This window comes from Myodes glareolus, chromosome 1, assembly GCF_982192425.1.
Source record: "Myodes glareolus chromosome 1, mMyoGla1.1, whole genome shotgun sequence".
NCBI lineage: Eukaryota > Metazoa > Chordata > Mammalia > Rodentia > Cricetidae > Myodes > Myodes glareolus.
The window spans coordinates 142230904-142371936 of record NC_142026.1 but is presented as its reverse complement, the minus strand read 5'-3'; the positions used below and the strand labels follow the sequence as shown (position 1 = coordinate 142371936).

Genomic DNA, 141033 nt, shown 5'->3' with positions numbered 1-141033 from the left:
CTAGACTTCCATTTTCTCATCTTTATAATAAGAATCCTGACATCATACTTCAAACATTCTCAGTGAGGAGTAAATTTACTACTTTATCTAAATTCCTTAGCATAACACCCATACACTGTTGACAGAGATTTCTGTCCTGCCAGGTCCCAGAACTGTTCAGTCCCAAAGAACCACAGAGTGGTCTACATTAATTATAATTAGAATTGGCCTATTAGCTCAGGCTTCTTAATAATTAACTCTTACATCTTACATTAACCTATAATTTTTGTCTGTGTTAGCCACATGGCTTGGTACCTTTTATCAGCTAGGCATTTTCATCCTGCATCTTCTGCATCTGGGTGATGACTGCAACTTTCCTCTTCATAGAATTCTACTATTCTGGTCGCCCTCAGCTATACTTCCTGCCTGGCTACTGGACAATCAGCACTTTATTAAACCAATACAAGTAACAAATCTTTACAGGGCACGAGACCATTGTCCCACAGCAATACACTGCTTAAAATTGTACCTAAGATGAACCATTTGTGTGTTCACCTTAGGGAACTGACAGGCCACTGAGTTAGCCATAGAACTACATTTAGTTTTTAAGTCCCTATTAAGTTCCTACAGCACATCCCCCTTTTGTTTAAATAAGAGAGTGCTAAGCATAATACAAAATTATATACAATAAGAACAAATATCAAGTATAAAATTAAAATTACAAACAGTATAAACAATATCAAGCAAGAAACGTGATAAATGTTTCAATAATTATCCTATCCTAAGGAGTCTAAGTATTATATTATAAATAATTTGACCAAGTCATGAGAGGAAAGTCTTCAACCCCATCAAAGACCACAGAAGGGAAATAATATTATTTGATTAAGCAGGAAGTGCAATCAAGCAACTTCCAAAATGTACAACAAATGACAGAGACAACTGGCTACCTGGGCAATCACCCAAACTCTCATTTGCAACACTGGAGCAACCAACTTTGGTTAAAACCTACAGTAACCGACAGATCATTTTCAGAGGCAGGAAATTTTTCAGAACCATCTTACCCTGCCTTGGCAGGATTTGACAGTCTTTTTTTCTTGTATCTGTTACAGACTGCTTGTTATCCCAGCTAGCTTACACCCAAAATAATCACACAGAAATTGTATTAATTAAATCACTGCCTGGCCTATTATCTCTCTCCACCTACCTATGTACTGTCCTATCAAAAGGCCAAGGCAGTTTCTTTATTCAACCAAGGAAAGCAACACATAAACAGAAAAACCTCCTACACCATGTATCCTGCTTGTTCTGTCAGGATACATGCATTTTGTCAGTGGTCGATGCATGGGCAGTTCCTTGCCCAAAGGCCAGTTTTACCAAGAAGAAAAGAAGCTCCAAGTGGAGTGTCTTCAGTGTTCAACATTTTCTCAGGAATAGATCGGTGCTACCATAAGCAATTGTGTCTCACATCAACAGAACTCTAAGATATTTAAATGCATATTCTATAGCTCTTTAAAGTAGTTGAAGATTACCTATCTATGCAGAATACAATCTCTATGTATCTAAAGAACCTGATTAGTCTAACTATAAGTATGACAAACACGGATGACTATTGACCTATAATTCTTAATACCTATATAACTTAAAGACTAATATTTTATATTAGAATATTAAACAATCTTTAAACAACTGTGCAACAAATAAGGACAATGACCTCAAAATGTATCAATATACAAAATGTCTTAAGCAGAGGTAGAAGCATGCATGCATACAATATGACAAAATAACTTTGCCTAGGTATACAAATATTGTAGACAAAAATAGGAACATATTCAATATAATTTAAGTTTGTATCAATATACAGGAATCTATACCAATGTAAATTGCCTATAAATAATAGCCCACAAGTATTCACGCTATTGCTCACTATTATTATTAGTGTAAGCTCACAATAATCTATTATCTCATCCAATTTCCCTTTTTTTTCAAAGAGATCCCTGAGTTACATAATTCCCTCCAACCCCTAACCCTATACCAATTATAATCAACCCCTAATTGATGTCCCTAACCCTGAGGACAAATTTTGTTGGGAGAAGAGATGTCATCTTCTAGAATTACTTCCAGATGTCATGGGGGTGATGTTCTTACTAGGGAATCCTGTGAAAGTAAAATAATGGTTAAGTTTCAAGATTACTGATATAATTGCAAATAGTCTCTGGGTGTTCAGTAGGGTTTTTCTGAGGTTCCTATTTAGAGTTCTTGCCAGAAGTTGTTAAAAGGTACACCATTTCAGCTAACCAAGTTGGAACCATCTAGAGCAGCTGATACCCAAATCAGGTCTTAAAGTAGCACTACCAGCATCATGATGTCATATAAACCAGGTTGAGTTGTTGTTGTGGGGTCCTATCTTCTTCTTGGAAACTTCAAAGATTACTGCAGGAAAATTTATTATTCATTGTGGAAAACTTAAACATTATTTATACAGACATATATTCAATTAAAGGTACAATAGAGACAAAAATAAGTATGAAGAAAAGTAAAAATTTTTTTCTAAATTCTCTCTTCTTTCTGTCACATACCAGATGGCTCCTGACATGAGACAGAAACTCTGAATTTTTTTAACAACATGCTTGGATTTAGAGAAGGACAGAGCCATTGTCCAACTCCAAAGTCAGTTTCAATTTTTAAGTGAGTTATGACTATTATTGTAGTTTATGTTCTAGTTTATCCTCAGATAACCTGTCCTCATAAGTCATGATTCTCTTTGCTTGGTGATCCTATCTAGATAATTATCTTTTCCTCTGTAGACATATAGATGTCCAGGGTCTCTTGACTTTTTGAAGATGAGTATTTTCCTGCAAAGACAAGAACAGAACCCTGCCCCAACACTTATGAGGTTTCCTTAGCATGTATATGGTTGTCGGTTCTTGTGGATGAGCTGTCATTTCTCTTTCTCAAGAGATTTCTCTTTTTCAAAATGAATCTTTATTAATTTTGATGGTATCCATAACTTTTCTTCTTCTGTGGAAACAAGAGCAAAACCCCTTCCTCAATGTAGCACATCTCCTGGTTTTCATTGTGAGGTCAAATACATCCTTGAAACACACCAGCTGATGTAATTCAGAAGATTTTTCTATTATCCAATGTCTCTGCTGATATTGTTCCTTTCTCATTAGCATTAAGAAAATTCAAGATTAATAAAGCATTGTGTAATCTATTTCCAGAGGTATTTTCCATCACTTTCCATTTGTTTAACATATCCTTTATACTTTGACTTGATCTTTCTATAACTGCCTGACCTATAGGATTGTTTGGTATATCTATAATATGCTTTATATTACAATAAGCAAAAAAAACAATTTATTTTCTTAGAGACAAATGCTGGACCATTATCTGTCTTTATTTATGCAGGTATACCCATGATGGCCATACTTCTAATAAATGTGTGATTATTGAATCAGCCTTTTCTGAGCTCAAAGCAGTTGGCCATTGAAAACCTGAAAAAGTGTCAATGGTGTGGTGTACATATTTGAATTTTCCAAAATCTGCAAAATGGAACACATCCATCTGCCAGATTTTATTCCTTTGAATACTCTTTGAGTTACTCCCTGCAGGTAGTGGTGTTTGCTTATAGAAAGAGGAAGTAGGACATTTCTTTATAATCTCCCCAGCTTATTGTCATGTAATAGAAAACTCTTTCTTTAAAACTTTGCTATTGACATGATGTTTTGTATGAAATTCTGAGACCTTCAATACATTTTCAATCAATAATCAATTTCTACAATACTTTGTGCTAGAGGATCTGGCAGATATATGGTATTGGATGTGTGTTATGGATATAGGACAAAGCTTATTCCCAATTATATCTTGAACCTGTATAAATAATGAAGTCAGTTCTGTATCACCTGGTATAAATTCAGCAGTTTCAATGCAAGACAACTCTTTCTACATATTGTGAATCAGTAACTATATTAAGAGGTTCTTTAAATTTCCTAAGTACCTGAGAATAGCATATAACTCTGCCTTTTGGACAGAATTATAAGGACTTTGTTTCACCTTACTTAAATCTTATGATCTGTAACCTGCCTTTCCTGATTTATTTGCATCAGTATAGAATGTACAGGCCCTAGTTATCGGTGTGTCTTGTACAATTTGGGGAAGAATCCAAGTAGTTCTCTTTATAAAGTTAATTTTATCACTTTTGGGATAATTGCTATAAATCTCTCCTAAAAAAAATAACACAAGCTCTTTGCCAAGGTTCATTGTCTTCCCATCATTTTTTAATTTCATCAGTAGTAAAAGGCATTATAATCTCTTCTGGGTCTATACCTGCTAGTTGACAAAGTGTCAATTTTTCTTTTATAATTAATTCAGAGACTTTTTCCACATAAGTTTTTAATTTTTTCTCCTACACAAGATTCAGTATTATAGTCAAATATTTCAATGTTCCTTGTATACAGGATCTATTTATCCATAGGTGCTGGTCTAACCTTTACAGGCCCAAGTATCTTTCTGCATTCCAAATTGGCATTTTCAAACTTCAGAGTTTCAATAAGTACTTGTCTATCATCTGGGTCTGTTACTCCTATTTGTGCAGCCTTAATCTTTGAAAAAAAAAGTCACTAAAAAGTTCTCTCTGTCCCTGTTTAACCCTGTTATATGATTCAATTTGTTTTCCTAGTTTTTGAATCCTGTCCCAAGCATTTAAGGCTGCTTTGTGGCATAGGGACAAGATTTTTTCATCATAAAGAGCTTGAGCCTGTGGGTCAGCATAAGTGTCTTCACCAAGAATTTGATCTTGAGAAGTCTCAAGTCCTTTTGCTTTTCCCTATTGTTCTAAAATTTTGCCTTTTCTTGCAAATAGCATTTCCACAGCAGTTGGGACCCATCATCCAGGACTTCTGAAACTGATTGAAGCCAATCATGTAAAGTAGCTTTATTGCTAGAAGCCCATGCCTTTACCATCTCCCTAATAAATGGCAAATGCAAGCCATAAGATACTACTGCTTGCTTAATGTCCTTTAGATCATTCATTCCTATAGGTATCCATCTATCTTCTTTGGATCCTTTTGAGCATTTAGAACTTGATACTTTGTCAGAGTAGATTACAGGATAGGAAGCTAAAACCCTGGGTAAGTCATCTCTAACAGGTACTGAAGATGTTAAATCCTGTCCTTCTGTCTTCTTTCCCTGTTCATCAGCTCCAATAATTTCCTCAGTCATTTCAAATCTTTTTACTATTGTTTTTTTGTAATTCCTCATTCTGTACATGTGATTTCAAGGTCTGAAGTTTTTCCTTTAAACATCTCATCCTTGGACATTATTTGAATAGTGTGCAGATTGCCTTCCTGGAGAGATACTCTATCTGCTAACCTATCATAAGTTTTTAACAGATTTTGATTGTCAAATTCAACAATTTTTCAGGTAACTTTTGATTTTCGATGGTATTAATCCTGTCAGCTAGCTGTTCATTATTAGTCTGTAACGACTGTATTATTTCTAAAAGTGCTTCATTCTGGACTCTGTTATCAAACCATTTTCTTAAGGATATAATATGAAGGAAAAAACTGAGTCCCAATGTCTAATAAATGGATGTATCACAATAACCATATAAGCCTTGCAGAATACAATCTATAATATCAGCAAAAAGGTTATTAAAATTTTGCATGCTAATGTTGTCTGCAATTATACAACTTTCAAGTTTATTGATTTATTAATTAATCAAATAGTCACCTGTGTTATGAGATCCAGTAAATTGTTTTAGGTGTAATAATCTTTATCATCCAGCAGGTGTCGAGGTTGCACAGTAGTGACCCACAGCACAACTGGTGGTGGCATGACAGTCCTATGCAGCTTCAGCCTTCCGCCTTGGTGATGGTCAAATACTGACAAATATGCTTTGCTTGACAAACCAAAAGCAATCAAGTCAACTCCCTACATTGAGCAAGGAGCCCAGAACTCACGAGCATGGAGCACAAACTGGAAGCTGTACAAGGGCAACACGGCAGGGAACACTGCAGTGGTGGGAGGAAATGTGTGTGAGCTTGGGAAATTTCCAAGTCACTGTGCACTTAGCTCCACTGTGGTGGGGGTTTTACAAAAACCACTTAGTAGATGAAAGCAAGCCAGGCAGACAGGGGTGGAAGACCTTCTGAGCCATGCACCATTTGGGCCTTTTGGACCAGTCCCTCTGGTAGGTGTGGAGTTGGGATCCACTTAGGGTACCAGATGAAGGCAGATAATAAAAAGAATTCCCACACTAGCTCAGAAGTGAGTACAATAAAGGGTTATCTATTTACGGGTAGACTCACAGATTACAGACCTCTGCTCAAACAGGAAAAGAGCAACTGAATACAGCAGCTGAAATGAGAGCAAGTTCGTGTTTTATGTCAGTGTTTAAAGTATAAGAGGCCACACCCAAGTGGGCGGGTAACTAAAAGGCTACTGGCTGAAGGATTTACTACAGCAGGCCATCTATAGAAGGCTAAGAGATTTAGACTGGCAGCATCAAGCAAAGTTGTTTCCCTCTGGATTTAATATCTCTTTCAGGCACTTAAGAGATGGCTCAGTTTACACCTTCAGAGGTTCAGTCTCTTATCATCATGGCAGGGAACATGGTGGCATGCAGGCAGACATGGTGCTAAAGAAGTAGCCAAGAATCCTACATCTTGCAGGCAACAAAAAGTCGAGTCAGACACTGGGTGATATCTTGAACATAGGAAATCTAAAAGCCCACCCCCACAGTGACACACTTGCCCCAACAAGGCCATACTTACCCCCAACAAAGCTACACCTCTGAATAATGCCACTCCCTTGAATCTGTGGGGATCAATTACATTCAGACTACCACAAAACTACCTTAAAATATTTACTATTTTATTCCCAGGGCTCCACATTCAAAACAGAAGCATGAGGTGACTAGAGAGACAGTTCAATGATTTAAAAACCTTTTGGGTTCAATTTCCAGCATCCATTTGGTAGCTCCCAATCAACTGCCCCTACAGCTTCAGAGAATTCAGCACTCTCTCTGTCCTCCATAGGCACCAGGCATGCACATGGTGCACATACATATACATACATGCAGGCAAACACTTGTATACAAAAGATAGAAATAAATATAATTTTAAACTTGTTTTCAAAAGAAGGAGGATGAGTGCATTTTATAACTGACATGATCTAACTTTGGGAAACAGTTAACCCATTAAGAGGTCTTGGAATTAAAATATTTTCCTAATACTAAAAAACATCTCTATGTATTTTAGTCTTGTTGAAAGAACATTTAGTGAAGCAGGGACTCAAACATACTAGATGGTAGTAACGGGTTTCCACATAGCAAGTAGGCATGCTAGAAGTTCTCAGTTGCAAAATTTTTCTGATAAGAATTTCCTTGGTGGGGGACAATTCTGTATTCTGTCATTTACATTTTAAATAAACGCTGATTGGCTGGTAGCCAGGCAGGAAGTATAGGTGGGAAAATCAGACAGGAAGTAGAGGTGGAGCAATGAGAACAAGAGAATTCTAGGAAGGAGGAAGCCCATTCCTCCCAGTCCTGCCCAAATCACAGAAGAAGTAAGATGTGACCTGCCCCACTGAAAGAGGTACCAAGCCATGTGGCTAACATATACTAGAATAATGGGCTAACATAAGTTATAAGAGCTAATACAAAGCCTGAGTTAATGGGTCAATCAGTTATAACTAATGCAGAATCTTTGTGTGATTCTTTTGATGCCAAATGGCTGTAGGAACTGGGCAGGACAGAAACTCCAACAAACAGGCCCTCATGTTACACTGGTACCTCAATAAGGCTGAAATCTTGAAAAGCTAAGAAATGGGCTGGATCCAGCCTTCAAAACCACGGCTTTAATCCTGCCCATATTGCTTGGCAAATTAAAGACTCGTGTAGTCAGAAAAAGAGAGATATACAGTAAAGAGAGATTAAAGGTGAAGAAAACCCCTAAATGTTTTACAGTGTGTTAAAAATATATGCATGCTAAAGGTTAAAGTCCTTAAAATAAAAAAGAAAGAAAGACAGTAGTTGGGAGTGGTGATACACACCTTTAATCCCAATGCCTGGGAGGCAGAGGCAGACAGATCTCTGTGAGTTTAAGGTGTGGTAGCACACACCTTTAATCCCAATGCCTGGGAGGCAGAGGCAGACAGACCTCTGTGAATTCAAGGTGTGGTGGCAGACACCTTTAATCCCAGCACTTGGGAGGCAGAGGCAAGTAGATCTCTGAGTTTAAGGACAGCCTGGTCTACTACAGAGGGCATTCCAGGACAAAGATACACAGAGAACCTGTCTCAAAAAGTCAAAAGTTAAAAGTAAAAATAAGCCCGAATCCCATTCCAGCCTTCATCCAGGTACACCTTCCTCTCTTCCCCCCTTCCCCCTGGGGCCACAGATCTCCCCAGAGCAGCTCCCTTGCGCGCTGGGCCTGGGCTGTGGGCACAACCAGGCAGGGGCAGTTCTTGTGTTTTGATAGCCTGCCTGAGGACAGGCAGGCCCTGTGTCAGCTCAGCCACATTCCTGGCCAGCAAGAGGCAGTGATCTTCTAGCAGACATCCATTGGAGGAAGGATCTCCCCAGAGCAGTTCCCTTGCACGCTTGACCTGGGCTGTGAGTGCAACCCGACAGGAGGGAGTGCCTATGTTTCAATAGACTGCCTGAGGAAAGGTAGGCCTTCTATCAGTGAATTCCCTGCCCAACAAGGGAACCTGACCCTGTACTAGAAGATCCAATAGAGAGCATTTGAAGGAAGAGATGGGCAGATGCCAAGGCAGGAACTCCTCCAACAATCTAAAAAACAACATGAAAATACCAGATCCCAATGACCCTACAATAGAAGGACTTGAACCTCTTAATTCAGAAGAAGTGGAAAAAAGTGCCATTATGAAAGCAATAGAGTCCCTTAAACAGGATATGAATAACTCCCTTAAAGAACTGGATGAGAAGTACAACAAAAAGACTGAAGAAATGAGTAAAGAAATGGAGAAGTATAACAAAAAGTTGGAAGAAATGAGTAAATCCGTGAATGATACACTGGGAAACCAAGAAAAAACATCAAACAGGTAATGGAAACAGTTCAAGAATTGAAAACTGAAATGGAGGCAATGAAGAAAACACAAAACGAGGGCCGGCTGAATATGGAAAATCTAGGTAAACGAACAGAGACTACAGAATCAAGCATAACCAATAGGATACAAGAGATGGAAGAACGAATCTCAGAGTCTGAAGATACCACAGAGAAAATAAATGCTCTGATCAAAGAAAACAGCAAATCCAACAAATTCGCATCACAAAACATTCAAGAAATCTGGGACACAATAAAAAAACCAAATCTAAGAATAATAGGGATTGAAGAAGGAGAAGAACTGCAGATCAAAGGCCCAGAAAATATATTCAACAAAATTATAGAAGAAAACTTTCCCAACCTAAAGAATGATATTCCTATGAAGGTTCAAGAAGCATACAGAACACCGAATAGACTTGAGGAAAAAAAAAACATCCCCTCGCCATATAATAATTAAAACACAAAACATACAGATTAAAGAAAGAGTATTAAGAGCTGCAAAGGAAAAAGGTCAAGTCACTTATAAAGGTAAACCTATCAGACTTGCACCGGACTTCTCTATGGAAACCATGAAAGCCAGAAGGTCCTGGATAGAGGTACTGCAGAAACTAAGAGACCATGGATGCAAACCCAGACTACTATACCCAGCCAAGCTATCATTCACTATCAATGGAGAAAACAAAATATTCCAGGATAAGAACAAATTTAAACAATTCGTAGCCACAAACCCAGCCTTACAGAAAGTAGTAGAAGGAAAATCGCAACCCAAGGAATCCAACATTGCCAACACTGCCTACAATAACTCAGACATCTAGCGACCCTTCACGAGCTTAACTCAAAGAAGGGACACATACAAACTCTATTAAACAAACAAAAAATAATAATAACCGGAGTCAACAACCACTGATCATTAATATCAATTAATATTAATGGACTCAATTCACCTATAAAAAGGCACAGACTAAGAGTTTGGATAAGAAAACAGGATCCAACATTCTGCTGTTTACAAGAAACACACCTCAACCACAAAGACAGACATCTACTCAGAGTAAAGGGTTGGGAAAAGGTTTTTCAAGCAAATGGACCTAAGAAACAAGCAGGTGTGGCCATTCTAATATCTAAAAAATTTGACTTCAAACTAAAATCAATCAGAAGAGATGGAGACGGACATTTTATACTCATAACAGGAACAATTCATCAGGAGGAAGTCTCAATCCTGAATATCTATGGCCCTAATATAAAGCCTCCTACTTATGTAAAAGAAACACTTCTAGAACTCAAGGCAGTCATCAAACCACACACACTAATAGTAGGAGACTTCAACACTCCTCTCTCATTAATGGACAGGTCAATCAGACAGAAACCTAACAGAGAAATAAGAGAATTATTGGAGGTATTGAATCAAATGGACTTAACAGACATCTATAGAACATTCCACCCAAATAGGAAAGAATATACCTTCTTCTCTGCAGCTCATGAAACCTTCTCAAAAATTGACCACATACTTGGTAACAAAGCAAAGTTCCACAGATACAAAAAAAATATTAGTAACCACCTGTGTCTTGTCAGACCACTATGGATTAAAGTTAGAATTCAACAACAGTGCTACCCCCAGGAAGTCAACAAACTCATGGAAGTTGAACAGTCAACTACTGAATCACCCCTGGGTCAAGGAAGAAATAAAGAAAGAAATTAAAGTCTTCCTTGAATTTAATGAAAATAAAGACACAACATACTCAAACCTATGGGACACTATGAAAGCAGTGCTAAGAGGAAAGTTCATAGCACTAAGTGCCCAATTAAAGAAAACGGAGAAAGCACACATTGGAGACTTAACAGCACACTTGAAAGCTCTAGAAAAAAAAAGAAGCTGATTCACCCAGGAGGTCTAGAAGACTGGAAATAATCAAACTGAGGGCTGAAATCAACAAAATAGAAACACAGAAAACAATCCAAAGAATCAATGAATCAAAAAGCTGGTTCTTGGAGAAAATCAACAAGATTGACAAACCCCTATCCAAATTAATCAAACGGCAGAGAGAGAACATGCAAATTAATAAGATCAGAAATGAAAAGGGGGACATAACCACAAACACAGAGGAAACTCAGAGAATCATTAGATCTTTCTATGAAAGTTTATATGCCACAAAGTTGGAAAATGTAAAAGAAATGGACATTTTTTTAGATAAGTACCATATACCAAAGTTGAACCAAGACCAGGTAAACAATCTAAATAGACCTGTCAGTCGTGAAGAATTAGAAGCTGTTATCAAAAATCTCCCTACCAAAAAAAGCCCAGGACCAGATGGTTTCAATGCAGAATTCTACCAGAACTTCCAGGAAGAGCTAATACCTATACTCCTTAATGTATTTCACAATATAGAAACAGAAGAGTCATTGCCAAACTCTTTTTATGAAGCTGCAGTTACCGTGATACCAAAACCACACAAAGACACAACCAAGAAAGAGAATTACAGACCAATCTCACTCATGAACATTGATGCAAAAATACTCAATAAAATACTGGCAAACCGAATCCAAGAACACATTAGAAAAATTATCCATTATGATCAAGTAGGCTTCATCCCAGAGATGCGGGCTGGTTCAACATATGCAAATATATCAATGTAATCCATCATATAAATAAACTGAAAGAAAAAACCATATGATCATTTCATTGGATGCTGAAAAAGCATTTGACAAAATTCAACACCCCTTTATGATAAAGGTCTTGGAGAGATTGGGGATACGAGGATCATACCTAAATATAATAAAAGCAATATATAACAAGCCAACAGCTAACATCAAATTGAACGGAGAGAAAGTCAAAGCCATTCCACTAAAATCAGAAACACGACAAGGCTGTCCACTCTCTCCATACCTCTTCAATATAATGCTTAAAGTTCTAGCAATAGCAATAAGACAACATAAGGGGATCAAGGGGATTCGAATTGGAAAGGATGAAGTTAAACTTTCGTTATTTGCAGACGATATGATAGTGTACATAAGCGACCCCAAAAAATCTACCAAAGAACTCCTACAGTTGATAAACACCTTTAGTAATGTGGCAGGATACAAGATCAACTCCAAAAAATCGGTTGCCCTCCTATACACAAAGGATAAAGAAGCAGAGAGGGAAATCAGAGAAACATCACCTTTCATGATAGCCACAAATAGCATAAAATATCTTGGGGTAACTCTAACCAAGGAAGTGAAAGACCTGTTTGACAAGAACTTTAAGTCCTTGAAGAAAGAAATTGAGGAGGATACCAGAAAATGGAAAGACCTCCCCTTCTCTTGGATTGGGAGAATCAACATAGTAAAAATGGCAATTCTACCAAAAGCAATCTATAGATTCAATACAATTTCCATCAAAATTCCATCAAACTTCTTCACAGACCTTGAGAGAACAATAATCAACATTATATGGCAAAACAAAAAACCCAGGATAGCCAAAACAATCTTATACAATAAAGGAACTTCGGGAGGCATTATCATCCCTGACTTCACACTCTATTACAGAGCAACAGTATTGAAAACAGCTTGGTATTGCCATAACAACAGAGAAGTCGACCTATGGAATCGAATAGAAGACCCGGGTATTAACCCACAAACCTATGAACACCTGATTTTTGACAAGGGAGCTAAAGGTATACAATGGAAGAAGGAACGCATCTTTAACAAATGGTGCTGGCATAACTGGATGTCAACCTGTAGAAGAATGAAAATAGATCCATATCTATCACCATGCACAAAACTCAGGTCCAAATGGATTAAAGACATCAACATTAATCCGACCACTTTGAACCTGATAGAAGAGAAAGGGGGAAGTAGTCTACAAGATATAGGCACAGGAGGCCACTTCCTAAGCAGAACCCCAGGAGCACAGACAATAAGAGAATTGATGCTCAACCTCCTTAGCGATCAGGGAAATGCAAATCAAAACCACTTTGAGATACCATCTTACACCTGTCAGAATAGCCAAACTCAAAAACACCAATGATAGCCTATGCTGGAGAAGATGTGGAATGAGGGGAACACTCATCCATTGGTGGGAATGCAAACTTGTGCAGCCACTGTGGAAATCAGTGTGGTGGTTTCTCAGGGAACTGAGAGTCAACCTCCCTCAGGACCCAGCAATTCCACTCCTGGGAATATACCCAAGAGATGCCCTATCATACTACAAAAGCATTTGTTCAACTATGTTCATAGCAGCACTATTTGTAATAGCCAGAACCTGGAAACAACCTAGGTGCCCCTCAATAGAAGAATGGTTAAAAAAGGTGTGGAACATAAACACATTAGAGTTTTACTCAGTGGTAAAAAACAATGACATCTTGAATTTTGCATGCAAATGGATGGAAATAGAAAACGCTTTACTGAGTGAGGTAACCCAGACCCAAAAAGAGGAAAATGGTATGTACTCACTCGTAAGTGGATGCTAGCCATAGTTAAAGGTCTTTGAGCCTATAATTCGTGATCCTAGAGAAGCTAAATAAGAAGGTGAACATGAAGAAAATCTTATAGTTATCCTCTTAGATATTGGAAGTAGACAAGATTGCCAGGCAAACTTGGGTGCAGGGGGGTGGGGTGGGGGTGGAAGTAAGGGGAGATGGTTAGAGAGAAGGGAGAGGGGGAGGATTGGGGATGGCTTGGGGGAATGGGAGGGGGGAAGAAAGATGGATATGGGACTAGGGAAGTATATATCTCAACTATGGGAGCCATTTTAGGGTTTGCAAGAGTCTTGATTCTGGAGGGGTTCCCAAGCCCAAGGAGAGGTCCCCAGATTGTTCCCTGGGCAGCAGAGAAGAGCGTACCTGAACTGGCCCTGGTCCATAACCATACTGATGAATATTTTGTATATCACCATAGATCCTTCATCAGGCAATGGATGGAGATAGAGATAGAGACACACATTGGAACACTGGACTTAACTCCCTAGGTCCAAATGAGAAGCAGAAGGAGGGAGAATGTGAGCAAGAAAGGCAGGACTAGAGGGAACCTTCATCTGACGATAGATGGAGATAGAGACGGAGACCCACATTGGAGCACTGGACTGAGCCCCCAAGGTCCAAATGAGGAGCAGAAGGAGAGAGATCATGAAAAAGGAAATCAGAACCGTGTGGGATGTGTTCACCCTCGGATACAAGGGGACTGATTGAATGAGAGCTCACCAAGGCCAGCTGGACTGGGACTGAACGAGCATGTGATCAAACCGGAGTCTCTAAATGTGACTGACATGTGGGCTGACTGAGAAGCCATTGTCAATGTCACTGGGTCTTGTTTTGTCTGCATGTACTAGCTTTCTGGGATCCTAGTCTGTTTGGATGCTCACCTTCCTAGACCTGGAGGGAGAGGGGAGGAACTTGAACTTCCCACAGGGCAGGAAACCCTGACTGCTCTTAGGACTGGAGAGGAAGGAGGGGTGGGAGTTGGGGGGGGAGGAGGAGAGGGAGTGGGGAGAATGGGAGGGTAGGGGGAGGAGGGGAGGAAGTGGAAATTTTTATAAACAAATTAATTAATAAAAAATAAATAAAATAAAAGTAAAAATAAAAGAAATAGAGGTTAAAATAAAGTCAAGTAAAGATGAAAATACACAGAGAATCTTGATACTGTATGTTATTATGCTCTCTTTGAATTGTTTGAATGCTGAGGAAGGAGCTACAGCTGCTAAAAGATATTTGTTTATAAATGTTGCTGAATTAATCCAAGATAGGTATTTTGAAAATACCTTGACTTCAAAATTGAAGTCAAAAGGTATGCTACTTTGGAAAAGAAATTTTGCTTTTGTTTCCACAGGAAATAAGAAACTGTGAATTCATTCTGAATTAAGAAAAATCATATTTGATTAAGAAAGGCCACCTGAGAAATTTCCATAGGAACAGATGGCCCGGATGTCTAAGTTCTACATCCAGAACAGATTTAAGACTCCTGCCTGAGATGATTAAGACTCACAGGATACTCCAGTCAGGACTTGATGATAATTCAAAATTTTCTTTGGTTCCCCACAAGATTATCAGTGCCCCCAACCAGCTAGAAGTAGCCTGTAATACTATACCCACATTCCCAAAAAATGGACTATGGATATTTTCTTTTGTTTAAAAAAAAAAGAGGGGGAAATGTTGGGGGACAATTCTGTCAATTACGTTTTAAATAAATGCTGATTGGCCAGGCAAGAAGTATAGATGGGTCAACCAGAGGCAGGGCAATGAGAACAGAAGAATGCTGGGAAGGAGGAAGCCCATTTCTCCTGAGTCCTACCCAGAGCATTGAAGAAGCAGGATGTGACCTGCCCCACTGAAGAAGGTACTGAGCCATGTGGCTAACATAGATAAGAATAATGGGTTAATATAAGCTACAAGAGCTAATAAGAAGCCTGAGCTAATGGGCCAATCAGTTTATAATCTTATGGAGACCTCTGTGTGATTTTCTTTGGGACCAAATGACTGTGGGAACCGGGCAGGACAGAAACCCCAACAAGCAGGATTTCATTTTACATGTCCTCACGTTTTATCTTTTGGTTCAGTGGAGAAAAGCATAATATTCCATAATCCTTATCATGTAAGCAAAGGTCCAACCCCTTTCCATAGCTGTTGTTCACAGAGCGAGTCTTGTTACTTTTTATTAGAATGGGTAAGCTACTCCCAAGCTTTCCTGAATGATTGATATGATTAGAGAAATTGTAACTGGAGACTGAGTCATTGGAGGACCTGGAATCAATTATGGACATGCCCTGTGTATGGGCCAAGTGATCCTGTGGCCCAGTGAAAACAGTTGCTTCTTTGGGGTATTTCTGACCTCAATTTAAACAACTTACATATCATCAGAATTATGTTGTTCTGAACATAAATTGGAGCAGCCACTTGGACACTGCAAGAGTTGCCTACTCTGAGGATTCCCCCAGCTCCACAAAGACCTTTGAGGGAAATTTTAATAGCAACCAATGCAATAGAAGTATGGAAAGAAAATTTAAAACCAAAGATAAACAATTTGTTTCTCAGAAGAAAAAATAGGTCTGTGTTCTGAACATTCCATTTTATCAATCAAGTTAACAATGGTGTATCAAAAATCTGGGCTACTAACAAATAATTACTAATAAAATAGAATTTTTCACTTTGATCTGCCTCTATCCAGTAGCTAGAATGTGGACCAAATTGCCTACATTTTAAAAGCACCGGGGATCAAACCTAGGATATCATGCATACTAGGCAAATAGTCTTCCATTGAACTGAACTCCCTAGCTCCTAAAAATATAGCTAATGCATTTTGTGCTTGCAGGGTAGCATCTTTTTTTTTTTTTACTGATTATGCATCTGTTCACTTTTATTCTCCTTCTCAACGTCGCTAAGCTATATCAACCCTAAATTAAAATGATCTCTGTCATCCTCACCCACACCTACTCCCAACTATTCACAGGCATTTAAAAATGTTTAGGCTAAACAACAAAATTACTAAATGAAAATTTGAGGCAATGTGCCAAGTTTCAGAGAAAAAAGAAGGAGCAAGTGCTATTTTTACTTTATCCATGGAATATGAAAATGATAAAAGAAATGTTATCTATAATTCATACTCCTGCTAAAGGCAGGAATGTGGTGTTTAAGATAGGGATCTGGGCATCCTAGCCCTGGGTCTTCAATGCCTCCATCTCCCACCTTTGAATGACTCATTTCTACAATCTGGTCTTCCTCATCTGCAGCTTTCATAGGCCTCGTCTATTATGTAAAACAAGATGAATTTCCCAGCAGTACTTCTGAAATCTCTTTCTCATGAGACATTGTGCAAGGAAGCTTTCCCTTTGGCATACAACACAGCACAATGTTGCATAAAATGCAGATTAACATTGCATTTGTCTCAAGAGCAATTATCTGTCAAGTTATTTAGAATGCATCTGATAATGGAGTTATCTGAACCACCAAAGAAATCTTTCATCTATGTATGTCTGTACATGTATGTGTTGATGTGTGTGTGAGTACATACACTTGCCATGTACAGACCAGAGGAGGACAACTTCAGGTATTGTTCCTCTGGTGCCATGTAGCTTTCTTTCTTGTTGGCACGTGTTCATGAAGATGTGTGTATACATGTGCACATATGCCTGTAGTGTGTGCATGCATACAAGTATTTGTACATACACCTTCCTCAGTCACTCTCCACCTTATACTCTTTGAGACAGAGACTCTCACTAGACCTGGAGCTCATCGATTCATCTAGTCTGGCTGTCTAGCAAGGTCCGGGAGCTGCTCACTCCACTCCCACCCCAGTACTGGGGCTAGCTATATGCATGCCAATGTGCCCAGCGTTTTATGTGGGTGCTGCTCATCTATAAAATCATTTCACTCCTTACCATGCACTACACAGTCCACTCTCTACCTTTGTCTTTATTTAATTTTAGATAGCCGAGGCCTGATAGATTAACTGTCTGTTTATTCTTAATGGCATTCTCAAAGTTACTGTTAGTCTAAGGCAGGCAATAAAGACACAGATAACTGACATAATTCCTACCCTCTTCAGGTGTACTGTAGCCCCATTTTCTCTCAATGGGGTGTTTATGATGTGATGGAAGACCACAGCCCAGTAAATCCCATTGTTTGTATTAACTGTGCAAATCAGTAGAAATAATAGATACTAGAACCTGAGGATGCATTTTCTCCTATTAAGAACTAGTCATCTATTGTTGACATTGTGAATCAAATATTGATTTGTTTTTTCTCTGTTGCCTTTGTTTTATAAAACTCAAAGCCCAGATATTGATCCATTTCACCAACATGAAGGAATCCATGGCAACTTTTGCCTACTCCATTGTATCATATACTTTTTGTCTAATTCTTCCCACCTATTCTGAATTTATATTTGAGATGGTATGAAACTAGCAAGTCTATTGTTTTAGTCTATTTTCTGGTGCTATAACAAAATTCCTGACCCTGAGTAATTTATAAAGAAAAGTAGATTGTGTAACTTGCTGATCTGAAGGCTAGACGTCCAACATAAGGTGGCTGCATAATCTTGGCTTCTAGGAAGAACTTCATGCTGTTCCAGGCATGATGGGAAAACAAAAGATCAAGCAGGTACATGTGGAGGAAAGTATGTGTGCAAAAAAGCAAAGTAACCCAGACAGTGGTGGAGCACACCTTTAATTCCACCAATCCCAAGGGCAGAGGCAGGCGAATCTCAGTGAATTCAAGGTCAGCCTGGTCTACAAAGTGAGTTCCAGAACAGCCAGGACTGTTACACATAGAAACCCTGTCTAGAAAACAAACAAACAAAGAGTAAAGGAGATGTCAGACTTGTTTTATAACAACCTGTCATTACACAATTAACACACTACCATGGGGATTTCGTAAGGCTTCAGCCCGGGACCCAGGTACCTCTTCAAAGTCTAGTACCTCTATCACATTGGAGACTCAGTCTCCAGCATGCACATTTAGGGGACATGCAAACCATACTACATATAACTCTTAATCTAAGTAAAATCACACAATCTTTAGTTAATTATTAAATAGAGATCATAGGAAATTCATTTATATAAATATTTCCATTTTCCAGCAGGGTCAAATGTGTGTGTGTGTATTTGTACATGCCTGTGTGTATTTGTGTTAGCTTAAATGTAAATGACAAGCTAGACATGGTGGTGCATGTCTATAATCCCTGAATTTGTGAAATAGAGAATCAGGATTCTAGGTCATCCTCAGATACCTCGTAAGCAACAATAAATAAGAATTTTTAAATAAGAATATTTAAAATAAATGATGTTCACTTGTTTTTATGTGTTTGAGATTTGGTCTTACATGTAGCTAGTGTTGTGTAACTTTTCTGGGGTACCACGAACAGACATCTATCTGTCCATCCCAGACAGGTAAATAATTCCACCCAAATCTAGCTTAGACAGACAGTGAGTTTACTGGGGTTCCTATAGTAGTATAGCTGAGGGATTTCTTATCCAGAAGCACACTGGTGTGGACTCACAACAGCTGTGTCCCTGCAGCTCTACTGGTCCCAGGCTCCTCGAGGTCTCTTACATTGTAAATGCTTGTATAACCGTGGGGAAGAGCCTTGTCAATCTACATCTACAGTTTCCTCAGACAAGAGGTCTGTTTACTTTGAGAGACTTTTAGTTAATTCCCCTTCCCTCCTGAGTCTTAAAGTGATGTCCCCTTTGGGAACATCAATTCAAACAAAACAGCTACACAGCAAACAGACTTTGTATGGGAGCTACCACCTCTACTAATCCGAGTGATGCTAAAGTGCTTTTCTTATTCTTGAAGACTTTAAGACGCCCTGGGTTGTAGTGAAAAACATCTGGGTGACCAATTGTGAGGGTCCCTAGGAGCTCTACTGCTGGAAGGGAAAGGAACCTTGAAAGGCAAGAAGAAAACTCAAGTCAGTGTGACTTAGTGAACCAGGCAGATTCAAACCTCTGGCATCTGATCCCAAGTGGTTTATTTTTGACATACTTAAGACAGTAAAACTTTGGGGGAAAAAAGGTCTTCTCATGACAATTACCACAATAAAGCTTAGCACAAGTGACCTCTTCAACTCTGATATATAAAGAAACGTGTAATTGGGATGACTCACTTACAGTTTCAGAGGTCCAGTCCATTATCATCACGGTAGGGAGCGTGGCAGTGGACAGACAGATGTGACGCTGGAGCTAAGAGGACTACATCTTATAGGCAAAGGGAAGTGGACTGACAGACAGTCACTGGGGGAAGCTTAAGCAAAAGAAGCCTCAAAACCCGCCCCCACAGTGACACACTTCCTCCAACAAGGCCACACCTCCTAATAGCAATGCTCCCTTTGGTGGGTATTTTCTTTCAAACCACCACAGCAAGATTACACTGAAAATCCTGCGCAAAGCACCTCATTCCATACCTACACCTGAGAGAATCCTGGAAAAATGCTGACATAACATATATTTTCTGGCCAAGAAGTTGGATTCCAATTCTGAGAACAAATAAGGAGTACCTGTAAATTAAGAATATTTAATTTTGGAATCAAATGACTCACTGGAAAATTGAAAAACTAGCCCAAGAAATTTCCAGGATCAGAGAGCAGCGTAATACACAATGGAAGAGAAATTTTTGTTCCTATTTTTCATCTCTAAAGCAGCAAGTCTGTAACTAACAAAAACTAAATTAAAATATTGAAGGAAAAGAGCTAAGGAATGTCAAAAATGCTGAAAATTTTGGACAGGAAAAGTTGTAGAATACTATTTAATTAATTTTAAAATTATTCTTGTCATTATTTTATTTATGTGTATGGATATTTTCCTTGAATGTATGTCTATGTACTATGTTCATGTCTGGTACCTTTATTTCAATAAATAAATAAACAAATAAATATTAAAAGTTTGTTTCATTAAATCTAAGGGTGAGGCTTAGCTGGGCAAAGAGAAGGGTATCTATCATACACAGGGATATATGTTCCTAAATGTCCTCCATTCCCAGCACATTGCCATACAATGTTTAAAGAGCTGGTGTTGAATAACAAGTCACTATGATATATAGATTTCTTTTGCTGTGTGAAAAAGATATTATTTTAAAATATCAACATTTTATTATATCAGAAATTTTATTTTGTTATGATGTAAAATAATTAAGTCTATACTTCAAAAATTGTATAAGTGAATGTAAACTCTTTGAGAGAATTTTAATTTTAGAATGACTTAAATGAAGTAAATGTTTTTACAAAACACCACTCCAAGGTTGCTAACTGAAGTTAATTTACTAAATAGACTCATACCGCCCCCTAGTGGTTAAAATGGTCAGCAACACACCTAGTACATAGTATTTGGGGCAAATTTTTATTTGCACTAAATAAACAGAAAATTTTATAAACTTTGGATACAGAGAATATCCTGAAAATCGGTGTTTGCAACTCAGTGGACCATGAGAAGAACGCATCGGCCCCGTCCTGATCAACAGGACTTGTTTTCTCTACTGGATCATTTCAATAGTAAAATACAGCAAGTATTACCTCTTTTAAAAGTAATTCCCCCCGATCAAAAAGAAAAAACAGAAAGGAACTTCCTTGAGTCCTGTGACGTCCAAGTTGTTTGATATTGCCTTGAAAGCACCTCAGCGTCTTGAGCAGCTGAGTTCACAAATCGGGGACCTCCACACCCTAGAGCCGTGGACCTGTTTCTGCAGCCTACGGTACTAACAGCCTGGAAAAGTGGATATAACCACACTTTGTATTATCTCACTGAATATGCACTTGGGTTCACTGGCATGTCCTTTCCACTTTGCTGAAGCTTTCCTCTTAGGGTCAGTTAGTTCTCTGATGGTAAACCCAGTGAAACCTTCTCTGTCCTTATCAGAACACCTTGGTAGCTTTGGACAGTTGTACACTTAAAAAAAAAAGATGTATTATGTAAAAATGGTCTCCTAGGAATGACTTGATGGCTAAAAAACAAAAACAAACAAAAAAACCCATTCAAAGTAACTCCAGAACAAAGGGGTCTTTTAGAAAACTCACATGAGATATCACAAAATATTAGAGAAGAAAATAATGTAGTCAAGCCCTGAAGTAACTCACTACGTACACCCAGTCTGTCCTACCTGCTGTTCCTGCTTCTCTCTGCTCGCTCCCATGGTCTTCTGAAGGAGACCAGCATGTAATGACCGAGGGATCAACAGCTCCCATGGGAATACATCTGATCAACACAGCCTACTAGCTCTGCAGGATCACTGTGATGAGGAAACTTTCTGTATTGTCTAGTCTGTTCAAGGGTAATCTGGATGGTGTGCAGAAGGTATCTTCTTAGATATATATTTGCCTAACTGCTCTAACCTTGACACAAGTATGTGGCAAATATTCCATTATAATAAAGTCATTCATTGTCTTGTAGGTTTTGCATAGGCCAAATTTAAAAAAATGAATCTTGTCAATGAAATAACCTATAATCTAACTTTAAAAATGAACATTAATTCATTTCAAATGAATTAATATAAAGACAATAATACAGGAAAATAATTGACTATAGAGAAGGGACTTTAAAAAATTAAGAGTTTGACTATCATTAAGAATGTTAGTCATGTTCCTTGCCGTGATGATCATGTACCCTCTGAAACTATAAGCCCCAAATAAGTTCTTTCTTCTACAAGTTGCCTTGGCCGTAGAGTCTCTTTATGACAATAGAAAAGTTACTAGGGCACAGACAAAAATATGTTGTGGCATATTTCTTTACACTGTGAAGATATGCCTATGTGATTGGTTTAAGAGCTGAATGACCAATAGCTAGGCAGGAGAGACTAGGCGGGATTTCCGGGTAGAGAGAGAACTCTGGAAAGAAGAAAGGCGGAGATGGCAGCAGACTCTGAGAAGGTCCGAAGTGCCATACTGAGAAAAGGTAAAATTCACATAGTAGAGTGTAGCTTAATAGAAGCAGATTGATTTAGGTTGTAAGAGCTAGCGAGGGGCAAACCTAAGTCAAAGACCAGGTTTTCATAATTAATAAGTCTCCATGTCATTATTTGGGGGCTGGCAATCCAGAGATAGTCTGACAAGAAAGCTTGCTATAAAATGAACAAATCTAAAACAAAATAAAGACTATTCAGGAGAACTCATGAGATCTCTGCTCAGCAGTGACAATTTGTTTTATCATGTGACTGAAATAAGCAATAAGGTAGCTGATCCTAAAAGGAATAATCTTTTTATCTGTATGCTTGAGATATCTTGAGACTTTGTGACACTGACTGGTTTAATTCACCTTTAGTATCTTCATACACTGTGGGACCATAACTCACACAATGTAATTCTTCATCACTTACCTGTACTAATGAAAGCAAACTGAAATGGGGCTTTATTCCCATAATTTCAGATACATATGGAGGCCAGAGGAGGGCGTTGGGGATCCTCCCTGATTGCTTTTCATCATACTCATTTGAGAAAGATCCTCTCACTGAACCAGAAGCTCACTATTGAGATTTATTAGCATGACTTAAGGGCTGTGGTCCAGCTAGTCCAACAATGGCTGTCTACCAATGCAAAGTCCAAGAATCGAGTAGTTGTTTAGCCCATGAGGCTGGATGTCTCAGCTGGTCTTCAGCATATGCCAGAATCTCAAAAAAAAAAAAAAGAAAAAAAAAAGAGGCTATAATGCCAGTGAAAGAATGGACTTGCCAGCAAGAGCAAAAGCAAGCAGACAAGGGACAAAAGCTTCCTTCTTACATGTCCTTTATATAGGCTGCCACCAGCTGTGGCCCAGATTAAAGGTGGATCTTCTCATCTCAAAAGATCTGGATTAAAAGTGTGTCTTCTCATTTCAAATGATTCAATTAAGAAAATCCTTCATAGGTGGACCTAGCTGCTTGGATTTTAGTTAATTTCAGATGTAGTCAAGTTGACAACCAAGAATAACCATCACAACAGATACAGATACGACATTATGTCCCAGGACACACCTATGTAGTCAACAGACACACACACACACACACACACACACACACACACACACATATATATATATAAAACTTAAATAACCTAATTTTTTTAAACACACACACACAATTTTCAACAATGATTCTTGGAAAATTGAATCTATATGGAGGAGTAATGAATCTCAAGTTGTACTTTTTCTATTAAAAACTCATCTCATATGTGGGAGCTGGAGAGATGGCTCAGTGCTTAGGATCACTGGCTGCTCCTCCAGAGAACCTGAGTTAGGTTCTCAACACCCACATGACAGTTCACAACTGTCTGTAACTCCATTCTGGTATAAATACAGACCAGTGAGACAAAATTTACCTGAAAGTAAGTCCATACACCTACACCAACCGAATTCTAAAACATGTGCATAGAACATGCATCAGAAACAAGAGGCTAGGAGAAGTGGGTATCCACACGAAGAAAAAAGGAACTAGGTCCCTATCTTACACAGCGTACAAAAAAAAAATGAAGTCAAAGTATATTAAGTAAATATAAGGCCAGAAACAGTGAACTGCTAGATTAAAACATCAGAAAAATACCTCAAAACTCAATAGGAAAAAAAACACACACTCTAATTTAAAAACACATAATGGGGCCAATTAGACATGTATCTTCAAAAACATATAAATGACAAATAAGTATATAGAAAAATGTTCACATTAGAGAGAAACACAAATCAAAACCTCAATGAGATATCATATCACCTCAATCAGAATAGCTAGTGTCAAAGTTCTGGAGAGGATGTGGAGTGACTGGTACCACATTACATTAATGATAAAAGTATAAATTAATCCAGCCATTTGCAAAAAGAGTATGAGACTTCCTCCAAAAATTGGAACTGCCACATGATCCAGTTATTCTACCATCTGGTTATAGTAAAAGGGAAGAAAATTGTGTTAAAGAGGTAGCCACATGCCCAGGTTCACAGCTACTCTTATTCATAATAACCCCTGTAGCGGCATTGCAATCACATTTTAATAAATAAAGCTTGCCTTTATTTTACTCTGAGAGTAAAATAGCCCCACAGGTCAGCCTTATAGATCAGATAATAGTAACACACATCTTTAATCCCAGTAGCCACACTAGTTTACCATAGAAACTGGGCAGTGCATGTCTTTAATCACAATGGTGCATGTTTTAATGTCAGCCCTAGACAGGAAACAGCTCTCAACACACAGTCTCATTCTGAGATTCCTGGAGACAGGATCATCATTTCAGACTGAGGGCGAGGTAAGAGCCAGTGACTAGCTGCCTTGTTTTTCAAATCTTCAGGTTGAACCCCAATCTCTCTCTTTGAGTTTTTATTAATCGTGCTTCATTTGATACCCAAGATGGGGTGGAAAAACTAAACTGAATGCTGAAAGAAGGCAGAGTCAGGCAGATGCCATGTAGCTGCCAAAGGAGAAGAATGCCAGAATCTTACCAGTAAGCCACTGCCTCGTGGTGACACACAGATTAATATAAATGGGTTAATTTAAGATGTAAGAGCTAGCTAGGAATATACCTGCACCATCGGACAAACAATGCTGTAATTACTATGCTATAATTATTCGGGTCTGGGCAGCCGTGAAATGAACATGCAATCTCTGTTTACAAACCACATAATAGAAGTTCGGAAATGGACAGCTGATGGGGTGGAACATAAAAATGATGGAACACTATTCACTCATAAAATAGTGAAACATCACTTATGACATTGATGGAAATGAGACACATGTTCAGACAGGCGAATTCAAGCGCTATGTCTCACTTGTGGAATCTGAAGGGTTAGTTTATAAGAACGAGTGGAGGCTGTGGGAAGCTAAAGGGACCACTGGGGAGAAGAGGCAGTGAACAGACAGCAGGTGGGAACGAGGTCACACTGAGTAAGAGCAGCAAGCTCTCGTGTGCTCTTCCACAGTGACTACAGTAGTGTGCTTCCAGAGGTGTGAAGAAGGGGTTTGAGTATTTTTACCACACACACACACACACACACACACACACACACACACACACAAATGAGAAATGCCCAGTATATGTTTTTCCTTATTTAAAGCTCCAATAGCTAGTTCCAATACAATAGTCACATAAATAAGCTAATTATTTATTATTATAAATAAGCTTATTATTTATTATTATCACAGAAGAACCAACTCCAAAGTCATGATTCTGTGAAAGAGATTTGCAAAGTGCGGTGGGATTGAAAGAAATGGGAGAGACATAGAATGTGTGGGAGAGAGTAGTGAGAATACATTATATATGTGTTTGAAATCATAAATAACAAAATTAAAACAAAAATTCAGTGTTCTTGCCACCTGACCAGGCTAAACACATACATGAAACAATCTGCCAAAGAAAACTCATGGAAATGTTTTTCCTATTAACTAAAAAACAAAACAGCTTCTTCAAGAGGTGAACTGTACCCACAAATGAAGCATCACAGGGCAGTTAGAGTGGACAAACCCACTTGGGCATGGCAGCACCTGTGTTTAGTCCAAGTAGGAGGATCAGGAGTTCAAGGCTTTCCTCAGAATCAAAGTGAGTCAGTCACCAGCATGGGCTATGTGAGAATCTCTTCCACCTCCAGCAAACCTCCTCCCACAATTAAAAACAAAAGGCCAGGCTGGAGAGATGGCTCAGTGGTTAAGAGCACTGACTGCTCTTCTGGAGGTTCTGGTTCAATTCCCAACAACTACACGGTTGCTCACAACCATGTATAATGAGATTTGGTGCCCTCTTCTGGTGCATGTATATATATAATAAAGAAATCTTTTTTAAAAAATTAGTAAATACTCCCCGCTGACCCCAGCTAGGACCCTGGGCAGTGGAGGAGAGGGTGTCTGAACTGGCCTTATCCCGTGGTCACACTGATGACTATCTTGAATATCACCACAGAACCTTCGTCTGGCGACAGATGGAGATAGAGACAGAGACCCACATCGGAGCACTGGACTGAGCTCCCAAGGTTCAGTTGAAGAGCAGAAGGAGGGAGAAGATGAGCAAGGAAGTCAGGACCGTGAGGGGTTGGTTCACCCACTGAGACAGTGTGCCTGATCTAATGGGAGCTCACCAAATCCTGCTGGACTGGGACTGAATGAGCATGGGATCAAATTGGACCCTCTGAATGTGGCTGACAATTGGGGCAGACTGAGAAGTCAATGATAATGGCATTGGGATTTGTCTCTACTGCATGTACTGGCTCTTTGGGATCCTATTCTATTTGGATGCACACCTTCCCAAGCCTGGATGTAGCAGGGAGGGCCTTGGACTTCCCACAGGGCAAGGTACCCTGCCCTCTCTCAGGACTGGAGAGGGAGGGGGCATGTGGGGGAGGGGAGGAAGTGGAAATTTTGATTGGTATTATTTATAAAGTAAATAGAAAAAAAATAAGTAAATAAATAAATGAAAGACAAACAAAACGACAGAAACAATGAACTATTGACACACATGACATAGGAATCTCAATAACGTTGCATAGGGCAAAGTCGGACCAATGAGTGTATGCTGCATGATCTCAACTATTTCAAATCCTGGCAAAGACAATCAGCGTGTGGTTTCCAGCACCACAGCTTATAAACGAGGGTTAGTAGAGCAGGGCACAGTGCAAACTTTCAGAGAAATAGGAATATTCTGCACCATTTCTACAGCAGGATAGCATTGTCAGTCAGAGCTCACCAAGCACACATTTATAATGCTCTATATGTATCTTACTATATGTAGAGTTTCTGGATGAAAAAAACTGACAGAAAAAACCAAAAAACAAAAACAAAAGGACAATTCACTAATGTTTTGCTTCTCAAAACACAGAAAATTTAGAAAAGAATGTTCCTCTTGTCCGAAGAAAAATGATAGAAAACTAGAGAATAATAATTATTTTTTACTGATGACAGCAGAGATCACCAAGCAATGAATTCCAAAGGGTGACAAACCCTTTAGAGGAGCTGGAACACAAGAACTGTGTACTCAAAGTCTGGCAGGAAGAGCTCATAAAGCAGCTCGGGATGATCAGTTACATCTGAACGAATACCCACAGGCTCAGAGTGACCAACAGGTATCTTGCATGCACACAAGTGCTGCAGGCAACTGTTCACAGGAAAGACAATGTATATTTGGGTACCAGTTTGAAACGGTTCAACATCCCCAATAGATTCCAGTACATCATAAAGCTCATTTCTCTGAAGGGGAAAAAGAAAGGTGGTGTTGTGTGAGACCATCCATACACCACAGGAAAACAGTGTGACAAGGTCATGCATCCCATGACTCCCAAGTCATCTGACAGCTGAGATAATTCACATCCCAGTATATGGGATTTTGTCAGGGGTTGGTTGAAGTGCCTTTAATCCAAGCATTGGGAAGGCAGAGCCGGAAGGATCTCTAAGTTTGAGACCAGCCTGGTGTACAGAGCAAGTTCTAGGATAGCCAGGGCCACACAGAGAAACCTTCTATTGAAAAACCAAAATAACAGCTATTCTTAGGTGTCAACTTGACTAAATCTGGGATTAACTAAAACCCCCAAATAGTAGGCACACCTGTAAGGGATTTTTACTTAATTTAAAGTAGGAATATCTACTTCTAAACTGAATCTATGAGGTAGGAAAACCTACCAGGGAAAACCCACCTCTAATCTGGGCCACCCTTCTGCTGGTGGCCATGAAAGAGCCTCCATAGTAAGTCCACTCCTTTCCTGGCATTAGAGCCTGTTCTTCAGGATTCTGGCATATACTGAAGACCAGCTGAGACATCCAGCCTCCAGCAACCACTGGATTCTCAGGCTTTCTGTTCACAGCCAGTCACTGCTGGATTGGCTGTGTCATGGCTTGTGAATCATTCTAATGGAGATCCATTCTACAAGCTCAGTTACTCAAGAGGTCCCTAGTGCAAACAATAATAATAATAATAATAATAATAATAATAACACATCTTTTTAAAAATTATAAAGAGAGTATAAACAACCAACCCTATTGCTAACACTGTACAAAGTAGTTAAACATGGAATTCATTCTACCCAGGGATAAGGCAGACATCTACTCTTAGGAACATTGGAAAGCCTACAAAGTATTTAATAAGTAAAAAAATAAAAGGTCTTAAGAATTTTTTTAAAGCAGGGCTATAGAAATCTTTCATAACCTGGAATAGTAGTGACATATGCCTTTAATCCCAGCACTTGGGAGGCAGAAAGAGACAGATCTATACATGAGTTCCAAGCAAGCCAAGGCTATGTATTAAGGCCCGGCCCCACCTTAACTGCCCCATCCAAAAAAAGGAAGAAAAAGAAATTGATGTGTAGCAAAGTCAGAGGTCACAGTCACAAAAACAAGTATTTTATGAAATCCTAAAAATTACAATTTTATATGTCTAACAACATACACAAACTTTTGTGCAGCACACTGATGGAAGACAGGCTCAAATGATGGAAGTCTCAATACTCTGTCTATTCTCCGCTGTGATCTCCACTAAAACCTCAACACGCTCTTAACAGAAATTAGTAAGCTGGTTATAAAACAGATGCGGAAGCAATGAAATTCAAAGAATCGGAATCATTCTGAAACAGGACACAGGACTAACATCTGTAAACTAGGGTGCTTAATGCCAACAAGAGTAAAAAGTGTGCTCTTGGCATAAGGAAATAAGCATAAATGAACAGGGCAAAGCAGGGACCTCAACAACACAGCAGCACGTTCAGAAGCTGTCTCACAAGGAGTGAAAGTGAAATTCAGTGCTCAACAAACCGTGAAAACATTTCAAGGTCAAATTGTTAGTACTATCTATTTCTGCAATAAATTCGTGGGAAATCTAACGGCTACTTGGTTTTGTTCTGTGTGTATAACTAAGTTTGGCAATTTGTGTGTGCTTCACTTCCTTATACAGACCATAATGAGCACAGAAAGGTCTGTATCTGCTAAAAGTGTGTATATTTTATTGTCCTGCACAATCCCAGTTTTATTTTGCCTCACTTTATGTCGGCAAAGTAAAACGGCTCACATTTTAAAGTAGAGTGGATCATAAGAGTATCTCTCTTGGCAGCTCATCTCTCTCTTTTACCCACAGCACAAGCACTGCCCAGTGGCCTTTATGGGTAAATGAGCCAGCATGGTAAGTACCTGAGAGAATTTATATCCATACTTAGGTTTAACTAAGATATAATTTCAATGGAAATTGTTCTCTTCCAGATGCCAATAACCAAACATTCTAAAACTTCTAACTCGAAAGTTATCTCCAGATATCCGCCCAGTTGCGCCATCCACTCACGCCCCCTTTAACTCAGCTCCACAAACCTTCTATGCAATGCCACGGGGTTGGGGGAGCTGTATTGAATTTTAATGTTTGATATAGATATCCATTATTTTACATATCAACTCAGAAACATCTAAAACTCGTTTACTAAGTAATGAACCAAATTAATTGCTAAGCAATGAACGCCTAAAAATTTTAAGAGGTATTTTCATATTTAGATGAAGCTGGTAAAGCTTAAAAACAAGTTTCAACACAATTAGTTTTTTCAAGCCCCAACCCCCAATCCTTTAAAGCTGTTGTATGTAACAAGTTACTTATGACCCAAAGGTAATTTTCTAGCCATAAAGTTATTTTAGTGCAGATAAAACCGCCTAACCATGAGCTCAACAAGAGATGAGCCAAAGCAGAGGCCTCAGCCACCCATCAAGAATTACAGGCAACTAAGGAATGCTGAGCATGATGTCCACGGAAGAACACCAGCCGGGGTGTCCAGGACCAAATATGCATATAAGTAACACTATACAGACTGAGTAGGTTACAGCTGGGAACGCACACACACATATCCACATAACAATTAATGAAAAAGAGGCCATGAATGTGAAAGAGGGGTACAATGGAGGGAAAGAAGAAATAATGCAATTATATTATAATCTTCAAAATAATTAAATAAAACTGAAAAAAAAATGCCATGCCATTTCAGTGGGACCGTTTTGTCAAGCCTGGCCTGTGATGCACACGGTGGCTTCCAGGTGCAGGAAAACAGTTACACAACAGAAACCAAACCATAGAAGGCTGGTAAATAGTCTCGAATAATCTTACCACAAAGTCCACTCAACCCTTTCACTGAAGTTGCAAAAATAGTAACTGAAACAGTCACATGGTTAACAGGCTATATTTTACACATCACAAAGGCACTCTAGAATTACTGAAGCTGTCTGGTCTCTCTCTAGTCTCCAGTCTGAAGACTAACTCTTATGCCCTAAACAGAGGGTTTTCTTTATAAGCAGACAAGCCGTTGCTTTTAATAAGAATCTTTTATTGTTTATTATTAAAATGGAAGGTTAATTGGTACAATGCTATGCATAATCTCTCATCCTTAAAAAATTAAACAAATAGAGCAGAGTGAGCATGTGAAAGACAAAAAAATAAGCATTTCTATAATGCCCTTGGTATAGCTACATACTGACGTTATCCATTGCAGCTTAGTATTTTATGGCTTGCTCCTTTACTATGTAACTGCTGACTTTTTACAAATAATTAACAGATTCAATAAATGTTACATACAGTTTTAGATTTGCATTCAACTCAGCTAGTTTACTCAATTAAATGTCAAACTGGTAAAAAAAAAATTAAAAAAAAAGAAATTAAGAGCCCATTCTCCAAATTTTTTTCTACAAAATCTGTACAACAGGCTTCTAAGCAAATGACCTAGCCACAGAGGCATGTAGTGCTAACCCTGAGCCATTGCTGTGTTAATATCAGAATTTATGGGAAATATTCTTCAGGAATAAAATGATCATTTACCTTAAATGTGGAGAAAGTGAGAATTTTAAAAACCATGTGCCAGCACTGAGTTCTATCACCATTTTTATCTTTAATTATAACTAGATGTTTCAAAGTTGAGTTTTTGCCAACACACTACCTCGCATATCAAAGATAAAAACATATCCTTGACTTCAGGATAACTTTATGTCAAAGATATAACTGCTTTTAAAAAAGGTTGTTTTGTATAAAGTTTAGACTTTGCTATATAAAAGGAAAATATGAAAATTCACAGACCAACTTTAGATTTCCCCAACAGCTAATCATTGGAGTCACGTCCAGAAGTAATAATCTATGATTACAAAGCATACATTAAAAATTCCCACTGAATATAAGAAAAAAAAAAATTGTGAATAAGTAAGGCACCGTAGAAGAATAACAGCTATAGAAAGCAGACTTCATAGAAAGATTGGGAGTCTTCCACACAGATAGTTGTAGTACTACAGATCAACTTTCAGTGGTTTACCAAGACACCTTTCTTCCCCTGGCAGCTGTTACTTAACACAAAACAAAAGGAACAAAGATAAAATGCTTGAGGGAACAAGAGTGGAGCAGAAAACTACAGGAGCCCACATATCCTTTTTCTTAAATTTAATTTGTCATATATAAGGTTTTTATGTACAATCAGTGTGCACTGTAACAGTTTATATTAAAAAGTTAATCAAATTCATCTAAAAGGTTAACCTGGCTGCATAGCACATTTGACATTATTGCCCATACATGAAAAGGGAAAACATGGATTTACAGTAACTTTTGGCCATTTTGAATTCAGAAAGTGTTCATACACCTACCCTTTTAAACCAAATGCATCTGAAAAAGTTCCCAGAGCATCAAGTTATGATTCGCGTATTACCCAACAGTTCTCTGGTAAAAGTACAAACATAATATTGACTTCCAAAAGAAGGGGTAAACACGTATCTAATAAAAATATCCGGTATATAAAAAGAAGGACTGAAAGGAAGAAGTGGCCCTTTCCCTGTTTTTACATTCTAAACAATGATTCCATCAAGACAAATCATTAAAAAGTGTTATTACACTGATTTTTTTTTTTTTTAATAAGAAGGCCTGAGTTGGTAGGGAAAGGAACAGTCTGAGAAACAAGCCTGAGCAGGGCAAGGAAGGGAAGCTCATTTAACACATTTACAATAATTTACAGCCATCTTCTTTTGTAAAAAGGCATAATAATAATCACAAACAGGAAATTCCCGGCTATATTACAGACATAAGTACAGGATTTAAATATTCAAGCTTGTGATGGAAGCGGCAAGGTGGTCGCAGTGTACAATGTAAACAAGTAGCTTTGGAAAGTGAACAAAGTCCTTGAGTGTTTTTTCTTTATTAAGAAAAGAACTCTCTTTCATTCCTTCCTGAAACATGATCACAGGTCAGAGTAAAGTTCATATACAAACATAATTTAAATGGAGTCAGTTGGAAACCACTGACATAAAAACAGTTTATTCAGCCTAAACGGGAGGGCAGTGTTGAGGTCCCTGTTATAGTAAACATTTTCCATTTCTTAAAAAAAAAAAAAAAAAAAGTACTGCCATATTTGCAGCACAGTGCAGCATAATCCTTAAATATAAAAATATTTTCTCTTCTGTTGGGGTAATAGACCTTGTGTCCTGGGAAGAAGTAACAATACTGCTACCAATAGAAGAGCTGTTGCATCTTTCAAGTCATGTAAGGCAATTACTGTGTTGGTTTATGATCTATGGCTAAAACCAAAGTCCACATAGACAAGTTATCAGCTTCTGTTATGTTTTCCGGCTACTCCAGGTGTGCTCAGGTGTACTTCTGTGTTCAGCTGAATGTTCAAATGGAGACCTGGAGCCATAAGGAGACCTCTGATCTAAAGGTGACCGAGGGCCGGTGCTGGCAGCTCGGTGGTCCATTTGCCAATCGGAGAGAAACCGATAATCCCTGGAAGGTTTATGATGTGTGTATTCAGAACTTGACCGATGGTCCGAATGCAGTCGATGGTCCGAATGAGACCGATGGTCAGAATGACACCTGTCCTTCACACCTTCCACACCTGACCTGTGCTCGCGACTCCTGTGGTCATCCAGTTTTCTGTGTTTCTCTCTGTCACTATAGTACCTAATGGAAGGGAAATTTAGCCTTTTAGTCAAATTAGTAAATGAAAGTTCCCAAGTAAAACTGTATAGAAAATTAAAAATATTTTAAGATTTATTTTAATTGTATAGAAGTTATACAAGTTAGAATATCTTTTCCTCTGCACTACAGAGTCACCTCTAAAGTAGCTTTAGAAATCACTAGAAATCCCTACTTAGAAACAAATTACTCATTAGAAATTACCATGAAAATGCTAGTTCACAAGACCACAGAGCCAGCCATACAGAGCACCCCAGAAGCGTTTTAACTTTACTCATGAATCATTTCTATCAATGTACCTCAATGTCTGAGATGCACTGAAATAACCACAGCTATGCAGAATTCCTCAAAACTGAAGCCATTAAGAGAAGAATGCAGTCTAAAAAATTCCTATTGAAAACTTTCCATTTGGTCTGTGATGTCATTTCAACATTTTCTCATGCAATCAGTTCTGTAATAATGCATACATCAAGAAACTGACCCCAATAAGAAATCTCTAACATAGTTGCCTTTTCAGATAAAATGCTCTTACCGACCAAAGATTCTTATGACAAATACGTCCTCCAGAAGTTGGTGGCCTTACTGGCACAAGCAGTTACAGATATGGTTTCTTCTTGTCATATGTTCCTAATGGAGAGCCCTTCTGCAGTTAATGTGCTTAGACAGTAGGGGCTCCAGAGTGGCAACTTCCGCCCTTTACTTTTTTCTCATCTTTACATTTATTTTTCAGTTTTCTGAACTTATATTTTAGCAGTGATCACAAATTATTAAGAAAACTTTTTAAACAATAAAGGAATAAAGTGTATTTTGCAGTTAAATTATATTTTGCCTCACAGAATTTCAATATCCAATGCAGAATTCTCCCCATAGAAAGCCTGTACTTGCACCAATACTCTGCAAATGCAACTATAACTACACTACTTAAAATTACAAAACTTTTAGATCTCATTGTATATTCTGATACCAATTTAATAGTTCAAAAACCATTTTTGAGAAAAAGTTATAGATAGTAACATGAAAAGTACTATCAATTTTTTAATTAATAAGCAAATAAGATTTGGTGTGCTTTCATGAAAATGAAATGGGTCTATCCCAAAAGCACACCAAATGTAATTAAGAAGAGAATGATGGGTAGAAGGAAAATTTCAAAAGTCGCTTTCCAGTTTACCTGTTGTCTTGCTTGTAGTGATCCCATTCCCGATGGTCTTTGCCGTTGCTAAACGAAGAGTAGGGCCTCTTCCTGGAGTCACTCTTCTTATAGGGGTCTCCCTGGTGGCGGTCTTTATGATGGTCATGGTACTGAGATAAGTGTCTATCAGAAGAATAACTGTCCCTGCTGCTGTCGTCATGATTCGGATTCTCTTTTAACCTTTCCATATCTATTAAATAAATAAGTGAAATTTTATTAATAAATTTTAAAATGTCTTACAAATACTTAAAATAGTAACTCCTGGCAAAACAAAATCAACTCTCAAATATAGGTAGATAAAGCATTTTAAAAATGGTTTATAAACATAGAACTAAAGCTCTTAAAGGGTTTTACAGTAAGGGCAGCTTCCACCCCTCATCAAAGCCTCTCTACAGCAAATGAGAGCATCACAGAAAATCCCAACCGGACACTAGGAAGGAATCCGTGTACGATGGGGAGCTCAGCCCCAATGGACACAACTGCATCACAGCTCCTGCACCTGTGGTTGAGGGAATATTGAAGCAGAAGAGACGGAGAAGCCAGAATACTTATGTGGTAACACAAGTCTCTCCTAAAAATGACTGCAGAAAATAGGCCCAGAACAATGGCAATATCAATGGACATATTAATAAGGACAGACAAAAACTATAGGCAGCTAAAGACTGCTCAGTGGAGAATTTTTAGCCTCTCCCAGTGATGAGCCCCCTTATTAGTTGTCCAGTGCAGAATGGTCAGTCCTAAACCCATATACAAACAAAACCAAAACAGACTCAGCAGGTTCTATTAATATAGAACATGGACACGCGCGCGCGCGCACACACACACACGCACACACACGCACGCACGCGCACAAACACCAAGGAAAAAAAACAGACTCAGCAGGTTCTATTAATACAGAACATGAAAACACACACACGCGCGCGCACACACACACACACCAAGGAAAAATCAGACTCAGCAGGTTCTATTAATACAGAATATGAACTCACACGCACACGCACCAAGGGAAAAAAGGTTATCATCTTCAGAGTGGGAAACATGAGGGCAGATTTGAGGGAGGAAAGAGAGGGGAATGTGATGTAACCTCTTTCAATTAAAAACATAGTTTTAAAAAACAACCACAGCTGAGAACTGCTGAGGCACCTGTGTCACAGAACGAGCATTCCTTTTTAACAATAGCCCACAATTACTAAAGACTGGCTTAAAGGCTTGATCTTAGAAGGAACAACTGAAATGTATTTAAAATAATTTAAATGATAATGGATTAGAATTACAGCATTTACTCAATATAAAAGCACTTTAACCAAAAATAACAGCTTTAAAGAAATAATTTGACTTAAACAAAAGTAAGGGAGCGCCTGGGGAGCTAGACACCTTACAAATTAAAAATGTCTGCAAGATTATGAGGCCCTTGGTTCAGATCCACATAGCAAGCCTGACAAAGTTCCAAGAAAGCAAACAGAAGAGGATTACAAATGTCTGCTGGGCTGCAGGCTGAAAATTGTGGGTCCAGGCTCATAGACCCTCCCTTCAAGGTACTGGCAAGGGAGGCTATTCAAACTCTCTGTAGCCTGTGCCCCCACTGCTTACACACACAGACCACATGCAAGCGCACACACACACAAGGGGAGAGAGAGAGAGAGAAGAGAAACAAAAGAATTCTTAAAAGTTTACCTGGATTTCTAACCACATGAGGAGTAACGTTGCTATTCTGGTCACTGTTTTGCTAAAATAGAACACACACATATCACATATTATGCACTTTCAAGTAGCCTAAAATACTCTCACAGGATAGTGTGCATAACAGTGGGTTTAGGTTGGGTATCCTTAAGAAGATTCTGATGTTGAATAAGGTTTTCAAATACTATACGTACATAGAATACATAAATATAAAATTTATAATTTTCTTTAAACAAAACAATTCCCTTCACATTTTTAAAAACTGACTTTGAAATAATTCCAGACTTCAGAGAGAAGCTGAGGACACGGGCATCACCCATCTGCTGACGCTGCTCCATGTAACACAGAACAGCCAACCATGACACAACACTACCAGCTCAGCTGTGTTCCAGTCAGATTTCTCATTTCTCCTACACCCTCTCCAGAAGTCAATCTGAAACCCACATTTCAGGGAGCCATCACGTCCCTGTAGCGATCTTTTCTTCTACACCTTGACATCTTTTATGAGTATCGTTCAATACCTTTATTGAGCAACTGTCCAATGCAGTGTGTCTGAAATCACATTATACACTGTCGGTGACAACGCCACAGACAGGGTGTGCTGCTCTGTACAGAAGCTGAGGTTTTCACACTGTTTGGTTGTGATGATTTAAGATGTCACACAGCTTCTCTCTTGTATAAATATTATGCTCCTTCCATAATCACTATCTCACAAGGTCAATTTAATATCCTGTTTCCTTGCCTATTGACCTAAGCTAATGCTATGGATCTTGTTTATGCCAAGTATAGTGCTCTAGTGCTATTTATTTAATTTATTCATTACTTCTACATTTGTTATTGGATAAAAAAAGAAGGTATATGATCTCAATAACATAATTTAAGGAATAAAGTGTTATACACCACTTACCTGGGATTCCTGTCGTTTTTTAATAGCATGCTTATACAGTTTATGCAATTTTCTTGCATCAAACTCAGTAAACTTAGATACAAAAATCCACAGGTTTCTAGAAGGAAAAAAAATTGGCAAATTAATCTGGTAAAAAAATATTTAGTTTTAACATAGAATCCCTTACAACCCTCTTTATACACTAAGCATAGCCACAGTCCTCTATAAAACAAAGTGTACACTAAAGAAATCAATTATCAGAGACCAGTAAGATAGCTCAGTGGGTAAAGGTACCAGCTACCCAGGAATTCCATGGCAGAGAGAACCAAGTCTCTCAAGAAGTTTTTGACCTTCATACATGTGCTGTGGTATGCTCAGGCACACATGCATATGCACACACACAGAGAAAAAATAATTTTAAGTAATAAAATAATGAAATTAATCTTCATATCTACTTTTCAAAATTCCATGCACACAGAAGTTTTCAATCACATGAATGTTTTATTTCTCGTTAAAATCCCTTCAATTTTTCTTTGGAATAAAATCTAGTGTTTGGTCCTAATCTAAAATGTAAAAAATACATATAAAACTAAGCAAGTAGTCAAAGATTCATTTTGTAATATAGATTATGTGTGTATCATCAGCTATATTAATAGCTGAATAAGAACAGTAGCAGGAAACAGCTTAAGCTTGTAAAGAATGATCCTAAATAACACATTACAATAATCTTAATTTTTTAATGGTAATATAATGGCCACGAGAATAACAGAAGGAAGATGAATCTGGAGTACAAACTGTGTCTAGTGTCTAGGCCTGTTCCATCCAAAGGCAGACATTAAAGTCATGGGTGCAAACATGTGTATGCAGAGTCATACTGTGTATAACACAGCTCCAATTATCAAACACTCTTCCAAATTCAACCTGTTTAGTAGTTGTCATAAGACAAAAATCACAGTAGTCATATTTACCTTAAAATATAATTTGAAAGCAAACTTGGTTGAAATAACAAACTGAATGATACCTGAAATCTACAGAAACAGAAGATTCACCTAGCTTTTCAATAATAGATTAGCTTTAACATACACATTCTGCAGTTACAACAATAAGAGGTAGGGTTTTATTAGCAAATTGCCTTTTGGTTAATAATTAAATTCTTCTATAAAATACATTTTGCTTTAGAAAACTCTAGCTAGAAATCAATTTCTGTCCCTGATTATACATCACTTGAAAAACGTCTCATTGTGGCAAAGGGATGACCATCAGTACTCATAAACCCTCGTTCAGGGAAGGCAAGCGCAGGGCTTCCTCCATCAGACCTACTTCAAGCCCTACAAAGACTCTCCCCCATTTCTGTTGTAAAATATTAGTATTACTTCAGATATTTTAGTTCTTATGTACAGTGTGTGCTTATGTCCACATGTATGTATGTAGGAACATGCATACAGTGGTACATATGCATGCAAGACTGTGTCTTCTTCAATCACATCATACCTTACAAACTGAAATGAGGTCACACCTCACCTGGCTAACCAACTTGCTCTTGGGATTCCTGACCTCCACAATACATGCACTGTGAACTCTGGATTTCGAGAGGGCTGTCACGTCCACCTGGCTTGGAACACAAACACTTTATGCATGAAGACATGCCCCCAGCCCTAACTTCAGAGTTTTTAAAAGGTATTGTTGTATAACAGCAAGTGTGTGAGAAATATGAAAATGGGAAACAAACAAAATACAAATGTCCTATCCTTTTGGTCTTCAATAGATATAGTGGCCTTTAAATAAAAGCTAGCATTCTAGTCAGGTGGTGGTGGCGCACGCCTTTAATCCCAGCACGTGGGAGGCAGAGACAGGTGGTTCTCTGTGAGGCCAGCCTGGTCTACAGAGTGAGTCCCAGGACAGCCAGGGCTATACAGAGAAACCCTGTCTTGAAAAAACAAAAACAAACAAACAAAAAAACCCTATCATTTTATTTTAGTTGTTTTTAAGAAACATGGTGCAAAAATAGAGAAACATGGAGCAATAAAGAAGGCAAGCAACTATGACTGCTGTGGAAACAAGTCTAGCTCTACAAAAATGGCCCAGGTCTTTCTTTACTATCAATTTTGCAAGGGCAGTCTTCACGTTCTTCCATTCTGGGAAACTCGGGAACTATTCTTGAGTGTTCACAGGCCAGGTCTTTTATTTTGTCACCTGCTGTTTCGTTTCTTGAATGATTCTGTTTCAACAGTGTTAGCTATGAAACCCAGGACCTCATGCACAACAATAGGTCTTAATATAAGCTATTCGTTCTTTTCTTCTGTATTGTATTATTTTATAAATACTTTTATTATTTTGTCCATGTTCTATGTGTGGAGGCATGTATGCTACAGAACTTATGTGGTAGCTCTCTACTTCTAACATGTGGATACCTCCTGGGGATTGAATTCAGTCATCAGGGCTGGCAGAAGGTACCTTTATCCACTGAGCTATCTTGCTAGGCTCAACTTTTGCTTCTGAAAAAGAAAAACTTTTCTCCAAGAAAGCATTAAAATTAGAGCAAAGGTCTTTTCATTTTCTAGGTTACTAGCTGTGTATGTGTGGAGGAGCGGGGGGTTGTTTCCCCTTTTGCCTTTAAGGAAATTTGTATAACCACACAGTGCAGGGAGGAACAAATAGCAAAGACCAAAACATCAAGGTGGCTAAGAACTAAATAAGGGAGAGAGGATTAAATGAGGGAAGAGTAAGGGAGGAAATTGTGGAAGGACAACTAACACTAAGGTCGGTCATCTGAAGGGTCATATGGAAGGAAGCCTGCTACTGTAGAGGACTTCTAAAATATATTCATGTATGAAAGGAATCTAAATGGCATTACTATACCACGGGAGAGACACTGCTGTAACTAGACATCTTATACCACCAAGTAAAACCATCAGTACCAGGAATGGGTTACATCTAGTGGAGTCACTGGCCAAAGGGACCTCATAAGATCTCCCAAACATATTAGGCTATTGCCAAGGCTATTGGTCACACTCAATAAACAAGCATTAAGACCCTGTTGTTGAAGACAAATATGTCATCAAATATGGAGAAGTACGGCTGGTGCCTAGACCCTTCACCCCTATTGACTAGTGTACTGGAAGGTACTCTGCATGTCACAAGAGAAGGACGGTAATCATCAACCCAGCTATAAACCTTGCAACGGTGACCTGCCTAACAGATATGCTGAGGCAATAGTGGTACAAACAACGTGGTATGACTGAATTTAAGGCCTGCTACATTAGATGGAACCCATGCCTGACACTGTTTGGGTGGCAGAACCTGAGACTGGACAGGCCTCAGGCTCAGGGGAAAACTAATTACTAATGTTCTGCTAGAGGGACACAGCAATAAAAGGACTCCTAGCAACATTCTGCTGTACCCACATATCAGTGCATCACTCAGCCATCAAAGAAGCTTTCTCTTGCAGTAGATGGAAGTTAATACAGAGATACCCAACTGGACAATGTTTAAAGAGTGAGAGACCTAGCAGGACTCAGTCCTAAATGGGGATGTCTTCATCCTTTCCCCTCAGGGCTAAGGGATTGATGCAGAAGAGGAGGTGGAAAGATTGTAAGAGTCAGAGAGATGGACAACTCCAAGGAAGAGTTTCTGATAACAGGACTGATACTCATATGAACTCAGAGACTATAGCAGCACACACAGGGCCCACACACATTCAAGGATGATAGGATCCAAGTGCTGAGGGGGAGCAGACATGACATTTACCCTTAACCAATGTGCAATCCATACCCACTTGCAAAGGAAAGATTAGTTTTCTCCTATGGATCCTCACTGGGTATAGTTGGCCAACAGAAAATGAACTAAACGGTATTTTCATAGGTTTTTTGCCTCATAGTGCTTTGTTTGAGCACTTTTTGACCTATTGGACTATATATTGCTATATAGTATAATATACATATATTATGTATAATATATAATACTATATATTGCTAGTATATTTTAGTTTCCATTTGTTAATATTTTTGGTTGTTTCTGTCTTTTTTAAAGAGGAGGAGGAAAGGGGAGGGGGAATGGACCTAGGTGGGTAGGAGAATCTGGAAGTTGTTTGGGGAAGAAAAATTGACCAGAACATATTGTATGAAAAAAAAAACTTTTTCAATTAAAAAAAAAAAGAACTAAATAGAGGGAAAACTAAAGGATGTTTGCCTAAATGGGTGAAGAAAAAGTAAGATCAGAACATAACCTTTCGAGGGAAAATAAACCAACATGCTTAAAAACCCCTTTTCCTGCTGCTGGTGACTCCTCTCCCAACACATGACTTCTCTTCTCCTAGTAACAAAATATGAACAATGTCTGCATGTACTTGTCACTAAGACATTTCATTAAGATGTTCCTCACTGTCTAGAAAGCAGGAAAGTAAAGGTTTGCCTCTCTGCAAACCTGAAAATCTAAATACTAATTATAAGGTTTTAAAACCTGACAACTAGTGTATAATTAAAAGTAGCCCTTGGTAGTCTTGCCAAATGGTAATCCATTCTTGTCAAAAGGCATTATTTACAAAGTATTGCCAGACTTTCAAATCTGCACATAAAAAAGTTGAAAAGAATTAATGGAATTCTTTAAAACAGCAAATTAATTTTAAGAATGACTTTCTGTATTGTCTTTGTTTTTCTAATTTTTATCAAGGGTGACAATCTAAAACACATCTGGAAACCACTGCGAACAAAATAAACTTCAGATCATGACCATAGATTGATGGAGAGTTTGGTGAGAATATTCTTGGTAAAGTCTAATATTCATGATTGATTATCATTGCTTTTGGGACTACTATAAATTAGGGGGAAAAAAACTTAGGAGGGAACACTTCTATTTATACTAAAATAAAAGGTATTAAACTCTAGTACAGCAGTATTTCCCAGAACTTATAATTTTTCTTTCTGCAGTTTTAGTTAGCAAGAGTCTGAAAATACATAACTGAAAATTCCAGATATAAACAACTTCTACATTTTTAAATTGCAAGTCATAGCACCATTGCATAATGAGATCTTAACTCTACAGCCTATCCCAAAGACCACGCTGTCAGTCCACCTAACATATCCGTGCTGTGTACACACGACCTGGGTGCTGGTCATTTTATAGATGTCCTGAACAGCAGATTGCCTGTGCTCATGTTCAAGTCACCTTGTTTTACTGACGCCCAAAGCAGGTGTATGATGTTGATAATTTGGAAATATCAAAGAGACACTAAGTAGAAGACAAAGTTTCCAATTTAATAAAAAATAAATAAATCACAGGATTAAATTGATGAGCTGCAGTGAGATGCACGTGTTTCTGTGGAAGTGTGAAGGAAAACAAATGTTAGTTTTGTTGTCAAACCTCAAACAGTAAGCTACAGCCAGTACGTGTGGTAGGGGCTCTACACAGGAAGAGCCAGGTGTGGTGGTGCACATAGGACCCAGAACATTCCAGGGAAAAGGAGGAAGAGTGAAGTTTGAAATCAGACTAGGTAACACAGTAAATTCAAATTCAGCTTTGGCTACAGAGAGAAACATTGTCACTAGGGGGAAAAATTAAACAGAATGGGGTGGAAATAAAGAAGAGGAGGGAAATTCACCATGTACTGAGGCCAATTTATATTGTAACAGGTATGCATATATAGGAAAATAATGGTGTATTATCCAGCAATGAAGAGATGGTTATCATGAACCCTATCCCTATAGAAAATAGATATTTTGTATCTATTTCATCTACAAGTAAAAAAAAATTAAGACAGACATTATGAATATAAAACTTCAGGATTGTTTTTCATTGCCTGTAATATAATCAAAGTATACAATAGTTGAAAAATGAGCTCTTACTGTATATGGTTACAAAACCAGTTAGCCAACGTCAAGACTGAACAGTTTTATGGCAAACCCTGTGATCATTCCAATAGGTGAATCATTTCTCTAAATGTGACAGCCCATTTTTTTATTTGCCTATAAACACTTTATTTAACCTCCCAGCTTCTTTTTACAAATCGGTCCTCCATGAATGTAAGAAGACACAGGGACAAGAATGGGACATTTTAAAGCTTCAGTCACCACCACTCTGGTGTAATCAGCTTTGGTTCGATGTGCAGCTGAAGTGAACACAGAGTGAAGAAGTTACCCCAGTGCCACTCAACTGCGCCCGTTTTCTCTCCTTATTTGTCTAGGAGACTGACTCAACACGTCCAGACCTAATAATCTTTAAGATGGCCGACCAATAAAATACACAGCTGATTAGATAGATAATTTTAAAATAGACTGTTTCTACTAGTCCTAAAAAAATAAAGTTTGTATTTTGTTCTGTTAATAAGTGAGTCTATAGCATAAAGATTAATTGCTAATTTAATTTTGTGAATATAAACACATTTTAAAGAAGATGTAATCTGAACTGTAGTGAAATTACTTTTCACTATTTTGTAAAGTCAGAGATGCCACTGAAGCTTATGAAACAAAATTAACAAAAAAAAAAAAACTATAAAAGAAAAAACTGAGACCAGGTGCTGCAAAGACACATGGTAACTCTTCTAGAAGGACTGGGCTCCGTTCCCAGCACCCATGTCAGATGACTCACAGTCACCTACAATTCCAGATCAAGGAGACGGAAAGCTCTCTTCTGGCTTTCATCAGCAACTACATACAGAGAGACGTAACAAAAACACCCAGTTTCCTCCTGTAAGCACTGTTTCTCACCTCATGTTTGGGAGTAGAAAAATAAACCAAATACACAGTTACACTTAAAATCATGACGTCAACACCTCCTCAGGGTGCCCCACTTACTTTCTCCACTGCTTGATCTGCTCAGGACTGGAGTACTCCTTCAGACATTCTGTGATGTGGTCTCCAATCTTGATTAAGCACTGTCTAGTGTGTTCCAGTTGCTCTCTTTCTGAAAGGCCTTTCTCAGGCCTGTCAAGCTGTTTCAAAGCGGCTTTTACTGGCCTCATTCTTTCTTTACACTTGAAAGTAACAGAAATATATGTATGAAAAGCCCAATTCAGGTAAACTCTATGCATGATATTCATATGAATGAACACAGCATTGCCTAGTTTCAAATAAGCAATTTATACATCATGTCACACATTCTACACATCAGTATTTCCCTCTTTGGCTTTACTTCAGGCAAAGAATACTATCCATTATCACCTGACATTAGCCTTTGTGGAAGTCAAAGCTTTTCATTTTAAAGAACTTTGGCTACTTTGAATATTACAGCACCACTCCACGTAGTCTTCAAATCAGTGACCAGAGCACAGCACAGTCCACACCAGGATGCACACACTAAAGTAGACTGGAAGGTTAAAAAGGAGCTCCACATGATAAGCTCATTAGCAAACTAGCAAAACAAAAATAAACAAACTAGCAAAAATAAACAAGCAAGCAAAAAAATTAAAATGAATTAAGCAACTGGCATAAATCACCTACTCTCTGAAACCTTTAGGGCAGAACATTGTGGCTACAAATGACTTCTGCTACATTTCTGGGAGGCTGGAAAACAGGGGACAGTCGGCAGAAACCACTTTTCTTAAACAAATATGACATCCAAATTTTCTGACCCAGTTTTACTCAAGTAACACTACAAATAAAAGCAATAGCTTTAGATAAACTTGTGAAAATGACTGTTAAGAACGAATTTAAGTTGATGATAAGGAAATTTGTTCAGTTCTACAAATATATAGACAAGTCATTATCAGACAATACATTTAATTAATCCAGTGCTATTTCGTTAAAAAAATATCTTTCTACTCTTGTTCTGAAAGGCCACTATGAATTATCTCTTTAGTTGTCGATTTGTTCTTGAGTAATTCGTTCTGTCTTACTACCTATTGGCAGAAGTTGGTAGACAGTTCTCCATTCTTCATCAGGAATAATTTAAAATCAAATCTATGGATTACCGTGTTTTTCAACTGAATGTTGTGGAGCCGTAATTACAGCCCTGCATACATGAACAGGGAACAGGAGGGTCGGGGGCTAAAGGCATCCTGAGCTACACAAATATTCAAGGCCAGCCTGGTAGAGGCACACAGCCCTCATTTATGAAGAAAGGTCTGCAGCTCAGCAGAATGCAGGTCTAGAATGCATGAGGAATTGAGCTAGAGCAGCAGCAGAGTCTAAGCCTGGGTATGGTGGTCTCTGCCTACACTCTAAGAACTCAAGAGGCAGAGTCAGGAGGATCAGACGTTCTAAATAGTCCTTGGCTATATTTGAGGCCAGCCTGAGCTGTCATGTATGAGATACTTTCAAATAAAAAAAAAGAAAAGAAAAACAGAAAGAAAAAAAAGAAAAAATAAATAAAAGAAAAGACCACCACACTGGACAGAAGGAGGTCTGTGACTATGAGGGAACCTCCAATCCTTTCCCATTTTAGTTTTATTCATAGCTGCTCTCTGCCAACTATTAGTTTCACAGTTTACACTACTAAAAATTTTTAAGTCAGGCAGGTATGGTGATTCAAAACTATAAGTCCAGCACTTCAGAGGCTACAGCAGGAGCTTGAGTTCAGAGTCCACCTGGGCAACAGGTGAGACCATGCCTCAAAACCAAAGTGGGGTTGACAGATGAGTCACTGGGCACTTGATCAAGACTGGTGACCTAAATTTTATTCCCAGAAACCATAGCAGAAGAACCAAGTCTCAAAAGCTATCATCTGACTTCTATATAAACTGCTGCAGGTATCAGTACCAACATTAAACTTACATACAATAAATAAAAATTTAAATTAAAAAAGATAGAACATGTATGCAGCGTATATATTGTTTTCTTAGGGTTATAACAAATCTAAAAAAATAGAGAAGTAAACAGACAGTGACTTTAGGACTATGGTAAGATAGGTGATTAGAAGTAAACAGACAGAGACTTTATGGAATCAGGACTATAGTAAGACAGGTGATTAGAAGTAAACAGACAGAGACTTTATGGAATCAGGACTATAGTAAGACAGGTGATTAGAAGCACAGTGATGTCAACTAAGATCAGGCGAAAAAAATCAAAAACACAGAACCTTCCACCTAATTAGAATTTAGAAAAAAGTGATGCTTGTGAAGACACTTAGAGTGTTTGACAGGTTTAGACAAATGCTAGCATGTCTGAACCTGTAAAAGAAGTGGAATATGATGAGAATTAACCAGACACTAAGCCTTTCACAAGTCTGAGAAAAATTTTAATCCTCAAAGAGATGGAAAGAACTCTGAAAGCTCAGCGTGCAGAGGTGACATGGTGTGACTTCACCTTTCCCACATTTGTAAATACTGTGGGTACTGTGTGGATTCCAAGATGTGAGTAGTTGTGACTTAGTAATGTAGTAGTTATGACTTACAGAAGTAGAGTCGACAGAATTTGCTTACTGGTAAAATCCAGTGCAAGCTCAGAAAGTTTGGCTCAAGAATATATGCTGAAAGTTATTGCATCCTTTTTCTCTAGAATGTACAAAAGAACAAAGAAGAAATCCATGCATTGGGCACAGTAGGAAGCTTTCTACTTTAACAATGACAGGAAACTCAGAAGATAAGAGGGCGTGAAAAAAGTTAGACGTGGTGTCTCCTTACTCAGAGAGAAGCACTAGGACAGGGCAGAAGTTCAAGAGCGGTGGGAACTCCTTCAGCCTATGCCTTTAGATACCGGCCGGTTCTGGGCGTGGTCTGAAGTACTGCAAGTGCAAGGATTCAATACCCAGCTTCCAGCACCTACAGGACTGTGGATCTCTACCCTTACTGTGAGTTTTATCCCCAAATAAACCTTTGTTATACTCCATTCTGGGCTATTGTGGACCTCTTTAATACACCTATATTTAAATGAAGAATTTAATGTTTTCACCACAAAACACAACACATGATTTCTACATCTGCCACTGTCATCCAAGGCAGAATAGTTAAAAGCAATCAATAAGAAAATGAACAAGGAAGTTAGATCTAGGTCATAAACAAAAAAGTTATCCTGAAAAAGAAGAAAATGAATCCCAGAGTTCATAAACCCAAAGAAGAAACACAGTCCAGACATATCACATATGCTTAAGAAAATGGAAGCCCATAGAAACTAGTACAAACCATTATATTTAAAACAATGTGGAAAAAAATGATTGAACCTTTATTAGAACACATCTCAGGATCAGATAATGAATAAGTTCTTATTGTTTCATACTCTTGAGTCTAAATACACGAGAATAGGGACAAAAGCAAGAGCTGGACACTTGGGTGACACAGATATTAACCACGACCCTGTGAACCCCATTTCTGAAGTGGAGCCCCTCTCTCAAGCACTGCAGTTGATTAGCACTGACAAAATGACTTATGACTAAATTCAAGTCTAATGAACTAATGGCTCCAACTAAGAAAACATCCAGGTTCTAGAAATCTTTGACGAGATTTAACAAGGTATGCATTCGTACAGTAAAACCACGCCTGTATTTGTACTAGCTACTTCTTGGCAGCCTGGAACAACACATTTTCTACTCTTAGGTTAAACTTTGTAAATTTCACACCTTCCTATATCAATATAGTGGTTTCTCTGTTCCTTCATCTTGATTTCCTTTATAAGTGGACTTTTAAGTCTTATCTATATTAATTTTTTTTAGCTGATTTACACTAAGGTTGGATTTAGTAGGAACAACCGTAGCACACTAGCACTCGAACACTGTAAGCACTGGATCAGAAACTAAAGGATAAAATCCTCAATATAAAAGTTGCCTGAGTTTTTCTTAAACCCCTCTACTTCAGGTTTTATTGAAGACTGAATAGTAGCAATTAGACACTCTGGAGCTTACGATGCTGAATGTCTTCTGGTCCAGCTCTTCAGACTCCTCAGCTATGGGAACAGGCTCTCCACTTGCAGTGATATGAACTGGAGCGTCTGACACCACAGACTTTTTAGACCGGTCTTTACTTTCAGGCTTAGATTCATTCAACTAGAAAAAGAGAAAACAAAAGCCCAACCATAAAGACAAAGTGATTAGCTCTTCTACAACAATTACTCCTATTTTCTTCTACAAGTACTTATTTTCAGTCAACAGTTATCTTCCAACTTCATCCAGAGATCTCTCTCAGCCCTTGAACATGGCCCACTTTTACTACTGCTAGGTTTGTTAATACAATTTCATTGCTAATTTGCTAAGCAACAAAGAATAAAGTCTCCTTTGTAATGTTATCTTCTAAAGAAGGCATTAAAAAGTGCTTAAACCAATTCCTCCCCTCAACTATATGCCCACATAAACTCCTGTAGAACAGTTGCTGAAACTGGTTTGGACTGATGCTCTTATCTTGTATATGGGTTCTGAAAATTTTAACTGAGAATCCCTTTACTAATGATACATGCAATATTTACTTACTTCTAAAGAAAGCCAGTCTCGTTCATGTTAATAATAAAATTAAAAGAGAAGGCTCATTTAATTGGCAAGGGTTTGAAAGGACAGACCTTTGATCCCAGACATGTCTCTATCACACACCGATGATCTATAATAAGCTATATTATAAACCACCAGAATTCCCTCTCTACAGCTTAACTTCCCTTCCACACTGAGCGCAGCTGTCACCTACTTTATCGTCATCTTCGTCAGACTTCTCTGACGGCAGGGGAGACGAGTCACTCTTTATTTCTTCTTTGATTTTTATGGACTTCATTGCTTTATTCTTTTTAGTTCTTGTTTTTCTCCTCTTTGAACCTCCCTAAAAGTAATTATTCATATTTAATCACAGTCACTGATTTCCCATTTTAAAAATATCACAAACACTCATCTGAAACTTGGACACGTATCTTGAGTTTGTTGGTGATGGGCTGCACCAAGTTTAGAGTCAATAGAGGAAACACAACTTACTACATCAAATATGTCAATGTCAAAGTTACTAACCACTGTAATTGTTCCTTGAAAGAGAGAGACGTGAAGTTTTCCCTGTCAGATATCACCTATAACTAAATGTAGTGACATTTCATTTGTATTCTAATAAATGAAGTTTGCCTGAAGATCAGAAAATTAAAACAGCCACACTGGCCAGTCTCACAGACCATGCAGCAACGACACACACCTTTGATCCCAGTAGCCACACTAGTTTGCCACAATCACAGAATTAGAGAGGATTATAAAACGGGAGGAGACCACCCTCAGGCTCAGTCTCATTTTGAGGTTCCCTGGAGGCAGAATCCCCATTTTCTTCGGACTGAGGTTGAGGTTAAGAGCCAGTGGTTAGCTTGTTGTTTTGCTTTTCCATTCTTAAGGGTGAACCCCAATATCCGACAGAACCCACATGGGAGCTTCCAACCATGCATTATCTCCAGTTTCAAGAATCTGATGCCCTCCTCTGTACTCCAAGTGTACCAGGCAACACACACAGTACACAGACACACACACACACAAAATATTCATACACATACAATGAAAATAAATTATAAAGTCTTTTTAAATATCTTTTTTGAAGTGCCTCATAACGCCCACAACTCTTGACACTGTCCATTAAACTTTAAATATTTTGAAATACGATCTAAGCTGGGCCTCTCCAAAAGCATTCACTCTACTGTCATAACCAAATAAAACTACTATATTAAAGAACCAAGTCGTTCCTACTGTAACCATGACAACCAGCATGGTCAAATACCGAGGAGAGTAGACTGGTTTCAGACATGCACAGGTCTAACTTACTGCACCACTAAGTCTCTGCGCTTCTTTCTTTGCAAGGTCTCGGCTGAGCAACTTGATGAGGTAGTCTGCACGTGTCTGTAATTGTTTAGCTTGTGGTTTTTTATCAGGATCATCTGGAAGAATCTGAAAAAGAAAAGCATTTTTCAGGTTGTCTTTCATAAATAATGAAAAATTTGCTGGTGAAAACCTACAATTTAGGGTGGTGGTGGCTCTGAGGGCAACCTGGCCTACAAGAGCTAGTTCCAGGACAGGCTCCAGAGCAACAGAGAAACCCTGTCTCGAAAAAAACGAAACAAAACAAAAAAACTACAATTTAATAAAAATGCATATAGCTCACACACTAAAGCTTTAAACATTCACAATATTGTTAGAATAGGTTGTATAGTAGACTACAAGAACAGCAAGTTGAGTATTAGAAACAGTATTGTTCACGGACAGCTACAGAATACAGGTTTTACACTTGTTATCATATACAGAGATTTAATTTTCTTGCAAGCAAATTTATTCTTCTCTCATTCTCTCCTGGTTGTTGCTTGTTTTCCAAGACAAGAGTTTTTCTAGGTAGCCCTGGCTGTCCTGGAACTCACTCTGTAGACCAAACTGGCCTCAAACTCAGAGATCTGCCTGCCTCTGACTCCCAAGTGCTGGGATTATAGGTGTGTACCACCAATGCCTGGCCAATTCTTCCCTTCTTTATTGAGATCCAGCCTTACTATCTAGCCTTTACTGGCCTCAAACTTGTAGCAGTTCTCTTATCTCTAAGCACTAAGATTACCAGTGTTCACCACCATGTCTCTCTCTTGGGAATAAATCCTATGTAAGTATACCTAAAAAGAAACCTCTCAATTTAGCCTGAAATCCCAGCATTCAGGAAAAAGATGAATACAAGTTTACAGCCAACCTGGCTGAACAGGCTAGTAAGACCTTGTGTCAAAACACACATGCAGATACACAGCCTCAAACACACACACACAGGCTCCAAACAAATAAACCAAAGCAACAAAACTTCTCATGCTCCAAACACAAGGTGTGAGGTGTGACCATTTAGTCTAACCTAACAAGCAAACTTTTAGAACAATGAAAAGCCTGTTTTGAAGGAGACAGATGGACTTCCTGAGGATGACATCTAGGCTGCCTCTAGTCAACAAAAATGCACACATGCTCCCACAAACAAACAAACTACGCTAGAAATTGAGAGCACAGAGAAATGCTTCGAACATCTCCATTATATGAAGAGAAAAAAGAAACAAGAAGGTGTCATGACACAACAAAATCACACAAATTTCTAAAATTAGTTGATATTTTCTGAAAATATGTGATTTTCCAGGACATGATGATCCTAAAATTCAAGGGGCCATGACAGGAGAGTCAGAGACCTAACACGGTGAGACCAGCACTTAAAATTATTAATTTGAAAGGGATTATAGGACTTTAACGTTCCTTTTTTGTTTCTTTTAATAACAGAAAGATTTTAACCACTTAATGTGAAGGAAAATAAACCTGTCTTAATAACAAAAATATATTTCAGAAATATTCAATTATTTCATTAGAACCAAGCTCTAATGTAGAAACCATATAATTAGAAACTTTATTTCCTTATTCTAAAACTTATTTTCAAAATAATTTCAAAAAATTAGAATAACACAAAGCCAATATTAATAATCAACAGAGTAAAAAAAACTACTTAAGTACCTTGTGTGTTAAACTGAGGTCAGGATCCATTTTAATCATTTCCCAGCTCCCATAGCCATACTCATAAATACCAATTAACAAATTGGAATCATCTTCTCTGCCCCAGTCTATATCAAAGTGAGCTGCCTTTGTATGGCACGGGATTGTGTACCTAATGTGTTGAAAAAAGAAATTACTGCAAGTTAGTAACTGTAATATAAATTTTTATAATATTTAAGTAATTAAAACTTTTTATCAAAAAATAGTCAATGATATAAAAATGTAGCAAATATTCACAACAAAATTACTGAGCAACAGAATTTGATAGAGTGAGGGACTCACTGCTTCCTTTCCTCTGGGTCTGAAGGGATGGATTTATGCAAAGGGATCAGCTCGTCTTCGTGGGCAATGACCAGCTTCGCGTTCACTTGTACTCCTGATATTCGGAATGTTGGCCCCTTCACTTTTCCAAGTCTGCCACCTTATTTTTTTAAACAAGAGTATAGAAAAACATATCTAAACATATATCTATATATGGCTATCTACAGATATCTATACATAATTATATACTTCTACAAAACAGCATCTGTTGTTACTTATGTTAACATGCAATCTATTTTTTTGCTAAAAAATAAAATCTTAAAATTCACTATACATACTACTAACTAAACCAGAAGATAAGAATTCACAGAAAGTCCCTGGTGTGACTGTGTCAGTTAGTGCAGAGGGGGAGGTTATCACCAGCAGCCCCTAGACAAGAATTTCACAAGGATTTCTCTAGTACATCAGATTACTAAATCTTACGTAAACATTTTTCCTTATCTAGAGGAATGAGAAAATAAGCATAATAAAATAACTGTACATACTCCAAACTAATGCCACTGGTGGATATTTAAATTCTCTTCATCCAGTGATGTACTCAGAAGACAGCACAATAGCAATCCAGAAATTAAGTCCTAAGCAGAACACTGAAGTCCAGACTCGGCCTCCAGACTGCAGCCCTCCACTCTGCACTTCCCGTCACTCAGAATGGCTAAGAGTCTTTTAAGATGGACAGACAGGATAACTGAAGGACTCACCTGCTCGCTCGGTCCCTGAAGAACTGTCCTTCAGAGCCTTGACACAGCCATTGTGCACCAGCTCTCCCAGTCTTCTGAGGTCTGTTTCTGACTTGTCGACCAGTTCAGCATCTCGAGCAATTGCATCTAATCTGTCGTAAGACAACACCGCTTCCAGATAAATACGTTAAATGAAATGACACAATTAAAAAAAACTACGCTTATTTTATTCCAAAATCCAAATATCATTCTATTGTCTACCCTTCATACTTTAAATAGTTTATATAGCAAGTATAGAAGACAGAACACTAGAACAGTTTATCAGAGAATCCATTTATCACACATTCATGAGCAAAAGGTAGATTATATATAATAACCATAAAAAATCTCTTCAGATCTGACTGAAAAAGGAGTGGTAAAATTTCACGAGAATTAAAATGAAAAGGTCCTGAGATTTGTATTGCCATAGAACTGATAAAGATTAGCCATGCAAATATTGTCGCATTTTTAAGCAATCCAGCTCAAAATAAAATAGAACGTATCTCTATTTTGTGAATTTTTATGAAAAAGGAATGAACAAACTAATTTGAGTCTTTGCTGCTCTGTATTCAGTCAATTTAGTACAGAAGACAAAAAAGTCAGAATACATTCATAACTTAGTCCCTCTATAATAAATCTATATTCTTTCTTAAGTAATTAATGAAAAAGAAAATATGATAAAGACTGAAAAGTATGGCTGCAGTTGCCAAAGTACAACTTAAGGTATGTTCTGAAGACATTTATTTAAAGACAAAATTCTAGAGACTCAAAAGTCATACAAACATATTCAGTAATCAATCTGCAACTTGGTCCCTACCAATTTCTAAAAATGTTCATTAAAGCAAATTTAATCAGTAGCTAAACTAAATGGCAACTAAATAAATAAATATGACAATACAGTACACATTTCATAACCGTATGAAAATGGTAAATGTATTTACCTTTCCAGAGGGCCACCAAATTTCTTATAGCTCTTGATAAACCTAACAGAAAATAAATGTTTGGTTCAAATGTGTTCTATAAAATTGTGTTTATACTTAATGTTTGTGTGTGTATGTGTATATATATGTACACAGACATATATATAAATGTATAAAATATTTAGGTGGACTGGGGATGTAGCTCAGTGGTATAGAGCTAGCTGAGAATGCACAAAGGCCCTGGATTTGATTTCCAGCACTGTAGAAAACAAAAAATAATCACAGACACAGACATACACACCCCTCCCTCTGTATTCAAACTGCATATGGAAATAAGAATGGAGTCAGGCATGGTAGTACACTTCTACAATGCTAGCATTGGGAGGCGGAGGGAAGCCTGAGACCCTGTGTCAAAATAACAAAAACCAAATCAAACTAAAGCAAAAAATTCTTTGGTGGAAAACAAACAAACAAACAAACAAGCAAACTTAAAGGACTGTTCCCTAATTAAAAAAATGAAAAATAAAAAGAAACAAAAAAAAAAGCTATAAATTGTTAGGACATTAAGTTATAAGAAATAAAACACTTTACACCCAAGAAGAGGCTAAGATAGCAATATAAATAAAACAATAGAAGCTAATTTTTATTTTAGAAATTACTTTATTATTTTCATAAGACAAAAAAAGTTTCAAAGCTACCACAAGTGGAGTGTCTCCAGAGTGACCAACCACAGTGCCTCATCATACTCCCAAAGCTGATCAAGGTTTACTCAAAGGGTTAATTCAGGTGATCGTTATACCAACAGTAGAAAACAAAAATTTACGTCACAACAAAGCAACTTAAGTGGTTGATAGATGAAGAAAAATATCCAGAAAGTAGATGAAATGCTTCTTCAACTAAAGACAGAAAATTCAGCAAATCAGATGGTCACAAAACTTCCCTTAACGAAAACTAACAATGCATTTAGTTTTGTTGTAGGGACAATGAGGAAGAACTTTGTCAGGTCTATGATTTAAAGGAAAAAAGTTAAAAATAACTGGAAAGAAACGAACTTCTAAAACACAAAAATGAACAAGCTTTTATCAACTTTTCAGATGATGCATCAGCTAAGCGGTCTTCACTCCCCTTGAAGACCTGTGCACACAAGCGTATAAGCGTATTCTGAACAGAGGTACATTAATCCCCACGGCCAGTCTGACTTCCACCTTCACTTCCCTAAATCAGACACAAAGTTTTTTCCTTTCTCTCTCTCTCTCTCTCTCTCTCTCTCTCTCTGTCTCTGTCTCTCTATCTCTCAATGCAATTTTATTATTCAAAGGGATCACTCTGAACCACAGTAAGAGGGAACAATTTGAATATTCAAGTGCTGTAACAAAAATAACATGAAAACATTACACGTCACCTTTTTTTTAAAGTTATAGTCCATATCTAAAAGTAGAACTCTGCAAATATTTATTTCTACCCTCTAAAACCCCTTAATTTAGTTTTTATATTCAGTTTTATGCTCTAAAACCACCAAGTTAACAAGATGGTGATATGTCCTCTTACCGCCTAATTTCCGCATCACTAAATCCTTTAATGTTCTCCCGAGGGATGGTGCGTGGCCGCCCGCGCTTCTTTGGTCGTTTCCTTTCTGAGATGGAGTCACTGTCAGAGCCAGAGTACCGCCTGCTTCTGCTCCGCCTCCCTTCACTTCCATTGAAACTTATCTGGAAACAAACAAACAAAGAATATCCACAAATACAGGGTAAGAAGTCTTTATCTTATGGGAAAAGACAAACACAGTGAACTACTATAAAAACTTTCAAAACATTAATCCACAAATAGAAACTACTCCAAAGCCAAAGGCAATTAATAATCAATAGAGAATGACATAACATGTACTGATGAGGGGTTAACGAGCTTAGTATTTGAGGCTTAAGAATAAAACAAGAAAATAATCAACTTTCTATAAAAATATAATAGCTATTAATTGGCAATAAGTTAATTGGTACAAATACAAAACTGTATGAGGTCAATAATATTTAAAAGAAAAACAATGAAATACAATTTCCTTTTAAATTGGTAAACACTGAGTAAGCAACAAGGATCCTTATCTGCACTGCGACGAAACTGACAACAACGGGCACAGGGCTTCTCTGTCTGCACTTATTAAACAACAGGATAACTTGGCAATATTCTATCACATGCATCAAAAGTTATCATTCTGCTGACCCCCACACATCACTTCTAGGCATTTTTCCTTGGAAATGTGAAGGTGATTGTCCAATAAAATTCTTTATACAATGAAAAATGAAGGAATTCAGGCATTTACTAAAGAGGAAGTAGACAAGTAGCCCACAGGATGGAATGCTGAGAAGCTACTCAAACGTGTGTTATAAAGAGATAAAACAAGTTCCAAATTAGCATGAACTCAAGATAATTAGCGAACATGGGCGATTTTAAATGCTGTGTTGATACATTTTACAGCAACATCGCTAGGCGTATATCTGGGGAGTCTTTAGTATTTTCCTTCTAAATATTGCTTTTTCTAAATAGGCTGGTCAGATATTTTCCAAAAAAAAAAAAAAAAAAAAAAGTCACACAGGGTACATGAATACCTATTTATAACATTTTTTTAAATGAATACACCAAAATATAAACTAAGTCTCTGGAGGTTCCCAAAGCTTTCTGTGCTAAAGGTTACGTAGGTAACATTCTCAACTGTTTTAATTTCATCTTAACCTTTCAGAAGAACTCACACTTTGCTATGCTTCCTGTGTACTACTGAAAATGTCACACTGGAGTCTGCAGAAGTAAGCACAAATATGACATACCATATTCAGTAACTTTACTTCTGCCTGTTGTTTAAGAAGTTAGTAGAATACTGCATACACCCAAACTAAAAACCTAATTTATAAAGCTATAACTTTTAAACATACACCAAAACTAAATCACAGAACAGCTTCAACATCTAAATCAAAGTATTTCCAAGAAGAGAAGAAATCAAGGACTATGAGCAGGTACAAGGACTAAGCCAGCTGCAGTTTACTAAAGGTGAGAATTACCAAACACAAAAACACAGGACATCTGTGATCAAGGGCTGCAGTAAAACCCCCAAAACCTGTGCTGGGTGATTAGTAAAGACCAGCAAGGCAAATGAATGAATGACTTGGGAAAACTGACTTTCAGAGTGCAAACCTAAGAAAAGACAAAGCCAACTCTCCCAAGCTTACAGACTCTTCACTCTTACTGAGAAGATGGGAGAGAAGACCCCCCCCAAAGAACAAAAAACAGAAGGCTCTCACTTAATCAAAATGTACTAAGATGCCAAAACACTCAGTAATCAATACAATCTTAAAGTGCCATACACTAACAAAAGGAAAAAAGAAATCTAGTACTGGGTGTTTCTTTTCCTAAAGATATTAAAAACATACTGGGGAAACCTCCCAACTAAATTATGGATCAAAGAAGTCAAAGTGAGAAATAATACAGTAGTATCAAACAAAAAAATATAACAAGAGATGATAAACTTTGGAAGATTCAAAAAAGTTGTATTTAAGAGAAAATTACAGTACTAGATGTGGTAAGTGAAAAGTAATCTTAATTTAGTTTCTAAACTCACATCTCATAAGAAAGTAAAAAGAATAAATTAAATCAAAAGAAATGGTAACAGAAACAAACTAGTGAAAAAAAGTCTAGCTCATTGAAAAATAAATAAAACTGTACCTAGAATGATTTTTTTTTAAATGTTACCAGTATTAGGAATAAAGGGCATGTATCCCTAAATACCTTAAAGAAATAAAAATAACAGAGAACGTTCACACCTCTAAGTCCAACAACATGGAGAAAAAGGACAAATTCCTCAGAAGAAACTATCGAACTCATTCAGTAAAAAAGATCTCCTAATGGTTTTTATCCATAAAAGAAATGGAAGTCAGATAAAATCTTCCAACAACAAAAACCGCAGACCAATATAGTTTCCCTGACATATCCATCATTTAATAAAGAAAAATTCCCAGATCTACCTAATACACCAAAATTGGAGGAAACACTTTCCAACTCATTTTATTAGGCAAATTATCAAAGAAATTAAGAGAAAAAAATTATAAAGTTACTGTTCATAAACCAAACAAAAAAGAACATTTTACTATAAGCATTACGAGATACTGCTATTATAACAATATTCTAAAATTACAAAGTCACCTGCTTTGCACAGTTTCTCATTCTTGGGAGCATATAAATTTCTTCAAGTTCCTTCTGTCTTTCTTCCTCTTCTAATCGTCTTCTTTGATCTTCTGGAATGATTTCCTCCCAGTTCTTTGAATTTCTCTCAGGTTCCAATTCAATGTCATCTTCATCCATATTTGAAAAGTTGGCAACCTGATAAATTTCAGAATTTTAACAGAGTAAGTATAGCAGACAATATTTAACCCTATTTAATCATCTATTTAGTCACACATTTATTCTTTTAATCAGCCTCCGCTGTAACTGGAGCTGTCAACCCAGCTAATTTTCCCCAATGAAGTAAAAGAGTCATTAACGCCAAGTGTTCGAGGTCAGCCTCAAGACCATTCCTCATCACTATTTCAACAACCAAACAAAAACCTAAATATCTCAAGACAATGACTATAAATTTAACTATCACTGCCAATTACATAGTTGTTTCTAGAGCAAAGTAGATAAAGCCAACGGATTTCTCTGATTCCTCCTTCCTGCAATGATTCTCTGTGCTGTTACAGAGCATTATTAGTAATTAATAACAGAACTCAAGGCAGACAACAAACTAGTAGCAGACAAAATAACAAGAATATAGTAATGTGTTGTAGTAAGATGCTGTACGACCTTCTGAAGGAATTCCTAGACTAGTCTATGAACTACTACTGAGTGCCAAAGAATGTTCCTCCCCTTTCATAAAAACAGAACATGAAGAATAGCTGACAGATTCCTCCGTAAATAATTAGGTTTCTAGACCTTGGCTTCCTTCCCATTTTTAAAGGAATGGATAGAAACTAACCCGTGAAGATAATACATTTAAAGTTCTAAGAAGATACTCAGCCAATACTCAAAGCTAGTATATAAAAACTTAAACATAACTGAATGAAGACAAGAAAACTTCATAAAGTTCAAGGCAAACATACACTCTATAAGTACTTTTAAATAAAAATAAATTAAAAAATAGGCAGCTTTAATAGGCAGATAGTCATATAAGAATACCAATTCACTGGCATATAAATAATCCACATTTACTCTAAGTTGTGGGGTTTTTTTCTTTAATGCCTCTCCCCAACAAGCAGTTAATCAAGGCAAATGGTGCAATGGACTACAGGAAAAACAATCTGCTAGTTCATGACCCAAGTGACAAGTTTCCAAATCTTTATTTCATTTTGTTTTCTGTTTTATTTCCCCACCCCCAGTCCATCCACTATCCTCCAGAGCACTGAGTGATTTTAAGTCCCTGATAGTCACCATTACAATTAGTACCGATTGAATGAACAATTGCTAATTGATACCTAAGAACCACACAGATGGCTAAGGTACAGAGGAACTTGTTTCTTGTCTTTTTTGGTTTTGAGCTTGAGCCAAGAAACCTGCTTTTAAAAATAATATTAATAATAATATTTAAAAAAACTGAACACTGCTCAACTTCCCCCTGAAATCAGGTGATTTATGTTGTGTCAGCCCTCAGCAAGTCAGGGACATTTACAAGTGGTATAACAGGTACTTACTCTGACTGACTTTCTGGAGTGTTCTTATTTTTGATAATTTTTAAATTAATTTTTGTTGAAATCTATCCAAAAAAATTCAAGTTATGAAGGAGGAAGAGTGAAGGACACTCGGGAATCTGAGTTGTAGTAATAGAAAGATCTGATCAAAATAAATTGTATAAATGAATAAAACTTCCAAGAAATAAAAACTACTATCTAAAAAAAAAATCAGCTGAGAGTCTTCAGTCATGGAGATCTGAATTAATTTTATTCGTTCATATATTATCCTATATATGTGGGAACACGTTATATGTCGAGCATAATTCTGGCTGTGAACTCAGACCCACCTCACAAGGAACTTTGATGGAGAAAGCAAGGCCTACCTTGAACTGGGAAAGGAGCTCATCCCCGACAGTCAGGGGGCCTGGCTCATTTTCATGCGTTTCAGCTCTCTTCAAGATTTCATCTATGTCCATTTCCTGTATTAAAGGGAGATTTTTATCATCAATGTACTTGAGCCTTTCCCGTATCTAACAGACAACACACATCCGGTGTAACTGTTACTAACCTGGGGCTCTTGCTCTTCTCCTTCAGGCTCCTTAAAAAGCTCCTCAGCACCAAACTTTAAAATTGCTGATAACTCCTCTTTATTAAAAGGGGTAGAACTGAAAACAGGAAAAAACATAAACTCAATCTTAACAGAAACATTTCAAAGTATATTCAGGAAGTCATGTGGATAAAGTTTTAATTTCCTTGTTTTAAACTAAGAAACTTGAGACATAGAAATTAAGAGAATTCCTCTAGGTGATCAGTGTGTAATAGTAAAGCCAGGTATTTGTATGTATGCTTCCAACACAAATCAGTCTAACGTGTTAAAACCATAAAATTAACCACACTAAATACAGGACACTATGACCCACTCACAGTGATACAGTCAGAAGACATGGATTGAGGGAGACCCGAGAGGGCATTTTCTGTGGTGTAGTACCGACCTTGAAGGAGCAGAACCTGTGTGCAGCACTGTCTTCCCGGTGGTGTCCATTCTTTGAATCACAAGATGATCTAAAACCATTTTCTTTTTGGCCCTTTCAAGAATATCTTCTTCAACTGATCCCTTTGTTACTAAACGATATATATTCACCTATAAAGGCAAGCACGAAAAGCAAGCTGCATGAAAGAGGATCTTTGCTGACCCAAGGGCCCAAATGGCAGTACATAGATCGGTTCACCCTCTGTTAACTTTTAAATTCTCATATGTAAAACTAAATTTCTAAATTCTGTAATAATGTGCCACGTCTAAAGCGAAAGTTCTGCCATTTATAAAACTATTTGAGGGGCGAGAGATGGCTCAACAGTTAAGAGCACTGGCTGCTGGCTGGCTGCTTTTCCAGAGGATCTGAGTTCAATTCCCAGCAACCACATGGCAGCTCACAACTGCCTATAACTCCAGTTTCAAGGGATCCTACACTTTCACACAGAAATACATGCAGGCAAAAATGACTGCTCATTCAACAAAATAAATTATTAAAAAAACACAACTATTTGAATTTATCCTTCTTTCCTACATTTTCCCCTTAGCTCTGCTTTATTGCCCTGAGAGCACACTTTAGAAACAGTTTTTAAAACAAACCATGTACACAATGAGAACTGGATCTGGTGCCACTTGACTCATAATAATCCCAAACAATGTGCTTCTACATAAAACATTAGAGGGAAAAATGAGGCCATGTGGTACTGATGAGTGGTCTGGCTGGTAGAGGAGCAGTGCAGCGATGGCCAGGTCACACCTCCTTCCAGCCACACTGCCACAGGTAAGTCAGGGTGCTTCCCATCACTTAACTCACACACAAGCATCCTCACGTGACTTGACCTCCCGATCTGCTGTTGTCTCATCACACTCCACCCCCAGCTATAAACTGGTTGCTGTGTTCTTGAAGGTGCTATGTGTCCTTTGTGCTAGAATTCTGCTTTCGAGGGTCCTCTGGAAGAGCAGCCAGTGTCCTTACCCATCGAGCCATTGTTCTACCCCCATCACTCTAAATTGGAGGGATTTATTTTTAAATTATGATTTACCTAGTGAAAAAAACTGCAAAACTCTGCCCTTATACAGTTTCTCTGATTACGTTTTATTACATATGAGTGCATTTTATGGCACTACATAGACGACAAAGTTCTCCCTAAAAGAAGCTCCACTATAAACAAACTAACCAGACTGACAAGGGCTGATGCTTGGAGAAACTGTTCCTGGCCAAAGAATCAGGACCACCTTGTTCCATTCAAACAAAGCAGATGGCTGTACAGATCGTCAGCTGGTCCGGTGATCATATGTAGCGAGCCTTGTACCCACTACTTGAACCATCAAAGGTTAATAAGCAAGCCAACAAATGGTGTTTTTATATTGAACAGGTAACATTCATTCTAGCTACAATCTAAACAGAGCCTGACACAAAGTTCCCTCAGTTCTGCCAGATTCTGGGTTCCCTGATGCTCATCAAATCTGCACGACTAGGTCTCAGTTGTCTTCCCACTGTCTTAGTTAAATCAATATGCTTTTAAAAAGAAAAAAAAAATACTCAAAGCAGTCAAATAAATTAAAATACCTGCTTCTTCTGCCCAATTCGATGAGCTCTTGCTTGAGCCTGAAGATCATTTTGCGGATTCCAATCAGAATCAAATATAACAACAGTGTCAGCAGAGGCTAGGTTAATGCCTAAACCCCCAGCTCTTGTAGAAAGCAAAAAGCAGAAATCCTACAAGGAATTTTAAATATACAAAATTTTAGATCTAACCTGTTACCAATATCAGTATATTACTCAAAGTAATTTTACAACTGATTTCTGAATTGAAAGTGTTTTACATTAATGACACTATTAAATTGAAAAGACAACATTAAAAATTAACACTGGTTTGTAGCTTAAGTGATAGACCTTGGGTTCACTCTCCAACAATGTAAACAACAGTAACAATAATAGTAACTAATGTGTAAATCTTTATGAGGATCAACCAACAAGATTCCATCATGAACCCATGCTAATGATAGAAGACTAATTTATACTGAAGTAAATTAACTAAAATACCAGTGACAGATCAGATTTCACATATAATACAAACTTAAAAGTTAGTTAAGGCAGACCAGCATCAACTCTTTTTAAAAACAGAAGACACACAATGACTAAAACAAATGTATAAGTTAAAGAGCTCTCATACCTCTGATCCCTCAGCATTGAAATGATCTAGAGCTTGTTTCCTCAGCTCTCCTTTTATTGATCCATCTAATCTCTAGGATAAAAAAAATTAAAATAATTCACAAACAACTAAAATCACTAAGTCCAGTGTGGTTACTAGACAGCAACATTAGAACCACCTGAGAACAGAAATGGTTGGTTACAGAACCCAACCCGGATCTTCTGAACCAGAAACCCCAGAATGACAGAGCTCAGCAAACACCAGCTGGCTAATTCTAATGAATGTTCAACTCTGAAGGCACAGTGGAATCCGGTCAGGCAGCCTCCAGGAGTGGTTTCTTCAACTCAGGCAAGTGATTCAGTTTCCCCCCTTTACCTGTTTCTTTGGTAGTAAAGTAGAGCCAATGAGAAAACAGCACAGCAGCCATTATAATGTGTACTAAACATTAGCTACTATTGAGTGTGGGATGTGACATCATAGCAGAGAGCATTTGCCTAATTGCATGTGAGGCTTCTGGTTCAATCGCTGGCATGGGGAAGGGAGCTGTTACATACGTACTCATCGGCTGTATGTACACTGTACTAACTTGTTACTCCAATCCATCCATTTTCTTTTCTGTTTCTGCAACACTGAAGATTAAACCTAGAGCCTCACATTTGAGGCAAACACTGTATCATGAGCTACATGCTATTTATGCCCATGTATATGCCAGCATATACATTTTTACCAGTTGTGAACACTTAATAATTAATAATTATTTTTAGTACTAATTCTCCATTGATAAGTTATAAAAAGGAAGTTTTTTAACAAGAAAAACTTAACATAAAAAAGTTAGTCATAACATAATCATTGTTACATTGTTTGACTATTATAATTTCAATACTGTCAGAAAAAATTGCTCTAAAGACTGGTACAAGTGTAAATTATTATTCAGAGATAATGACTGCTTAAGAAATGGAGAGTTGGGGGTGGAGAATTAGCTCAGTGGTAGAGCAGGTCCTGGGTTCAGTCCTCAGATGTCAGGAGAAGGGAGGGTGGAAATTCTAAAGCAATTCTGATTAAAAGCAAGATGAAGAACCAAGTATCTATGACACTTCTGCAAACCAGTAACAAAACCAACAATAAAAACTTAAGACACTAAGGTAACAATAAAGACAAAAATGTGGGAAGATATAAAATATATACAAAAATGTTTGAGGTTTCTCGGAGTGTGGTTCTGTGTAGTATGCTTTTCTAGTATGCACAAGACACTGACACAAAAAGCAAACACACTTTGTTTTGGGGGGGAGGTGTATTTTTGGTTGCTTGATAAACTTTTTATTTTGGGCTTAACCTGTAAGACAAAAATCAAACTGAAACCTAGGCTCAGTTGAGTTTCAAGTTTCAAATAGAGTAGAGGTAAAACAGGTTTAGCTTTTTTGTTTGCTTGTTTTTGAGACAGGTCTGTGAATCCCTGACTGGCCTTAAACTCAGACATCCAACTGCCTCTGCCTCGCCAGTGTTGGAATTAAAGGTGTGCAATAATATGCCAAGCAAAACAGGTCCTTTCAAAACAGATTTTCAACCCTATCTTAGTTTAGATTTATTAAAGCCCTACCTCCTTCCATTCCTGAACTCTTAAGAGTCTCTGTAATAAAGATTAGTGAGCGTCTCACATCTCATGCTGACAGCTTACTGTCTGCTTCCTTAAACCTGCTACATCTTCTACCACAGGCTGCTGATCACTCAGATTCTGCTTTCCCACCTCTCGGCCATGAACCCTACACAACCCCCCTTCCTGTTCCCAGACCTCAATACTTTCTTGATGCTAGACTAACTTTCTTGAAAAGAAATAGATAGTGTATGTTAAAGTTATAAGATTATTTTTATTTTTTGTTATATGTTGTTCTATGTGTCCCTAAAGACCAGAAGATGTTAAAAGAGTGGGGGCTAAAGTGTCAAGAATCACCAGGCATGTGTGCTAGCGACCAACTCTGGTCCTTCAAGAGCAGCAAGTGCTCTGAACTGCTGAGCACTCTCTAGGTCCCAGCACTGATTTTTAAAGAAACCTGAGACTACTTGAGCCTCTCAGGATCTTGTTCAAGGTCAGCAAGAGCAAGGCCTTGTTATCTAAAACAGTAGAAATTAGAGTGGAGATGTAGCTAGTCTGTAGAATATTTAACTGGCATGCACAAGGCCCCGGGTTCATTCCACAGCAGCACATAAAACAAGCATGACTGCACATGCCCAATACTTGAGGGAGATACAAGCAATGTAATCTATGACTACACAGTGAGTTATACAAGGATTATGAGAATGTTACTAATGTTTTATATTGTAAATATAGCTCTAGCCCTACAGCTTTTCATTTTATTTTTGACTGTTTGTGCATATGCACACATGCATACAAATTCCCTCAGAGGACAGAAAAGAATATGGGATCCCATGTAGTGATGTGTAGTGATGAAGCAAGCAGGCCTGCTTTTCGTCTTGCCTGGCTCCCGCACGGCTAGCTTTACACCTGAAATAATTACACGGAAACTGTATTCTTTTAAACACTGCCTGGCCCATTATCTCTAGCCTCTTTGTGGTTAACCCTCACATCTTGACTAACCCATATCTAATAATCTGCATGCCACCACGAGGTCGTGGCTTACCAGGAAAGATCCTAACCTGCCTCCTTCTCGGGTCGGAGAATCATGACGACTGCCTCACTTCCCTTCTTCCCAGCATTCTGTTCTGTCTACCCTGCCTATCTAAGCTGCTGTCCTATCAAAAGCCAAGGCAGTTTCTTTATTAACCAATGAAAGTAACACATAGACAGATGATCCTCCTACATCAATCCCACAAGGCTGGAGATATAGCCTGTTGTGAACCATTCAAAAGGAGCAACAAGAACCCAACTCAGGTCCTCTGAAATAGCAGGAGGTGCCCTCATTTGCTTCTGTTTTCTATCTCTCCAGCCCCAAGAAAAACATTTTATGGAACTGATTCTCAGTAGTTCTGAGAAAGGTGGTCCAAACCTCTCAAATGAAGAGGTCTAAGCCTGAAAAAAGAATCATGTTTCTTTTCCATTAAAAGAAAGATTAGTAAAACCTAGACTGGTCATGTATCACTTATTTTGGCATGGCTTAAATAAGCAGAAAGATATTTAGCTGAGGGGAGCAATCTAGGAATGAGAGGCGGTCTGGGCAGAGGACTGGAGCTTTCAGATGAATCTGTGCCTTTCCCACTTGATACAAAACTGCTGTTTGATTACAAATGGCGGTACTGCTTTTTGCCCTTAAATTATTATGAATTTTTTATGTATTAATATCACTGTCTTTCATAACACATAGCAGGTGCAGCATTTCTACTTCTAAACTGCAAGTGTACCATACCATAATGTAAGCTTCAATAGCACAGAGACTGTGCATAGTAGACTCATTATAATTCTGCCCACATTAAATACACACTGCTCATTAGCTGTGTCTACTGAAGGTCTCCCATGTGCCTGGTACTACTCAATGGGGGACACAACAATCTGACTTAGATACAGATGTTTGCAAAGCAAGTCTGGGAACCTGAGTCCAAACCTGGAGCCCACATGAGTGTGGAAGAACTGGCTTCACAAAATTGTCCTCTGACCTCCATGAGAGCACCCATGAGCACACAAACAATAGATGAAAAAGAAATGAACCACTAGGTGTAAAGTACTGAGAATACAACCTGACTCTAATATGAAAGCACTCCTCTGTGTAGGCTCCAATCCCTCTGAATGAATGCTAGTATGAATCTTAAGTAGACAGACAGGAGGCCCACCTACTTTGGTATGATCTCTTCTATCAGCAAACCATAGATCAGGCTAATCACAGATACACAGGTCATGGGAACCTGCTCTCCTTCCTCTGATGTCATCTTAATTCACAAAGCTTCCCCTTCAGACCTCTCTTAGCCTAGAAATACTGTCTTAGTCCAGCTTTTTAACAATATATAACATAGAAGACAGAATTAAAATTAAAATTAGTGAAAAATTGAAACTCTTAGAGAGAAAACAATGACAAATATAATTCTCTAAGTAGATATACTTAAGAAAAATATAATTTATATGCAAAATAATCTCAAAAGTAATTCTACAAAATAAGCTAAAGAACATGATGAAACTTAAAGATAATGAAATGCTTACTTGAAAGGGGAATTGACGATACTTCAAATATTCTGCAAGTATATCTAACATCCGCACCATCTGAGAAAAAATGAGCACTCGGTTGCCTCTTTCTCTTAGGCGAATTAACAGCTTGTCTAGAAGAATTAATTTTCCGCTACTACGGATTAAGTGCTAAAGAAACAATAAATTAAAACTATTACAACATGTGATAAAAATAAATAGCACAATGTTCCACTTAATATTGCAGTTGCTCCAATTATTTCCAACTGAGATTTTAAGTTTTTCACACTGCTGCAGAGAAACTTCCTAGGACTTTCTGGCTTTCCTCCACTGTGCAGTCCAGGCCGCCCCTGCCATGCGGCACTCACTCGGCTCTGTTCTCAGCAGGAAAAGGTTGCTGCATGGGTCTATTTGCTGCCACTTACACTATTTCTCCAAGTCTTAGCCAAAACAAACATACATTTAAAAAACAGCAACTAAACAAATAATACTTTAAAGATCAAGCAAACATGTTCTTTTTAATTATAAGCTCCTCACCCTTCAATGAGCTAGTGTGAATTACAAATGTCTTCTGAGCTACCTTCCAACAGTAGCGGGTGGGTAGGATCTATGGAGGTCAAGCCCTCCTTTAGATGAGCTCCATCATAATCAAGGACACACTAATGGATTTGTGTCTGATAAATTACTACAACCCACTGGCTTGGAACACTATACTTACAAATTCATAAATATAAAAATAACCAAGATAATTATTTAAATGAAACATTAGCCAAAGAGAACTTCTAATATATTAAATCACTGTGCATTTTAAACTAAAACTGAAATATATATTCTTAGAATTCTGCTTTATCAAAAGTAATAATTAAAAGTTCTTACTTGTAAGGCCTCCTGTTTATTATAGAATTCATTATTATCTGGCGGTTTAATGAGGTAGCAATGGTTACAGCATTTCTTTAGCTCCATCATAATGTTCAAAAAGCCTGAGGTACTGCCCTTGGAACCTTTGCTGAGGGCTTTGTAATTCCTAGTTAAAATCCATCTTCAAAAACAAAAGTCACACAAACAATGATCAGCAGACATGATCACCAAGACAAATTCTGAAAGCTTAAAATACAACACTAGTACCAGATCACAATTTCATCATTCTGAAGCTCATGCATGATTAGACACAGGATGGACTGAACTTTAAAAAACAAAAACATAAAAGCTTTACAAAGTATAATAAATACATTAATGCTTTTCTCGAGTTTTGTGGAGCAGCGGTCCACTTATCAACCTTCTTACAATTTCATTCCATCTGACAAGTTTTCAGAACTACATCTTTTCCATACAGCCTCTCAAGAATACCTGGCTTTAGTCATACTGCCCTCTCTAAACAGTAGTTATGTAGAGAAAAAAAACACTTCACAAACTGCATACAATGCTCTCCAAAGCCTACTCTAGCTACCTATTATTAATAACTTCCTTTCTTGCAAAGGAAAGGAAGTTTCTTAGCTTATAGAGACTTAAAGCCCCCACCAAATATTCTTTATTTATTATCTTTTCTATTGGTTACTCAGCATTTGCCTTTCCATGTACAGTGCCTGATTCTGTAGAGGCCTTAAAGACTCAACACTTATTTTACTGTATTTACAAATTCTCCAGTGTTTCTGGAGAAGATACTATAAAACTTTTTAGAGAAATTAGTGGCAATCTTTCAGGTAGGGTCAAGGCTAATTTGGGCATTAGTTAGGACTGACTGCACCACCACATCAACACCCCAGCAGGAAGTGCATACACAATTTACAACCATATTTTATTACCATAGTAACAAGAAAAGTACCCAGAAGATCCATAAGTTATAATCAGTACTGAGAGAATTATAGCGGTTGTATCTTTTTCCTTTTAACTTTTTCAAATTCTTTTCATTTTTAAATTTTCCAAACACAACCACAAACAATACTTAAGAAGAATATTACCCTTTTCCACTATGAAATATTCCCTCCATAAATAAAAACCCAAATCTAAACAAGCAGAAAATAAATCTACAGGAAATAAAGGGAATATTTTTAAACATTCCAGAAATATACACTATGATAAATCCACACTGTGCAAACCTTACTCAGAAAACTGTTCTCCTTACCAAAGTAATTTTAAGGGGGTGAAGGGAGACCTACAAATGGAGCACTAATAGCCACAGAAAGTTTGAGGTAACACATACTGACATCAAAAACATAAAATTTTAAAGTGGACTATTAATAGTATTTTAAAGAATCATTAGATACAGGAAATATGACTAAAACACTACCTCTAGCATATGTAAAAAAATAAGGAACTAGAGATATAGAAAAACCCAAGTGCTAATAAACTCAAACTCAAACTAAGTCACAGGTTCGGGGAGTACTTTTCGATGAAGGTTATGCCCAATAGCCCAGGCTTGCCTGGGACTAAGTACCAGGAAGAACTTGCAATTTCAATCTTGCGCTGATAACCTCCCAAGTCTGCTAACTGTGCACCACAACACCTTCACTTTAACTGTTTAAGATTCCAAATAGTTGTAATACATCCTTGTTCAAGTAAATATTTCTTTTTTAAAAAATATTTATTTATTATGTACACAATATTCTTTCTGCGTGTATGCCTGCAGGCCAGAAGAGGGCACCAGACCTCACTACAAATGTTTGTGAGCCACCATGTGGTTGCTGGGAATTGAACTCAGGACCTTTGGAAGAGCAGGCAATGCTCTTAACCGCTGAGCCATCTCTCCAGCCCCCACAAGTAAATACTTCAATAGATGTTAAGACATATTTTTGTTTTTATTCTTTGAAAAGTCACTAAATAAATTTGACAAAAAATTTACACAAAATAAGACTTGTTCATGTTTTTCAAAAAAAAAATGGTTTAAAATTTTGTCTCGTTTCTTTAACTCTGTCAATTACCACAATTACTAGAACACATTAGGCTATTGAAAGCTAAAAGTATGAAACCTAGGAGAGCACACATGATGTGTTAAAATGTGGCCCAGAGGCTAGAGAGATGGCTCAGTGGTTAAGAGCACTTGCTACCCTTGCAGAGGTCCTGAGCTCAGCTCTCAGCCCCACACAGAAGTTCACAAGTACCTGTAACTCAATCCAATAGATCCTATGCAGTATTCTGGCCTCTGTAGGCACCAGGCATGTGCAAAACTCATACACAAACCTTTTAAGACAATGATTTAATCTTGGATCCATCATTAAAGCTACCTGCTAAGTAGCCTCAGAATATACTTATTCTAAAGCTGAAGGAACCTTGGATATGAGGAAGTGGGTGCCACAAGGACCACGGCAGTTAGTTCTGAATGAAGGGTCTGGGTCTGGATTCAGCTTACTTGTAATATTGTTTCTGTAAAGCACTCATTTCCATCCTTAAAATTTGCTCAACCTTGGCAGGAAGAGATTTTTCCACATCTTTCTTAACTCTGCGTAACAGAAATGGCTCAAGCTCCTTGTGGAGGCTTGCATAACCATATTCTCTGCCTTTACCATGTTCTTCTTCAAAATCTTCCCATGAAGAAAACCTAAAAAATTTAAAGAGTTATTGAAATTAACAAAATTGTATGTTAGAGAAAAAATTAATCACCTCTGAAAGTCTCCCACCCAAAATGTTCTTCCTATATATACATTCACATATAAAAATATTTATGTGTGAGTATACATGTATGTATATATATATATGCATATATGCATATGAGTATGTATGATCCAACCAAAGATACAGAATGCATCCAAGGCTAGAGGAGAACTGGGGTCCATTCCCAGACTCCACAAGGCAGCTCATTCAAGTTCTATAACTGTGCTTGCCGAGAAATCAACACCCTCTTCTGGCCTCCTCAGGCACTGCATGCACATGGTGCACATATATACAGTAAAACTCATGCACATAAAACAAAATTTTAATATATATACAGCAATTTATGTCTAAGAATTTAAAAACTCAAATTACAAATTCAAAAATTATTCCACCCCATCTTTTTCAGCTTTAATTATGTGATCCAATGTCATTTAAATCACTAACTTGATTCCCTAAATTATTTCCCGACTGAATCTAATTATATAAAACTATGTATATCCCAGAGGTTGTCTTACTTTTCTGGCATAATGAAATGTAGCAATGACCAGAGCTCTTTCAGGGAGTTTTGTAGAGGAGTTCCAGTGATAAGCAGACGATGATTAGATTTAAAATCAATTAAAGTTTTATACAGAAGGGAATCATCATTTTTTAATCGATGTGCTTCATCAACACCTATAAATGCCCAATTTAGACCACCAAGGAATGCCTTAAAATGAACAAAAGAATAGTTAATAAATTAGAGAAATAAGAATACAAATTTAACCTTTTCATCTGATTTGAATTCAGCATGCTAAACAAGGCAAATCAAAATTAGAAACTAAACCAGGCTGTGGTGCCATACTGTACACCTTTAATCCAAGAACATGGGAGGCAGAGGCAGGAGGGTCTCTGAGTTAGAGGCCATCCTGGTCTACATCCAGGACAGACAGGGCTATTACAAAGAAAAACCCTGTTTCAAAAAAATCAAAAATAAGTAAATGAATAAATAAAATTAGAAACTATCACTTTAAAATAAAAAATATTTTGATCTTAGCACTCGACAGGCAGATTTCTGAGTTCAAGGCAGCCTGGTCTACAGAGTGACTTCCAAGACAGATAGGGCTAAACAGAAAATTCCTGCCTTAAAGAACCCAAACAAACAAATAAAAATAAGTAAGTAGGTGGTCAAGGCTTAACTGTAATCCTCAAATCAAGTATCTTACCATACAAAATCATTTACCATATAAGATAAAATAAGACTAATTTATGGCAAATTTAAAAGACTAATAAATAAAAATGACTAATTTAACCAATAGAAAATGGAGACTATCAATCTGTATTAGCTTATACAATGAGCAAAAGGGAAGTAAGCTTATACTACCATTTCAAAAGTTTATTCAAGATATTTAGCCTAAGTTCAAAGACGGTCTCTAAGAATGTCAACCTCAAACGGTCATGTTCTAAGTGTTAATCGCATGATTTCTGTAAACAGCAAGTTTTTAATACATAAACTTAGGTCTCTTGAAACTTGAAAGAGACAAGCCTGATCCTGTTATTAATAGCTATGTGACATGAGACAAGTTCAGGATGTTCTTTGAGAACTGACTTTTGATCAAGTAAAAACAACAGATATAAACATGCAAGAATTCAATGAGACAACAGTTGTAAAGTTTCACTAACACTGTTAGGCAATGTCCTGGCTATCAGGATACAGTCTAGAGTCACCTGAGAAATGAAGCCTCAATTGAGGAACTGTTTGGATGAGATGGGCTATTGCCTCATCTTGATGGCTAATTACTGACAGCAGTGCTCAGGACACCAGAGGGCGCCCCACCCTAGGTGGGTGATTCAGCACTGTTTACGAATGCTAACCGAGCATGGACCTGAAAGCAAGCCAACAAGTGGACTTCACCATGCTTTCAACCAGGAGTCTCTGCCTGAAGGTCTGTGCTGACAGACACAGCCTCCCCTATGCTGCTGTGGGTCAGTGTTCTGTCACCGTGCACAGGAAGAGAAATGAACTACAATGACAAATAAATTCCAGTAAGAAATGGTAAACTTTGTCTAAAATAAGAGATGAGAAGTATCTTAGAATTTGCAGACCAATGTGCTGTTACATCATTTCAACATAGTCCTTTAAGAAACTCCTTTAAAATCTTTTTAAAATGTAAAACTTATTCTCAGCTCAAGGGTCATTTAAAAATTAAAAGCCCCAAGGTTACAGTTTCCAGACCTGCTCTATGACTTAAATAACCTTTCATTATGATCACAAAACATGACACAGGAAAAAATGACACTAAACAGAAAATACTAACAGAAGTAATACATACCTTATCCTTCAATAAAATTTCATAGGTTGTTAAAAGTATATTAAATTTTAACCGTTTGGTCTGGGGATGCATCCATTCATGAGTTCTTATCTATTATGAAATTTTAAGGACAAATATAAGAGAACCACCAAGTGAATTGCATTTCTACTTAATATCTAAAATGTATTAAGTCATTTAAAATACACACAAGAAGATATATGTAATAAAAGTAACTATTCATAAAAGCCAACATTAGGTATGCTTAACTAAAATCTTTTATTAAATGGAGCAAATCTAATTTTATTACATTTCTTTCACTAAAGTAAAGTCCTCACATTTGGTGAAACTCACTTAGTAAATACAACGGAATATTATGTTAATATGTGTTACATTTGTTTGTGCTGTGGAACATTTAATGATGCAAAGGTGTGCTGCAGTCTTTCCTGTTTCATTTGTCTGACTCTGTGAAGCTGTGTTACTGTGCCCGTCTAAAACACCTGATGGTCTGATAAAAAACTGAACAGTCAATAGTGAGACAGGAAAAAGGACAGACAGGGTTGGCAGGCAGAGAGAAATCTGGGAAGAAAAAGATAAAAGAGCAGGACGAAGAGGAGGGTCGGCCAGTGAGCCACAGAGTAAGAAGTACAGAAAGGGATGCAGAAAAAGAGAAAGATACAAGTCCAGAGGCAAAAGAGACAGGATAGTTGGCTAGTAAACAAGCCAAGCTAAACTGGGCATTTGTGAGTAAGAAAAAGTCTGCATGTGGTTTATCTGGGAGCTGCGTGGCAGGCTCCCAAAAGAGTCAAAAAGCAAAAATAAGTAACGACAAGAAACATTTTGGATGAAATATGATATAACTGCAAGGAGGAGGAAACAATGTCAGCACCCGCCAAAGTGGCAAACCTTGAGATGGGCATACAGGAATGTTCAATGCAGTCTGCAAACTATTCATGAATATTTGTATATATTCATAAAATGTTCACGTGTGCATGTGCTCGTATATGTGCATGTGGCACATGTCTACAATGCTAGAACATGATAAGTTAAGACAAAACGATTGTGAATTCAAAGACAACTTGGACATCAAAAAAAGATATAGTTTTGTGTGTTTATGTATATATGTTCATATGTATATAGAACATACATGTCAACGCAACTATACCTGAACCAGGAATGATTGTTAAATTTATTGCATTTATTTACTGTGTTTGTACAGCTGTATGTGTGTAGAGGCCAGAGGACAATGTAAGGGAGTCAGCCCTTTCACCCCGTGGGTGCCAGGAATCAAACTCAGGCTGTCAGGCTGGATGGCAATCACCTTTACCCACCGAGTCATCTCATAGCCCACAACTTCATTTTTATTATAACCAATTAGCCATGTGATAGGCACTTATTTGTAGCAAATTACATGTTAGAATTAAAACTATGGAAACTAAACATAAAAAGATAAAACACTTATACTCAAAGATAAATGTCTATCTTTCTAAACTTATGGGAAAACAACTTACCATATTTCTGCTGTTAATGTCACCTAAATAAACCACCGCATTCATCTGAGATGCCCATGTCTGAATCTCTCTTTGCCAGGAAGTGAGAGTGGAGAGTGGTACAACTAATAGAAAAGGTCCATACAGTTGGTGTTCATGAAACAAATAGTTCAAAAATGAGATCGTCTGTATTGTCTTTCCAAGGCCCATTTCATCAGCAAGTATGCAACTATTTCCTCTACAAAGTTAAAAACAAAAAACCATGTATGCATAAAGGTCTAAATTAATAAAGAACTGTTATACCATATGCTCCCATGCTTATGGCATGTATACACTGAAACTCTAGTATTTTATGCAATATACTATTTCTGTAAGCAACATACAATAACAAATACAAGTATCACTAGCATTATAGGAAACATAAAATGTATAAACAACGTTCTTAGCTAACTAAAGAGACAACATGACAATCCTTCTACCATAGCAGACCACAGGTATGTTAGGAGAACAGGAGTGAAAAGTACAGCTAAAGTGCAGCCTAAGAAGGTGTGGACTCAAGACAGGAACCACGGGAGACGGGAAAGTCAGTAACTGAGTGGTTCTTAGAAAAAACTAGGGTATGAAGAAATACTCCAGGAAGAGCGTAGGTGAAAACAAATTTTCCAGTTGAATAAAAACATCTCAAATAAGTTAAACTCAGACTTTATTAGCAGAAATCATCCCTAAATTATGTATTTATAAAAACATTTAATTCTTACTCCTTCCGTTTCTCTGGTGCTACCAATAAACCTCCCATGTCCTTCCTCATTACCGACTCTGTGCAATGTGACATCAGTAAGGGAACTGGCTCCCTGTGCCTTTACCAACTGCGGCTTTCTGTGCCTTGTGAAGGAGGCATAGGATACTAAATAGAAACAATCTATATGTACATCCAGGTGATGGACCCCTATAGTCCAGTCCTAGCACCTGAGATGAAACAGGAGGATCAAGAGTTGAAGATCATCCTTGGCTAGAGAGAGGGTTTGAGGTTCACCTGGACCATGAGACCCTGCCACAAAACCAAGGGGAAAAAACAAGAAAAGGACATCCTTGAATAGACTGAGAAATTAAAAGAAGAAAGTAACTTATCAACAGTCAGGACAATGTACTGGTTGCTATTGTGTTTCAGGCTGTGGAAACCACTGATGCCTCTAGGTAGTTATTAGAGACAAGTGAGTTAACCTTTAAAGGAAGAACCTGGTAACCTATAAGGAAATGGGAAAGACTCACTATCTCATTGTAAATACTTAACTCAGAATATACTTACTTGCACCAAGAGTGAGCAAGCCAATTTAAACCATTCAGCTGATAGTCTCTCAATTCTAAACCCTCGTGTCCTCCAATATAGGATGGTTGCTTCTTCAGAGCTACAAATCTTGGTCTTTGTTTCAATACCTTTGATCAGAATAAACATCATTAAAACACAGAATTACATAATATAAGAAAATCATGCAAAAAAAGATAAATGCCCTTTAGCCCATTAGCCTATCTTTTACCACAAGCATGATTCATTTGTACATGGCCACTTTCTGATTCCAGCAAGAATGTAAAGTAAAATATTTCACCTTCCTTTTTTTCTGGAACCAAAAAATTACTAAGGGAATTCAGTTCCCATATATACACAGGCCAAGGAAGGAGTGTCAAATTCATGCATAACCATTGCTCCAATGTAATCAAGTAGTATCTAGACTTTAAAACTAGCACTAATTTTCATGTAAACTATTTAAGCTTCAAAAGTTCCGGGAAGGTAGTCCTCGATAATTTCTCATGAGTACTTTCAGCTCCAGGCTCGCTTCCCGGAGCAGTACTTGCTGCTTTGAACCCAAGCATACCCTTCCATACTCTGCTCAGCCTCCCCACACCATCACCATTTGCCATATTTTAAACAAATGCCACTAGAGGAATCTCAGTTTCTCTAAAAGGAATATCTAACTAAGTACTCATACAGCATACATGACATCAAACTTCAACTCTCCATATAGGCTTGTAACACACATTCGCATTCATTAAAAAGGTTGGTACTCACTTTGCAATCTTTAAAAGGAGTAGTTTTTGACTGATTCCTGCTAAAATATTCATCGATGCACGTCTGAAACTTTTTGGAAATGAGAGCTCCATCCTCCCAGCTGCACTCTGAGTATGGAAGCCCCTGCCATTTGCAATAATAATCAGGAAGACCAGCTGCTGATTTTTGATTGGAATGAGCTGTGAGATGAATCAGGTATTCATTGTATTTATATTTAATTACAAGAGAGGCATACTCAGTAAAGGCTACATCTACATTGCAATATTTTATTTTGGTAAAACCAAGCTACTGCATTTTATGTGTAAACAGAAAACTTCTGATGTTTGCTTACATGACTTCAAGCACAGATAAGTCTGAAGGCAGGTTTGGGAGTATACACTTGCAATCTCAGCTGCTCAAGAAGCTGAGGTACAAGGATTCTGAGACTGAGACCATCATTGGCAACATAATGGGATCCCATCTCAAACACAGATAACATTTATCAAATTTATTTAACTACTAACCAATTATACGCTCCACTATCTGATACTGTTTGTGCAGATCATCTGTAAGTTCTTGCTGACAATTATAATATTCCACATCTTCTGGAGAAGCATTTTTCAGCCTGAAAAATTTTAAAGCAACAACAGACTTCAGATTTTCCTCTAAACAACTTCATCTTGCTAATAATTACCTCTTAGACAAGTTCCCATTGTCTAATATGGGAATTGTCTAATATGTTATGTCTAACATAACATAATATGTTATGTTAATGCCATAAACCCCAAGTCTGAACAATGAGGAAACAAAAGCAGGGACAAAAGACTATATTAGTAGTTTCTTTCCCTCTGGCAAGGCTAGGCACAGAACTAAGGGCCTGGCACATGGCTGTCATTTTATTCTTAGTTACGTATTTCTTAATACCAAAAAGCTTAGTTAACTGTAAACTATTTTTTAAAAAAAAAAAAAGCATTTTTTACCATCTTTTTGTTTCCTGATCTTTTTTCTTATAATTATCCAACTTTTTCATCCCTCTAACATTCTGCTGCTTGAGGGTTTCTTCTGTCTCCCAAGTGTTGTGGATGTGTGACCATCCTTTCCATTTAATTAAATACTGTATGTCTCCTGGCTCTTTGTTTTTTTCAAATCCTGCATTGGGGTCACCATCTGCTTCAACAGCATAAATGGTTGTAGTAGCACCAGTAGCTAAAGGCAAAAGAAAAATCCATGTAATTCTGTTACAGAGTCATTTTCTTTCAAATACGAAGTTTCAAGACTGTGTGTATAAAACCACTCATTAGATAAACAAACTATTAAAATACAAAAAAATGGGAAATTATATCACATAGAAATAAAGGACACTCAACATTTTGAAGTGAAGATTTATCTAGCTCAATTCTTCCTTCTCTTGAGCTTTAAAAACAGGGAAAACAGGGGCTGTGCGATGGCTCCTCGGGCAGAAGCTCTTGCTATCAAGCTTGATAACGTGGGCTCTACCCCCAGGACTCACGTGACAGAAGGAACCAACTCACACAGGTTGTCCTCTGGGTACCACATGTGGTCATATATGGCAATGCAGACCAAAAAACATGTGCATACACTAAATAAATGCAATTTTGTTTAAGTAAGGAAAAACAATTTTTAAAAATACAGTGAGACACTAACAACACACCCATTAGCGTACAGTAAGTAATATTTGGAAATTGCTATTTTAATTATTTTACTTTCCAGTTACATTAAGCAATAAGAAGCCCATATATATTCAAGACATGGGGGAGGGACTGTCCAAAAAAAAATTCTTTAGGTTGAAAGCATATAAAGAGAAACAAATGATTTAAAACATAAGAAAAATATAAATCTATTAAGTTAAAAAACCTTCCCACTACCTATAATATAAGGAATGTGTAATAGGGACATTTTCAGAAACATGTGGGCCAAGCATTGTATTGTATATTTTGACAGCAAATAAATAAAATAGATGAAAATTCACTTTCTTTGCTTTCCACACTAGAAAGTCTTTAGGAAATACTGTCCTTTGGTAAATATTTGCATAAGCAAACCTTTTTGCAACCATACCTCCTCTCCTCCCAAATCTGCAATCCATAAACCTTTCTATTGTTTCAAACTCTTCCTCCTCAGGTTGAGGAACATCCTCTCCACAGACTTCCAGCAGGTCATCAGAGTCTGTTTTCATGTCTTCATCTTCCTTGTAGCTCACATTGACTGTGGCTTGGCGGCGAGAGCTTCGTTTATCATTATCATAATCTTCATCATCCTCATCTTCAGACGAATCAATCTGTCTCTTTTTTTGTCCAAGAATTTTTTTCCCATTTTTTGACTTAGATCTGGGGAAAGGAAAGAGGAAAAGCAAGTGTTTACAGAAACACTAGCATAAAAAATTTTAAGAAACTATACCAAAAACAAAAACAAAAAGAGGAAGCCCTTTTCTAAATGACAGGCTACTATTCTTACCTGCTTTGAGGTTTCCTGCTTTTGACTTTGTTTTTTGGCTCATAGTCAGATTCTGTCTCATCACAGCTGCTCTTCTCCCTCTCGTCTTCAGATTCTGAATCTGAACCAGACTGAGATGATCCTGAGCCAGACATTTGCCAATCTTCACTGTATATAAAACATTTTTATTTAGATATTAATAACATTATTAAAATACAAACATGATCAAAACTAAATTCTATTTCATTGAATCTAAAGAAAACTACTGCTTTGAGTCACACTGAAAAATAATAAATCCCAGTAGAGTAACAATGAGAAGTACTTTATAAAGATTTCTCTTGTAATACCACGATGTCTTACTGATCATTTAAACCTCAAATGAAAGACTACTATGTGAACAAACAGTTACAAGTTTGTATACTATACTGATCTTTAAACAACAAAAGGGATTCTAGCCCCATTCATTTTGATTTTTCAGAGACTGTAATTTCTAAAAAGCACATCCTTCCGGTGCAGCAGCAGTGGCCCAGCACGGTGAGGTCTAGGCCATCCAGTCACGCTGTGCTGCATTCACCACGTGCATTGCGGCTCAGTGGTGCTCACACCTGCAGTGCTTTGTTTTGTCTACACACGGGGGAATTAGGACTTTGAGCAGTCCAAGCATGTAAACACCAAGGAGCACCCACACATCGGATGACCCTTCTCTGGGAGAGGAGCCTGCACTGCAGTGAACTTAAACACAACAAACTATTCATGGGTTGGAGACAAAAATTAAAAAATCTTATCCTTTTATGTGCATGGGTGTTTTGTCTGCATGTATGTCTGTACACCACCTGCATTCCTGGTGCGCACAGAGGCCAGACGGCATGTCAGATTCCCCGAGTCTGGAATTGTAGACTGCTGCTAGCTACCATATGGGTGGGTATTGGGAACTAAACCATTGTCCTCTGGAAAAGCAGCCAGTGCTCTTAATTGCTGAGCCATCTTTTCGCCCCTAAACTGATTTTTAGATAGCAGTATGTGTTCTCTATGAAAAAAAAGCTTCATTATAGAAGAATATAAAACAAACACTACACCACCCCAACAGTACAACTCAACCAATATTCAATAAATAATGACGTTTATCTTTCCTATTTTAGTCTACTTAGTTTCTTTTCAATTAACATGCACAGAAAATATTAGGACTACCTGCTAATATTATGCAGTTATTATATAAAGTTCAGATGAAGGATACATATTAGATTCTTATACTTGAGCATCCTTAATAAGAAAATCTAAAATCTTGAAACTTTTGAAAAGATTCAGATTTGAGATTTTGGGAGTTTGAAGTTTAGGTTTCAGGTAACCAAGAGGTAAAGTATATGCAAATACTACTAAATTTGCTAAATTCTAAAACCTCAAATACCTCTGGCCACAAGCATAAGGTAACAATATACAACCTATACTATACCTAATTCAGGTAATGTTTTTGTTCCACTGCTTGACATACGCTACATAAATTATGACTATGACCAAACACACATAAAATCAGACCATGAAGCAACATAGAAGCCAATCATTTTGATCTTGGGGTCTTTTTAAGAGCATGGACCCTAAAAGGAGCCTTATGTGACACATGGAAAAAAATTTATACTCAATCAAGATCACACATCAGCCCAAATTACGTGTTGTTTATTATTTGCTTAAATCCATGCTAATTGAGAAATGAACAGCTCGACAGAAGATTTAAGCAGCCGAGAAGGCACCAGAGTTGAGAATACATCATAGTTTTCCCCGAAAACCGGAACCCGGGTAGCTCAACGCCAGTGCTCTTCTGGCATGTGTGCAGCCTCGTGTTTGCTCACACAAATCCATAAAACAGATCTGGGGAATCAGACACAATTCGCACATCAAAACAAAGACAAAACACAACACAGTAAGACTTACAGAGTCAAAATACATTATACAAAATACACCTAGTAATGGGCGTGCCTATGAGAGACAGAGGAGAGAAACAGAAGACATCCAAAGACACAAAAACCAAATTTTCATAAACTAAGTATGAATCTTAAAATTATAAACATACAAAAACTGTGAGAAATATTAAACAAAATGAATTGGCATGGTAGTATATGTCTGTAATCTTAGAACTTGCGAGACTGAGGCAAAAGGTCATTATAATGACTTTCTAAGTGAGTTCTGCAGAAGAAAGTGAACTTCATGTCTAGATGAAATGTATGAGTAATTCACACAACAACCAAATCAACTGATCATCCCACAATCTGACGTGTTTTTCTCCAAAGTTTAGAAATATTTGGAAAGTAGTATTTTGATATCACTTAAAGTTGATCTTTAATCTACAAATATATAGGGATGGATAGGTTACAACAAATAAAAAGAACTGGTATAAACTAGACCTCAAATGGTCACAGATAGCAAATTAAAGAATTTTAGAAACTACTTTTGGAAAGAAAATTTACAAAGAAGAAATATAACACCATAGCATTTCCCAACTGAATAAAGTCACATACTCATTATGTTTCTTCCTCTTGACCTCACTGGAGGAGCCGTCTGAGTCTTCACTGCTAGAGGAATCCTACAGAGAAACAAGGACAGTGGCAATTACTCACACTCTAATCTAACCAAGTTAGCAGAGTTTCACTTGCTATGCTTGTTAGACATTCATTTTTGTTAACAATACCTGTAAAGCCTTCTTTTTGTTCCATGTTGCTTTATGTTATTTGCTTAAAGTAATTAAAAGCATCTTTATTACAAATTAAGACAGTGAAATTAAAAAAGTAAAACAACATCACTATTTTGTAAAAGTTCAAACCTAGTATCCTAGAGATCATTCATTACTATTGCATATTACAGATTCAATAAAATCTTGAATTGATTTTTTTTCTTAAATGTATTTGAAGAAACATCCAGGTGTTCTTGTCAATACATAAAAACATGTTTATTCTTTTAAAGTCTATTCTCTTAACATAATATTTAAATAATTTGGGGTTACTCAGTAGCCAATACAAACTAATATGTATCCATTGATAAACAAATGAAAAAAATTGGTATGTACACACAATGAAATACTATTTAGCCATAAAAAATAAGGAAATGCAGTCATTTGCAGCCCACATAGATGAAAACGGAACGTATCAACTTAAGTGAAATAAGGTTCTCACATACAGTGGAAGCTAAAAAGCTGCTTTCAGAAGTAAAAAAAGAAAATAAGTGGTTTCAGAGCCTAAGAGGGGCCAAGGAGGGCTGAAAAGAAGATGGTTAATGGGTACAGGTGCAGCTGTGTAAGAAGAATTTGATGCTGTCCTGCACAGTAGGATAGCTACAGTTCATGATAACTAATATTTTAAAGTAGCCAATAGAAAAGGTTTTGAATGTTCCCAACACAAAGGTTTTGAATGTGAGGCAACAGACATTCCAAGACCCTTTGTCTATTACAGTGTGTGCACGCACTGAATGTCAGGGGATGGGACGTGGTGACAGTCAATAGAGTACTGCCCTATGCACAAGGCCTAGTAATGGGAAAAATCTTGTAAAATAAATAAATAAAATTTCTTTAAGAAGTGTATTGACACTAGAATATACAAATACATACACTGACAGAAAGTAATCCACAGTAAGATATGTACACAGTACTATAATATATATAGACTAAATATTAATAAATTGTAACAACACAAACCAACTGCGAATTCTTCAGATCAAGATACCATGTGAATGAGTATGTACTGGTCATGTTTTTTGCCATCTTAACACAAACTAGAGTTATCTAGAAAGAGGAACCTCAATTCAGAAAAGAACAGTTCCATCAGATTGCCTACAGGCAACTCTGTGGGGCATCCTGAGTAACTGATGTGGTAGGACTAACATGCAGTATCAACCTAAAGAGCAAGCCAGTAAGCAGCATCCTCCATGGCCTCTGCTTCAAGTCCCTGCCTCCAGATTCCCCTCCTTCAGGACAGACAGTAAGGTAAAAGATGAAAAAATAAACCCTTTCTCCCCAAGCGGCTCGTGGTCAGTGTTTATCATAGTATTAGAAAGTAAATGAAAACAAATCCAAGCTCATATTTTATACAGAATTAGTATGTCCTTATCCACTGAAATATGCGTGTCTGTACATATGGATACAAAATATTAGGGATGGAACGCTGAGAAAAGTTCTAAGTCATGATCCTTTTGCCTCAGTCTCCCAAATTCTAAGATTACAGACATACTCTACCATGCCAATTCATTCTATTCAATATTTCTTGAAATTTCAGCTTTTGTTTATTTAGTTTTTAACCTGAAAGAGTATTTTCCTAGTTATGGTAGGTTGGTCTCAAACTCATATAGCCGGTGAACTCTTAACTTATAATTTCCCTTGCTTCACACTCTCAAGAGCTGGACAGCAGGTAGGTACCACCAAACCTGCTATTGTTTTGCTGTGAGGAGCAAATGCACATAAAGGTCCCATTAATTATTTCTGATCAATCTCTAAAAGTAAAAATATTGGTATAAAAGAAAAAGATATCTATATGCCACAATTTGTGACACATGTATCTAAACACAGGCACTCCTTCTATTCATTCAGAGCATTTGTATTTAGAGCAGAGAGGCCTGTCTACTTCTGAGCAGCAGCTGACAGTGAACTCACCTCTTCTGATCCACTGTTAGATGAAGCTGGATGCGGCTGCTGCGGCTGCTGCGGCTGTTTCTTAAGCATTGCAGATCTCTGAACAGCCAGAATGCTAGGGTTAGATTTCCAGAACTGTACCAGAAACACAAACCAGGGAGAACTGAAAGGTAGTGAAACCTACAGTTCAAATATTTACACCCCCAAACTAAATTATCTCCCTCACCCATTATATAAATGCAGTGTTCCTGCAAAACAATGAAAGAAAACAGAGGGCTTCAAGTGAATATGAGAAATGTATGGCATGTTGATTCTGTATATCATGCTCTTGGTGCTTCAAATGTTATTTTCCAAAACTAAGTGGTAATGTGCTATATTACTCTCAATCATAGTGTGGTTACCTATGTTCTCCCATGTTAGATGAAGGTGAAAAGCTAAAGTCAAAATATAAACCATGTCGCTAAGCAGCTTTTGGGGTGATGGTAGACTGGGGACTCCCCATTCACAAAACTGCACATGATTTAAATTTCCAGCCCAAGCATCTAAGCTCTCCAGGGACTGGTACTGAGTGCACCAGCATGCACTGCCATGAAGCATGGACTCGTTTCCAATCTCATCCTAGCCTACCAGTAACTGTCAGGAAACTGCTCAGTTGGGGCCTCTTGCTATCAGCAACTATGTAAGCCTGACTAGACAACTCTGTCCAAGAACTCAATTTCTATCATTGGTGTTTGTGGTGCTAGAATCCAAATCCAGAGTTTTATGCATGTTAGGCAAGGTTTGTACTACTGAGCTACACTCTCAGCCTATGACTTTTTCCAGTTACAAAATTTAACTTCTATCTTAAAGAGGCAGATAAAGTTTCACTTTTGTATGTAGGTATTTTATAGCCATTTGCTTCTCTTTTAAGCCAGTTAGTTAAGGTATATGGCCACAGCTTCTGATTCATGAAAAATAAAACTCTACTTGTGATGTCAACTGCGTAAGTTTTTCCAAAGTAATAAAAGAACCCTACTTTACACTGAATTACCTCGGCTCCATCGACTTTTGGTGGTTTTGCTTGGACTTTGTTCTCTTGGGATGTATCTGACTCAGACTCTGACTGACTTCCTGAGTCAGAACCAGAATCAGAGTCGCTGCTCCCAGATTGGCTGCTGCTTCCACCACTGCTGCTGCCAGAACTTGAGCCAGATCCAGAGCCTGATGCTGACCCAGAATCATCTTCCGACTGGCTACAAGTTGGAAATAAAAGACTTGAAGCAAAATTCAACAGGAATTTAAGTTCTCAGCAGAAAGCTACACATACAGTTTAATACTGCAATTATCTGTGGCCCAATACAAAGGGGTATGATCATTTATAGTAACAGACATACATATCTGTAAGATTATAATCTTCCTCAAATATAATGTGCCAGGCCTACCAAGTACAGGATCCTGGGCTAGAAACAGGGAAGACAAGATGTTTAAGTAATAGCGCAAAACCCCTTTAAGAGACTAGCCCTGTGCCTGGAGAGATGGCTCAGCAGTTAAGACCACTGGAGCTTTTCTTCCAGAGGTTCTGTGTTCAATTCCCAGCAACCACAAGGTGGCTTACAACCATCTGCAAAGAGATCTGATGCCCTCTTCTGGCCTGCAGGCATACACGCAGACAGAACACTATGCATAATAGCTAGCTAGCCAAATAAATAAATGACTAGAGAGAGAGGGAGAGAGAGAGAGAGACTAGCCCTAACAGTTTAAGTTAGGAACTATATAAAGAAGTTAATAAATGTGTTGGGAATGCTTACTACAGTGGCTAGAAAATAGACTCATTTCTGGTCTCTACTTCTTCTCAAGATCATTTCTGTCAATGTGTAATGCAAACCTCAAATTCTAGCACTTGGGAGGCTAAGGTAGAAGGCACTAGCTTCCTGTCTTCTGCAATTTTCAAAACTACCACCAGATGGCACAACTTATTGACAGACTATATTAAAACTATTTCTCCAGAAGGACCTAACATACTTGTAAAATAGAGTGATAAGCTTGCAGAAAGGATTTTTATTCTACAAATTAAAATCATGCTAAAATTAACAAATACATCAGCTTTGGAAAATGTAGCAGAATTTTATTTCATAAAACACAAAGCAGCTTTGCCTCTGGTCAGACTTACGGCTGTGCTGCTCTCACAGAACTGCCTCTTCTCTCCACACCCACCCTTCCCACCACTATTCCCTTCCCTAAAACATATAGTTGCAAGACCCCCAGATATCACTGTACTTGAGACAAACTTAGCAATTTCATTACAGAAATTTTTTTTCCTGACCATTTTATTTCTCTATTAACTCACCAGATAAGAAAAATCATTAATTCAAGTAACTTTACTGACTCATATGTCAGACCCAGGGAGACTGAAATGACACGAAGTTTTTACCATCCAAAGAACTTCTACCTTGAGGTGGCTATGTAAGCAGAGAAGCAGCTTCCTGTGCTACATTTACATGTTTATAACAGCTGATCTAGACATGACCAGGTTTGGTAAAGCAATTAAGAACGCTTAATAAAAAGTACTGTTAAATTTATTCTTCACAAGAAAAAAAAACTAACAATAGGAAAGGTCTTAGATTCCTACTCTTTGGGGTGCTTACTTTCACTAAAGCACACAGCACGAAATGTGCTTCCCTAACATATAAGAGCCCTGAGTTTGATGCCAGTAATAGAACTGGACAAGTGAAGCCTGCCTGGAAATACTAAGGAGGAGGAGGAGGTGGGAGATCAGAAGTTCAGGGACATCCTTGGTGACAGTTTGAGACCTAACATACTGTCTCCATAATGAAAACAGAGGATGGTGATGGGATTTAGGGCAGAGGCTCTAAAAGAGGTTCCTCTTCCTGCTAGAGTAATGACGCATGCTTATTATTCACAAGCGTTGAAGTCTGGTATTAAAGTCCAAAGTAGCATACTGAATTGTTCTTCAGTGGAATAAAGACTATGCCAGGATGGGGAGGAATTCTGGTGGCCAACTGCACAACATGGCAACTACAGAACATAGTGATAATGATACACTTTACACCACACTAGCAGATAAGACTATCATTTGAAGGATGCATAACTTGAACTTAATTAAAAGTGCACATCAAACAAATACAAACTGAAATATATACTATATTAAGTGACTGATGTGTAGTACTCAAAGACAATTTAACAAACAGCTGTTCCAGACTGAAAGAGATAAAAAAAATACACAGCCCATTGTATGTGACCTTAGTCTGCATACTAACGACTGGGGTGACTGACCAGAATGGAACAGAAATGGAAACGTCCTGAGCATGTTGACTTGGGGTTTAGGTCAAAGAATACCTTATCCTTAGAAAGAGTATACTAAGTTAATGTGCAAGAGGCAAGATTCTCGTAACCTATTTCCAAATTATAGGCAGACAGACAGACAGACAGCACAGCACAAAGTCCCTGGAGCTAAGTATAAACCTAAGACAGCAGAACTGTGGGGCTGCTCTTCCCAGGAGACTGCCCAGTGGCAGGTGACTCGATGAAAGGATGCTCACTATTTGGGATTCTATGACTTTCCTTCAAAGTATGTAGGTGAAGTCACTATGGAAATTAGAATAGAGATTTGTCCAAAATAAAAATAAAAATACTATAACTCGGCTAACCCACTCCTAGGCTCTCGTCTTCAGGTCCTGTACATCCAATTATTGCTGCACTATACTCACTATAGTAGAGAATGGAAGTAGTCTAATGAGTGTTAATTAACTCACAAATGAGTAAGGAAATGTGGAACATACATACAGAATAATATCTGCAGGAAAATGGGTGGAACTGGAAATTATACTGTCAAATAACAGACACAAAAGGACAAATACCACATATTTTAATTTCTGTATGTGTAAATGTGCGTGGGTAGGTATGGGAGTAGACAGTAGGCCTAGAAAAGCAATCGTGGGAGTGGGGAAAGGGTCTTAAAGAGGTGGGGAGAGAGTGTAACAGTATACATCTGACATGAAAATAGAATGGGAATGTATTATAGGAGTGGTAGCAGAAGCAAGGTGTGGTCAACAAAAACAATGTATGAAAATGTGAGAAAAGATTATTACTTTATGTCAATTAAAAGTAAATCTCATTGTGTAAAAAGTAGCATAGTTTTTCAGAAGTAAAAGTCAAAGTAAATCTCAAATAAATAAAATACTAAAGTTTGTAGCTAGAGTAGAAGAGTAATGTGCTCAACATTCCCATCAAAGACCAATTCTCTTCCAGCATCCCCTAAGACACTCAAACAGTCAAGGTTGTCGGACTGAGCACTAAGAGAAAGATTAACATTCTATTAACAAAGACACTAAAATCATTTTAATTGATTTTAATATTAACTTTTTCAAAGAGTTCTGTGCAGCTATACTCCCTGGTTAAATCCTCATGAATTTCATAACTAAAATTTTATGATTCTGCATCTGTGAATTGCCTGACAGAAATGGTTTTCAAATTCTACCCTACATCAAGATGGACATTCCACTCCAGTTCTATACTGTGGGTGCCTGGGATCCATCCCATACTTGAAGGTGTGAAAGGTTTGTTTACTGCTTGGCTAAAAAGTCTAAAATGTGAGCTTTGTTGCCCTATTTATCCCACTGAATCTAAACTCATTCTCTCTCTGCTTTGCAATTTAAAAACCTACCTTCCTTCAGCTCTTGATCCACATGCTTTTTTCCCTACCTCTTAGCAAGTCTTGGTGCAAGGATTTACCCTTCTACCTAAAAAGCTGTTAAGCATCACCAAACTATTGCTCCAGCCTGCACTTCCCCCAGCACTCCCCACAGGACTAACATACCAGGACAGTGCTGGCTTAGCAAAGACAGTCCTACCTTCGAGCACCCTACCTACCAGACTCGGGATATTTTATGAATTAGTGCACTGCTAATACTATACCTTTACAACAATAACAACACAAGATCTTGAAGGCACACACAAGTTTTCATATACCTTTCTCATAGGAGACAATCCTTCCTCCTTCTTTAAGGAGAAAATTATTTTAATTCTTGTACAGTAAAATTCTCAGTTCTAAACCCAATCCAGTCTTATTCTACAGTTCTGTGATCCTCCAAATATCCTACAAGCTGCCAGGTTTGCTCAAAGCACTGTCCTTACGGCTCTGACTTTGCATTCCCCTGTGTTTCCAGCACATCTAAGTTCTTTCAAGTTCGGTTACACAACATTGGTCTATTTTATTTTCACATATTTAAGGGGAGTAACCAAGAGCCAACATTCACATTAGTTCAGTCCACCATGGCAGAATGATAACCCTTTCTCTATACTTTCCATTCAAATAAGTCCTTTGAAATAAAAAATATAAGATTCAGCTTTAGCACATGAAAAAATAATGAATTACCTCAACAGTTAGCACTGACTGGTGGAGGCAGAGGCAGCAGAACTCTGTGATGAGTTCAAGGCCAGCTTGATCTACAGAGTGAGTTCAAGATAGCCAAAGCTACACACAGAGAGAAGAAAATCCTGGTGTCGGGGAATAACAATAACAGCTATTAGATTTCCAACACATCAACAAATAGAAAAAAAGAAACCTGATCATAAGAAACTCTGGTAATGTGGGATTCCCCTCTGTATGCTGTAAATACTGTCGATTAATAAAGGACTGCTTCGGATCTATAGCAGGGCAGAACTTAGCTAGGCAGGGAAAACTAAACTGAATGCTGGGAGAAAGGAGGAGGAGTCAGAGAGAAGCCATGTATCAGCCCCACCTCACCCCTCAGACAGATGCTGGGAACTTTACCAGGTAAGTCACAGCCACCTGGTGGTGATACACTGATTACTAGAAATGGGTTAAATTAAGATATAAATGTTAGTCAATAAGAAGCTAGAGCTAATGGGCCAAGCAGTGTTTAAAATAATATAGTTTCTGTGTGATTATTTTGGGTCTGAGCTGTCAGGCAGCCGGAAAATGATCAAGCAGCCTTCTCACTTAAAAATGTCAAAAAACATCACAATGAGTGTGACAGTGGAAAAGAAGCGTGCAGGAGTCCCCAACAGCAGCAAAGGAGAGTGAGGAAGGGGCATGCGGGAGTCCCCAACAGCAGCAAAGGAGGGTGGGGAAGGGGCGTGCGGGAGTCCCCAACAGCAGCAAAGGAGGGTGGGGAAGGGGTGTGCGGGAGTCCCCAACAGCAGCAAAGGAGGGTGGCCACTGCTTCTATTTAAGCACTGAATTAGACCACCAGCCAAAGTCTTAATTCAATAGTTTCTTATTTGAATTTTATTAAACAACTAATATGTCATTTATCTACTGTTGGCCTTTGCACATAAAGGTTTTCCTGCAGCCATGCAGTTTCAAAATTCAGAGGCTGCAGAAAGAGATCACAAAACCAGGTGACCCTGAATCAAAAAAGATTAAGTATCAAAAACAAAGGTTTTTTGTTGTTGTTGTTGTTCTTATAGGTTTCTTTCCAAAGAAAAAAGGGTAGTATTTAGGTTCACTGCATGCTATCAGACACATGGTAAAGGGCAATCATTCTAAGAATTACAGAAAAGAATCACATGCCTGATAAGTAGCCACACTTGTACACATCAAGAAACTGTTTACTAGTCCACAGGAAGAACAGTGTGCTGAATTCTGATTCTTGCTTCCAGCCTTCTAGTACTACTTAAATCTCAATGCCATGCAAAAGAAAAGAAAAAGAAAAAGGACAAGAACTGAATCCATTGTGTCGTTAGCTAGTAGTGGCCATCTGAACAGACTTCAACATGTAGGAGATGGCAGAAACAAGTGATGTATGTGGGCTCTGCACCATCACCCTAATTTCTTCTCCTCCCCACCACTGGATAATTTAGACAATAAAGCTGTCTCACCAGCCAGGACAAATGGAAGATCAGGTACCCATGCTAAGGGAACCCATTAACATCTAAGGGTAGCACACACCCTCCTGACAGTGAAAAGATTTGTATTTGAGGCCCTGTGCTTGGGTGGTCTCTAATATACTGCAGTTTATAGAATGCACAGACATTTATAAGGTTTTGTACAATTATTAATTTGATCTCACTTGTTTACCTCCTCAACTAACAATTACTGAGCAGGGGTTTCTACAAGGAACAAAAACCTTGTGTATGTCTAACAAATCAGCTAAAATTCCTGAGGAATGAACTAGAGCAGGGAGAAGCAGGAAGCCAGGTCAAATGTGAGAGAGAGAGGGAAAGTAAGAGCTCTCTGGGACCTCAGTGAGTCTGAGGCCAGCCTGGTGGTCTACAAAGTAAGTACCAAGACAGCAAGTTCTAAGACCCAGTCTCGGGGTGGGGGGGGCAGCATAGGTACCTATTTTTATCTTTATACTTTTCCTTTTCTGCAAATGCTTCCTCTTCAAAGAACTAATACATTCAAGACTATACAATAGTATCCCATCTTTTCTGCAGCCACCCACACTGTCCCAGATATAGGGCACTGCTCTACTTCAGGCTCCCACAATATTTTGTGCAGGTTAAATCATAATGCCTTTACATTAAAATAATGTTTAGACTAGCTTCCTTTTTTCCCATTTGCTCATTCAAACTAAATCACACACACACACACAAAAAAAAAAAAAAACCCAGCATTAACAAGGTATAAATCTCATGGTAAAGATGGTAAAGACTTCAAAACTAAAAAGTCCAATATATTTTCTTTATTAGGAAATAGCACTCCTTTACTGGGAAGAAAGAACCTTTGTAAAAACCTTCATTTCTTCACTAAATGTATTACTTGTTCTTTCTTTCCAAACTACATCTATCTTATAAAAACAAAAAAAAGTTCAGTGGAAATTTTCTGCATACATTCTCTTGTCACCTCACCTGCACAATTCCATGGCCCACGAATACCTGCTTAACTACTGCATATACAAACTCATCCATCATTGCCTCTAAGTTATTTTCTAAAATCCATTTGTTATTTTAAAACATGTTGTAACACTTTATGTATGAATCTTGATATGAATATAATTATTCTGAAACCCTATTAAAATGGAAATTATGACCCAGGAAATCTAAGATGCGTAAGAAAACTTTCCACGTAAGCCAGCTGTTCTGCACAGAACTAGGGTACAGGGAATTGTTTCTTTGCATTTGTCAAAACTCAGACCCAGAGCTGCAGGTCTCCACGATGACACAGGACAACAGGAGTCCCAGTGAGGACCCAGCACTGAGAGGGTGGCAGAAACCAGAGGCCTCAAGCCAGATCAGTGACTCTGAATCAACACTGGAAGTAAAGATGCATGGATAAAAGAGTTTACTTCGTGACCCACTGCGTCGCACTGCAGCTTCCATGATGAGATTTTTCTTTCTTATTTTTTCATTTTTCTCCCCTCCTAAACTTTATTTTATTTTGGGGGGAAGGCTGCAAGGGCAGAGGGCAGATATAAAGGGATGGGAAATGAATGAGATGGAGATGCAGGATGTGAAAGACACAATAAATAAAAAGTTAATTTTTAAAAATAAACAAATAAATAAAATTAACAAGTGTGATGGATCCCAAATGTAATGAGACTAACAAAAGAGCCTAACTTTATTACAAATTTGAAAACACTGAAAGAAAAGTGAGATAATAAGTAACCTTGGAAAACTGTGGGTTGAGTGGATACTGCAAAGCTAAATACAAGCATATACCATATTACATTCTGAACCTATTTAGGCTTAATATACATGAGTGCATAGATAACCTGAGCCAGGTTTCCCATGGTTGGATGTCGGAGTTATAAGACACCAAGGGTGGGGTAAGAATGAACCCCATAGAGCCAGGCAGTGGTAGTGTGTGACCTTAATCCCAGCACTTGGGAGGCAGAGATGGGGCATCTCTATGAGTTCAAGCCCAGCCTGGCCTACAGTAAGTTCCAGGACAGCCAGAGCTACACAGAGAAACCTCATCTCAAAAAACAAGAACCAAGAATGAACCTTGTAGTACAGAATACAACCAGACAGACCGACTCCTGTTTGTGTACAGATGGACAGATATACAAACACAGAAATATGCGTAGTTTATGTATACATGTATTTCCTAGTTTATCTGCCCAGAGGACCTTAATCAAAATCAAAGCTCGTTACTCAGGTTAGTCCCCTCCTGCTCAACCACCTTCCAAGTCCTCCACCTTATTTTTGAGCCAGGACCTCTCACTGTAGCTCACCCATTAGGCAGGTCCCAATGCTGGGATTACAGCTGAGTGCCTGATGAATTTTTATGTGGGGTCTGGGATCCAGATCCACATTCTTATGCTATGTAGTAAGCAGGCATTTATCTGCTGAATCAGCTCCCAGGCCTCATATTAATGGCTTTAGAACACTGATTTCTAAACCTGTTATGGAGCTGAAGTGATGGGTTGGGGGTTAGGAGGACTGAACCCATGCTGTGTAGCTCACAGCTGTCTGTAACTCCACTCCACAGGATCTGGAGACCTAACACCCTAGTTCTGGCCTCCTCGGTCATACATACAAATGTGGCACACACACACACACACACACACACACAAATAAAACTTTGAAGTATTTTAAAACTGTTTATAATTCTTATTTTTCTACCCAGAAAGCAGGAATTATAACACTGGATAGCAAAGGAGCTTTGTGGGACTATGTTTTGAAATTTCCTCTGACACACAGAACCCTATGTGTACATCGCAAGGTTCAGACAGAAAAATCAACAATCACACTGTTTGCCACTCTAATTGTTTCTAGCAAAATAAAATTTACCTAGCCTCTTTCTGGCAAGGTTCATGACGCTGTTTCTCAGAAATTCACAGAAAATAGAACTTATGTAACAACATCAATAAAAAGAAAAGGAAAGAGACTCTGCAGGGGATGAGTGGCTAAGAGACGTCAGGTAGACAGGTTCACTGTGGTTTAGTATTATATACATACACATGTATGCACCCTTGACTTTAACACATACACAAACCATTTAGGGAATCTGATAAAATAGGAAGATTACAGGAAAAAACCCAAGTCTACTTTCCCAACAGGCTACAGGCAAAAGAATCACAACTCAGCTGAGTTCCTAACATTTCTTTCTGTACATTTTAAAAGTTTTCCATCAAAAACAAACAAACAAACCTGCTAGGCATGGTAAAACACCTACAATCCCAGCACTCACCCAAATCTGCACAACCCGGAAGGTAGAGCTCCCCAAAGTTCCAGGCTAGCCTCGTTACTCAGCAAGTTCAAAGCCAGCCTGGGCAACCCCTTTTCACACACACACACAAAAAAAATTAAAAAGTTAAAGAAAAAATAATCTTTCAACCATCTCTTTCCAAAAGAAACACTTATTTTTCAACACAGAACTACAACAGGTAGGATCAGGTTAAGCACAGAGGCAGAGGTCAAGTCCTAGCACCACTGCCCGCGGCTATCTCTCCTTTACACATAAGAGTGCTGCACCCAAAGATCACATATTCTCTTCAAACTCACCAGTTAAAAACTGCAATGCTAATTATAGTAACCTATATTTACCACAACCTCAGAAACTCTATGAAAATTGTAGCTTGGTTAATTCTACTCAGAGAGAGAAAAGCCTATTGCTAAATTAAAGCTGCCAGTACAAAGTATATTGAGTTTTCCAAATAGGCATCTTAGCTTCAGAAGGGTATATAGGATATAAAAAATAAATAAAGATAAAGAAAGTACACCAGAACAAAGACGTGGATTAAAAGAAAAGGAATTTAAGAGTTACTCTTTCTTGCAGCTGACAACATAAGAAGACACTGTCACAGCCGGCTTTCTGAACTAGCGACTCTGGTCATTCCCGCTTCTTCATTTCCTAGTCTCTTGGGTTCCTGAAAGTCCTCTTTAATATATATATGTATGTATATGTATAACTTATATTTATAACATATTTATATATACACAATTTATTTAATTTTATTTTATGTACATTGGTGTTAGGGTGTCAGATCCCCTGGAACTGGAGCTATAGACAGTTGTGAGATGCTATGTGGGTGCTAGGAATTGAAGCGGGGTCCTCCAGAAAAGCAGCCAGTGCTCTTAACCACTAAACTAACTCTCCAGACCCCTGAAAGTACTTCTTAGTATTACTTCACAGTTATCATTAACTCATAAACCTGAATTTGACTTTTTCTGAATTGACTCTTTAAAAAGTGAGTGTAAAATAAAGAGCAAGAAACACCATATTTTTTACAATGTCTTAAAAAAATTCAAATTTAATATTAAAAACTCAATTTTTTGTTGTTTTTATTGTTTTGTTTGTTTTTCAAGACAATTTCTCTGTGGACCAGGCTGGCCTCGAACTCAGAGATCTGCCTGCCTCTGCCTTCACAGTGCTGGGATTATAGGTGTGGGCCACCAGCCTGAGCTATACTGTGATCTGACTCATAGTAGGCAACAAAACAAAATCCAATTTCAAAAACAGACAGCAAGAGACAATCTTTCACAAATGGTGTACCAAGAAATATTCAGCCGGTCACCAACAGGAAAACCGTGATCTGGACCAGACAGATTCTGACTACACACGCTTATAATCCAGTCAAACTCCTGAGAAACAAAAGCCAGAATAATCCCAAACTAGGGCCAATCTGCGCTATGCAGCAGAAGGAAGGATCTTGAGTACAGGGATGTGGCTCAGTGCTGGAACCCTGTATAAAGCCCTGGGTTAGACTTCCAACAATGGAGAAAAGGGGGAACCTTCAGCGTTGACCCAACTGTGCCTCCTCAAGGCTCTACCTGTCTCTTGAGTGCTGGGAATCAAATCTCAGATTGCCTTCTATATAAGCTTTCTGCAACTGAGCTACAAGTTCTGACCAAAAGAAATTATAATTTGGTAAATCCTACTTGTAAACTGGAAATTTCCTTTTTAATTTTTGATATATGTTTGTGTGTGTGTGTATGTGTGTATGTGTGTATGTATATGCCGATTAAGAAAATTAGTATTATATTATATACATTATATCAGTTAAAAAGAAAATATATATGATGATGACCAGAGTTCAGAGCAATTATTCATCAGACTTCCACTGATCCTATTTCTCTGCCTACCACTACTAAATACTGAGATCCTAAAAACGTTCTTCAAGTATAAGCAAGTTAGAGTATTTTCTATGAAACAAGGAAGTTTAGTACAATACATAAGGCTCCTCTATGTAAACGAAGTTTATACACATATTTAAAACATGTGCATTAGGGTGGAGAAATGGTTCAGTGGTTAAGAGCACTCAAAGGCTGCTCTTCTATAAACCCTGGGTTCAATTCCCAGAATCTACATACATATATATGGACAAACTGCTCATATCCATAAAGTAAAAATAAATCTTTAAAACTGTGTACTAATATATTAAGCATTATTTACATTGTTTAAAAGTAAGGCTGGGGGTTTAGCTCAGTACAGAAAACTTGCCCAGTACACACAGGGCTCTCAGTTCTATCTGTGGCCTTGGACATTGTGTGCACAGACGCACACAAAAGATTTCATTCTAAGACTCAAGTCAACTGAATTTCATTAACAACTACAGACTAGGTGAGACTATTAAAGCACATTACCAACATCTCCCAATCTTCAAAAATTATTCAAGAGCATAATATGTATTTAGAGCAGTGGCTTTCAACCTCTGAGTCATGATCCCTTTGGGTCAAACAACAATTTCACAGGGGTCACATATCAGATATTTACATTACAATTCATAATAAAAGCAAAAAATTACAGTTACAAAGCAGCAAGGAAAATAATTCTATGGTCGGGGAGTCATCCCAGTATGAGGAACTGTGTCAAAGGGCCACAGCATTGGATGGTTGAAAAAACCACTGCTCTAGAGACTGAAGTATCTTGTAACCCACATGACAAACTTACTAAAAGTTGAACCTAACAAGCAATTTTCAATTATTAAAAAAAAAAAATGATCACATATTTCAAATGTTTGGCCTTAAACTGACTAAATCATTCTTCAAAACAACCTTAGAATGAAAATCTGTGAGGTTCAGATGTGGCTTGGGGGTAGGGGATTAGAACATTTTATTTAACATGTGAGACTTTGGACTTCGTGTCCAAGGCTACAAAAACAATGAGTGAATGGAATCTTTTAAAATGTTTAAGCAGGGCTTGAAGAAACTGATGGCAACCCAAGTCCACACAGGTGGAACTGATGGCTTGAAACTCCCAGCATTATGTTCAGAGAGCATGGCTTCAGTTACATCAAACTATTATACAGGTGCATCCTGGCCAGCATTTAACAAAACAAACACTTGCTCTAGAAACTCAAACATGTTGATTTTGCTTTTATTTACTTCTTTTTTCAACCCTGTCTGACCTGGCACTCACTGTATAGACCAGGCTGGTCTTGAATACTGAGATCTGCCTCTGCCTCCTAAGTGCTGGAATCACAAGGTATGTGCCATGGAAAATATTATCTTCATGCAATCTATCCTGATACAGCTTTCCCCCTCTCTTCCTCCCAGATCCTCCCCACTCACCCAGCTCCATTCCCTCTAAAAAGAAACACACAAAAAAGTCCCACAAAAACACAAATCAGAAGTCATAATATACAAGCAAAAGATCAACAAGGAAAAAAAAATGCCCAAACAAAGCAAAATGAAATAAAAGTCTACAAAACTACCACTGAGTTAATGAGACCTACTCAAAAATATAGTTAATATACCAAGTGAGATTCTATTGGCAAAAACTCATTTTTCCTTTGCCATGAGGCATACCAATTACAGATAGCTTCTTGGTTAGGGGTAGGAACCTGTGTCCACTTCCCCCTCAGTCACAACCCACATATCTAAGCAAAAAGGTGTCAAAACTGTCAGTTATACCATAGCCAAAAGAACTACTTCTCAAGAATCCTTTCTTCTCATCAATAGTCAGAGACTGATCTGTACAGAGGAATCAACCCCTTCGCCTCCACATTTCTTTTTCTGTATAAAGTTAAATTCAACCCAAAATATCAAATGGCAACCTCATTTCAGAAGCTTCCACAACATAAAAATGAAATTCTGTAGCAAAACACATTTTACATTTCTTAGTCAACACAAATTTGCTTCACTATATACACAATGTGTACTAACTTCAAAGGTGAACCTAAATTAATATTTTCAGTTGTGATATCTTTTGGTTCTTTTTACCAAGAAAATCCTATCTGTAGAGTTTACCTCCTTAGATATCGAAGCACAGTCCCTTTTCTTTGCACTGCCTTACAAATGAAAGCACTTGGAGAAAGGGTAGGAAGTACTAATGACAAAGGGTGCAGAGAAAATAAAAGACAAAACAGCACGAGGAAGGCAAGGTAGAGAAAAGCTAACCCCTCCTATTTCTTGTAAACCCCAAAGCACATGTAAAATCAGATACCTCAATAGCGATGCTCCTCAGAAGTGCCAAGGTCTATATAGCAGAATTACTGACTCAGAACAACTAGAGAAATAAGTTTTGCAATCGCTTAAAATGAGTACGAATTGTGAAAAAATATAACTGCGTACATCTAATCCTCTTGTCTCCACCTCCCTTCCCAGGATTTTAGGTGTGCAGCCTTTGGTCCAGTTGGAAAGAAAATAGCTAAATAATTTCAAAGGTTCTTGTGTGTTTGTTTGGTTTTCACTGTACTATCAAATTGGCTTTATTACTTCTCCTAGCTTTAGATATGGTAGCAAACACCTGGAAAAGGCTAACTATTGAGACTGCTCCAGCAGGTGATCCCTGGCTAAGCAAGCAGATAAGCATTCAAGAGTCTGACTTCCTATTATGTGGGCAGCCTGGTTCCTATGTTTACTCCGCATATAGCTACTTATTAACCATTTCTTTGCTACTAATGAATGAGACCCCAAACAATGTAACTCTTCTATCCACTTACTACAATGTATCTACAGAGCTATGACTCAAAATCGAGGCATTAATACCCTCTAATCTGGCATACACATTAACATCAGCACTAGGGAAGCCAAAGACCTCGGTGAATTCACAGCTAGCCTGGTCTACATAATAAGAATCAGGTGAACTAGGGCTACACAGTCAAGCTATCTCAAAATAAAAATCTCTCCCCCGACACGTGCTGCACACTCACACAAATCCTCTAAACTAACTTCAATTCCACTGATTCTATAAACTCTACCATATGTATCTTTAACAACCTTTTTTTTTCTTGAGGCAGGGTCTATGTAGTCTGACTGTTCTGTAACTCCTGTGAAGATCAGGATGACCTTGAACTCAGAGTCTTCTGCTCTGTCTCCTGAATGTTGGGAATCAAAGGTGTGTGCCACCACACTGGTCCCTACAACTTTTAGAGAATTTGTTCAATCCTTCTCATGTTATATTTGGAAAAATTCTGAAACAACTATTTCATGCAAAGATGTTATCAATTCAGATTTTGGGTTTTTGTTTTTTGGTTTTCCTTTTTGTTTGCTTAGTTTTGTTTGTTTTGCTTGTTTTAAATGTTTACTTATTTATGTATGGGCATCAGAGAGCCATGGCATGCATGTAAAGAGGACAACTTGAGAGAACCATTCTCTCTTTCCATTATGTGGGTCCCAGGGATCAAATTCAAGTCAACAAGCTTAGCAGCAGGTGTCTACACAGCCATCTCATCTACCCTCAACCCAGGTTTTTTTTTTTCTTTTCTTTTCTTCTTTTGGCTGTTTTGTTTTTCAAGACAGGGTTTCTCTGTGTAGCCTTAACTGTCCTAGAAATCACTACTCTACAGACCAGGCTGGTCTTGAATTTACAGAGATCTGACTGTCTCTGCCTCCCAAGTGCTGGGATTAAAGGTTTGCGCCACAACTGCCTGGTTCAATGCAAGTTTTTAACTTAAAAATCTTTACTTGTTTTAACTACAGTGTTTCTTCCATAACTTTGTTTTATTCTCTATGTTGTTACTGTTTCTTTATCACCACAACCACTTCAGTGTCCTACATGACACAAACACAATGCTGACTGATAATACCCAAATACTTAATGTCCAGTGTACCAGAAACCATGTTAAGCTGACATACAGCATCTCACATAAGTTTTATTTTTTAGTAAATATTACTGAGTCCCATTTTATAAGAACAAAAATCAGAACAGAGTAATTTACCTCAGCTCACATTGAGTAACTAAGAGTTGGGATTAACTGTACTGTCAGAGTCCACCATCTACTATGCTGAGTTCTACAGTAAGAATATATAAATATATGGATTATGTCAGTAATGTGGAGACTACTAAAAACGTAGAGGGTCAAAAGAAGTTAATGGAATTGGACCAGGTGTGATATATGCCTACAATCCCAGTGCTTCATTTGGTAAAAGAATGGGAAATCTTGCTGAGGCCAAATGAGTTATAAGACCCTGCCTTTAAAAAGAAGAGAGAACACAAAAAGGTTGTCTTACACATAAAAATGACTTACTATTTAATTTCTATAAACTTTATTTCTAAGAAATAATATGGTCTGAGTTACAAACTCTAAAACTCCAATATACAAATAAAAAACATTAAATTCACATCAATATTGTCTAAAGTTTTCTGCAGTAGAAAAAATGTTTCCTATTAGTGATGTCCAATATAGTAGACACATGGCATACATCATTTACACTTGAAATGTCTGGAGTAACTCACAGAATTTTGGACATTTTGTAACCTATAGCGTCATGTAGCTAACAGTTACAGCTACTACACTGGATAACACAGGTGTAAAACATGAAATTCCAGAAAAAGTGTAGAAACCCTGCTGATTTTATTTGGACAGTTCATTAACAGTCAAATCAATTAATATTTCTTTACTATTTCAGCTTCAATTAACTCAATATAAACCTCAAATAGATTTAAACTGATCAAAGTCTTGTACAGTTGTTGTCCAGTATCCCCCCTCTCTGTCACACACACACACACACATTTCCAGTCTTCAATTACCCAGCTGATTGCTTACCTTGATTCTCCACTGCCATTTCTAACACTTTCTTCATCACTGTGTCCATTCATTGTAAATATCAGGTAGTTTTAAAATAAAACACAAATCTTCCCACTTTAATAAAAGATGAATACAAATGTCAACTTCCTCGAATATCAAAATTTTAAAGATAAATTTTCTTCAACATTCGCAGGCTTCCTGGGACTCCTCCTCTCTGAGTAACCTGGGGAAAATATATTAGTAATTAAGAATATATAATGTAGGAAAAGAAATATACCCGATTTAGAACTCACAGAAATGTGCCTAGACCGTTCGACTAGAGGTGGCAAGGAAGGTATGTAAGGAAGTCTTTTACTTGCAATAACTGACCATCTCTTAAATACATTCTTAATCGCTTGCTAGAACTTAGCCTGCCACTGCTAGTGCTGTTTTGACAGAAGGAATTTAAAGATTTGTTGGGCAACAAACTTTTCAAGGCTAATTGCTACTGTGTAGCACTACTTATATAGATACTAAAAGTGGTACCATGTAAGTTATAATACAAGCAAAGAGCAGAACATGCTGTTTTATTTGGTAACTTCGCCAAATAAACCAAGTGAGGATAAAGGTTACATTAATAAAGCTCTAATCCCTATTACCAAGAACTTCATATTCCAGCTAAGGAAAGTCTTTAAATCCCCATATGGAAAAGAGTGTCGTAAAAGTTATCATAATCTTAGCAAAAATGCAAACGTCAAAATTGAGGTTTTTAATCAGAGTAAAATGGAAAAAAAATTATCCAATGTGATACTTAAGACGCTTTCAAAAACATAAAAGGGTAATACAAAGAATATACACTGTATCTTCTTTTCGAGGCACGCGATTGGGGGGAGGGGGACACCAAGATACAGTATTTCCACCTCTCAAGATTTCACCACAGCACTAGAGTCACCTACAAGCCAACCACGAATAAACAAAGGAGATCTCTGGCAGGGGAGGGAGAGGAAGAAGCGGGGGAAGGAGACGTCAGATCCTTCCCCAAGCCCGAAAGTACCAAGACACACACGGAAAGGCAGAGTTGTCCTCCGACTCCGGCAGAGACTTAACTCTGATTATTTCCACTCCACAGGACAGAGGGGTCAAGCAGGCTGCTGCCACCTCAGTCGGGGCCGGCTCTGCACCCGGTGGATCAGGATTTCGAACCTGCAGAGCGCAGTTCCTCACACCTCCGTGAGAACAGGTTATCTAAAAAACCACAGTACTCGACAGCAGTTCTTAACGTTAGCTATTAATACCAGCCCCGGTGAAAGAGCTTTACTACGAAACCGTGTCCAAGTCCTCCACCTCCTTTCTCTCCGGAAAGTCTGCGCTCAGAAAGTTCACTCGCCTGGGCTCTCTTTCCCTTTCACCTTCCTCTCGCCCCTCAAGATGGCTTTCCCCGTTCGCTGGACTTCCTTTCCAGCCTCACCTCCTTTCTCCGCCTCAGCAGCGAGAGCCTTAAGTTCTGCTCCGGGTGCCCGGACTCCCTCCGGACGATCAACAATGAGAGTCCCCCCGAAGTCGCCCAAGCTCTGCAGCCTCCCTGCCTCCCTCCCTCCCGGTCCAGCAGTTGCCGGGATCCGGCTAAGTTTGCCGGGCGGCGCCGCGCGGGGCCGCAGCACCTTCTCTCCCCGCAGTCGGGCGCCGCGGCCTCCTTCCCGCCTCCCCGCTCCCCGCAGCCCGCCGCGCGCCCTCCCGGGCTCGCCCGGCCGCCGCCCCCTCCCCCTCGCGCTCCCACGTGCTGGTCCCCGCCGCGCGCCGGGCAGCGCCGCCAAGGCCCGCCGAGGATGCGCCGGACCGCTCTCCCACGCCCCCGGAGCCGCGCCGGGCCTCGCGGGGGCCTCGCCGGTCGCCGGCCTCCCCGGCCTCCCCGACCCATCCTTACCGGCCGGCTTGGGGCGGAGGGTGGCGCGGGCCGGCGCCTCGGGTGGAGGATGCCCCGCGCGGGGCCCGCGATCCTGGACGCCCAGGCCGCGGGACCCGCGCCGCCGACGGCGGAGGGGGGGAGGGGAGAACGCGGGCGGAGACGCGCGGGGGGTGGCGGCGGAGCGGGTCCCACGATCAGTTCATCTCCGGGCGCCGAGGCTGAGCGGGAAGTACCGAGGGCGCCTCCTCCGTCCGCGCTCCCGCCCCGCCGCTTATCGGCCGCCGGCAGCCGCCATGACGCCGAAACCGCGAGCAAGCGCAACCGTCTCCGCCGCGCGGCGCCGCCGAGGTCGCCGTCGCCTCCGCCTCCCGAGCGACGTCACCGCCTGGGCTCACTCCCCCTTCCCGGCGCGCGGCTGTGGCGGCGGCTGCGCGCACGCCCGGTCTTTTCGCCGACGCGCGAGCGCGGGGCGGGGCCGGGAGGGCGGGGCCGGGAGGGTGAATGGGCGTGACCTGGAGGGGTGGGGCGGGTCCGGGCGGCGGCGCGCGCCCCTCGGGCGGGGGCGCAGCCGGCGGGTCTGGGACCCACGCTGCCCTCCGCGGTCGCGCGGGGCTCCCGGAGGTGGGCGCTCCCGTCTCTGCACGGCTGCACTGGGATGGCCTGCCGTGGCTGTCGGCAGCGCGCGCCGTGCGCCCCGGGTCCGGCCTGAGCTGCTGCGTCACCCGGGAAGCCTGGGAACCCAGCTATTGGGCAACCTTGTCGCCTCCCGCTGTGTTGCTCGCCCGGGCGACCTGCGGCTAAGTCTCCTCCCGGGCGGGGCGCTAGTGAAAGAGAGAAAATAAGTGTTGCTGGCTGTTGACATCCCGTGACGCTACTCGATTCGTGTGTGGGCGGCCTATGCCTGGTTCATAAAAGAACTTTTACAACACTGCCTGGCCAGGGCCTCCCTGGAGGGCTAGTGGAAGGGTGTCGCGCCGAACTGGAACAAGAAAGGCCACCGGAGGGGCGTTGGTAACTGTCTGGGTCTAAGGTGCTGCACCTTAGTTGACAGTTTCTGTCATTACTGTATCCGCGGGCCTCAGTGTTGGAAACAGGATCTCTTCAAGCATGGTGATGTAGCAATCTATGTATGGTTTTTAATTTTGTTTTTATTACGTTTTTTTAGTTTTGAAAGAGCGTCTTATTATGTAGCCCAGGGTGGGCTTGGGATAATCCTATCGCCTTCAAAGTGTCGTGGTTACAAGCGTGTGCCACCACTCTGACCGTTCTTTTTGTTTGTTTGTTTTTTGTTTTTTGGGTTTTTTTTTTTTGCAAATGTTTGAATTTTTTTGTTTGCTAACTTGTTTTTAAGGAAAAATTCTTTCTGACTTCATTTTTCTGGTCTGCAAATTTTAAAACTTTTTTTAAAAAAGACATTATACAATTAGCGGGCGGTACAGGCACATGCCTTTAATCCCAATACTTGGGAGGCAGATATAGGCACATCTCTGTGAGTTCAAGACCAGCCTAAATCTACAGCTCCGATCCAGGCTGTTCTTAATGTTGGTGGGATTACCGTTATACCCACCATGAGGGGCTAATTTTTAAAACTTCCTAGTTTATAGTTATTTTGTTTTGCTTTGTTTTTCAAGACAGGGTTTTTCTGTGTGTCTTTGGCTGTTCTGGTACTCGCTTTGTAGACCAGACTGGCCTGGAACTCACAAAGGTTCGCCTGCCTCTGCCTCTGCCTCTGTCTCCCAAGCGCTGGATTAAAGGTGTGTGCTACCACGCTCAGCCCTATTTTGTTATTTGAAGTTAGATTTGTTTGACAAGCCTACTCGAGGTTTAATGTTTGACTGCAATAATATTCTCCAAATAATTCTTAAACTTATTTGGGAAATTTCTAATAAAAATTTTAACTTCGAAGCTTTATGTTTTGAAAAAATATACTTCATTGATCTGTAATATCTTAGAATGATTTAAGAATATAGAGAAATATAATGTATAAAAAAATTGCAACAGTCTTACCTGTTTGGGTCTTAAAGGTCAGGGTGTAATGCAACAATGTGTTTTCAATATCTGTTAGCTGCATGATTAAATTCTCAGGTTTTTTTTTAATAAACAATCTTCTTTACATTTTGTTTCTTATTAGTGTTTGCTTGTATGCCACAGCACACATCTGGAGGTCAGAGACAGCTTGCAGGGGTTGGTTCTCTTCCACCTTCCAAGGGATGTAACTCAGATTTCTAAAGCTTGATGGGGGTGTCTTCAATCACTGAATCCAATTGCATCTTTTATTAGTACATCAAACAACAGCCTCAGAATGATTATCTAAGCATATAAATGCAGAAATTCCGGAAAATTAGCATCAGCCATGAGGGGTTTGGGTTTGGTTGTTTTGCTACTATTCAATTTCCATTCGGAACACTTTGTAGACCTTTGGGAGTGTAGTAAGGAGGCTGCTTGTTTGTTCCCAACTGCTCAGCCTCGAAATAATCACACAGAAACTATTAATTAAATCACTGCTTGGCCCATTAGCTCTAGCTTCTTATTGGCTAACTCTTACATATTAATTTAACCCATTTCTATTAATCTGTGTATCTGGCACATGGCTGTGGCTTACCAGCTAAAGTTCCCAGCGTCTGTCTCCTGTGGGCTACATGGCTTCTCTCTGACTCCACCTTCTTTCTACCTTGCTATAGGCCAAGCCAGTTTCTTTATTCATTAACCAATAAAAGCAACACATAGACAGAAAGACCTCCCACACCATGGGAGAGTATGACATTTACAGATTCTAGCACATTGATTTGTGAATCCTTATTTCTGATACTAATGGAGATTGCCAATAGATGTCTGTGATTTGTTATTGTCAATGCAATTAAATTGAGAAATATCTAAGAGATAAGTAAAATTTAGAACTGGGTGTGTCTATGAGGTCATTTCCAGAGGAAATTAAAGGATTGAAGCACCTACCTCATTCTTTCATGGATTCAAACTTCGTTGGACTATTGGGATGTTGGGGAACTGTGGTGGGTAAGGCCTCAGTGGAAGAAGTGACTCACTGGGGGTGTGTGTGGCTTAGAACTATGTCTTGGCTCTGTCCTCAAACAGTGAACCAAAGTACACCTTTCTTTCTATAAGTTGGTTTGTCAGGAATCTGAGAAACACAGTGACATGAAAATGATCCTTCCCCACCCTACCCCCACACAGTATTCTTAAATAGAGAAACACTTCCAGAATGATAAAATATATCTCAGATAGATATCCTCTTCCAATTTTATGGTTGTCACTATAGTAATAAATATATTCTTTTCCCTACTTATTATTAAAGAATGTAGCTTAAGATTATTCCAGTTAGTATATTTTGATTTCATGGTCATGTGGAATTGATACATATTCTGTAGGAACAACTTTTTGAATTTTGATCTTCTTCTGGGCTAAAGACATTCCCTATAAATCACAGTGCCTACTCAGAGGTCTTATCAGACTTGGTGATCATAGGTAGACAACACAAACTCAAGTATCAGTGTTACTAAGTTATTGTATGGTGTAGATCACATGTGTTAGGTGCACTTTGAACTACTAAGGGTGTTTTCAGTTTTAGCCTATGACATCAACTCGAGTGCCTTGCCAAATGGAAGAATTTTCCAAATATCATGTGTAAATTTGTAAAGTTCTTTGATGGGCTTATGAAATTTTAAGGCATAGTAAATTTCTTTTTTCTACTTTTCTAATCATAATTTTGTAGGAGTTACTGTCTCCAGAATTGGGAAGAACGGTGCCTGGCACTGTATTCTACCTCGTCCACTGTGGGTGATTTCCAATCTGTGTGGTTGTGTGATTGGAAGAATTCCCTAGGACACCCTGATGTCTATCTCAATTCAGACATGTTGGTTATTATATTTGGGGATTTTGAGTGATAAATTTTCTTTTTAAAAGCTTTTTCTTACATTTATTTTTGTGTGTGTGCATGTATGTGTGTGCACATGCTACAATATACATATGTATGGATAGGTCAGAGGACAACTTGAAGGATTCGATTCCTTCCTTTCATCATTTGGGTCCTGGAGATCAAATTCGGGTCATCAGACTTGGCAACAACTGCCCTTACTAGCTGAGCCATCTCACTAGCTGATAAATCTTTTTCTTTTTTAGATATGGGTTGCTGTAGGAAACAGTCTCCTGTAACTTGAATTCTAATTGTTCTTAATAATAAAATACCAGAAAAAGATACAATAGTTAACGCTGAAAGATCAGAGAAGCAGAGCAGCCAGCCACTAGGGAGTTCTTACCTCTACCAATGCTCAGACCAAAGGGGTGATCCTGTCCCTACGAATCCTCAGACTGCTGCTGTCTCTACAAAACTGCACCCATCTCAATGAATCCTCAGATGGCACTGAGCTCCTGTGTCGTCCAGCTTTATAGTCCACTCTCCACACAGCCATATCACTCCTGTCTCCACCTCCCTAGTACTGGGATTAAAGCCATGTGACCCCAAGTGCTGGGATCACCTTTGTATGAGCTCTGTTTCTGTTTTAGGTTTAATCTTGTGTAGCCCAGGTTGGCCTTGAACTCACAGAGATTTGTCTGACTTGGCCTCCCAAATGCTGGGATTGAAGACGTGCTACCACTGCCCTGGCAACCATGCCAGCTCTTAAAAAGGAAAACATTTGATTGGGGCTGACTTACAATGCGGAGGTTTATTTCATTATTGTCATAGTGGAAAGCATCGTGCCATGCAGCCAGACACGGTGCTAGAGAGATGGTTCTACCATCGGACCAGCAGGCAGGAGAAAGAGTGTCACTGGGCCTGGTTTAGGCTTCTGAAAACTCAAAGCCCACCTCCCAGTAACAAACTTCCTCCAACAAGGCCACGCCTCCCAACAGTGCCGCTCTCTGTGAGCCTGTGTGAGCATTTTTGTTCAGACAGCACATCCTGCGTCTGTGCTGCATTGTGAGACCCATGAGTATGGAGACTGTCCATACTGCATTATATTAAGTCATTCTGTCTACTTACTTCATCTCGGACATTCCACGAAGGGATAGGGAATTGCCATAGAGCAAAACCAGACACGTTTAGGGTTTAATACAGGAAATAACCACACTGAATTCAAAACTGCAAAATATAAATAGAAGAAAACACATAACCCTATGTGAGTAATAAATGCTAGTTAGAAAAAAAATCTCCCGGGAGAAAACGCAGTGAGTTGGGAATTGAGAAATTAGGATGAATTAGACAGAAGAGACTACTGAAGACAGTCTTTGTAGATAAACGTGAGAAAACATTCTGGGGCCACAGAAATCACATGAAGCATGAATAATAAAAACCCAGAGACATGTTGGGGTTCAACCTAAAGATCAGAAAAGCAAAGCAGCCAGCCACTGGCTCTTACCTCTACCTCAGACTGAAAATGGGTGAGATCCTGTCTCCATGAATCCTGAAGACTCCACATCCCACACTCCACTGAGTTCCTGTCTCTTTCCTTTCATATTCCTCTCTCCGCCCAACCATTTCCCTGTCTCCACCTCCCTAGTGCTGGAATTAAAGGCCTGTGGTCCCAAGTGCTGGGATCACCTTTGTGTGAGCTCTGTTTCCGCTTTAGGCTTAATCTTGTGTAGCCCAGGGTGGCCCTGGCCTTAAATTCACAGAGATCCTTCTGCCTATGTCTCCCTAGGTCTGGGTGTGTGCCCCGACTCCCTGGTCTGTATGGCTGACTAGTGTGGCTGCTTTACTCTCTGACCTTCAGGCGAGTTTTTTATTTATTAAAACACAAATAATTTACCACTATAATCACACTTACTCATTTGTCAAAAATGGACCTCGTTTACTTGAAAAGTATCCTTCAAGGATGTTTGAGAAGTGTTTCAGTGGTGAACAGATCAGCACCATATCTTCAAATGTATTCATTCCTTTCCTGTTGCTGTGGTGATTTAAATAATAACCTCCCTAGGCTCATATATTTGAATGCTTGCTCACCAAATGGAACTGTTTAAAAAGGATTAGGAGGTGTGGCCTTGCTGGAAGAGGTGTGTCACTGGGGTGAAACTGTGGTTTCACCAAAAAGCCCATGCCAAGCCGGGCGGTGGTGGCACACGCCTTTAATCCCAGCACTCGGGAGGCAGAGGCAGGTGGATCTACAAGAGTTAGAGGCCAGCCTGGTCTACAAGAGCTAGTTCCAGGACAGGCTCCAAAAAAAAAAAAAAAAAAAAAAAACCATGCCAGGCTCAGTCTCTCTCTCTCTCTCTCCCTCCCTCCCTCCCTCCTTCCCTTCCTCTCTTGTTCCTCTCCCACCTTGTAGATGACGATGTAATCTTCACTACCACTCCAGCACAATGAATGCCACCATGCTCCAACCACACCCCCGCTGTGACAATAATGGACTAAACCTCTGAAACTGTAAACAAGCCCCTAATTAAATGCTCTTTTATAAGAGTTGCCTTGGCCCTAGTGTCTCTTCACAGCAATAGAACAGTGACTAAGACAGTTGCTATGACAAATTACCTAACAAATACAGTTTCAAGAAGTAAAAGTTTATTCTGGTTTACAGTTTGCATGTATTCATCATGGTGGGAAAGACATAGAGGCAGATATATAAGGCAATTGGTTACATTGTTTCTACAGTCAGAAAGGAGAGAGTTAAACACTGATGCATAGCTTGCTTTCTTGTTTTTACTTAGTCCTGGAATAGTGCTGCCCACATTCAGAGTTAAGTCTTCCTTCTAAATGTATTATAGACACAAGCAAAAGTGTGTTTACCTGATAACTCTAAATGCAGTCAAACTGACAGGGAAGATTAGCCTTCACTATCAAGGACTAGAATACATAGTCCTGAGAGAAGACACAGTAACTGAGTGAGAGGCTTTACAAAGGCAAGTTTATTCAGAGACGAAGCAAGTTGTCTAGGAAAATAGGAAACCATCAAAGGGATTTTAGCTTGATGGTGACTTAACAGGATTGGTAAATTGAAAATTGTACTCTAGATATAAATCCCAAACAAAGATTAGGGTGTACCAAAGTAGATAAAATGCTCCCAAATTAGAAGATTTGCAGATAAAAGAAACAAAAAAAAAATGGCATATTGAACCAGGATAGTGAAATAGAGGTAGAGAGTGAGTTGGAGGAGCAGTAGAATTCTCTTCTGGGGTTGGACTGAGCATTAGGAGGAAGAGGTTACTTGTGTATTTACAGTTGGATGATAGTGGTATCCATTCACTTGAGTGTTACTGTATTTGGAGTACATAGGAAGGTTGGGAGATCATTTGGTCTTGTACTTACTGAGTTTCTGTTGCACTTGAATCATCCAAGCAGCTTCTAAATGGAAGCACGAACCTGGGAACAAGCTCCTTCGGGCAGAACGGACTTATTTTAGCTCTATTTCACAGGATAGTCTATTACTACTGGGAGGCCATAGCAGCCGGAGTTTGAGAGAGCTGGTTACATCACTTCCAAAACAGAAAACCGGTAAGTGTATAGGGAAAGATTAAACTCTTGAGTATACACGAAACTGACTTTGGAATAGCTCAGGTCCTAGGTGGAGGAAGATGAGGTAGAAATGCTGGAGCTCCCGGGTGTTATGCTAGACAAGCCAAATGGCTAAGTGCTTCAAGGAAGGAACGGTCAATAAACAATGTCAAATGCCAATGTGAAGTCGTGTGAAGCAAGACCTGGAAAGTGTCCATTGGATTGAGTGACGTGATGGTCATCAGTTACCACAACAAAAACTGTTTTGTTGCGCAATATGGCCATAAGATAGACTGAAATGGAATGTCGTAAATGAAAAATAAATGGAATGAATCTAAATTTCTCACAGGATTTGACTTTTAATTGGAAGGGAATACGTCTTTTTTGTCTGCATGTGAGCATACACACATAAGTGGTAGGCATTCAGGAGCTGCGATTTGAGCCTGGGAACTGAACCTGTGTCTGTGAGAGCAGTAAATGAGTGGTCTTAACTACTGAACTACCCCTTCAACCCGGAATGCATCTTTTTTTGTCTTTGAGGATTTTGACTTATTGGCTTTGATAAAAGACTAAAGGTGTTCCAAAGACAGAAAAACACACATGTGCACACACACACACATGGGCATGGGGGATGAAGATAAGACACGGCCTTATGATGTAGCCTTAGCTTGATAGCATCAAACAGGCTGTCCTACTGCTACTACATCTTGAGTGCTGAGACAACTGGTATACCTGGCACATAACTCTCCCAGTCCCTCCTTCTCTCCCTCCCTGTGATGGTTAATTTCAATTGTCAACTTGAGATAGCCTAGAAAAGAGCCTCAGTGGGAGACTGTCTGCAGTGGGTTGGCCTATGGTCATGGGGTAGGAGACAAGGCTGTCTTAAGTCAATTGATGTTCGGGATGACTCAGCCCACTGTGAGTGGCACCATCACGAATCAGGAGGTTCTGAACCATGTAAGAGTGGAGAGCCAGCTGAGCACAAGCACAGAAAAGCAAATGAGCATGCAAGCATGCATCTACTCTCTGTCTGCACTTGGCTAGTCATGCGATGTCGTGACTCTCTCAAATACCTGCCACTTCAACTTGCCCGCAAAAATGGGTTGTAATTTGGAATTGTAAGGTAAAATCAAAGCTTTCTCCCCTAAGTTGCTTGTCAGGATGTTACCACAGCAAAAGAAATCAAAGGAGGATACTCCCTGTCTCCCTTGCATTCTTTTAGAAATTTTTAGTTTTGGTTTTAATTTTTAATTATGTCTATTGAGTTTGTATGTGTATGGAGATATGCACGAGAATATAGGTGCTCTTGGAGACCTGAAAGCCCAAGACTTCAGACCTGTGGATTGAGTTACAGACAGTTATGAGGCACTAGACATGAATGCTAAGAAATAAACTCAGGTCCTTTTAAAGAGTAGCAAGTATTACAAGTATTAACAAGTGAGCTCTCTCTTCGGTTCCCAGTTCTCCTCTCCTTCTTCTTCTCCTTCTCCTTCTCCTTCTCCTTCTCCTTCTCCTTCTCCTTCTCCTTCTCCTTCTCCTTCTTCTTCTTCTTCTTCTTCTTCTTCTTCTTCTTCTTCTTCTTCTTCTCTCCCTCCCTCCCTCCCTCCGTGTGTGTGTGTGTGTGTGTGTGTGTGTGTGCATTTGTGTTTTGCTTTCATATATGTGTTATGACAGTGTCAGATCCCCTGGACCTTGAGTTATGGACAATTGTGAGCTGTCATGCAGGTGCTGGAATTGAACCTGGTTCCTCTGAAAGAACAGCTACTGTTCTTAGCCACTGAGCCATCTCTCCAAACCTCTCCTTTCTTCCTTTTACTAACTTTGTTTTTTACCCTATAACCCAGGCTGGCCTCAAGCTCACGATCTCCTGCCTTAGCCTACTGAGTACCGGGGTTACAGATGTATGTATGCACCACCATTCCTAATTCTGGCAGGTAATAATCTTTTGAGATGAGATTGAACATATGAGAGAAGAGCTGGATATAAGAATTAGCTGCCAAGGCTAAAACCATAGCAATCAATAGAGAAAGTAAATATATGAATTTTAAGGCAGGTTTAGGCAAATATGTTTCCTGTATTTTCGGAATAAGGAACTGAACAACAACTAACACTGTTATGGCTACAGGACACGGGTGACATGGGGATCCGAAGGAGATCCCACCGTAAGTCTCAGGCATTTGAATACTTGGTCCCCAGTTGATGACTGCTGGGGAAGCATTAGGCGGAGGTGTATCCCTGCGGTGGACCACTAAGTTTCAAAGCCCATGCCATTCCCAGTTATTTTTTTCTGCCTCCTGATTCTCAATGGCAGCTCCAGCCAGCTGCTGCCATGCTTTTTGCTGTGCCATCACAGACTCTGAGATAAACACTTTATTTTATAAGTTGCTTTGGTGCTTTGTTGAAGTAATAGACAAGAAACCAATACAGGTGCTCACTTGACTACTGAGAGGTTCTGTGAGTTCTCTAGTTCCCTACTAATGCATATACTTCCAGAAAGACTAGTATACCATGAATATTTGTTAATTGTGCAAAAATTAGAACTACCTGAAAGTCTTTGCGATAAATTGCTCAAGTCCTACTCCCTCAAAAGAGTCCTTTCCATTGCTCTGAGGTAGAGTCTCACAAGTAAGTGCTTTTAAAACTCCCCAAGGTGAATGTAACCGCCTTTAGTCTTGAGAAACACTGATGTCACTCTCATAATGACTACACTGACCCCAGTAAACTTAGTGCTTAGATGCAGTAGGAAGAGGCCAGGATTTTACTTACAAACAGTTGGGGTTTTGTTTTTGTTTTTGCTGGTCTTTCGAGACAGGGTTTCTCTTTGGAGCCTGTCCTGAAACTAGCTGTAGTAGACAAGAAACTCACAGAGATCTACCTGCCTCTGCCTCCCAAGTGCTGGGATTGAAGGCATGCACCTCCACCACCCAGTCAAACAGGGGTTCTTAACAGCAGTTTGAAGACGAGTTTTTGTCCCCATGAGAGATGAGTAGCAAAAGTCTGGAAACATCTGTGGTTGTCACAGTGGATGAGTCTCGTGGAATTAATGTACTGATATACAGTAGTTTGAAGACAAGGGCATTTCTGGAGATCCTACAATGTGTCAGTCTGCTGCTTTTTTCCCTCCACAAATGCTTCATCTCCATGCCTGCCTGCCACAACGCTTCCCACCCTGATGATCATGAATTAACTCTCTGAAACTGTAAGCAAACCTCCAACGAAATGCTTTTCTTTTATAAGTTGCTTTGGTCAGAAGCCTTCTCTGAAATGTAACTGACTATTCCCTTTATTTTAAAAACTAAAAGTAAACATAAAAGCCAATTTTAAACTACTTCAAATCTTCCATCTTACATGCTTGGATACATGCAAGAAATATATGTAGCTAAAGCATTGTTTAAAGAAAAGAAATACTGGATTTAGAGCAGGCTTTGCCTACCACCTCCTTCTGTTGTTAGTTAAATGACATCCAACAAGTCAATTACTTGGGGAGTATTTTTGTGATTATAAAAAGAGGTATAAGTGACTTGGGACAAATAGAAAGCTTTTCTTTGGGGATTTTAGCCTGATTGACACCTTCTCACTAAGAAATGTCTACACACATTCGGAGTTCAGACCCAGCAACAGCATAGGAACTAAAAGACCAAATACCTCTGACTTCTGTTAGATGAACTATTGGCCCTACCTGGATCAAATGGGTTGTCTTGAAAACACAAAATTAGGCTTGAGAAATGTTTGTCAGGTAGTTGGTTGTTTGAACTAGAAACACATAAACTTAGGCCAGGGCCTCCTTGTGTGAGAGCATGGAGCATGTGGAGAATCACGGTCTGTTGCTGAGGGACAATGCTTTTGTATGCTGTAAGATTTGTCACTTGTATTGGTTTAATAACATGCTGATTGGCCAGTAACCAGGCAGGAAGTATAGGCAGGGTAACCAGACTTAGAAGAGGAAAGGCTCAGTCTGCAGTCACCACCCAGACACAGAGGAAGCAAGATGAGAATACCTCACTGATAAAAGGTACCAAGCCAGTGGCTAACATAGACAAGAATTATGGGTTAATTTATGTTGTAAGAGCTAGTTAATAATAAGGCTGAGATAACAGGCTAAACAGTTTGTAATTAATATAGTTTCTGTGTGTTTCTTTGGAGTTGAACTGCTGCAGGACCAGGAAGGACAGAAACCCCATCAACAGTCTGTGTGGAAGAGGAGAGCATTACAGGCCATGCCTTGGTTCTACAGCTCTAAGAAGATGATGCAATCTCCTCTCCCTTGCACCTCAGGAAGATGAGGAATTTGCATAAAGGACATGTGGTAGTTGACTAAACCCAAGCACTTTAACTTAAGTCTGTGCTGTCATTCAGCACATATCAAACACAATCTAATAGTTGCCTCAGTTCCTGATCTCCGTCCTTTGAGAAGTTAGTCTGCTCTCATCTTTGAGTTATTTGTCATAACTCGTCCTTATAATAGAATTTCACATCTTGGCTTCAGCAAAGTGCTTTTCTGCTGATTGCAACAGCAAAGCCGTGAGTTTAAGTGGCTGTGAGTGGAAATGGGATACAAACCACAGAGAAAGTAACTGGTCAAATCAAGAGAAGGGGAGGGATATACAGACTTCTCATTATAAGGTGAGAATTTAGTGTGTTTTGCAGTAGCAATTTTTTACCCCAAGTGGCTTAGAGCTCAGATTATAAAGTAGCCAAATATTTTTAAAACTTTCAAAAGTTTGGGTTACTAAATACTAAGTTTCAAAATGTACCTAAAAAGGAAATACATTCTAAACAAGGTTTTCAGGAGAAAGTGGGGTGTATTAATCAGGGTTTGTTGTAGGAGCCTGCTTGTTCATTCCTGGCTACCCAGACAATGAAATAATCACACAGAAACCATATTATTTGCAATACTGTTTGGCCAATAGCTTAGCATATATCGAGCTTGCTCTTATATTCTACTAACCTTCTCCATTAATCTGTGTATTGCCACGTGGCTGTGGCTTACTAGCAAGGTTCTGGCCTGTGTCTGTCCCCGGCAGAGGCTACATGGCTTCTCCCGAATTGGCCTTCTTTTTTCCAACATTCAGTTTAGTTTTCCCCACCTAGCTCTGTTCTGCCCTGCTCTGCTATAGGCTCAAAGCAGTTTCTTTATTCATTAACCAATAAAATCAACACATATACAAAAGGACTTCCCACACCATGGGTTCTCTAGAGAAACAGAACTGAGAGAACATAGACTAGATAGGATAGATAGATAGATAGATAGATAGATAGATAGATAGATAGATAGATCTCACATACACACACACACACACACTTAGAGTATCTTACAACCTGTGGTCTGGCTAGTCCGACCACAGACAGTGGCTGTCTCCCGGTGGATAGTTCAAGAATCCAATAGTTACTCAGTCAAAAGGCTGAATGTCTCAGCTGTTCTTCAGTATATATCAGAGTCCTAATGAAGTAGGCTTTAATACAAGTGAAGGAATGAACTTGCCAGAGACAGTGAGGGCAAGCAGGCAAAAAAAGCAGAAGTTTCCTTCTTCCCTGTCCTGTATATAGGCTGCCACCAGAAGGTATGGCCAAAAACTTAGGGTAGTTTTTCCCACTGCAAATGATTTTCTTTTAAATCCCTCACAGGTGTGTATGCCAAGCTGCTTGGGCATTAGTTTATTTCACATGTAGTCAAGTTGACAGCCAAAAAATAACCATCACATAGAGCAAGTTGCCAAATTTGGCCGATTTGACAGTTATCAGCTCTCTTTTGTGCCCATCACCTGTGGTCTGAGCAAGTAAGGCCAGACAAGAAATGAGATAGGTATACTGAATTATAACAGAAATTTTTACCACACTGTTTCCAGTATTGCCCTTTACATTTGAGTGCTTAAGGTAGTAACAGAGTCTCAAATGTAACCACCCCAGTTCCTCCGGTCCCTCCAAAGCATCTTATACTGCCCCTCCCTGAGTCTGCCTCACAGAAATAGGGTGATTCTTTCACCACCAGTAGCCACCAGGCCCAGAACGCACCATTGTGTATAAAGATATCACTAAAGGTCAAGCTGCCATGCCCACTTATTCTCTTATTTGACTGGAGGCTGCAACAGAGAACAATGTGGAAGGGTAGGGGCCCAGCTGTTGCTAAGAAACAAAAGTCCTGAAGAACTGACAACTCACGGTGAAACCCAATCCACTATGGTCTTAAGCATTAGTTAAACACAAAAGGATCTCCGTAAAAGAAAACTGACAGGCAGTCCCCACAATAGAATGCTTGTGTGCCCTCAGAGCCCAAAGTCTGCAGATCACAGTCTTTCTCCTCATGCGGATCCCATCCATCCTCCAATAGGGAAGTTTCTTCGCCAGACAAAAGTGGATGCCTTTTTCCAGATGAGGATCTGTAATATCTGTTCTCAGGAGTAACCCTGAAAGACCCTACAAAAGGGAATCCAAATCAAACTGTATTAGGTACTGTTCTATTGCTGTAGAAAGACATATCATGACCAAGGCAATTTACGGAAGGAGAAACTTCCTGGGACTCACAGTTCCAGAGGATCAGTTCCCACTGTGGCAGGGAACATGGCAGAGAGTCATGGTGCTGGAGCAGGAGCCGAGAACTTACATTCTCATCCAGAAGAACAAGGCAGAAAGAGAACTAACTGGAAATGGATGGACTTTTGAAACCTCAGCACCCACCCTCAATGACACACCTCCTCCTATAAGGCCACACCTCCCAATCCTCCCCAGAGAGTTCAATCAATTGGAGACCAAACAGTTACACATATGAGCCAATTTGAGCTATTCCTATTCAAACCAGCACACAAGCACGACCAGATTGTCTAATAACTGGTTAGAAGCAGTTCAGTGAGCTCATGCCGTAGAAGATTCCAGCAGCTTGTTTGCACACTACCCCATTCCAGGTGGACACAGTTTATGTTCTTGTTGGGCTAGGTTTAAAAAATAACAACCACAGATGATGAACCTTCCGACAGGCAGACAGAAGCTCTGTGCTGATTGTCAAATTAATTAAATAAATAAAATAACACACACACACAAACAGTCTTTTGGCTTTTTGAGACAAGGTATTTTTGATAAGTATTTTTGAATCCTGGTAATTGGTTTCTCCACCAATGCAAAAAGTCAGATCAGGCCAAATTAAAAGTACAGGTTTAATGAGCAAAGCACTCCCAGGTGATCTCGAAGAATCAGAAAGGGAGAAATCACATGGCACCTCTAGGGACAGGAACTTAAGTACTCTGTAGACAGAGTCCTGAGAAGTTCTGGGAGAGGAGCCACCCTTTGAGCTTTCTAAGAAGGAAAGGGTTTGGAATAGAAGAGTGAGACGGGGCAGAGATTCCCTACACTTTGTGTTAGCATTCAGACTAGAAATTAGGAAAATAATGTTCAGATACAATATTTTTTCTCACTTGGAAATGACATTCTCTTTAGAGGGAAGAGAAAGAAGAGTAAAAAGGTAACTAATGAAATATGATTAGAAACTGGAATAATTTTAATAAGAGGAAGAGTTATTTCAAAGCAAAGACAAACATATTTAGGAGGAAGGTAGCAGTGTGGTCAAAGACCTTCTCAGGACTAGACTGGGATGCAGTCGGACCTTGTGGAAGACTAGAGGGAAGGCAGGAAGGGGTACACTTGCAATGGTACAAGGGCAGGGAGGGCTTGTTCTATGACAGGCTAGCGAGAGGTTGAGAGCTCACCTACTAATTATTATTATTATTAACCCAATACCCGTCAGTATTGGGTCCCCTCCCCCATTGCTGGATTCCTCCAGCCACCCATGCAATCCTCAACCAACTCAGACCGAATTAGTAAATCCAGATTTAATAAACAGGACGACGCAAAGCAGAGCACTCCTGAGAGTCTTTCAAGAAGACAGGAGGGCCAGGTGGTGGTGGCACACGCCTTCAGTCCCAGCACTTGGGAGGCAGAAGCAGGTGAATTTCATGTAGATTTCATATAGAAGATAAAATGAAAAATAATTTTAAAATTTTAAATCAATTTGATTTTATGTTTTCCTTATATTTGTTATTGTAGGTCACCTTTCTTTCTGACTAGTTAATATCATTTACTCAGAGCAACATAAATAAAAAATTGTACAAAATTACTATTTCATATACGCTAGTAACCAAATTTCAAAAAAATAAGAGCTGAGTTTACATGATCTTCAAAAGTTATTGGTATGTATAAATGTATAAAAGAAATGCATTTGAAGGGAATGAGAGAAAGTGCAACTACCCTGTTCACATCTGATCACGTATGACCTCATAGGCAAATCAACAGCCAATTTAAATTTTTAAAAATTTGTTTATTATGGGCTGTTAATTGAAGAAAAAGAGGCCATGAATTTGAGAGGAAGTGGGAAAGACATGGGAACTTGGAAGGTGAAGGGGGAAATTGATGCACATATATATGAAATTTTTAAATTAAATAAATGAAGATGCAGTACGATCAGTAATTAAAGGTCCCCAGACTATCTTACAAAAGATACAGCTTTAATAAAACAGAAGGAAAAACTTACACCAGAATCCCAACTGTCTGGAATGCTGAATCCAGGCTAGAGAGAGAGGGCAGGGGAAATGTACCCTCCAGGTTGATAGGTAAACTTTTGCCTTAGGGCAACACGCCTCACAGACAGAATGTGATTGGCTGAGCTCGCCTATCAAATAAAATTTTAAAGAAAAATAAAACCATTGCTAAAAGATTGTATAGTCTGCCGGGCGGAGGTGGCACACGCCTTTAATCCCAGCACTCGGGAGGCAGAGGCAGGCGGATCTCTGTGAGTTCGAGGTCAGCCTGGTCTACTAGAGCTAGTTCCAGGACAAGTTCCAAAGCTACAGAGAAATCGTCTCAAAACTGGGGGGAAAAAAAGATAATGTTGTCCAAAAAAGGTTTACTGCATGACTCACTGAGCCACACTACAGCTTCTATTTTCCTTTTTTCTTCTTTTCTTGTTTTTCCTCTTCAATTTTATTCTATTTGAGGAGGGTGTTGAGAGGGCAGATACAAAGAGATGGGGAAGAAATGGGATCCAGAGGCTTGATGTAAAAGACACAAAGAATAAATATAAATAAAGTTAAAGAAAGATAGTGTGGCCCAGGGAAAAAATAGTATATAGAAGAGCGTGAAGGCAGGATGTTGCCTGCTTTTTATATTTCCACTTGTTCTGTTTCTGCTTCTTCTCCCATCCCATTGCTAACCTATAAGACAGGGTATTTAAAGACACCAGGCAACTCATATTTCTTCACTGCCTAGCACCCTCAGGATTCTCTCACCTCCTTTGCACTGGGTCTTACAGGAGCTCGAGTGATCTCATCTTGGTCTGACTCCAAAGTCCTCTCCCCTATAGTTTGCCTGAACTCATTATGTTCCAGTCAGTTGGCTTTCTTTCTGCCACACTCCTGTTTCTTGTTTTCCTCTGCTGGCTTTGGCTCTGGTTTTTGTCTGTGCTTAGAATGCTTTTCTCAGATCCTGCCATGTGGGGTTTTTGGTGATTCCTTCAGGCCTCAGGCCAGATGTCCCTCCCTTAGGGATCCCTTTCCCCATTACTTTTCCTCGCTATCTCATTTATTTTCTTTATATTAATGATGATGACTTACAGTTACCATGTTTTACTTGTCTTGTTTCTTGCCTACTGCCTCATGCATGAGTAAGCTCCATGAGAAACTGGTACCGTGAAACATTACACTACAGAGACTTTTACAAAAGTCAAGATTATCTTTAAAGTCAGTTTTGTTGCTTGGATGTTCTCGTAGGTAAGGCAACTACTTGTATATCCCTGACTGAAGAACAAGCCTTTTCTACTTGGGGAAGGTCTTCCTCTTCAAGCCAGTATTGAGTTCCAGGCCAGCCAGGGATACACAGTCAGACCCTGTTTCAGGAAAAATGTCAGCTTTGCAACATTTTTTTTTGGGGGGGGGGGTTGAGACAGGATTTCTTTGTGGCTTTGAAGCCTGTCCTGGAACTAGCTCTTGTAGATCAGGCTGGCCTTGAACTCACAGAGATCTGCCTGCCTCTGCCTCCCAAGTGCTGGGATTAAAGGCGTGTGCCACCACAGCCCGGCTGCAACATTTTTTGGAAAGAAACAAAGCTACAAGTGCAGCATAACATTTCCAGACAGCACAGAATGACAGGACCCTCTTCTTGTCTCTTTCATGATTATCATAATGTAAGCACAGCCAGTTATTTCTGACATTATTTTTATAAGATAAATCATATCGTCTAGTGGCAGACATGGTACACAGTAGAACATGTAGGATGGAAATCCCAAGTGGATGGTAATGCCTGCAGTACAAGCTGATGCTGTTAATCCAACATCCACCTTCCTTCCCTCTATAGCATAGGTCATGTCATATAGTCAGATTGGTTGAACTAATTACTCAATTGTAGTAAGCCAAACCCTTTGCCATTCTAATAAACTTATGGGTATGTCTATAACAATAAATTAATGACATTCCTTACACCGTAGGTGACAGTTAATGAATGGGCTCATAACTAGTTTGGAGTTATTAACTAAGAGAGAAAAGAAGATCAGAGGGCAGGGCTCCATGTGGTGACTCAGGTCTGTAAACTAGTACTTAGTAGGTGAAAGAAGATCAAGAGTTCAATTTCACTGGTCACTGAGGCCAGTTTGGACTATGTCTCAATTAAGAAAGCTGGGTGTGGTGGCACACAGCTCTGATCTTGGCACTTGGGAGGCAGGGCAGGCAAATCTCTGTTCTAGGTCAGCCAGGCATATACCGTGAGACCCTGTTTCTAAGTAAATTAATTAATAAATAATAAAGTAAGAGGCTGGAGAGCTCAGTTAATAGTACTTGCCTCTCTTGCAGAGAACCCAGGTTCAGTTCCCAGTAATTACATAACAGCTCCATTTCCAGGGGATCTGTAGTTGGAGGATGTTTGTTTTCCAGCTGCCCAGACCCGAAATAATCACACAGAAACTGTATTAACTGCAGCACTGCTTGGCCAATGTCTCTAGTGTACTCCTAGCTAGTTCTTACACCTTAACCCATTTCTATTATTCCCTGTATGGCCACAAGGCATCTGTCTCCTATAGCAACTACATGGCATCTCTCTGACTCCACATTCTTTTCTCCTCTATCTCTGCTTGGAATTCCCGCCCTGCTCTATTCTACCCTGTCATTGGCCCAAGAAGCTTCTTTATTCCTTAACCAATAAAAGCAACACATATACAGAAGGACTTCCCATACCAGGGGTCCAACATCTTCTGGTCTCTGTAGTAACTGTATATATATACATACAATCATATACATTAAATAAAAATAAATGAAAATCTTTAAAATAATATAAGGTAATAAAAATAAAGAAAAGGCAGTGGTGATGCAGACCTTTAATCCCAGCACTTGGGAGGCAGAGACAGGTGGATCTCTGTGAGTTCAAGGACAGTCTGGTCTACAGAGCAAGATCCAGGATAGCCATAGCTACATAGAGACAAGAAAGAAAAGAAGGAAGGAAGAAGGAAGGAAGGAAAAGAAAAGGGAGAAAGGAGAAAAGAACTAAAGGAAAAAACAACAATAGCAGAACATGAGCCCTCTCCCCACTGATATCCTATGTGTCTTTGTAAATCCAAGAACTGTCACATCTCTTGTGCCCTCACTAGAAAGCCATTCTACCAGTGGAATGCAGCACAGAGGTGGTAAGAACTCAGAAACAATAAAGAAGGGTGTCTGGGCTGCCCGCAGAAGCTGGTCCTCAGCATAGAATGAACTCTGTGGTTCTAATTGTTAAAAACAGTGTGGTTCTCAATAGTCAACCTTGGGACTACAATTGCTAGCAGCTGATGCAACCTGATTAATAAAAAAAATCCTCTTTTTACAAAAAGTCAAGAGTAGTATAAATTAAGAAAAAAACTCTTAGACTATATTATTTGGAAACATGGAAATTTCTAGCAAAAGAAACAGCTTTTAAAACGTGTTTGCACCTGGGAAATGGAAAGAGAAGAGAGAGGCATGGGCTGTTGTTCCTCATTGTATATGTTTCAAAACAATCTGATCCCTTAATTAGGGTTTTTAACTGTTAAACGGTTGAAGGCTTGACCATGTCTGGAATTTTATTGCATCCATTTTAAAACTCATATGTTAAATTATTGGCTTAATTCTAATTTAAAAGTGAAAATCCTGTGTGTAGCATTCATGAAGTAGAGAATGTGGACTGTAAATTAGGGATCTTGGGGTGGACAGAGAAGGGCACACAAAACTGAAGGGACAAGAAGCTTGAGATGGGCGCTTGTGCTTGTGGTCTAAGAGCTGACACTTTTCCGTGTGTGTCCACACTGTAAAGTGCAGCAAAAGAACTAACAGCTTCAAAGGACACTGAAGGATTTTCTGTAAAGACACATGGTGTGGGAGAATTGTCTGTATTCTGTCAATCATATTTTAATAAAACGCTGATTGACCAGGCAGGCAGTATAGGTGGGAAAGTCAGACAGGAAGTAGGGGTGGAGCAAAGAGACTGGGAGTATTCCGGGACGCAGGAAGCTCCCTCTGCAGTTCTGCCCAGACCACCAGAGAGGAAAGATGTAAGCTGCCTCACTGGAAAAGGTACTGAGCCATGTGCTACCGTAGATAAGGATAATGGGGTAACATAAGTTATAAGAGCTAATAAGTAGCCTGACCTAATGGGCCAATCAGCTTTATAATCTTATGGAGTCTTGTGTGTGATTTTCTGGGGTTTACTTGCTTGTTATAATCTTATGGAGTCTTGTGTGTGATTTTCTTTGTTGCTTGCCGGTTGTGGGGTACTGGGAGGGAGAGATACCCCAACAAGCCAGCCCCGTCATGTTACAGACACATTTCTTTAAAAACAAAAACTGTACATTTTATGGAATGGTAATTGATCATAGCCCATTTCCAGGCAGTAAGGTTTTTCTTGACTTACACACATATTGATAATATGCTTTCCTCTAAATAATACTGTAGCCCCAAATTTCTGTTCTAAAATATTTTAGTTTCTTAAAAATATGTATTTTATTATTTATTTATTGGTTTTTCAAGATAGGGTTTCTCTGTGTAACCACTCTGGCTGTCCTGGAACTCACTTTGTAGACCATACTGACCTCAAACTCAAAGCTCCACCTGCCTCTGCCTCCCAAGTGCTGGGATTAAAGGTGTGAGCCACCACTGCCAGACTTATTTTATTATTTATGTATACATGTTTGGGGGTGGGGCAGAGGTTTATGTGAACGTGCAAATAGGTGCCCACACAGGCCAGAATACCTTTCATAGTTCATTTAAAGTTTCTGTAGTCTAATGGAGAGCAAGGAGAGAGAAAAAGCCAAAGAAGACCAAGTATTCTCTGCAATTGCAGAGGTGAGGCCCCCATGGGCTCATAGCAAACACAGTACTGCTAGCTAGTCTGCACAGGGATGGCCGTTTGCCCCTGCTTTCCCACTCAACCATCTTGTCCCAGTTTAAAGAATGCGCAAGAAGTTCTAGGGTCTTCCTAGGAAGAAGGGACCACTCATTGTAGACTAAGTTAAAAAGGTCAGATCATTGAGGAAGCGTGATGTTTTGATATGAAAGGTAGGTGGGCAGGGGTTGGAGAGGCAGCTCAGTGGGAAAGAGCTCTGGCTATTCTATCAGAGGACCTGGGTTTGGTTCCCAACACTCACATCAGATAAACCTGTAACTACAGTTCCAAGGTATTCAATATCCTCTCCTATCAAAGTTTTAGTAATTTTGTGACCACATTCTGCCAAGGATTCCAATGCTGTATGTATTGGAGTTGTCATTAACAATGGGACAGCTCTGAACTAATGACCAAACTCCATCTATCTTAATCTTTGGGATTTGTGCTATCATATGAAATAAGTGTGCACTTTTCCTCTCTGGTTTCTTTCACAGAACCCTTGGACTTGTATGACTGTTCAAGGGGTCTGACTATTCATAAAGAGCCCCTCGATTAGTCTGATTTTCATGTATAAGAAAACTTTTGGAGCAGGGCAACTTACAAAGAAAGGAGGTTAATTTAGCTCACAGTGATAGAGGTCCCAGGACCCACATCTGATCATGGCCTTCTTCCTGAAAAGAAAGGGAATGTGCTTGTGTCTCCTAAGGTAGGCTTGTCTTTCTTCTTATGAAACCACCAGAATCTAGTCATGGAGGTTCTGTTCAAATGACCTTATGACCTTACCTAATACTAATGACTTCCCAAAGGTCCCGCCTATAAGCCTCATAGTTGGATTGTTTGCCCCCTCTTAGGGCCTCACAGTGGAGGTGGAACTTCAATATAAACCCTTGGAGGACAGGCTCAAACATAAGCTCATACAGCATCCTTTAGTTCATTTCTGAGTTCACGCTGGTGAAGTGACCTAGGGTAGGTCCTTAAATATCTCAGAAAGACCAAGGGTCCACAGGATTAAAGGACAGGGAGGGAGCTCTAGATGTCTAGCTCGGTTAAAAGCTCTTGGACTGCCAGGCAATGGTGGTGCACGCCTTTAATCCTAGCACTAAGGAGGCAGAGACGGGCGGATCTCTGTGAGTTCGACACCAGCGTGGTCTACAAGAGCTAGTTCCAGGACAGGCTTCAAAACTACAGAGAAAAACCCTGTCTCAAAAAACCTAAAAAACCAAAAACCAAAAACCTCTCAGACAACAAAGTTGGGAGAGCTTCAGGGTTGCCGAGCGTGTGGAAGAACTGGGACAGCGGCACACCCAGACACGTAGAGACGAAATTCCTTGCTCCCTCCCCATCTTCATCTTAGCTCTCTTCTCGACAGGATGCATGTGGCAGGAAAGGCGAAATGAGAGCTCTCTAAGGAAGGGGATGTAGGATACCACTAATGTAGAAGGCCGCAGCCACATCCTCCATCATCAAGATGGCGCTGACATCCGGCTTCACCGCCAGGTGAACGCACATGTGCTCGGTAATTTCCCACTGAGTCCCCACCTACTCCCGAGGCATCACCTGGGACTGGGAGCAGCGGACCAATCCAAGAGTGACACGTCCGAAGCAGGGTCTGTTTCCTATATAAGGGATGGATTCCATCATATCTGGGTCTCCGCCATGTTGGCTGATGCTCGCTCTCCCAAGGGGCATTAAAGCTTTTCTGCAGAAGTGTCCTATGTGTCCTGCGTGGTTCTTGCAGGCGAGACGGTAGCGCGGGACATCTGGTGCCGAAACCCGGGAAAAAGAAGAACTTTGCACCGCCGGGGACCCCTTGGACACAAGGAGGATTCAGAACTGCAGGCATGCATGCTTAGAGAGGTACGCTCTAAAGTCCAGAGAGCATATCAGAAACTGAGCAGCAGTGGGAGGTTGTGCGCACACTCAGATAAGTTAAAAAGGACCCCCCAGTGATTCTAAGAAAGTAAAAATGGGGGAGAAGGCTGATTTACAAGGTCAAAAGCTTTATGTTATGTTGTTCATGTTGTTTTTTATGTACTGGACAGGAGAAAGATATTTGAATTTAGGAACTGCTAAAAAAGGTAGCTTAAATTTAAAACATGGGCTTAAGAATATGATGTTTTGGAGGAGAGACTCTGTTTTCGCCTCCACGGAGGATGGAAACCTAAATATGTGCTTGAGATCCACGTGGTTTGAATCACCGAGACCTCCTGAAATGTTGTAGTGTTTACCCCTAAAATGCAGCGGCCCAATAACAGCAGGAAGCAGCCAGAGAAACTAACAACACCCAAATTCCCTAAAAGATTAAATGAGGTCCTTTCAGTGGTTGCAGAGCAGCAAACCTGCTTCTCTGAGTTCTGCTTTGCTCCGTACACCGGTTTGGGCTCGGAATGGGTGCAGCTATGGCTGGAGCTGAGCTTTGCTCGGTGGCTATGGTGGGGGGCACGTTGCGCCGGCTCAGTTGGTGCCTGGCCTGGAGGGTGTCACAGCAGTACCGAGAATGAGAGTGGTGCCACAAGCTGCCAGGCCAGAATTGTACCTAATTGTACCTTGCAATGTACCTAAAACTGTGAGGGTCTCTGAGGCTAAAATGGCTCTGATTCCATTTGGCTATGCTAAACGATGCTAACTTCAGGCAGGACTGGTCGTATTTATCATAATAAAAGCGCAATTAAGGTTTAGACGCAGTAAACAGGCAGTACCATATTACATCTACATAGTGCGACTTAAGTTTTTAAGAACTGCTTAGCATTTTAAGAACTCAAGTTCTCCTGAAAGATTGCTGTGTGTACGCTTGGCTTGTCTGGTGTTTCAGGATCCGCAGGGAGGTGGATGCGAAGGGCCCTTGGATTTTGGGGTGATTGGGTCGTTGGCTGGATCTGTGAGAGTTTACAGCCGCTTTTGCTGTGGCACAGGTGTTGAGAGTTGGCTAGTAGGGAAGCGGCCCTGGTCGCTGCCTCTCCCATCGGCCCCTTGAGCCGCAGGCTCTGGCGCGGACCTTGAGATGTTGCCGCCTGTGCCGCCTCGGTCTGTGTGTCGGCTCCCGCCACACTCCGCCACCAACACAGCCTCAGAGAACTAGGCTAGCCCCACAGGGAAGGCAGGGGCGCCTGGGGGTGGAGCCGCCACTTCCTGGCCTGGGACACGGGGATCCGCGCAGCGAACAGGCCCAGGGCCGTGCACAGCCCTTGGATGGCGGGTGGGCTCTGGAACCCAAGGCCACCATACCGGCAAGGAATACAGGAGCCAATAAATCCTAAACCTTATATCAACAAACAGGGCCTGGGTTTTTCCTAGGCGCCACTGGGGCAGCACGGCCCATACCGTAAAAAACAGAGATCCCCATATGGGTTCCCCAATGGCCACGTCATCTTAGGACTCCAGGCTGAAAACAGGAAAACGGTTTTCTCATATTTTTGAAACAATAATCTCATCTGTGCCAGATTTAAAATGGTTTAATTCTAAGGCCTGCTGTAATGGCACAGGCAAACAAGATTGCTCTTTGGAACAGAGACCTATAGGTCTCTAAGTTCAAGACCAGCCTACTTCCAGTACTGACTGTGCTAAATTTTTACACTGAGTTTTTTAATACTCTCAAATGTTATTTTGGGAGAAGAGTTTGTTTATGTTTTTTTTCTAGGAATGCTACTATTCATGCTGTGGATTCATCTGTCCAGAGGCCTGAGGACAAAGCCTCTGCTATGGAGCTGTCTGGCCTGATTGCTGCGGAGCTGGCGAGTTCCTGACGGATGGTCCAGCTCCTGCCCTTGGTCTGTCAGTTATTGCTGTGCTGTTGTTGCTGTACATTGCAATGTTATTGTTGCTGTGCCATTGCTATGCTGCTGGATTTTCCCCTTGTTTTGTCAGTTATTGCTTGCTATCAGTTTCCCTTATCCTGTCAGTTATTTCTGCTAAACACTATGGGTATCTTCAAGACAGGTTACAAAATGCCATGGTTATTCAAATTAAAAATTAGATACTACAAACTTCTTGATACAGCTGGAGAGTTGTGCCCCTGCAATCCCAGATTATTAAGCAATTGTCTAGTTATCTTCTAGGTAATTGGACTGGAGGACTTACCAGTTCTTGTTAAAATTGAAAAAAGGGGGAATAATAAAGGAACTGCCCCCGATGCTCTGTTCATTATACATTTTTTAAATGGCAGCACAGCCTATACCATGGAAAACAGAGACCCTCAATCAGTTATCTACCACAGTGGCTACAGCCCTGGATCAACAGGCTACCATAGATACATCTATTAGAGGTAGAATAAAGAACAGGTGGATATCTTATGGCAGCTTGCCCAATTGGGCTGTAAATGGAAAACTCCAGCCTTATGTGTGACCAGTGTACCATATGAGAACTTTATAAAAGTGGCTAACTTGTCCCGAGAATTGTCTTTGTATCTTGCAGGAGAATTTTGATGATTTGCTGTCCTCCTTGAGACGGTCCATCGTGACAATCAACTCCACGCGAGTGGACATAAGCCTGGCCAAAGGATTCCAGTCCTGGATCATGTCCTTCATCCCCTACTTCAAAGAATGGGTGGGGGCAGAAGTGTTTTGGAACGGTCCTACGCTATGGAATAGTGTTTCTCCTCTGGATGGTCTGCTGACTCAAATCCCAAAGCCATAGGGACAAAATGGTTATCTGCACCAGCGCTGGCTGCCCTGGAACAGGGAGCCTCTGCTTATATGTGGTTATCTATGTTAAAGCAATAAGGTTTAAGCCAACCAGCTCCTGCACCCCTAGGACTGTGGTCCATGGCACAGGGTGGAGTGCTTGGCTTAGCTAGCCCTGAAGGTTGTCGAGCTGAAAAGCATCGCACAGAGAATGGCCCTCTCTGAGAGATAAGTCGCTCTACATAAGGGTTTCCTGCCATATATTTCCCTTTCCCAGGAAAATGGCAGAGGGCAGGCCGGATAAGTTCCAGGTGTCATGAGCCTAGGGGCAGATTCCGTGTAAGCCCATTTTAATGCTTCTATTTTGGGAAGTGCGACCTCTATCTTTACCTTCTGAGGGAGTTGCCTTTCTGCAAAGAAGTAAAATTAGGGGGAGATGTAGAAGGCCGCAGCCACATCCTCCATCATCAAGATGGCGCTGACATCCGGCTTCACCGCCAGGTGAACGCACATGTGCTCGGTAATTTCCCACTGAGTCCCCGCCTACTCCCGAGGCATCACCTGGGACTGGGAGCAGCGGACCAATCCAAGAGTGACACGTCCGAAGCAGGGTCTGTTTCCTATATAAGGGATGGGTTCCATCATATCTGGGTCTTCACCATGTTGGCTGATGCTCGCTCTCCCAAGGGGCATTAAAGCTTTTCTGCAGAAGTGTCCTATGTGTCCCGCGTGGTTCTTGCAGGCGAGACGGTAGCGCGGGACACACTAATCCAGAGCAGAAGGGATGAAGGAGGGTAGTGTAGGAGGAGGAAAACCAGAACAAAGTATCAGGATAGGTATGATGTGTATGAAAATGTCATAACGAAACCCTGTCTGCATGCTTACTGTATCGGTTACTTTCCTAATGTTCTGATAAAGTGCCACGATCAAGGCCACTTAGAGACGAAGAAAGGTAAGTTTGAGGCTTACCATTCCACAAGGTTAAGAGTTCATCACCATTAATGTGCCTTACCTGCCTTGAAAAGTGGATGGGAGGTGGGGTGGGGGTAGAGTAGATGGAAGGAATGGGAGGAGGGAAGAAAGTGGGAACTGGGATGGGTATAAAATGAAAGAAGACAGTTTGTTTTCTTTTTTAAAAAAAAAATAAACCGGGTGATGGTGGCGCACGCCTTTAATCCCAGCACTCAGGAGGCAGAGGCAGGCAGATCTCTGTGAATTTGAGGCCAGCCCGGTCTACAAGAGCTAGTTCCAGGACAGGCTTCAAAGCTACAGAGAAACCCTGTTTTGAAAAACCAAAAATAAATAAATAGATAAATAGATAAATAAATAAATAAATAAATAAATAAAATTTTAAAAAAAGGAGTTCATCAGCATTACAAAGGGAAATGTGGCAGCAAGCAGGCATGGCTCTTGAAACAGCGAACTGAGAGCTCACATCTTAAACCACAAGCAGGACGCAGGAAGCACACTGAGAATAGCCTGTGTCTTTTGAAATCTCAAAGCTGGCCCCTAGTGACTCACTTCCTCCATCAGGGCCACATTTCCTAACCTACCTAAACAGTGCCACCAATTGGGGACCAAGTGTTCAAATACGAGAGATTGTGGGGGATATCTCATTCAAACCACCAGATAGCCAATTTTTAAAATATTTTTAAAATTAGCTGGGCGGTTGTGGCGCATGCCTTTAATCCCAGTAGTCGGGAGGCAGAGGTGGATCTCTGTGAGTTCAAGGGCAGCCTGGTCTACAAGAGCTAGTTCCAGAACAGGCTCCAAAGCTGCAGAGAAACCCTGTTTTGAAATACACACACACACACACACACACACACACACACACACACACACATATATATAGTATTCTTCATAATAAATAATAAACATAAAGTTTCCCTGTGTTTGGTGGGCTAGTCTAGTAAATGATGTATTCATGGTTCTCCAAAGAGACAAAATCAGTAAGAGACGTTTCCCGATTTAGGAGATGGAAGCTATTAGGGACTCAGACTCATTGGATAATGAAGGCTAGGCAGTCCCAAAAGGCTCTCCATAGGTGGAGAACTGGGAATACCGTGCTGGTAACCTTGCCCAGTCCAAGACTAAACACCCCAGAAACAGTGAAGTAGTACTATAAAGCTGAGAAAGTAAAGATCGCTGGTGTAAACCCAGGAGTTCTAGGCTAGAAAATTCAGACTTCTGGTGTGTGAGCCCAGAAGTCAACTTGGCTGATGGGGGACAGCTAGCCTTCCATTTGATCTCACTAGGCCCCCAACTTGGTGGGCAATGCCTGCCCACATCAAGTATGGTCTTCCTCACTCTATCTTCTCAGACATGCATGCTAACTCCTCTGGAAAAACCTTCACGCATGAACCACAAGTACGCTTTTCCAGATCTCTAGGCATCTCTGACTCCACTCAAAAAATCCTATTTAAAACTGACCATCATGCCCATTTTGCTCTGGGTCAGAAAAGTCAGTGACTTTGTATTGCTTATGACTGACCATGAAGTAGAGAAGTTCTGCAAAACTAAGCGCTTCCCCCTAAAGAATCTCACAGTAAGTACTCAGGCAGGTGCTTTCAGAACTGAATTTAATTATAGGTTACTCTATAGCATACACAAGAGAATTGCTTGGTGTGGAGAAAATTCTCCACACATCTGGCCCTAGAAGTGGTCTATGTAAAGTGTAAGAGGGTGGGGGATGGGGGACAATCTTTCTTTTTTTTTTGCAAGGCTACTATAATAAAATACTGTAAAATGGGTAGCTCTGGAGGCTGGAATGTCTAAGACAGTGATAAATCAGGGTCTGATGAAGAGACTCTGTCTTTGTAACTGGTATCTTCCTGCTGTGTCCTCCTGGGACACAAGGAAGAAGTTAAGTCTTCTAACCTCTTTATGTAAGAGCGCAAACCCAATCATGGGGGTTAATTAACTCGCGAGACCCCTGCCTCCTAAAGCAGTGACCTTGGAAGTTAGCATTTGACTTCCAGTTTTAAGAAGAACCAAGTTTTTAGACCTCAGCTCTTACAATCTATTCTCTCAGCCTATTCTTTGTCCTGACAGGGCCGCTTGCCGTATTCAGTGGTGACGGGTGACATTAAGTAGGAGCCTAAGAAGCCTGTTGGAAAAGTAAGAGGAAACAAAACATTGTTAGAAAGGAAAGGCACACACACACACACACACACACACACACACACACGCGCGCACGCGCAGTGGTACAGATCTGACAAAACCTCAAACAACCAACCAAATGTGGAACTCCAGAAAACAATACTGTCTTTTGGGGAAAATCTTACGTTGTGTGTGGGGGGAGGGAATGGACAGGCCCTGCTTCCGCTGCTATGCTGTCATTGATTGACAGCTGCCAAGGAAAGATGGGTTCTACTGGAATGATACGCTTTGTCTTCATGTGGAGGCATGTGACTTAATGGCACTCAGTGGAATAGGATGGCAAGCTCTTTTAAAACTTAAAATGTAATATTTATTATAAGTGTGTCTACATATATGTATGTGGGGTGTGTGTGAGTGTGCATGTGTGTACACTTTATGGACTTGCTTGTCTCCTTCTCCTGTGGGTTCCATGGATCGGGCTCAGTGTTCAGGGATGCACGGCCAGAGCTTCTACCACCGAGTTGTCTGGCAGGTCCCTGAATGGCAAGTTCAGTTTAAAAGGAGATAGAAGTGGCGTGTATCCACGGCTGTCCTCCAGTGTGAGAAGGTCCACAGGGTCACTGCACCTAGGAAGAAGCACTCGAAATAAAGCATGCCGCTTGGAAGTGGCTAAAGCCGCAACTGGGAAGCTAGATCTCCCTGACTGCTTGTCACTAAAAGAGAGATTTGTAAACTAAAAATTTTGGGGTGTATAAACTTTCATGTATGGCCTTTTTTGTTTTGAAAGGCAAACAAGGAAGATTTTACACTAATGTTTCTTACAGCAGAGAGACATCTCAAAAATGGATTGTTTTCTTCATGACTTTTTAAAAAAAAACTTATTTGTTTTTTATAGTGATATTTTACTTATGTTTTAATAAATAAAGCTTAACTAAAGACCAGAAGGGCAAAGCTAAGCCACTAGAGGTCAGGCAGTGGTGGTATACACTTTTAATCCCAGGATTTGGGAAACAGAGGCAGATGGATCTCTGTGAATTCAAGGTCACTCTGAACTACACAAGATCAATGAAGAAACAAATTCCGGGTGGTGGTGCTTCACACTTTTAATCCTAATACTAGGAAGTCATAAACCTTTAATCCCAGCACTAGAGGGAATATAAAATGGGGAAAGAGAGAAGCTTAGTCTGCAGGCGCCCAGCCTTGGTAGAGGTAAGACTTCTCCGGTGGCTTGGCTGCTTTGCTTTTTTTGGTTTTGGGGTTGAAACCCATTATCTGTCTCTAGTTTTTATTATTTGTGCTACATTTATTTGTTTGTTTGTTTGTTTGTTTACTTATTTAGGTTTTTTGAGACAGGATTTCCCAGTGTAGCTTGGAGTCTATCCTGGAGCTCATTCTGAAGACCAGGCTGACTTCGAACTCACATAGATCTACCTGTCTCTGCCTCCTTAGTGCTGGGATTAAAGGCTGTGCCACCACCACCTGGCTATGTTTGCTTTTTAAATTGATAGCACAGAATTGAGAAGATATGTAAACATATACTCCCTGGTCCTTTACAGGACAGTCTACCAACAACTGGTATTTGTTTTAAGTATTTACATGTCTGTGTTGACTTGGTTTATACCCTCTGTAGCTCCAGGATGGAGCTACTGCGGTGGGTTTGGGTTCCTTGTCACTCCCTACATGAATCGGCAGAATCATATCTATGGGTTTGAAACTGGCCATGTAGGAGAAACATGGGCCTGTTTCTCTTCGGAGAGCTGGTTGGTAAACATTTACACAGTGGCCTGTTTCACTGCACAGTGCATATGTATTAGATCCCTTACACAAATGTGTGTATTGAAGTGCTAATCCCCAATACCTCAGAATGTGATTGTCTGTGGAATAAGAGTCCTTGAAAGGGTAGTTAAGCTTAAATGAGGTCATTAGGGTAGGTCCTAATACAATATGTCCTTTTGAGAATTGAGATCTGGATACAGACGCAGAAGGCAGGTCCCAGGATGACTCAAGACAGCAGCCATTTAGGGCAAAGGGCAAAATCAAAAGGGAGCCCCACCGTAATGACACCTTGATAGTGGACTTAGAACCTCTAGAAGTAGGAGGGATACATTTCAGTTTTCTAAGTCATCCAGTCTGTGACATTTTGTTAGAGCATCCCTAGAAGATGATTAGTTAGTGACCCAAGAAGGTCAAAATTGCTCCAGAAGTTATCAAAGAAATGCATTTGATCTAGTGCGTGTCTTCCCCTCACCCCCTGCAATCTAATTACATGCTGTTAACTTACTATTGGGTACTCTGAGTGCCAAACAAGACTAGGGAATTCCTTAAACACCAGTTTCCCTAGGAAATAATAAGCAAAATTGCAGGACAGGGGTTTGTACCAAGCAGCACAACTCTTCTTCCTCTTCTTCTCTGCACCTGACTTGACTCCACGGCTACAATGAAACATGGAGATAACAAGTTGAAAGTATAGTGGTGACAGCTTTCTCTGAATTTCTTAGTAAGTCAGGGTGGTGACACAGGAGTTCCCTCCTGGAGATTGACCTTGAGAAGAAGCAGCAAGTACTGTGATCTACTACTTCTTGCCTAGTATGGTCTTTGGTTATTAGAGGTCCCTGTGGTTTGATGTAGGGTATATTTTTTTAAAAAAGGAAAGACAGGAACTGATTTAGACTTTGTTGAAAAGTTTTTGCACCCCGATAAGACTCTGCCGACGAAACAAAGCAAATCAGACCAAATCAATCAGAATTAGAAAAAGCCCAGGTTTAATGAATAAAATGCTGCCGGATAATTTTCCAATTTTCTAGCCCCACCTCCCGCCACTCCTCACCCCTCCCATCCCGCCACCCCAGAGGAGACAAGAAAGGAAGAACAGAAAACCATATGTCTGGGGGGAGCGGGCAGTTTAAATACCCTGTGGAAGTGATCTTGAGTGTCTCTGGACGAGGGGTCATCATTTGGTGGGCTTTCTGAGATGCAGCAGGGTTTGGGAGAGGGGGCTTGGGGTGGAGCTTCCACCAGAACATTCCAGACTCTTTGGGTATATGGATGCCAAGAGCTGGGGAAACCTCCACCAGAACACTTAGAATAATTCCATAGAATGTAACCTGTGACTCTCCATGTTGTTGTGGTATGAAGATGTTCCAGATTCACTTGCTGAGACACAGCCACACATGAAGATCATACACAAAGGTGATTACATCATAAGAGAAGAATTCTTATGGAAGGGAGTAAGGCCATTAAACTAGGGTTTGCTCCACGCCATCTTACAGTGCTCTTCCCTGTGACTCCCAGTGAGAACACTACAAGACATTGGAATGCAGGCATTTTTTTTCCAACAGCTACTCAGCCATTATCATAGAAGCTTTGTAAATTCCTTCAAGAATCCTAAATCCTACTGGGCAGGGTGGTGCACATCTTTAATCCCAGAATTTAGGAGGTAGACATTGGTGAATTTCTTAGTTTGAGGCCAGCCTGACTTAGAGAATGAGTTATAGGACAACCAAAGCTACACAGAAAAACCCTGTCTGGGAAAACCAAAACAAACAAACAAGAATCCTGAGTCTTAAGGAGGAGAATTTAATCACCAGTGTAAGAAAGAAACATTAGGTAAGAATGTGAAAGCTTTACTCTGAATTTGATTTTGAGCTGATCATTGAGTCTCTTTGGGTCCCCTGTTCTGCAATGTGAAGGTGGAAAATACAGGTGATTGAGTCCCTAAAATATGATGATCTCAGATTCTGCCTGGTGACAGACAGGCATTCTCTTACCTGTCCAACCATGCCAGAGACAGATGCTTAAATTCACAAGTGGGCAAGGCTGTGCTGAGGAGGAAGTAACCCCTGATTCATTGTTCCTCATTGTCTTTAGCTTGGGAGAACATATTTCCTTTGTTCCCATTGATACATTGTTACTTCTCTGGCCAGGAACACAATCTTGTCTTGCCTGGTTTGGAGTAAATAACAAGCAATCCATGATTTCATTTGAAAACGCTGACAATCTGAATTATAGTACATGCAACAAGCAAAACTCTGGTACATAGTAGGCATTAGCAATTGCCCCTTCTGGATGTGCTAAATCCACCCTCCAAAATAATGAACGTATTGTATGTAAATTGCGATTTAATTTTTTAAAGTTATTAAATAAATGAATGAATCAAGCAGTTGAATATTGGAATGGAAAAGAATGTTGCAATTTTAAAATTCTGATTTCTGATAGACTAAAACAACCACAGCAGTAGTAACAAAAAACATTTTTACAAAAGAAAAAAAAATCTCAGACACCTGTTAATACTACTCCTTACTAGGAGACATTAATGTATGTGTATATTATATACATATAATGTATGTATATATTATAATGTATGTATATATTATATACATATAATGTGTGTATATATTATATACGTAATATGTATATATTATATACATATAATGTATGTATATAACATACATTGGTGTTTTGGTTTTGTTTCTTGGGTTGTGTGTGTGTGTGTATGAGTGTGTGTGAGTATGTGTGTTTGTGTGTGTGTGTGTATGTATGTATGTATGTATGTGTGAGTATCTGTGTGTGTGCCCTGGAATTTGCACACAGTAGGCAAGCACACAGCCAATGAACTGCTTCCCCAAACTTTTTTGAAACAAATTTTTGCTACATTGCTGAAACTGACCTTCAATTTGTGATCCTCCTGCCTCAGCCCCTGAGTAACAGGGATTACAGATTTATGCCACTAGGCCTCACTCCACATGTTCTTAAAGTTTAAAATTCTGACTAATGTAATAGACAATAAAATTCCTCTCTGATTTTCAGAGGCCAACTGAAAAACTAGATAAACGCTTTTCCAAGTGTTTTCAGCATTTTAAAGTATTTTTGTGTTTTGTAAAATATTTATATTTAGTGACATGAATTCATGATACCTAATATTATTTTCTCTGGTTGGTTAGTTTCTTAACGCAGTAAGAGCCACAGGTTTTTTCTTTATCCGAAACATTCTTAAATGCTTGGTCAAACTTAAGTGAATACAGTATTTGAATATACTTTTGTTTGTTTTTGTTTTCTTTCAAGACAGGGTTTCTCTGTGTTACAGCCCTGACTGTCCTGGAACTTACTCTATAGACCAGGCTGGCCTTGAACTCACTGAGATCCTCTTGCCTCTGACGTGCTGGGATTAAAGGCATGTGCCACCACTTCCTGGTTTAAATATACTTTTATTCTGAGTAAACAAATATGTGTTATGGTAATATTATAAATTAGGTATTTCTATAGGTCACTATATCTACCAGAGAAGGCGATCATAGGCTGCTTTTCTGAAATATTTGGTTTATACATATTTCAGAGCCAAAGTCTTAGCATTCTCATCTTCTCAATTTGTGTCCTTGAAATAGAAATTATCTTAAAGTTTATAGTGGGATCAAAAATGTCTGAAGAAACCTGTCCTTAAATAATCATTTACCCCTCACAGTTACTTATAATTTAAAAACTAATATAAGAATTAGATTACGTTTTATCCCCACTCTAACACCTTTCTGACCTGAGCTGTCTTCTTTTCTCGATATGCTGATATTTTACTCCTTAAGTCTTTCCAAGGCCTGTTTGAGACAACCTAACAAAGTATTTTCTAAAAAGTATAAAATTCTGGCTTACCTTGAGCTATAGTCAGTCACAAGCTTACAGATTTCTAAAGATTATTACCTACAGAAGAGTTTAATAACATCTATCTGCAGTTAAAATTATTTTAGCAAGAACTTTGATGAACTTGGAAATTTTCTGCCCCCCCCAAATTGCACTTGGCATTATTTAAATATGCTAAATAATATAATGTAATTCCCACTCTACGGTTGTAATTTAAGGAATGTGAAAACTAGAAGCATGAAAAGAGATATTTTTGTTGTTCCCTGAGCCTTGGTTCTCTTTTCCCCACCAGCCTCCTGGATGCAGATCTCAGAATGTCAGTGTTTCCTCAGTGTTAGCCTGTAACATTCTACATATGGAATTCATCAGTGGAGAGAGAAGTAAATCTAAAGGAGTTGGCCAATGCTGTCCCTCCAACTATGGAAGAAAGAACAAATGAAAGATTAAGACAACAAATGAACTCCCTATTTTAGACTATGGTCTTTGTATTTCCCCATAATCTCAGATTCCTGCCTTCTTCCTTCACCCACCCATATTCATAATTCATATTCATAATTTTATAGAAATCTTTTAGTCACTTTTGTCACATTATACAAATTGATTCTGAATCCTTGACTCCACCCTTTTTTTTCTGAGGTATGGATAAGATTTTTTGAAGACTATTTCAATCTTTCCACTTGAATTTTCTGCACATCAGATTTATTGTGTCTAAAGATGAACTCATTTCATTCTCTCAAAACCACTCTCCAGATAGTCTCCATTTCCTTTAGAAACAATTGTGTATCAAAATCACGCAAACAGAAACATTGTGTTTCTTCTCTTTTATCATGGCAATCGTTTGTTATTATTCTTTGAGACAGGATCTCTGTATGTAGTCCTGGATCTCTGTATGTAGTCCTGGATCTCTGTATGTGGTCCTGGATCTCTGTATGTGGTCCTGGATCTCTGTATGTGGTCCTGGATCTCTGTGTGTGGTCCTGGATCTCTGTATGTGGTCCTGGATCTCTGTATGTGGTCCTGGATCTCTGTATGTGGTCCTGGATCTCTGTATGTGGTCCTGGATCTCTGTATGTGGTCCTGGAGCTCTTTATGTGGTCCTGGTTGTTCTGGAACTCAGTGTGTGACCAGACTGGTGTCAAATTTATAGCTATCCTCCTGCCTCTGCCTCCAAAGCACTGGGACTAGCCTGCATCAACACACCCAGCTGTAACTCTTTTAACATCTTATCAGAATGTATCTAAAAGTTACCACCTTCCATTTTATTCAGGTTTCCTAAAGTCTTTCCTTCCGCTTCTTTTTCCAAATACGTAACTGAAGGAACAAAAGGATATTTTGTTGCTGTTAATTCTGGAAATAGATGGTTCTTAAAAAAAATTGCTTATATATTTAAAAATAATAGCTTTGCTTGTTTGTTTGGTTGGTTAGTTTTGTTTTTTAAAAAAATTCTGGGTAGTAAGGACACAAGAGTCAGTGGAAACTCCTGTCGTGCTGGTGGAGATACATCTGTTTAACTCTAGATGTAAGGAAGGGGGTGCTAACCACATTGTTTACCCATAACCACCTGGCTGACCTAGTTTGCTAAAGAAAAACTTTAACAAAGATACTGCCTTCCTGTCCTTGTCAGCGTCTCTTCCCAGAGTTGTCCATCCGTTGCTTAACTCTCCTAGCAATGTCTGGAGCCAAAAAAGAAAGGCTTCTTTCCTTACTTAAACAACTGCAAATTTGTATGGAAGCAGCGACTCAGAATTGGTATGGCTAATAGGATATTTTGCAATTTATACTGAGAGCTTTAATTCCTGTTTGCAGCCTTTCTACCCTCAGGTTTGAGGTTTATTGCACAAAAGCCAGCAGAGGATTATTGCACAAAAGAAGCTATACCAAAAGGACACTGATTATCTGAGACGGGAAGCTGACTTTCTTGACCTCTGTAGGAAGATAATTGTCTTGCAAACCTAGAGAGTGAAAAGGTTTCACCAAACTCTTTTTTTTTTTTTTGCTTGCATTTAACATATCAAAAGTTAGGCCTGCTAGCCGCTGAGCTTTCAAACTAACAATGTCAGTCACAAAAAAACCCTGTTCGGACAAATTCATAATAGTCACTATAGGTAAGTTATAGCTGAAACGGAAATTTCACACACAAGAATACTTTCACTGTTTGAAAGGTATTTTGACATATTTTTATCATTTGTTTTAAATATACTAGTCACAATATACTGAGCTATGATTAAAACAAAACAAAACGAAACAAAAACCCCTTGAGCTTTCCAAAAGAGAATTAATTCAATGAGGCAAAAAGAAAAGAAACTAATTCTGCTGTTTAAGGCAAATAGAAGAGTGGGGGTGGGGCTTAGAGAGACTATCAAAGAATTGGAGTGCTCAAATTCTTGGTATGGGGTAGAATTGATCAGAGTGAAACATCTCAATTTGAAGAATAGAGCTGTATATTGATATTATAAAAAAACTGAAGACTGAAGTGATGAAACCGGGAGGAAAGTCTAAAGTCACCAAGACACTGTAAGGAGCAGACAGAAATGGGGTGTTCACAGAATGTTTGTATTGTGATGAATCTTCAGCACAAAGTGAGCTACAGCAAATGACAAGGGACCAAAGATGCACTAGCTGACAGCAAGATGGCCTGGGCAATGGAATCTTTCCTCCTGATAATGATGTAAGAGAAATAGGAAATGCAAGAAAAAGTCACTGGTAACCAGCCCTGGAACAGTCTGTAGATCAGGTCGTAGCACTCAAGAGAAAAAGACTGGGGCAATGAATTGTGGGTGTGGATGTGATGGGAGGAGGAGAGTTCAAGGAAGATGAATACATAAAGAAAAAACAGCAAATGCAGGCTTGTATAAAAATGTACTGATTCAGCCAGGCGGTGGTGGCGCATGCCTTTGATCCCAGCACTTGGAAGGCAGAGGCAGGCGGATCGCTGTGAGTTCGAGGCCAGCCTGGTTTACAAGAGCTAGTTCTAGGACAGGCTCCAAAGCCACAGAGAAACCCTGTCTCGAAAAATAAAAAAAAAGAAAAAAAAAAAGAAAGAAAGAAAAGAAAAGAAAAATATACTGATTCCCAGAAAGCGTAGTGGCATTTCATTTGTAATTTAATAAAGCTTGCCTGAAGATCAGAAAAGTAAAACACTGGCCAGTCCTACAGACCAGGCAGTGATAACAAACACCTTTAATCCCAGTAGCCACACTAGCTTGTCATAGAAACCAAGCAGTAGTAGTGCATGCCTTTAATCCCAGAACTAGAGAGGATTATAAAACAGGAGGAGACAGCTCTCAGCCTCATTCTGAGATTCCTGGAGGCAGGATCAACATTTTCAGACTGAGGTCGAGGTAAGAGCCAGTGACTGGCTTCTTTGCTTTTCTGGTCTTCAGGTTGAACCCCAATATCTGTCTCTGAGTTTTTATTAATTGTGCTACAAGAAATCACTCCAATAACCTAGTTACATCGAAACTAACTGCCAAGGATGTGATCACAGATGACAGAAGTTTGTGTCCCCACGATGTCTCACCCGGCACCTCAAAGGCAGCAAAAGATAAATTAAATTTATAATTTTTCTTCTTTGCCTCTCTAAATGGGAGTCACTCACAAGACAGAGAGGAGAGCAAATTTGGAAGCAACTTGTTGTCACCGTACATTTGATTACATCAGTAAGCATATGGCCTGTCTGTGTTCTGTGTTTCTCTTAGCAGGCCTTCCCCGCCACACTACACATGCCTTTATTCACTTCTGCTCTAACATCTCACCAATCAGCGTGTGTGGGAAAGTGGTACAATGATGTATCACATGTTCATTAACAGTAAGATTTTCTCACTCTCAACTGACCGATCTTACTACCACTGGTTTTGGTTTGTTCTGGGGTAATTTTAAAGTAAATCCCAGGTGTTAGGGCACCACCTCTCAGGCGAGGGGTTTTCTCTGTTTATTCATTTACTTAATGTCTACCTTCCCTTTCTAGAATTTGAGCTCAACAAAAGCAGCATTTTTACTGTTTCTAACGACAGCAGCAGCATCTTTAAAAGGTCCTGGCATGGATCTAGCTGGAGAGCTGGCTTAGCAGTTCAGAGCATTTGCTGGTCTTTCGGAGGGCGTTCCACTTTCTCTCCCTGCAGAACAGCTCACAGTCTATATATCAGGAGCTCTTGTTCCAGGGAACCCAATATTCTCCTAGGCACACAGATGGCTTACACCCATACAGGCAAGCAAACACTCAAACACATAAAATAAAAATAAATAGGTCTTTTAAAGGGTCCTGGCTTGTAAAATATGCTTGATAAATATATTGAGCAAATAAATGTAGAATCCAAGTGGAGGCATGTTGACATGTAGCTGGAAGTTTTCTCTGCCCCACTGGCCCCCCGGACCAGTTCCATTCCCACTTGCTAGTTCCTACAGTCTCTTATGAAATAATCACTCAGAGGCTAATATATTAAATATAATTGTTTGACCAATGGCTTAGGCCTCTTACTGGCTAGTTTTAGTTATAAATTAACCCATTTCTAATAATTTATATTTTACCAGGAGGCTCATGGCTTGCTGGTAATGTTCGGACATCTTTCTCCTTTGGCTGCTACATGGTGTCTCCTTGACTCTGCCAACTCTCTCTGTGTGTCTTTGTTTAGATTTCCTGCCTAGCTTTACTCTGCCAAGCCATTGGCCAAAACAGCTGTATTCATCAATCAATAAAAGCAACGCATCCCATGTCATTTCCCCTTTCTGTTTAAAGAAAAAGGAAGGTTTTAACTTTAATAAGTAAAATTACATATAACCAAACAGTTATCAAGCAAGAATTATAGATACAACATTTACAACAGTTAATCTGTTGTTGTTGCTGCTGTTTTTTTTTTTTTTTTTGAAACAGGGTTTCTCTGTAACTTTGGCCTGTCTTGGAACTAGCTCTTATAGACCAGGCTGGCCTCAAACTCACAGAGTTCCACCTGCCTCTGCTTTCTGAGTGCTGGGATTAAAAAAATGTGCCACCACCGCCTCATTTAGTCTATTTGTATTAGGTGAAATTAAAGAAAACATTCTATCATCTATCTTATCTTTGTGAGTCTAAAGTTTCAAATCTGATTTATCTTTTATCATAACTAAAGGAAACTATAACTATAGCTATCTGTCTTCAACTCCATCAAAAACCCCAGAAGGATATAATACTACCTAAGCAAACAGGACATGAATTGTAAGCAACTTTCAAAACTCTAGAATTGACAGAGACATCTTGCTACCTGGCATACAGCTTTAACCCTAGCACTCAGAAGGCAGAGTCAGGAAGAGCTCT

At 39.3% G+C, this 141033-nt stretch overlaps 1 protein-coding gene, 1 long non-coding RNA gene and 1 other non-coding gene across 7 annotated transcripts; 2 read left to right on the top strand and 1 right to left on the bottom strand.

The window, feature by feature from the left end:
• Positions 1-31805: 31805 nt before the first annotated feature.
• Positions 31806-101931, bottom strand: Chd1 (chromodomain helicase DNA binding protein 1). Of its 3 annotated transcripts, none has more exons than XM_085686868.2 (36): positions 101610-101931; positions 99725-99929; positions 83914-84115; positions 82905-82982; positions 80785-80849; positions 78296-78442; positions 77900-78168; positions 76804-77029; positions 76348-76448; positions 75845-76023; positions 75086-75213; positions 73801-74017; positions 72314-72403; positions 70520-70710; positions 69763-69951; positions 67293-67455; positions 66435-66587; positions 62312-62383; positions 61705-61854; positions 60097-60245; positions 59673-59769; positions 59488-59583; positions 57603-57779; positions 54966-55126; positions 53439-53480; positions 52480-52610; positions 51743-51881; positions 51422-51572; positions 49730-49852; positions 48633-48761; positions 47864-48004; positions 43885-44063; positions 37118-37214; positions 36205-36256; positions 34510-34720; positions 31806-33326 (listed from the first exon to the last, which is right to left on the bottom strand). In XM_085686868.2, the coding sequence occupies exons 2-36, from the start codon at positions 99775-99777 to the stop codon at positions 32984-32986; spliced, it is 5091 nt and encodes a 1696-aa protein (XP_085542994.1). In that variant the 5' UTR covers positions 99778-99929; positions 101610-101931; the 3' UTR covers positions 31806-32983. The 3 variants fall into 3 exon arrangements, with proteins under 3 accessions (XP_085542994.1, XP_085542983.1, XP_048277688.1); XM_085686857.2 differs by having other exon boundaries at positions 82905-83018; positions 101610-101930; XM_048421731.3 differs by lacking the exon at positions 101610-101931 and adding an exon at positions 101154-101171 and having other exon boundaries at positions 82905-83018.
• A 190-nt stretch (positions 101932-102121) lies between these two features.
• Positions 102122-127730, top strand: LOC125392025 (uncharacterized). 3 transcript variants are annotated; one of them, XR_015734729.1, is made up of 5 exons: positions 102122-102701; positions 108954-109032; positions 123767-123913; positions 124136-124254; positions 126035-127730. It is a non-coding gene; the product is annotated as an uncharacterized LOC125392025 (long non-coding RNA). The 3 variants fall into 3 exon arrangements; XR_015734726.1 differs by having other exon boundaries at positions 124136-127730; XR_007229371.3 differs by lacking the exons at positions 123767-123913; positions 124136-124254; positions 126035-127730 and adding an exon at positions 113176-116068.
• LOC125392455 (small nucleolar RNA SNORD43) lies at positions 115980-116040 on the top strand. The gene has a single exon (XR_007229531.1). It is a non-coding gene; the product is annotated as a small nucleolar RNA SNORD43 (small nucleolar RNA).
• Positions 127731-141033: the final 13303 nt, after the last annotated feature.

Coding starts and splice junctions, on each gene's coding strand:
- Chd1 (XM_085686857.2), bottom strand. CDS start 99,777: ATGAATGGACACAGTGATGAAGAAAGTGTTAGAAATGGCAGTGGAGAA. Junction 84,116..99,724: donor AATGGCAGTGGAGAATCAAG/GTAAGCAATCAG, acceptor TCCAACTTGTAG/CCAGTCGGAAGATGATTCTG. Junction 49,853..51,421: donor ACCTCAGTTTAACACACAAG/GTACTTAAGTAG, acceptor TTTCTTTTTCAG/ATTCTTCCAGATGATCCTGA.